Below are 127,038 nucleotides of genomic sequence, written 5' to 3' on the forward strand. Positions count from 1 at the left end.
GAGCCTGGGCTATAGATCTTCAAGAGATGGTCAAGCGTCTGGGTCCACATTTACCACCATATTCCAACATCAACAAAACTTCACTCTCCTTTTGTGAGACAACTTCTTAAAGAGTCCATGATCACGACAAATGGCAAAATGCGTTGTCACATTATGATACGACTATTGTATGGGGATTTATTTGTGCATCTACGGGTTAAAATTGACCGTCGCAAAGAGGCTCCATCCTAAAACGCCACTGGCAAGAAAAGCCTGTTGTAAAAAGCCATATTAATTTCAAATACTCCAAGCCTTCAAAAACACTGACAAATGAGTGTTTTTAAAGTTCAGCCAGAACCGTTCAAAGATTAAATGGCAGAATGTCATCAATTCACAATGTTGCACACAAAAGCCCTCCGGAATATAACAAGAGCTCTGCGATATCGTTTTACACACATCAGCCTCCAAAAAGTGACTGTGAAACTTAGTGGATTGGATTTGAGCTCCTCTCAGTTTACCTCCAATCACATTCACTGCCGAGACTCTGATCTCTGGTGAGGTCATTTCATCCCAGACCAGCAGCAGCAAGGCGACAAGGGAGCCAAGTCTGGGCCTCTTTGGTCAGGCCGCTGCCCCCGTGATCAAGGTTTCACTCCCCCCCACATATCTGAACTGACCCTGCAGGACTCAGAGCCCTGGACTTCTCTTCATATTTTCTCACCCTCACCAGTTGTGGAGCCCTCCGTCCCCCCACGGCCTCCACCAGCGTTACGCAACAGCGTGGAGGTCAGCGGCTCACACTGATCACTTCCAGTCACCCAGAAAAGTTTGCGACCAAAGAGCCCGGACCAACTAGCTCTCTGCTCGCAGGGTGTGCAAACTTGTGGCACAATATCTGATCCGAAACTTTCCTCCACTCGGGGCTAAATTTATGCCTCGCAGGCGGGAAGTCCACCTTCTCTCCCCCCCCACACTCTCCCGGCGTAATTTGTCTGCCCACTGGTTTCACTTATTAAGTTTCAAAAGGTTTCTGGGCAACGTGGTTTGAGAAAAGACCCGAAAAAAAAACTAGCATGGCATTTTTTTGGCATGAGGCTCTGCCCGCCGAGCCCAGAGCGAGGGGGTTACCATGGCACCAGCGGGCACCTCATAAAGCAGACCATTGTTGGTTCTCGTGTGTGTGTGTGTGTGTGTGTGCGTGTGTGTGTGTGTGTGTGTGTGGCACGGCGAGTTGCATGGCAACAACCTCTGGGCACCAGCAGAAGTCCTGCGCGGGGCAGTGCCAGCCTGCAGAGCAAACACAGGCTCCTCTTTCTCCCTCAACTCTCCGGTACCTGCAGGATTCTTCCCGCGTCTCACCTTCCTGTACAAACAACATTCCTGTAAATCTGTCAGCGCGCTGCGAGAAGATCCAATAATTGTAACCTGGATCATGATTTACGACTCTAAAGCAGAGCCGCCGTCCGGGTCACATGGAGGCTTGACAGTAATAATAACAGTGGCAGCGAGTGCGGCTCGGCCGGCGGCTAACTTTGGCCGAGTTGGAAAACACGACTCCGGGGAAGTCACCTTAATCCCAGATTATGATAAAGAGCCACTTAATCTGTTCATGTTGCTTTAAGAATTATACCGTCGGTGAGATCCAGTTTTGTTGTGAGAAAAACATTTCACCTCATTTGGAAAATATCAATTCAAGTGCAGATATTTTTCAAGCCGTATCTGCAACAGAAATACTAGTATGTGGTAGTATTAATTGTAATGTTTAACTGCATGAAAGAATCACACCAAAAACAGCATGAGCTGCAGCAGAGATGAGGTTGCAGCGAGTGGCTACTCATATATCGAGTACACGAGTAGTTGGTTTGAGACTAACTACACTAACTGGCAGAAGTATTTGCAGTAGTATGAGCAGTGGCAGGGCTAGCATTTGCAGTACATAGTACTACGTAACAGTGGACATGGAAGCAGCAGTATATCAGTAGTAGTGTAAAGTAGTTGTTCGTGAATAGCATAAAATACAACGTAGAAAAATATTTCTTAGAATCAAAATGTTTCAAAAATTCATCTTCAAATCGCGAGTAATGGCAGACAACTAATCTAATGGCTCAAGTTTCATTCACGATTATAAACATTACAAAACAGAAAAGTATTTCAGATCAGATCCGATGACCTTAGTACCACAGCAGCAACATTAAAGATGAACAGTAAACACTAAAAACAAGCAACAGCAGCACATAAAACATAAAGCTGCCCCACAATTGCATGACTTAACAATATATGAGCCCATAAAAAAATAGACAAATACATGAATGAATTTCATGGCACAACAATAATATAATAACAACAACAACAACAATAATAATAATATAATTAGAAATGCATGTCAACATAAATATCTACTCAGCCATGTGACTTATTGAGAGGCACCAGCAACACTTCTTCTCTCTGAAACAACACCATTTTCTTGTCCTCTGGCGTCAGGTGACCTCCCAATAGTTACAGGTTTGTTAGCAGTTGTCTCCGCTCCAACTGGCCGCGAACACTGAAGTTACTATGTGTGAAAATCTGGACACAATTTGCGGCTCCCCGGAGAGGAAAGGCAAATAAAGCGGGAGGGGAGAAGGGAAGCAGCCATTTTCAGCTTGTTATACTTTCACTGCGAGTTGAAAAGTGCGAGCGACAACAGACTCTGACAGGTGAACGCAGACGCGCGGCGACGTGAGGGTTCGGCGTGTGAGTGAGAGGAGACAGAGTGAACTCTGCTGCCCTCTGCTGGCGGCGGGAGGCGCGAAGAGGTGCACTGCCATAGTCACAGCACCAGCTGACCTGAGGCTGACCCGCACGGTCAGACGCAACCGGTCATAATGTTTTGGCGGAATAGTAAAGGCAATCTAATGAGAGCACAGTCAAGTCTTTACGTAGGCGACACGTGAAAAATACAAGTAAATACAAGTTGCAGTGTTAGTACTGACAGGTGTAATAAAGTAACATAAGTATATTTAGCAGTAACAGTTGGAAGTATACACATTAGCGGTGGCATTCGCAGATGAGTAGCAGCAATACCAGGAGCAGTACCACGTGTATGGTAACACCTGCATGGTAAGCAGGCTGAAGAGTGACAGAAGTACTACAAAGTAGCGGAAGAAATACAGCCGTATTTCCAGAGGAATCATAAATATATATATATAAATAGAAACATTACAAGTAGTAGCTGAAAGTAACGCCAGCACAAACAAGGACTAACAGTAGTTCAGACAGTGATGGAGTCGTAGCAGGAGTATCAGATTTATTGGTCGATGTTATCATTAAGAGAAGCAGTATTAGTAGTCATAGTCGCAGGGATATTATTTGTTGTGGTAGCAATAGTACTGTAAGCTGCAAGAATTAGAAGCAGCAGTATTTGTGCTGGTGACAGAGAGTAGTAAAAGTGTGAGCTGTAGTGCAGGGTTTCACTGCACTAGTCCGTTCGCTTTACTTCTGTCCATTCTACATTTCAATCGTGGGAATTTGGACATTTAGGAATGGATTCAGGATCCTTCACGTCCGATTTGAACTCCTCCTCGCACCGACTGCTGAGCAGCGTTCCTCTGGAGGCCTCACGTGTACGGGCCCCAGAGAGGCCCAGACATTACAGGGCAACGAACGGTTAAAACCTGAGGGCCTTTTTTGGCGAAAAGAAAGAAGAGTTGGCTTCTTCTTGTTTTCAAGACATGTGGAAAACAGCTCCACCAACAGAGCCGCGAGTGAGACAGGTGCCAGCTCGGCCATCTGCTTGCAGTTTTACCTCCTGGTCTGTCTGCCCTCAGCCAATCTCCTCCTCTCTTCATCTCACAAAGCCACCAATCAGGTCTGCCACAGGCCCAGAAGCACCTCGCTGCAGAGCAGAACACTGGGGTGACGGCTCCGCACACAATCCAAGAGATAATAGCCCACATATAAAAACATCAAGAGATATAGAACAATATGGAAACGACATTTATTTAATACACGATAAAGTTTATATATTTAAAATCACAAAAGGGTTTCGCCATAAAACAGAATGACAATGATGAAAATTGAATTTCACTGCTTTCCCCATTTTAGTTTCACATTTTATTTGTAAATTAATATTCTAAAAAAAACGTGAATTTAAGTGGAGAACAGTGAGTACAAGGAGCCAAAATAAGTAAATAAAAAAATGTAAATTCTTCGGGGCTCAATGAATTAGTATTAGTGGTTGCAGGAATATAAACGCTTGCATCACTAGTTGTTGCAGTGACAGTCATGGCAGAATAAATAGTACTGCATGTAGTAGTAGCTGCAGTACACAGCTCAGGACTAATTTACTACTAAAGTAAATGGAAAGATAGACATCAAGGTGATCAAATTCTACATTAATTTGAATGTATTTTAGTCCAATCCATAAACACCACCCAGTTACTTTCAGTCATCAGAACCACAATATGATCTTGTTTTCTGCGTGGGATTTAAAAGCTTTCATAGAGTACTGAGGCCAAAACCTGATGAAGATGTCTTGTCAAAACACGCTTTAGATAGTACAAAGGCAATGAGCATCCAGTTATGAATAGAGGCAGTATAAAATTGTTCTAGAGTAGCGTAACTTGAAGTATAATTAGAAGTAGTTGCAAAAGCTGCAGAGGAAGTACTAACATTAGCAAGTGTAAGCTGTAGTACTGGCAGTATAAACAGAAGGTGTAATGACAAAAATAGAAGCAGAAGTGGACGTAGTGAGTAGGAAGAGTGAAAGTATAGGCAGATGAGGAGTTGTGAGTCTGAGTGTTAGTATTCTGAGCAGGGTAGACAAACACTGAGGCAGATAGTAACAGCCCGCAGCAGCTCTGGTATCAAACTCTCACGTGTCCTGTGAAACAGCGGAAGGAAAGCCAGCAGAGAAACCAGCGTGTTGCTCTCTGGAAGGCGTTCAAGCCAGTAAAGTATCCCCTTCGCAGGCCAGCAAGACGACTTATGAAAATGTATAAAAATGAAAACATATTGTTGGCCGTCCCGCAGCAGAGAGCGCCGCCAGGCCTCATTTAGATTTGGGCCGCTGGGTTGAGACAGCCCGGGTTCTAACCTGCTGGCTCCAGGCCGCGGCTAATGAGCCCATTAGGACAGAGGTGAGTCCGGACTCAGCACAAAGAAAAGTAAACAAACCAGGTGACAAAGTGCCAGTGAGCAACCGCGGCTTCGAGCGCCTTTGTTGTGGCCGTGTTGAAAAGCTTCGCGGAGACTCTTTTCAAGGCGGCTGCCAGACTTCTTGGCTTTGGCTGAGTGTTGAGCTCACAGTGTTTTTCTCCTTTTCATCAGCGCCTGCTTGATACCTTTCACTCCGCCACGACGCCGCTTAACCTCCCAGACCTAAATAGACGAACGGCTTGCCGAGAAATGATCTGCGGCTTTGGATTGTTGAAGTGACACTGAGTGCATTTTGAGGAATACGTCAGACTCATACAGAGTCTGAGAATAGAATTGCAGTTTTCCCTCAGCTAGCTACAGTATCTCCTGACACAGCGGTCAGCAGGGGGGTTGAGTGTTGAGGCGCGAATTTGCTAACATTCCTACCTACATTTAATGGGAAATATTACCTTCTTTGCTAGACAGGATAAAATGCTAAGCAATTATTTGAATTATAATAGTGGTGGCTAGTCAGTAGAGGGCGCCACGGTGCTGCCCCGCCGCTCACTAGAGTATGTTGAAGACATTGAAAAATGCGAAAATAATATTCCGAACAATATCAGAGGCACAAGATACAGTTGTTCCATTCATCAGTGTGTCGTATCAGCAACGTACTTCACCCTCAGGGCACAGGAACAGAAAACGTTCGCCATATAAACAACAACACACAGGCGTTTCCTCAATTGCTTTTGTCTCCTTCACAGCCGCAAGGCCACAAGGCCTCCACTGAGCTTCATGTTCAGCTACTTCCTGATGAAATCCTGATGCTCACACAACCTCCCACCCCGGCTTTAGCAGGCAGCCATCGACTAGCTATCGGTGTTAGAATTATAGGGTGGAGTCAGGCGCCGGCACAAGGTGAAGTTGCGACCGCTGCTTTACTTTCCATGGCTCCAGATACGATTAGGTATCGTGTTTTTCAGCGCAGAACATCCACGGTTGGCGTTTAATAGGAGAGTAATCCGTGAGATTAGATCAGTGCTCGGTGGACAAAGAGCATATTGTTGTGAGGCGTTGCAGTAATCCAGCTCAAGCGCAGCAGAAAGAGCAGCTCTCCAGAGTCTCGCCATCTGAGGACGAGCCGTCGACACCAAAACTCGATTTCAAATTAAAAAGGTTTTCTCCTTCACAACAAACTCACATTATGGCTGCTGTTTAGCTTTTAACTTACTCTGAATATGATTTAAAACATGATCATTACTAAAGATACAAAAAAAGTACTCAGTACTTTTCAGAGTCTTTTCTATTCCCTGCCATTAACACATATTTAATAATTTGGAGTTGAAATTAAATGAAAATAAAAATCTGTCAGACTTTTAGGAGGCAGTGACGCTGTTTTCCGCAATTTAATTTCCACCATTGATAATGGGTAGTGGGTAGTATAAGCAACACTGCCCCCCGTGGTTTCCAGTGGTACTGCACTGTTTGGCCCATGTCAGTAAGCTTAATGGAAACAAGCAAAAATATGGAGGAAAAGTATCCGGACCCACATGTAACGTTGAGCATCAGTGGGGCTTAATGATGACTGCCTGAATCCATATTTCACAGACGCTGAAAAATGAGCTATTTAGTCGAGTCACACAGCATTTATGCACCACAAAAACATTCAGTAACTCAACAAGCAACGTGGAAAATAAGATATGACCCTTGCAAAATGGTACATGGCTAATGGGGCTGGCTGCTCGTTGATAGCTTGTAGCTAGCACACACTTGATAACGTTTTGCAACTACACCCCCCACAAAAATTATGGTACTTTTTTTCCACTGAAAAGACACTTTGAAATGTTCCACACCCATTTCAGTCACAACCTCAAGAGCAAACGGAGCACAGCATCTGCGGAAGAACGCAGCCTCATCAAGAGCCGGACAATTTGTCAGTGGGTAGATGAGGTGTCGTGTTTGCCAGACACGCTCGGCAGCCGGGTGGCATCACATGACAAAGACTCCTAATATTTAGCACGGCTCAGTAGCTCGGCCGAGCGTCGCAGGATCACTCCAGGTTTCCTTCATGGAGAAGCCAGGCATCCTGCTCTAACACTGGCAGACAAGGGCACCTTGGGTGTGCAGATGTTCCGGCAGATGACAGATGGTGGCGGCGCAGCTAAGGGAGCGTCGGAGCCATGTCTGCGCCAGACTGGTGCGGCGCCCCCTCCTCGCCATGCTCACCACAGAGCCCCAAAATGTACAAATGACATCAGAGAATTAGTGTTGCCATGCCTGTTTCTCGGTGACAGCACAGGTGGTGACTCAGCATCGCCCCAGGTGGAAGAGCCCATGAAACAGCCAGCCTTGGCTCCGCCCCTGAAATATCTCCAGCCATAAACTCATCAGCATCGTAAGAGCGGATGACTTTGTTCTTAAACGCAGCAACTGAAGCGTCGCTAATTCACAAACTCCGCCAGTTGATGGTCCATGAACGTTGCTGCAACCGCGAGACGACCATTCATCACATCAACCGGAGAGATTAATGGAAGCCAGTTGCTTTTCAGTGTGATGCAGACGGGTGTTAATAGATCGTCTTTCCTTGACTCCACTTTTGTTTTCCACCACGGAAGCGGGGCACTTCTAAACACCCCCAAACCACTTCGGATCTGACTAACATATTTCTGCCTGTGCGGCATCCCAAGAGGCTGAGAGAGGCGGCGGCACAGATGACCAGACGGAGCGGCATCATGGCGGCCGAAGTTTGGCGCCATTACTTCTGCTTTTATTTCAACAGTATCCTTTGACCACAGTCTTTCTGGAGAGTAACAAGCGACCAGGCTTTGGTCTCCTGGAACCATTTGATGACATCACAACCAAGGCATTACATCAACATGTTTCCCGCCGATGATGATACTGACAACCCTACATAAGAGTATTAGACATCTATGTCTAAACTTCAAAGTCAGTGAACCATATTGGATTCAAGTGGCTTGTTGGCCGTAAGCTAGACATCCGCTGTGGACAAGATAACAAAGCTCCGTGGCGACTCCAGCTCATCCTCTCCAGCCATCCACCTCCTCCACGCTCTCCACAGCACCAGCTTCAGTTCCTGCTACGCCGCTCTCACCGCCATGAATGGCGCAGTATTTTTCCAGTGTTTTCACAATTCCCTGCAGATTCTAATTTTAACCAGCCTGGGTCGTGTTTATTGCCATTTCTGCTGCTCCAGGGGTGAAATCCACAACCTGCCACTTCAGTTTCGTCAACCCCCTGGCTGCAGCTCTCCATTAAACCTCCATCAATCCTCACAGAAGAATGAAGACGGGTGACCGTAAGAAGACACCAGTTGATATCATCGATGGAAGAAAGAGGCCAAAACCTGGCGACTGAAGCGGCTGGTGTAAACATCTGATCCATCACGGCTCTATCAGCGCTCACTTGTCTGGTACATCAGCACCAAAGTGCTTCTTTCACCGAGTTTGGCAGCGGGTTTTATAGAAACCAATGACATTTCACAACAACGCCAACTGGAGAGCGCACACAGTAACGTCTGTGTAAAGTGAGCCGTCACGCTGGTGACATCACCGCCGCTGGAGTGTTTTCACCCCAAAACACCACCAGCGAAACCTCGGCCTCAGGTCGGTGTGGTTGGATATTAGCACCAGGAAGCCAAACAGCTGATAATGACCACCATTCATCTTCACCGGACCCCAGCTCTGCTTCAACGGTGGAGCAGGGTCTGCCGTTGATGGAGCTCCTTTGAAATGAGCGGCCACTGTGGACGCAGCGCCTCCATCAGCCGGCGCGCTCGCATCCATCATCTCATTAGGACCCCAAGACTCCCAAAGAGCAGGGAGTCACTGGGCGCTCCATCACTGAGGAGATGCTATCGCTGTTGTTTACGCAGCCTTCTAATTGGAAACACACATATTTAAAATATCTGTGGCTGTGCCGGGGGCAGAGTGGCGCAGTTGTTTACCGACGTGGGACTCGGCGGCCATTACTGCCTGAACCGTCGCCAACTCTGGATCCATGCGCGTTATCTTCCTCAGGTGTTTACATTTGAAGAACTGAGGAGCAGGATGGTTTGGTTAAAATGGAAGACAACACAGTGGGAGTCCAGGGAGCCCCACTTTTCTGCTCTCTCCTCACTCCATTATCCTCCCATCAGTGGCCAGGTGGAGGGTTTCTGTCTGACAGCACAGCCATGTTGCTGAGCTCTCCACGACACAGATGTGTCCTCCACCTGTCATCCACGACTGTTGTGTCACTTAGAACATGGAATTTTAGACTCAAATTGGTTCAAAGTTTTATGAATTTTCCATCTCCATGTTCAGAAGCTTCACCTCCGGGTTGGTGCAGAGGCCTTTCGTCTCAGAGGCAGCCATTAATAACACCAATTTGTCCTTTTCTTTTTCCTTCTTCTAAGGTTTTGTGGCCCTCAGGGTGATGCCCGCCACGAGGTGCATGACAGTAGTGACAGTCAGAGAGTCTGAGAGCGCCTACTGAGCTCTGAAAGTGAGGACACTGTTTCATGAAGCCTCATCGGCCCACCACTGCCTGGGAGTGGCCCCCACACAGCTTTACCTTGGGAGCACCTTTATTACAGAGCAAAACCACCAAGTCACTCACATGCTGCTAATGTCAAAACGCCGCCATTGTCACCCTGATTCAGTCAATAGGAGCAGATGACACCCGGACAGAAGGATGAAGAAACTGTACAAGCAGAGGCCTTTCAGTCCTGCAATGCATGATGGGATGCCTCAAGACCACGCCAGTTATCTGTGGGGTGACTGGTGTTCTTTTTTCAAAGGAGCCTGTTCCACAGAAGAGAATTAATATCCGATGTATAACAACCACTGAAGCAAAATGACCAATGACAAAACCACGAGACCCCTCACTCTGCCTCACCGAGACGTTGCCCCCGGCAGCCCCCCAGTTGGAGAGCCCCGTTTTAAACCATAGCACAAATATAAAGTCAGAGCCACTTCAGGTCTTTTCTGCTGTTTGTCAACACAGATGAGTGGAGACACTGCAAGTCATCGTACAGATGACGGTACGAAGCTCACGTTTTCAAATCAATCCACACTGGACCTTGGGTCGAAACATTCGGTGTGGACCACCCACACTGTCTTCCTGCCTGTCAAACTCGAGGCCCGGAGGCCAAACCCGGACCGCCATCACATCAAGAGGTCAAGCTTTGCCTTTTGGGAGGCTATTTCCTATCAAACATCGAGGATCAGAATCTTCCCAAATCTGATGAGCCGTTGCTCCAGATGTGGGACGGTGGCGACTGTGACTCTCAGAACATCACACAACATCACACTCCCCACGCAGAGATCACAGCGTCACATGTAAGACGTCTCTTCTGTAACTCAAGCCTCGGTCGAAGGCTGTTTTCACTGGCAGGTGCGCCTCCTGCAGCTCCAAGTTCCACACCAGTCCATGTGTTCCAAAAGCAGCAGAGTGTGAGACCCAGACTTTGCATCACACCTCCAGCGTGCACCTCTGTGATGGTTGCACACCGTGAAACGGTGAAGCTATAAACCCACTGCTGCACTTCTGGGTCTCCGTCGTGGCCAACGACAACAACAAGAGACTTCCTGGTGAGGTTTGCTGTTCATCAGCAGCTCAGCGAGGATTACGACCTTGTGGTCCAAGTCAGCGTGGACATGCAGTGTACCATCAGTACCGGGAAACCACAATATTGCTTGGCTCTCTTTTATTTGGACATCAGCTCGTGTTTGAGGGAACCGCTGACACATCAGAATCAGCCAGCCAAATTCTGACTTCAGCCTTGTCATTGTGCAAGAACAACAAAGCAGTGATTCATTTAGACCCAATTTATTATCATTTCTTCTTTGTGTCAACAAATAGTAACGTGGTCTTGGCAGGCGCCGGCACCGGCTTGGCTCCTCGCGCGTGTCTGTGTGAGTCCGTGCATCTGCCTTTCTGAGGACACTCTGATTCAAGGACGCTGGATGGATTTGTGGTGAGAAGACAGGAATAGATTGTAAGTTTAAATAAGGAACAAAACACGAGAAAGCCTCAACACAAAGGGAGCAGTGCACCCTCTGTTGGCGACAGTGATGAAGCAGCAAGTGGACTATGCTCATATTCTGGTTCTGTTTCACGCGTCATGTTCAGTAATGTAAACTGCTGAGCTCAGGTCCTGCCCAAACAAGACTAAGGTCCTTTCAATGTTCATTATTTGTGACACTGAGGCTACAATAAAATGCATCGACAAGGTGTCACATCAGACAAGTCGTCGAATGCGCATAGGAATCAGACTGACTAACGCCTCCGCACCAGATTCAGGCTGGATCCGCCGGACTGCTATCTGGAATCTCACCGTCATATTTGCTCCGGATCTTGGTCAGATCTGGCCTGGATCTGAACTTCAGTATGCTACTACTCGGAGACCTGCTATTTGGATCCAGCCAACCATACGGGTGTGAGCCATTGTTCAAACTGCATGTGGACCAGTGCCCGAACAGGTCCCAGATTATACCTGTCCCAGACACATTTTGCTGTCAGGGACACAGCCTGTGTGCAGGCAACACCTGAATGAAAGTGCAGGCTGAACCCAGGGTTCCGTGTCTTGCTCAGGGACACACGTGTGAAACAGCCTTCCAGTTACAGCGCAACACTGAGCTATGCCTCCATACTGTCTTGATTATTAAAAGGGGGTGGAGTCTTTCCCAGCTACCTGGGGTGCAAGGCAGGAACGAAACACTCCCGCCTCCCCACCCCCACTCTGAAATAGATCTGTCATTTCTCGACCTTCTCCTCATCGTCTCTCTGCTCACGAGCTTGTTTGCCAGTGACTGACAGTGATGGGCTCCCTGAAGTGCTTGAATTGGCACCAGCCAGCTCCTGAGCCAGATTAGGGCTCTATCGTCCCCCGCCTCCCCCCCACCACCACCTTCACCCGCGTGGCTCCCCAGCCGTGGGAACCCTAAATCTTTAATGACGGCTGAGAGCTGCGCCCGCTCCTGCCACATAAAAGCGATGACATCTGTCTCTGGAAGAGCCGCTCTCCAGTAAAACCTATTTGCTGGTGAGAACATGATGATTTGACGCTAGAGGAGGACGCAACAGGAACCCAACAATGCTCCTTTCTTTCACATGACGTAGCTTCAGCTGGACTGCTCGCTCTGGAGTCTAACCGCACCAACAATAACACACCTGCTACACTTCAAACACACACACACACACTTCTTTTAAAAAAGAAAAGGGGTATAGAGCTAAGAGTATCTTTACAAGGAGCCAGACATTCCACTCCAGGTAGCTCACTCATGAGAAGACACAAGGCGAGACCAGTTTCATGTAACCACACGTGATCGCACTTGTGTGTTGATATCCACAAGTGTTTACTTTACGACGCAGTTTAATGCTAAAGGAAATGTCCCCATAAAAGGATGTATGAGGTGAAGGAGCAGTGTCAGAGTCCAGAGAAGTTTGGAGACCAAGTCAGGGGGACAGACCGTTTGGACATGTGGAGAGGAGACCAAGCCTGAGATGAAGAAGAGGAAGTCACTCAATGAGAATGATGTAAAGAGAGGACGATCAAGACAAAGAGCTAGAAGAAGAAGAAGGGAGCAAAGTCATGTGTGTGTCCGGCAGTTTATGAGTGAATATTATTTCATTCATATTTAGCTACCGACTCACTTTCATACAAAGAGGAGAAAAAGAATAAAAGGAAAACCTTATGCCTCTGTGGGCCTATCCTGAATAACACTAAAATCCAGATTACCTACACAATATACATGTTGAATTCGCATTTTATGTGATTAACAGCATTATTTACTATTAACTAGAGATTTGATACACACTTGGGAGTATTTATCTCATATCTGTCCCAAGTTTCAGTCTGTGTGGGAAGAATAACGGCACTCTAACCTCATTTAAGTCAGAATTATAACGTATAAACAATACAAATGGAATGCGAGAAAACATAACATGCACAGATTTTTCATTGTTGTTGTGTATCCTTGTGTAAATTATACTGTATTTTGTTTTTTCCTGCACATTGTTCATATGGTTTCTAAGCTCTTTAGTATAGCTTTTTTGCACTTAATACTATTATTTCTTTTTAATTTATTGTGATATGTTGAGTACAGAGCATGATACGAACACAATTTCCCTTGGGATTAATAAAGTTTTCTGATTCTGACTTTCCATCAGCTTTTTCGCTGTTGTGCTGTTGACAATGGCGCCCTCCTTCGGTCAATCTTCTTTGTTAGGTGTCTTGTATTTTTGTTGTGTGTGTTTCTCGCATTTAAACAATGCTTTCGTCACTAACAAGACAACACACGAAATGCGCATGAATATAAACGCTTGTCGCAGTTTATGAGAAGCAGTTGCGAGTCGGTCAAAGACACAGGCGCTCTGGAAGCCAGCCCACTCTCCCGGGTCCTTGCAGCAGAAAGATGGCGGCGCCCGTGCTGTGCAGGACGACAGCGTCACTGTGCAGGACTTTAATTCGCAACTCTTCCAGAAAACAAGCGATTCCCGCGAGCCTTGCCAACGGACTTCTTGTACAGAGCGCATCCTACAACCCGAAACCTTTGAAAGTCAATATCCGCCACCCGTATATCCCGGACAAGGACAGCGAAGACACCCCGGAGTGGCAGAAGACCAGGCGCTATGACAGGAAGCTGTTCGCTCGGTACGGCTCGGCGTCCGGAGTCGAGCCTGCCTCGCTGTGGCCCAGCCACGAAGAACTGGACCAGCTCATCGAAGAGGAGAACCAGTGGCATCCTCCGCTGGAGGTGATGCTGAAGAACATCGCCGCCAAGGAGCGGGAGGAAGCTCAAGCTCGCCTGGCGAAGTGAGTGACGCCAACAGGCTGGTAGTGGAACTGGGAGCCAAACGCGGCATCATTTTTCATGGTCCGAAACGCTTAACGGCTCCATAAACACAGTCTTTATCCGTGTATTATGATGACCAGTCAGTTAATACCCCGCATACCCTTCACAAACATGTAGTTTTGAGTGTAAAAAAGTTTTTACCTGCAGGTGTAATTGAAATCGCCACAGGTGGTGAAACGCCTTTTCATGACGAATGGTGGCGCACTACTTCCGCTAGTCCCGGAAGCGACGATCGACACGCTCAGCGCGACGAGCTTGTTGCTTGTCGTCGACTTTGCACGCGAACTAATTCTCTTGTTTTTCACCGTAGTTATGGCTTAAATCCCTTTAAACTAAATTGACCGCAGTGTCGCCTGTATTTAATTATCTGCTTCCAATTCACCTTCCCATGTTGCGTTACAGCAGCATCAGTTGGTTTCGAGAAGTCGAATGGAGACGATGATTGTTATGGGTTCTACTTTAGATTAAAGCATTTGTGACAGGCCTATTACATGTTTGAAGTGAATTCGTTGAGTACTAATACTTGAGTGAGTCGTTTTGTCCACTTCAGGCCACCGTAGATTGATCTACTTGGGCTGTTTGATCGAGCTATTTGAGCTGATCAGGCTAAAAACAAACGAACAGCGACACATAAACATGTCAACGGTTTGCTTTGCGTTTGAAGCGCTGACCGACGCATCTTGGTTGCGTGCGGATGGTGCGTTCAGGAGTGTCAGAATTTTCTGTACTGCTGAAAATTGAACACCAACGGTTGTGTATCATGGACAAACACTCCCACTGTCATCGAGTCTGTTTTTCTTGGGACTTTTTATTTCGGCACAACCCGTAAACAGAAGGGGACACAGTCAGGTGGCTGTCAAGAATAGAAATCAGATTTGTTGAGGCCAGAATGACGACACTGCAATAATTGTGGAATTGAAACCAGAGGCCAATTAAAAACTTTAAAGTGAAGTTTAGAATTGTGGCTAAACATTTTTGTTTTTGATTGCAGGGAGAAGCTTATCGCCGCCAACATGGCCAAGATGCCCAAGATGGTTGCTGACTGGCGGCGGGACAAGCGCGAGAGCAAACTGAAGCAGAAAGAGGAGAAGGCTCGGCGGGCCAAGTTGGTGGCCGAGGCCAAGGAGCGCTTTGGCACGGCCGTGGACCCGCGCAGCCCCAAGTTTCTGGAAATGGTGGCTGAGATTGAGAAGGAGGAGAAGAAGAAGAAGAAACTGATGAAGCGCAGACTGAAAGAAGAGCAGGCAGCAGCAGAGGCCGCGGTCTCGCCGCCTGCTGCCTCCTCGTAGTCTTGGACAGACTTGCACACGTAATTAACCATCAGATCTTGGCCTGAGTCTGTGTTTAATAAGGCAAGTTCCGGCTTCGCTCAGCGCCATCTGGACTCAACATCTAGTTTGTTGGACCTGAACACCTCGGCTCATATCCGTTTCTACACGATTCCTTGGTGAATAAATGTACAGAAGGCCTCAAGTCTTCTCAACAGACATAAATACCTTGGTTTATTTACGAAAACATCAGCCACTGACCCAAAATACATCTGAACATTGGCAAATAAACACAAATATTTCGTTGGATGAATTGTAAACAGTTTTGTGCTTCAAGCTGAGATCGAAGTTTAGCCTCCGACTTGGTCCTTTAAAACCGCTCCACTGTAAAATGGTTCTACACGAGTTGATCATCATGTAAAATGTCCCCTAAAACAGAATTCAATTTTCTATCGTGACACTTCCTACTTGGCTTCCTGTTAAATGTTCCTCTCTAAAAACATTGCCAGCAGTTCATCTGGATCACATCCCAGGTCACCAGCAGAGGACACGCACCCAAGCAAGTGGAAATCCCCGGCGTTGACTTGCTGAAAAGGAACCAGATAGCAAGTCTACGTGTGCGCAGCGTCCAGCGGCTCCTCGTCGCCGGGGTCGGCCTTCAGCTTGGCCAGCGCCGCGTGAATCCTGAAGCGCGTCCGGGATTCCATGGAGTACTCTTTGTAGTGTCTTGAGGAGGAAACGGAGAAGGTTGGTGACAGCTCCACGGAGCGCCAGGTGAGGGCAGCAGAACTCACTTGGCCTTGTGCAGGATTTTGATGGCCTCGTCTCGCCGGCCTTGGTCGTGGTACAGCAGGCTCAGCTCCACCATGGCGTTTGGCACCAGGTAGTGCTCGTACCTGATCTTCTTCTCACTGAGCAAACACACAGGTGTCGGTTTTAACCAACCGGTTTGTTGACACTGACACTTTCACTGTGATCCCCGGATAATTAAGCGACAGTTTGGCGGCGCCATTTACCTTGCCTACTTAGAAAAGGCCGAGCAAACACAGGTTCGTATACACGTTCAGGTTAAGCCGTTTGGCAACACCAACGGTGGGATTCTCGCTGGCAGATTTGAGTGTTGGCTGGGTAAATACGAGGCTGCAACTCACCCAGCACACACGCTGTTGAAGCTCTGCTCCGCAGCCTCCAGGAGACCCTGGTTCTTCAAGCACATGCCCCTCAGCAGGTGGATCAGACACTGGTCGTCTGCCGATGACTCGTGCTCTGGAATGAAAGTGATGAGGAGCAACTTACTATGCCTTTCCTTCCTCATATCCAAAGCTGTCCTGGAGGCAACATGCACAGCAGAGAACCTGTGGTTCTGCTCTGAGTCTCCCTGGGATGACTGAGCTATTGTTGCCATTTTCACATCTACACCGTCACCAAAACTTGAAGTGGATCCTCAAAATGCTGTGAAGCTTCGGTGTTAGTTGAGGCAGGTTCAGTGTTCCTCTCACTGGGATAAGTGATCTCCACTGCAGCTAAACCTCCTGTTTGTCCCAGTTGTGAATGACAGAAGTCTTTTCTCAACCGGACCTCGGTGTTGCACTTGTCCTTCTTGAGCCCAGCTTCTATGTCAGAGATTTAAACATTGCTGTTGACATTCTCCCTCCACAATCACGACCTTGAGATGAGACCTTCCTCAAGCCTCAACTGCATGTGACCCGTTCTTTGTCATCACAATCAAAGTGTCACTGACACCAACACCTACTGGCTTTTCATTCCAAAGAAACCTCAGTGGAATTTGGTCCCCATTTACAACCACGAAATAAGTTGCGATTCTGACGAGGTGCTGCCACAAGATCGACCCACGTGTCCAAATGTGGGAGGTTGTAATACCAGGAGTCTCCAGCAGGGTGCGCTGCGCCTCCTCTATCGTCTCCAACATCCCAGCTGTCAGCTCGGGTCTCTTTCTGATGACGCTGAAGCCGTTCCACATGTACATCATCTCCTGAAGACATAGTGTTAGTCCGAGCTCTCACGAGCACAAGAGGCGTGTGCGGCTTTACCAACACGGGCACTGGCAGTTTGATCGGACGCTCGGCTCTGTAGCGTCGAGCTTTGCGAATGGCAAACTTCTCCGTTGGTGGAGACTTGCCTGCTATCCTCTGCTTGAAGGTGGGCACTTGTCTGCAGAAGACAGCAGCAGCTGCAGTCACTCTGGCGCCCTCCAGGACGGGGATCTCTCATAACCCGAGTGTCACCTGAACAGCTCCACCTCGTCCTCTCCGAACGGCCGGCTCTCGCCCTCGGGCAGCATGCTCAGGCAGGCCGCCTTCATGTAGACATACATGGCCTGAGAGGAGACACAAGTTCAGCGGTTACTTCAGTCATCAGAAACTGGGACTGTTGAGACAATTCAGCCACATGAGAAAACAATATACATGGAAAAAAAAAAAAAAGAATTTAAAACTTAATAATAAAAATGTATGTGTATGTGTTTTCTTGAAGCAACAGTAGCTAAATAAATAAATGAAAAACGAATTCTCCCTGCATTATTTATTTTCCATTTAAGCCATGGAAATAAAATAAAATCGTGCAAATGTGATGGTGTCAATGGTCACACTCCGCAAGTTAACAAATCAGCTTCCTGTTAAACTTCACCCGTTTCTGAGATGTGACGACACAACTTTCCATCGATCAACAACGATGTAATACACATGACTGACCAGCAAGTGGCGCTGCGTCTCTTTACATAAACCACAGTGTGCTGGTAGAACATGACGTTCGTCACAGACTCTGATCTCTCAGGTCTATTTTTTGTAGCAGAAAGTGCTAACAGTGTGAGTGACTCAGTGTGACTCAGTGTGTCACTTTTCTGGCCGCCCCTTGGTTACCATGGCAACGCGTCGCCTGAATACTGGTGAAACATGTCACCTTGGACCATCGGCTCTCCTGGCTCAGCAGGTCGGCGTAGAAGTAGGCCATCTTCCAGGCTCGCTTGTAGGTGAAGCACCACATCAGCTCCCAGTAGCACATGTGGTGGAACTGCTTCCACGCCTGCTGTGCTTTACAGCCGTCCTCGAACAGCTCCACCGCCTGGTGACACACCGTCGTTGCATCAAACACTGGAGCGACACTCAGGAGAAAACACAGACCTCGTCGATGTTCCCTTTGATCTCCTCCGTCCTACCAGCGAAGAAGAAAAAGATGGCGCCCTGCAGGGAAGTCGACATTTTACTGCCGGTTTTGTGAATAATAAAAACACTGCAGCCATGAAGGTGTTTAGTGAACACGGCATCTCGGTACACACGCGGCAGTTTGCTCTCTGGGATGGGCTGGCGTGTGCGTAGAAGGTGGAGTGGACGAGGAATTTACAAGAGCGCAGCAGTTTCGAGGTCGAGATTTCTCTGAGCGCATCAAAGGACAAACGTCTTCTCCAACCCAGACCACAGGAAGCATCATGTCCTTGAGCTTCATAAGCCGCTTCCATTGTGGCGTCCAAAAGACTTGGTCTGCTGCAGATGTCCACTAAACTATGCTGAGCTTATCTGCTACATTGGCTTCATTTTGTTTTGTTAAGGGCAGTGATTCGTTTGAAGAACCTTGAAAAAGAAAACTAACACTCTCAGGTGACCTGAGTCAGGTTTACTCAGCTCACATTAAGAATGTCGACACGCGATCATCAACAAAAACAAAAAGTAATCTTGAGGCTGATGAAGCTTCATGAAACTGTGCCCACTTTCAGAGCTCAGTAGGGGGCGCTCTCAGTCTGAAAATGACAGGAGGCGTCACTGAAATGGTTGTTCAAATCCAAAGCTTATATCACAGAGTGTGCCATCTAGTGGGCTCGGATAATGAGGACATTGTTTGACACACATCACTATTGTACTCACAACACAATGAGAAATTCCACAAATAAAACAGCTTCTCAGCAAAACCATTCAACCAATCCACTTACGTTTGGATAACGGAGTCTGAAAGGCGCTAACAATTTCTCGGCCTCGCCCACTTCCCCTTCCCCGGTCCCTGATGGCAGATCCAGAGTCGGTTTAGGATGGTGCAGGCCGCCGCTGCCGTGTGATGTGGAACTCACCGAGGACAAACGTGAGGAAGGTGTAGTAGCAAAGCAGCAGCAGAGCACTGAGCATGGAGCGCAGGTTCAACGCTGTGGCTCCGTTGTTCAGGAGAGAAAGGCCATAGTCCTAAACACCGGGGAGAAGGCTCAGGAAGGAGAGCTGACGTGACCTCACAAACCTCTCTCTACCTTGTCGCCCGAGAAGCCCGCAAACTCTAGGAGCCGGAGAATCCGAGGAGGGAACATCGATAACGTCTGTCAAGGGAGATCATTACTCAACGTTTTTTAAAACCAGCCTTAAAATAAAACTCACCAGATTAAAAGCACCCATTCCAAAAGAGACTCCGCCCACCAGGTGACTGTGACACGGCCCGGTCACGCAGGTATTGGACTGTATCAACGAGTGTAACTCTCTAGAGTGCCATGGAAAATGAAGGGAATTTGGGAGCCGTGTGTGAAAAACAAACTTGTTAAAACATGAACAGACAATTGACACTTGAAAAGCTGGCATGACTCCATCTGGATAAATGAATTCTCTCTCTCCAGTGGACGAGCACGGCGGCGTTACTCACTTGTAAATGAGGTAACTTTTACGTACTTTGATCCCTCCTTTGATAAAACTCACCATGTTCTCGTCCTAAAAAGACAGTTGCATGTTATTAGTCTCGGACTGGTGCGTGGTTGTGGCTGATGGAGGAGCACGGCTGCACCTGGAGGAAAGTGAGCGCTGCCCTCTGGAGTTGACACTCAGCGTAACACACTTCAGCGTGAAGCTGCTCTGCAAACATGAAGCGATGCAGACAAACATGTGAGGAGGAGCTTGAAGGGAAGAGGAGCTGATGACACAGGAGAAACTTGGACCACTGTCCTGGGTGTCCCCCAGGGGTCGAGGCTTGGCCCGCTAGAGTTCCTGCTTTAGTTTTCCTGGACTACAGTGTAAACTAGGGCTGCAACAACTAGTCAACTAGTTGACTATGAACATGTTGCTGCAGCAAGCTGAGGGGACGTCATCGTTGAGACCAAAATGTCAAAAGTACAATTTCACAAAGGTCACATCAAAGGACACATACCCGTCTTTCGCACCTCATTTCCCGGAATTTAAATAGTAATATTAAGTTTCAAAACGTGATTCAACAATATAGATGTGTTTATTTACTCGCACTTCTAAAAATCGTATTTATTCTATTTATGAGACAACAATCCGACACATTGCCGGGTTCATCAACCCGTGGACGTCTTGTCCACGGGTTGATGACTAAGGTTGATGACTAAGGTAGTTGTAGACGATCAAAATAATTTAGTTGCAGTGCTAGTTTAAACTTAAATTTCTAGACCTTCCTTCACTCAAGGTTCTGACAGAGGCTGAGACGTTCCAGAGTACAGTTGGATGTGTCAAGACAACCTGGATGGGAAGGGGAGTCGGCGACAAGAGCCTGAAACAGTACGGCTTCACGTGTGAGGAAGAGGATGCTACAAGGCTACAAGCCTCCAGCTTGACATCACCCAGCTAAAGCTTTGAGTCAACACTGTTATCTGTTCCAGGGCAGGGGGGGGGGCAGGGATTCTCATGAGAACTGGGCCACACCTCCCAATTCACCTGGCTGCTTACTGTATCTGGCTAGTGCTAACAGCTGCTAACACAACTCTGATTTCCTTCCCATCTGTCATTGTTAGCTCAGAACCTCAAGCTCGAACTAGTTCAGTGACGGCACTGACTTGCCGGATGGCAGGATCACCACCAGGCAGAGGGGACAATGAAATCACAAGTCACTTAGACGCCTGGAATAAAATTTTCCCTGAAGCAAGAGGTGAGCTGGTTCTGAAAAAGTGCTGGACAAACGTACATCAGAGTCACTCGTGGGTTCAAAAATGGCAGCTCACGCGGACAACTCAACAGTCTGAGGAGCAAAGTTTGTCAGACACGCTGAGTCATCTGGTCCTTTTATAGTGATATATTTAAATAGAGGAACCACCTTCATGAGGGAAATACTTCTGTTCAGTAGGTATGAATGATCTTTTTAAATATCTAGACCTGTTTTTCTCATCAAAAAAACAAACAAATGATGTGAAACAGTCTGACCATCATCAATACGACTTGACCGCTACTCCACCAGTTCAAAGACTGACCAGATATAACTGAGCTTTGGGTCACAATTCTATTTATCGCACATTTAAAACACCACTGAAGTTACACTTGTGATACGAAAAATTCAAGTTACATACAACCTAAAATACTCCAGTCACTTCCTGCTTGAAGATGCACTGGCTTCCTCATTTATCTCTGTCACACCAGAAATCTTATTTTGAAATGATCCAGGGAGACGGAACATGTGAGCAACCATTTACCGTAGGATACGCTTCCATAATTCTATTTTTAAAGTTAAATATAAATAGAAAGTGGACTGATAAATAACATCCAACTATATAATACACACAGCAGTATTTTACTGGTGGTAGAAACACTGACTGGTTTAGAACAGGAATCAAAGGTGGTTGAATGCTACCTTCAGTGAGTGGTTCTGCAGCGATCTTGGAAACCAAACCAGAAGATTTGTTTCGAACCCTGCAACGTTAAGACAGGCATGGATTAGCAACTGCTGTATTTCCATCACAACAGCAGTTTTTGAGATTTATTTTTCCATTTATTCCTCAGAACAATTTACGTGGGACAGAGGGGCTCGATGGAGATGGTTTGGACATGTACAGAGGAGAGAGAGAAAGCCAGTACATTGGTAGATGAAGATGTTGAGATGTTGGAACTGCCAGGCAGAAGGTGGAGAGGAAGGCCACAGAGGTGGTGAAGGAGGACATGAGGTTTGTAGGTTTGAAAGAAGAGGACACAGAGGACAGGGGGAGATGGAGGAGGATGATCTGCTGTGGCCACCACTGAAGGGAGAAGCCAGAAGTGCATGTTATTCAATATTTATCATTATAATTATTATTATTCATATGAATAAAAGCCAGCTTTATTTAAATGTGAAAAGAAGATTTTCAGGATGGTCCCTCAATGATCTGGTCATAAACAATGTCTGTCTATGTTTCCGTGGCTTCTCAGCCGACACAGCAATAGCGTTCCTCCGCTCTCAATATGGCAGGCTCGTCCAGTTCCCATCCAAGAAACACCGCCTCAGCTCACGACGGAGCCGTTTCTGACATGATGTCAGATTCAGTCAAACACTGATCGTGCCTAAGCCGATAACCAAACAAGCCGAGCCATTTTGGGAGCTCCTCTGTTGACTCACCCGACATTAAATGATCAGATTATGAACATTAGCTGCAAGGAGACGGAACATGAGGTGTGTTTGTGAGCATGAGGACCCAAAACATCTGTTTCAGCAGCTGACCTCTGACACACGTCCTGCGCCATCTTCATGGTATTCCCTGCATGGCTGATGTCGTCGTGCTGGAAGGTCATCATGGCCTGCATCTCCAGAACCGTGGCGTAGATGAGAGCGTGGTACATGCTCACGTTCACCCTGCACGGAGGAGAGTTTGAGGCGCAATCTTACACTGCCACAACCTTGCTGTGACGCAGCATGTTCCTATTGAGGAAGTGTAAATATCTCGTGCTGCGTCTCCCAGTAGGTCAACTGCTGTTGATTTTGCAGCACTGTTGAATCAGTCAGACTTTGGGCGTCAGCTTCGGCAAACACTTCATATCCTGGAGGACTGGAGTTCTCATATCGGCTTCCAGACTGACAGGAAGCTCAACATGCAGCGCTTCCCTACGTTTATCAACACCACCCTGGGCGAGCAACTGTTGAAATGGGCTTAAATAAGAAGCCGCGCTACCTCGGCTGCAGCTTCTCCAGACTCTCGTTGAAGTGGTTGTTCAGGAAGAGATCCAAGGCCTCCATACATTCATCCAGACTCTCTTTCAGGGTCATCTCTGAGGAGCTAGCAGACAGAGCACACACTACATTTACACCAGAAATACTCTACACTTCATCAGGACTTCAACCGTATAGTGGAGTTCCTCAGAATTAAATGGTCAACCTTCGCCAACATCCATATCCTGTTTTATCATTTAACAGAGAGTGTTTATTAAGACATTAAGATGATAAATGTATACATTTAACAGAATGGTTGAATAACATATAACAAGGGCTATTCTTCTCTTACCAAATGCAACTCACAAACACAATTCACTTTCCGCTTAAAGCCGTTGACAAACCAAATGTTTGAAGGAAACACTTACGCTTGAATGTTTACTGCAATGGCCGCCATGTTTTTAATTCACACAACCAACATTTTACTCTGAATGAGCACGTCATACATTCGGAGAATTTAAAGCTATAAAGTACGTTTGTTGCTCTTTTTGCCCCCAACTTGTGCTGGAATTTATGTTTTAAAGAGCAAGTGACGTCACTAGACACCTGCTCAACCAAGTCCCCGTTAACAAAAAAAAAAAATCCTTGAATTTCTCTCCGATGAAGGGTAAAAATACAAAGATAAACAATGACAGGTCTGGGATTATATGCATGAACTGACGACAGAAGAGGTTCAATCTCGTTTGCTTGAGTTTTAAGCGACTTACTCCGCTGTACAAGGTTCCTCCTTCCCATTGGACATGTTCTCTTCAGCAGCACAAACGTTGCTACCACCTCCGGAAACAAACGGTGAGCAGAGAGGCTGAAAAGCGGGTTTAAATTGAGCAACGGCGAAGTTTTAAAGTGCTCAAACTCTCTCAAGCTCTGGCATCTGCGTGTCAAGTGGGTCGACGGTCGGCGCGTGCGCAGAGGAGATACACCTGACCACACCCCCTTCTCCTCCAGCGATGCCACGCACACACAGTGCGCGCGCTCCGCGTCAGGAAACCGGTGGTTTAGTTGTTCAATCATTGACCTATATTTTTCCAAAAATATTTGACAAGCAATATGTGCTTAAAATGCATTGAATTAACTTTTATGAATTCATATTTTCGACAGGAAAGACTCTATTTTAAAAATAATAATAAAATGCTTAACTTCTCTGTGTTTCCTCACTTGTCCGACTTGTCCGTTTCACATATTTTTCTTTTATGTTTAAGGTCTGTCGCTTCTTACTTTTCATCCAAAACATTTTAAAAACCAACCGCTTGCCAAGCAAAAATAACTGAGCAGCTACAGTAGCGCTGTGTGGCCAGTAGGGGGACACACTTGTCCCAATTTTGAACAAGTCTGATTTGATGTCGGAGGAAATTGAAGGATGAAATGACGTCAATTAAATACACAGGGCTTTATGGAATATTTCAAAACACATAACACTCAAGATAAATGGTCGTAAAGTAATCCTTTATTTCATATTAAATCACATGAATATTGATGTTTTAGGCGCAAAAATGTGACCGTAACAACCATAAAAAGTCAAACCGTGATGAAGAAAATAAAAATATAAAAGGATAAACACATTAACGGAGAGGAAAACAATTTGGCGGCGATTTGCATGTGGCAGTGAAGCTGCAGTTATGAGTCATTTTCCAATATTAAAACAGGCAGCTGATGGCTGGAATGAAAGGCTCTGGTGAGAAGAATGAAACATCTCCAGGGTTCCGGCTCGTCGCTCTCCTCCGTCGACCTCACCTGGACTTGACTTGGCAGTAGAGGACCATGGAGACGATCATGGCGCAGACCTGTCGGGAGTTGAACGGTTGCACGGTGAGTCTCAGTCAGGCTCATTAGCCACTTCAGTTCAAGGTCGCTAGAGAGAAAGGATGTTGACGCTGTGCTCTAATTCTTCTCATTACTATTAATAATAACAATAATAATAAAGGAATAAAAAAGAAGAAGAAGAAAAATACATACAAATATTTTATAATAATAGTGATTTTTTTTGTGTGTGTTTTTTTGTTGCACCATTGGTGATTATTGTGAAAAGTCAGCAATGAGACAAGTATCTGAGGAGAACATCACGTATCATCCATTCGGGTTGTGTACTGAACCGATGTGGCGTCACACAGCGCCCTTGGAGTAGTTGCTAAAATGTCAGTGACTCTGTTGGAGCTCAACCATCCTGGGGAGACAGACAAAGAGCCCCCACAGAGAAGTGAGGTGGGGGTCCCGGTGCAGACCCAGGGCACTCTGGAGGAGGCTTCTCTAGAGAGGGAGGTCTAGGCCACAGCTGCTCTCCATGGAGAGCTGGTCACATGATGGGTCTTGTGTAATAAAAAGGAGTTCCTGGAAAGGAGGCAGCTGGGATATGTCCCGCAGCGGCCCCTCCCTATCGTGGTCCAGCCGCAGACCTTATCTCTCCACTGGACTTTCATTGAAGCTGCAAACCTAAGAGAGAGGAGAGTCGCACGTGTGACTCACCTCTAAAGCTGCGATCGCCAGTGCCACAGCAACAATGGCTCCAGTGTTGCTTTCGATCATCCCGGTGAACTTTGAGAAGCAACCCGGCACCTGGGGAAGAGAGGAACCAACAGGGATGAGGCAGGTGGAGCGGGCGGGGGGGCACACTCTTGTGTCTCACCGGGGAAGTCTCAGCCATGCTCTGGTTGCACGGGTTGTCGGCCGAGTGGCTGCAGCACAGCGGGGGGTACTTGTTGTCGTTGCCAGAGTAATAGGGAGAGCCCAGGAAGTCGGAGGCGTTGTAGAAGCCACAGCAGCTCATCTGCACGCAGAGGGGTGTTACTACCTTCAGCAGGGGCGGAGCCTCTGCTACAACTCACGGCGCTCATGGTGGTGTTCCACAGAATGGTGATGTCGGGGTTCTTCCCGTAGTCCTTCCTGATGTTCTTGACTGCCGCCGCCCCGATCTGGGCCAGAAGATCTCCGGCCTGAGGCACAGCAGAACATTCAGACACCAACCTCCATCGCAGCATCAACCCTCGACTCACCAGGGGTCTGAACACCAGGATGATGATGGCGCCGACCACCTCAGCGATGAAGACCACCAGAACGATGATGAAGAACTGGAGGGAGGACAGTTGGTGAGAAGCTTCTATAGTGGGGGGCAGGTCCCGCTGCAGTGTCGAGCACACAGCTCCTTGATCCGTCTCCAGACCCCCCTCAGAGACGCGGTCACCAGCAGGGTCCACTCCACGTCCTGCTCCATCGTGTCGCGCTCCTCCTGCCAGACCAGCGCGTCTTCTGCGCCGCTCACATCGACGGTGTCCACTGACAAGAAGCTGCCATCCTCCGTCAGGAGAGGGGGATCGGCGACGTCTCCCCAAAACAAACTGACCAGGCGCCTTTGATTCGTCTTCAAGAAGGAGCCCAGCGTGTGACCTAAAGTGACCTCTTCCATGTCAGATCATGAAACTCTCCTGAGAGTCAAGGACGGCGGAGGAGCTTTTATAGTCGCCTGAAGACCAGACTTTGTTCCGTCATGCTGCTGATGTCATCGGTTCTAAAGCGGTTTTGTCACTTTCTCTCTGTGTGTGTCCGACTATGTATTGGCCTTGTCTGGTTTTCATTTCCTCTTCTCTATCAGTTGTTATTATTTGTTCCTTTAACTGCCATCTTGTTCAAAAGCTGCCAGGTTTGTTGACACTTTTCATGTCATCGTTCCTCGGGCTCCGCATGCATTCACAGAACTGAAGTTACATCCAGGTAACTCAAGTATTTCTCCCATCCACAGTGGCGGGAAAAAACTTCACATTTGAAATGAAAGTTGTGGGAAAATATTTTTGGTTTTGCAACAGGTGTGGCTGCATCCTCCACACACGAGCTAACATAGATGATGTTGGCTTATTGTGCACATGAGAAACTAACTCAATTCCTGACAGTTTCAATGTGTCATTTGTCAGCGTTACTGAACAAAAAATCTAATCCATACTTAGCAAATTGTTCTCATCTCTTACTGTTGTTGAATCACTTTGTTTTCTAACAGTTTATCGTGTGATGGTTTATGGAGCTGCCATTAGAATGGCAGGAAGTTTGGCTTAATATTTGTTTTGTTATTTCTAGAGATGCCCAGAAATTATAGTGAAACAATACATTTTTACATATTATCGTTTGAAATGTGCAGATCTTTTTTGTTCCACCTGCTCGTGTTGCGGGGGGACTGAGTGGGAGTGAACACCTTTGTGTGAGCGAAGCAGGAGCCATGTGGACGCGTTTGGTTTCCTCTCATGATACAACAAATGAAAACAGGTGATATTTGGGTGGGACGAAGCGGCAGCGTACCAGCAGCAGCATGCAGCGACTCTCCTTCACCGCGCCGCAGCAGCCCAGGAAGCCGATGAGCAGCAGCAGGGCGCCAATGGCGATGAGCAGGTATCCAACATGCAGCACCTGACTCAGCTCCGGAGGGAGGTTCTTCACCTTCCCCAGCAGGTCGAAGATGGAGCTGCTGTCCACCTTCACCCAGATGCCCACGCCCAGGATGGCGGCGCCCGCCAGCTGCGGAGAGACTCTGGTGACTCCACCGCCACATCGGTCCTGCGCGGCTCGCGACGTGAACTCACAAAGATGATGCCGTTGAAGACGAACATCATGAACTTCAGGAATCCAAAGCAGCCCATGGTTACCGCTGATTTTCCAACCTGAAAGCTAGAATCAGAAATGATGTGAATGTGAAATGAACAGAAAGAAAGTCTGGGTTCTTCTGTCTCTATCGGCGTTTTCTTATAAATATCAGTAAGGGAGTAGAAGTTTCAAGGCTGGGAAGAGGACTAGTTATCTTGCAGTCTTGCTTGGGAGTGTGAGGAGGACCACTACTGGACTCTCTGAGAAGCTCCACCTTCTGGGAGAAGCTCAGAGTAGATCCACTCCTCTGCAGAAGAGGCAGCATCTTATCTGAGGACGGGAGGAGGCCAAGGGACTGAGCTGACTTAGGTGACCACAGTCCTCCTCCACATCCACCCTGAAGACCGAGAGGAAAGTCCAGGCCTCTGGACTGCAGGCACTGCCCCCACGACCCAGCCTCAGACAAGCACTGTGTCCGGGAGGCGAAAGAAAAGCCCCAAATACTCGACATTTGACAACAACAGCCGAGGGGCCGCTCAGATCTGCATGACACGCGTGAGCCCGGCGCATCTCAGGTTACACTCATGTTGGTTTTAGAGTCAAATGAGGAAGTCGCAAGGCTCGCTACACACCAATGACGCACCAATTCAATATGTAAATGGAGGAAAGAGCAGTGAGATAAGAAGGTTTCCTCTTTATCACGTTTGTTTCTTCTGATCGGCCGGATGATAAAACAACTTTCAGTGGGCGAGAGCAGACTTCCTGCTCGACACACACTCGCGTCTCAGCACTTCGATGGACAAGTGGGGGAAGCGGAACACAACTGAGTTTAATACTAAAGAACGAGTGGAACAACATGATGGGTCACAGTGGAAAGTGACATCGCATGAGGAGAGAGATTAAAGACGATTCATACAAGAGCTTTTTATACGGAGGAAATAAACAACTGGTGGAAATCGACATCTGAGAAACATGACTAGCAAAGGGTGACCAAGTTTGGGTGGGGTTTGAATGCAAATACACGACCCATCGAAACAACGTATAGCATATGAGTTATTGCAAAATATGAGACCAATACCAGAAAAAGTACAAATGAAGCTTTATAAACAAAATAGTCATTAAAATGATAATTTCTTACATTGAAATTATTAAGAAAAATATGCGGATACAAACAGTGGATAATAACTGTCTTTCAAAATAAAAATAAAAAAATCATAAAAGTTTTTAACAAGAATAAAAACGTTTAGATAAGCAGTGTTCCATATTGTGTTGTATTCCGTAGTAAAATGGCGGAAAAGTAATTCTCATTGATTGATAATAAACGATGATGAATACGTGAGATGATTTCAGAAACTTCCCCCTGATGTGCGGCGACATGGGGAAGTGAATTTTGGCGACATCACAACGGCAGATCGGACGCGAGACCGGGCCGTACGTGTCGTGTGAGAGTCTGACTTTGGCCACTGAATGAAGACTTGTTTGCTTCAGGAGGAGAACAGTCGTCTTTTGTGGCGCTCAAACAGACAAGCGTGACGGAGCACAAACCTACTGTCCAGCACCAAAGTCAGTTCTGAAACAAACAGGCAAGCTGGAGGTCATGAAGCCAGCCGGACCTGAGGGAGCCACCGGCTGTGAGCCCCGCAGGTCGGGGGTCAGAGGTCGGAGGACGGTGGTCCAAGCAGAGGCGCCTCAGTCAGGTGAGAAGCGGGCGCCACAGGGGCGGAGCCAGAGAAACAAGCAACCTACCTTCCTCTCCAAGAATCCTGGTCTCTACTGACCACCACCTGCTGAGTCCAAGTCTGATGTGTGGTACTGAAAGAGCTGTGACAAGACTGTGGAGGCAGAGTGAGAGACAGAGAGAGCAAGAGAGTGAGAGAGAGACAGACAGAGAGAGGGTGTGAGCACCGGCGCAGCACGCATCATTACCATGGTGCTCTCTTCCCTGAGGGAGGGAGGGGAATCACCTGTGCGCCTCATGACCTTATTATCACTACAGCAGCAGGAAAAACTGGTAGGAACATGAGACTGCTCCATTCATGTGGTCCAGCAGTGGAGCTGAGGGGCCTGCACCAGGCTTCTACGTGGTCCTATTGATCCACCAGTGCATGGTGTCCAGCCCTTTCACTCACATCCTCCATGTCTGTGTCAGGATGAATCAGAAGTGTTCATCAGTTCACCGTGCTTTAGATCAAGTCCTTCACCAACCCTCTGCTCAGATGTGGCACCTGTCACCTGAGCCCCTTCTGACGCCAAGCTCTGGTCTTCATCACCTTCATGGTAGTAAACAGGTGTCGTCTTCAAGATCCAAGAACGTTCTTCTCAGATGCTGCTCCTTGAGCGTGAGCAACAGATGCTCCATCTTGATCTCCTCATTCTGGCTTCCTCATCAGATGGACCTGGATCGGGACTGACCGAAGTGCCAACCGTAGTGATGGGCTGCCGAAGCTTCATGAAACACTGTCCACATTTTCAGAGCTCAGTAGGTGGCGCTCTCAGTTCAAAAATAACTTGAGGTGTCAGTGAAATGGTTGCGCTAATCCAGAAGAGTGCCACCTGGTGGACACTGTATCATGAAGCCTCAGCAGCTCGACACGTCACCCGGCATTTGGGTCACATGAAGAGACAGCTGTTCATCTCTCCGTCACTCCTCACTGACCTTCTCTTCTTCACGCTTACTCACACAAACTTGAATGTGGCAGTTATGTCATCGATTCTGAGAAAAGAACCGTTCACAAAGGACACAAAAGGAAGAGGAGTTTTTAGTGAATGCATCAGTCGACATCAGAGAGAGAAAGTGCTTTTCAATAGACAGGATTTGAGGGAGGGAGAGGGCGGGGCCCGGAGCTTCACAGGCCCTCCCACTGGTTCCCTGGGTCAGCGGACACGTCCAAGACCAGAGAACTGCACCGTGCTCACGTCACGCACAAATGCTTCCATTTATGAAACACCTGAATGAAAAAATAAATATGGCAAAGGTGAGGCTTGGACCCGCTCCGAGGGGGCGGGGCCTAACCAAATGAGCCAATGAAGTAGCCACAGGAGGGCGCCAGCATCGGTCGAGGTCAAGATGATGACAGCAGGCTTCATGTCCCTGAAGGCATCACGAGTTCTGCTTCTCCGGGTGGCTCTTGAGCTTGTGGAACTTGACACTGTCCAGCCGCTCGAAGCGCTTGTCGCAGAGCTCGCAGGTGAACGTGTAGTGGGCCTCGCTCGTGTGCTTCTTCATGTGCCAGTTGAGCGAGGCGCGCTGGCGACACTGGTAGCCGCAGATCTCACACCTGAAGAGAGGGACACAGACCGCACCCGTCACACGATAAATGAAAAATAAAACCTCAGAGCAGCCCATGCTCCTGAATACACTGACTTTATGCGGGATAAATAAGAATGAACTTCATAGTTTCACATCAGAGCAAAACAATTACACTTTGACCAGGGGTAAATCACCATGGCGGCTATATTCAAGTTTTTATATCACCTTATTTAAACTGAAGCTCTTTTCATGTCTTGAAAATATTTGTCAAGGAATTTCAATTTTATAAGAATTTCAAGTCCATTCAGAGTCGTGGAAACCCTGGTCATTGTGTAGAGAAAAACCTCCCTGAACCAAAGCAAACAGATGCTTTTGTTCAGCTAAGGGTGCCTTTAAAATATAGATATAAATATACATGTTTGTAATGTATAGATATTTGTAAACAATGATCAAATTGAAAAAGATATTTTTTATGACCAAAAAAATTGCTTTAGTGATTCAATATTCTTTAATTCAAAATTTATAATTTTTACTTTTAAAAAAAGTCATATACCTGTATGTAATACATGAATATATACAAGTTATCGTTAATAACACTACAATTGCAATACTTCATCAGAGATAGAAACATCCTCACTACTGACGCATACTTTGGTGCGTTTTGCTGTAGAAACACACTTGTGTAGGCGGTGTCACATTGACATTTGACTTATTACTTGAAATGATTTCCAGAAAGTGGAGTGAGGAACTGAACTCTGAACCCTGCATCAGACACTGGAGGGTCTGCCGTGAGTGTGGAGGGCGACTTCTTACTGCAGCGGGGTCTCGCCGGTGTGAGTGCGTCGGTGAACCTCCAGGTGGTTTTTGCGCTTGAAGGACTTGCCACACGTCTCGCAGGTGAAGTCCCGGACCCCTGCACGGGCAGACACGTGGTCACACCTAGACCTGCCCCAGACCTCCGAGGAGCGGGACCCACCTGAGTGGATGATCATGTGGCGCTGCAGGTGGTTGGACAGGTAGAACTTCTTCCCACAGCCGGGGTGAGGACACACCTTGGTCCGTCCCTTCCTGTGGACCAGGTTGACGTGATTCTGGAAGAAGCGGAGGGAGACTTTAGTCCCGGTCACAGGCGGCAGCTGGGGAGACCTGAGCGCTACCTGGAAGCTGCTGATGGCCACATACACCTGACTGCAGCCTTCGTATGGACAGTGGAACATCTTCAACATGCCGTCGGCCTCGATCACCTGACCGCGTCTGTTCCTCCGTGACCTGACCACACGCAGACAGGTCTCACTGGCTCCCCCTGCAGGCGTCATGAGTGTGAGCCTCAGAGTCGGGCCACTAACCTGCCTCGGCTGCTCTCGCAGCTCAGCTGCAGGTTGGTGACCAGAGGCTGCAGCAGCTGCTCCTCCTCCTCAGCTGCAAGCTTCTCTTCCGGCTGGTAGCCTTCCATCGCCGTGCTGACCTCGGCAGCCATGTTGAGCTGAATCCCCTCTGAAGCCAGAGCCTCAAACGTGGGGCTCGTAATGATGATCAACTGGCAGACAGAGCCATGGTCAACCTCCTGAATGAAGGTCACAGAGTTGGGGTGCTGAAGCTCGGCTGACCTGAGAGGCGTCCAACGCTGTCCTTTCATCCACCGCGTCACCGCCGGCCACCACACTTTGGAGACTCGGAGGGTCAAACATTTCCTCAGGCTCTTGCATGGACGCTGGCACCAGCAGCTCAGAGCCCAGATGAACGGAAGCGCTCAAGCTCTCGGACACTGCCGACCCGTTCCAGGACGACTCCTGAGTCAGAGGCAGGTCTTTGGTGGAGACTTCCAGACTGCACTCCAGGGTCGCAGCTGCGTCCTCCTGCGTTTCTTCCAGAGGAACCAACAAAGCTGAGGGAATATCAGTGAAGCGTGTGTTACCACCTGGAGGCTACCACCGTGGTATAGAGCAGTGATTCCTAACCACAGGGCCGGGGCCCATGATGGGGCCGCGAGCGCCCCGTAGAGGTCCGGCCGCAAGACGTTCAGTTTTAATACACTTGAGCCTTTTATGGCGACACTTACATTTACACTTAGTGTTTATTTATGTAAAAATAAAATATTTAGCATATTTAGATGTTTTATTCTATTTATTTGAATTATATTCATGACGTACAGCATTTCTAATTTTCTCCACAGTTTGCATCAAGGGTATTTTTTTTCTTCTTTTTTTTTCTTTAGTAAATTTGATGAACACGACCTGCACCGGTTTCTGCTGCTGGTTGGACTTTTCCATGAGTAATATCTTTGCGCTGATCACATGGTTTCATGTCATTTCACAAGGTTTTGGTTTGTTTATGTGTCTGGTTATCGAACTAAATGAAATGAGTAGCTCTGGAATCAGAAATCACTCATCACAGTACGAAAATGTCAATTAACATCTGTCTGTTTTGTGTTAATATGACAACATTGTTAAAGAAATACCAATTTTGATTTATTTTTGATATATCCATCAGATCACGTCCCATAGCAGAGAAGAAAAAGTTACAGCAATATGATGAATATATAGATAAAAAAACACTATTATTATTATTATTGTTGTTATTATTATTCTTATTATTCTTATTGTTATTATTATTCTTATTATTATTACTGTTCAAAAACTCTTATAATGTTAATACCTCCTGCGCTCTGATTGTGCACATTGCACCCAGAATATATTTTGTTTCAGGAATGATATGGATAAACACTTACATTTACACTTAGTGTTTATTTATGTAAAAATAAAATATTTAGCATATTTAGATGTTTCATTCTATTTATTTGAATTATATTCATGACGTACAGCATTTCTAATTTTCTCCACAGTTTGCATCAAGGGTATTTTTTTTCTTCTTTTTTTTTCTTTAGTAAATTTGATGAACATGACTTGCACCTGTTTCTGCTGCTGGTTGGACTTTTCCATGAGTAATATCTTTGCGCTGATCACATGGTTTCATGTCATGTCACAAGGTTTTGGTTTGTTTATGTGTCTGGTTATCGAACTAAATGAAATGAGTAGCTCTGGAATCAGAAATCACTCATCACAGTACGGAATCAGATCTATTCCGTAAATGGGCCCCGGACCCTCTTGTTGTGGAAAAGGTGGGCCTCGAGCCAACAAGGTGAAGAACCCCTGGTATAGACCACACCTCCTGGATGCTTGTGAGCGGCCGCCTGCTTCCGTTTCCTCCGGCTCGCATCACCTCTGGCTGGTTTCTCTCGCTTGTCCTCCTCCTGCTCAGAGTCGGCGGCCTCTGCCGGCGAAGAGATCAGATATTGCACGAAGGAGTGGTCGGAGTCACACCTCCAGACGGCGGCGGTGGAGCAGTGGGAGTGAGGCCGCAGCGCTCGCAGGTGGGGCTCGTCGGGACAGGAGCCGGAGTGGTCCTGGTACCATCGGACCAGGCTGCGCAAGCTGGTCACACTCTCCTTCACACCTGACAGTGGGAGAGAATCCAAGCTCGCTTTAGATTTTCAGTTTTCAGGCAGAATGTAACAACCATTTAGACTGGAATCTTTCATTTACAACACATGACGCCAACAATGAATCGGTGCTTCACTCGTACCTTTTTCCGGTCTCCATACATTCTGTGCATCATCCGTCACCCTGCAGCAAAGCAACAGCTCAAGTTCAAACTAGGAAAACCACCTTCTGCAGACCGTAACGGTGGAAGGAAGGACACCAACCCACAGTGCCCTCGCTGGTGATTCTCTCCGAAGGTGGAGTAGAGCAGCATGAGGTGGTCCGCCAGACCCGCATCACTCAGACTCGTCTTCCTGCGGACCTCGCTCCACAGCTTGTGCGACTCTCCCAGGTAAACTCTCCGAACGTCGTATTTCTTCCGGGACTCCAGTCGCCTCTGCGCGCGGTCCGACTCCGTCAGCTTCGGTCGCCCCCGACAGCGTCTCGCCGAGCCTCTCCTCGGCCCCGCAACTGACTCATCTCCCAGTGGAAGCTGGGACTCCGTCGGGCTGCGCGCCATCTTGGCTTCACCAGCTGATGTTTCGACTCGGACACCGGAAGTGTTCGCCATTAAAAACAAAACAAAAAAATCGAACCTTTCTTTCCTCAAATTCCACTTATATTTTGATTATTAAACCATAATAAACATGGGTGCTTTCTGTATATTTTAGGGACATACGTTCGCACATTTCTACAAAGAAGGAAAGCGGAACTAGTGTTGTTTCCACGGACAGCATTCGCAGTGACACCAGCGTGTGATATGTAAAAAAAGACGCGCGGAACTTTCAAGAAAAAAAGTTGGAAAATGGTGGACATTCTCAAACGAGTTTTTCTGGCGTTTTCTTCTGGCGAAGGTGTAGAAAAGGTCGGTGGTTCTTTGCCTCCTGCTTGCAACGCGCTGCTGGTCGGGGAGCAGCGCATCTGTCGGTCGTTGCTGCTGCTGGCGGCCGTGACCGCCGCAGCTCAGGCGGGGATGGCAGTGCAGTTCTTCGCCCAAGCTGAGATCCCTCGTCTTCCGGTGTGTCTGCAAAGGTGCGTTCCTAACGTGAGTCCGGAGAGCCTGAAGGTGAGGACCGTGCGCCTGCCGCTATTCTGTCAACATGCAGGATTAAAATGAAACGAATGAATGAAAGTTATTTAAATATTAGTATCTGATATGAAAATAAAATTCCTTCATGTGGAATGTTTGTTTACATATTCAATAATCTACTATGGCTATAATTGCGACATTGTTTCTATGAATAATATGCAAAAAAAATCTCACCAGAGAATGTTTTAACACAGTACTGTGAACTGACACGATCATGTTTCTGCGGGTTTCTATTATTTTCTCCCTCAAGAAAATCAAGTTTTCCTATCCGGGAACACTGGCGGAGCTTCTCCAGCAGGTGGCGCGCCTCCATGAATCCGGCAGCCTGGAGCCGTCGCCGCCCTCCCTGATCATCGTGGACCGGCTGGAGGGTTTCCTGGCTGGTCCCGGTCCTGGCCTCACCAGAGAACTCTCCTCGGCTGCACATTTAGCCGCTCTCCTGTGCGACACTGCAGCTTTCCTCACGTCCATCCTGGAGCGGCGGGTGTCCAGCTCTGCGTCGTGTCGCGTCCTGGCCTCCTTCCAGTCAGAAGACGTCGCCTGGAGCTCCAGTCTCCTCCAGTCTCCTCCAGTCCTGGACGTTCTCGACCGCTACTTCTCAGGAAGGTGCACGCTGGACAGAGACAGCAGCTACGAAGCGGCTGCCAGTGGGCTGCAGGAGATCTGGAACATTTACTTCTCTGGTCCAGGAGTCAGCGAGGCCTCCAGCTCTGCGGTGGACGCCCAGTGGCAGCTGCTGGTCGGCGCCGACGATTCAATGGAGTTCAAGTTGACGAAAAGATGAGAGAGAATTCTGACCTTTACGTTGGATATTCGAAATAGACCGAGTGCGTTCTAATGTTCAATCAACTGAAAATAAAGTTCACAATATTTTTATGGCAATTATTTACAAAAATATTTGAAGATACATTTCTACACATTTTCACATGCTTCCTGATGAAAGTTATGATTTAAAAAAAAAAAAACATAAAAAAACAAGTTTAAATGAAAAAGGTCATGAATAATAAATACATTAAAAACAAAGAAGATTTTAGATCATAGGTTTGATTCCTCATTTATTGCTGAATGTTGCCACTCAACCTGCTCTTGAATGTTGAGATGAAAAATGATGAGCCATGGAGAGAGTCTCATTCAGTGTCGACCTTTTAAGTGATATTGTCGAATCAGCTGGATGCTAATGCTACAAAGACTATAAACAAACTATGTGATGTAACAAGACATGCAAGTACAAAAATACGTGTTGTGAAAATAGAAATATGACGCTACACTTCAAATATCTTCAAGCAACTCTCCAGTGGAAGAATTGTGAGAGAAACGTTCTTCTGCCTACAGTTGGTTTTTGGGGACGAATCTGAGACGGTGACCAGAGCAACATATTCATGCTGGAGCATGGACCTCAGCTCTCTTGCGGCTGCCTGGAGAGCACGTGCTTCCTGTGAGCCGGGATGTCGTTGGCGTACAGAAGCACCTTGGCCACGTCCTCAGGTCGGCTCATTGGGCTGTAGTCCATCGACACGCCCGAGTCGGCCACCGCCATGTAGGTGTAGCCGGAGCCTTTGTGGACCCAGCTGTGGCCCGGGTACTCGCCGCTGGACTGGGAGGACAGGCGCCCGGACCCCAGGTCGGAGGGCGATTCCGAGCGCGTGGCCTTCCTGGAAGGAAACAGCACCTCCAGAGGAACGGCCTCCTCCAGGTTCTCCTCCGGGTTCTCCTGGCCGCTCAGCGAAATGTAGGCGTCCTGAGACTCCAGCAGTGAAGCGTGGGAGCAGGGCGGCGGGTGTCGGGGGGTCCCACTGAGGTGAGCGGCGGCCGTGGAGCCCCATCTCTCAGCAGAGTCTCCCCGCTCCTCCTTCATGGTGCCGCTCGGAGATCTGGAGGTCTTGGGAGGAAGAGGCGGGGGAAGCGACGGGCTCAGCTCCGACAGGACTTCCAAGGCGCTGAGGCGCTCCTCTGAGAGGACCAAGGGTGGACCCAACCACAGAGGGCCGACTGTGTGCCCCATCCAAGCCTGAGGAGCAAAACATGACTGAAGGAGGAGGACCTGGAACCTGGCACACCAGCCCCACCCAAACACATGGAGTCAAGTTCCTGATTCACATATGAGCTATGACCTGTGCTCCACCAGGGGGCGCTACAGGTCGCACCATATGCGCAGTGATGAGCCCAGTATTTCGTCTATGAAGGATTCAAAGTCTGCAGTCAAATACACCGAGACAAGTGATACCCAACAGCAGGTCTGTGGGCCATCTGAGGCCTTCTATCCGGTCAAATCAAGTTTGCTTGAGGTTTGAAGAGTGAAAGTGGCTGAGATCCCACTCCTCCACACGCCTCTGCCCGGGGCCCAACTGCAGCACATGACAGGCGACTCCCCAAAAAACTTTAGGGTGACCCCTTTTCAAGGAGGAGACATCACCCTGGAGGAAGGTTCCCTCTCCACTGCATCAAACCTGGAGTAGCGATGCTTGGGTGAGGCTTCATGAAACAGCGTCCTCATTTCCAGAGGCCACTCTCTCCTCTAAAATCTTTGGATTTGAGCAGCCATTTCAATGACACCTTCCACAGAGCGACCCCCTACTGAGCTCTGAATGATCCCTGACCGTGGTCAGTGTAGAGCCAGTGGGCGGAGCCCAGTGTGAGTTGGCCCGACACCAGCCAGATCATCTACCTGGAAGTCTCCTCCATAACTGGTGAAAAGGTCCTGGAACTTGTTGTCAGGACTCGGAACGTCCGGCCAGATCTTCCTCATCAGGTGCCTGAGATGATAGAAAACACAGGTAATGTCACAACAGTGAGAGGCGGGGCCTTTGGAGGGGGGCGTGGCTGCAACCCACCTGCGGTAAGACCTGAACACCATGAGCGCCAGCACCATGAAGACCAACAAGACGATGGCAGTCAAGGAGACGACGAGAGGGTTGAGCTCTGGTCGGATGGAAGAGGGAGCCAGTTAGCTCTGCATGAGCCGACCTCCGTGACCTTGACCCGGCCTACCTGCTGGGAGCGTCTCCATCAGCACCGGCTCACTCCACTCGCTCCAGAAGCCGTTAAAGCTGATGCCGTCCAGCTTGACGCGGACTCGGACCTGGTACTTAGTGCCCGGCTGCAGACCTCTCAGGACCAGCTCCGAGTGAGTGTTGACCTCCTCCACCTGAAAGGGGAGCGACTGAGGAGGTGCCGAGCGTTGACTGAGGAAGGCGGCGCCGTACCTGAGCCGCCGGGGCGTCGGCCTCGCTGAAGGCCACCTGGTACATCATGCTGTCGTCCATGTACTTGAGAGGCGGGGGCAGCCATCTGACCATCAGCTGACCCTGCTGGCCAGTGCGGGTCACCGTCACGTTCACCGGCGGGTCCAGCAGAACTGGCGGACAGGAGCGGGTCCGTCAACACTCCGGCGTCCCGCGTGAAGGAGCCCGACGGCCGACTTACTGAGGGTTTCGATCAAAAGGCTGCGGTTGTGGATCAGCACTCTGTGCCGCTGAATCTTGATGTCCATCCTGGTGAACAAGTGGGTCTGTGTCAGTCGGCAGACGTACAGTCTTCTCCCTCCGGCGGTGGGGACCAGCACCAGCGGGCAGCGGCTGCCGTTCTCGTTTCTGCCAGAGAGACTTGTTATCGACCCGTGCAGACGCTTGTGTTGGACGACATCTCAGGTCATGCTGGGGAACATGAGGATCCAGTCTCACCCCACCAGACGTGGGCAGAGTGTGGCCTGGGGGCCGCATGTGGCCCTTTCTCTGCATTCATGTGGACCTCATGTGGTAAAACGCCTCACCAATTTATCAATAACTATTAATAATTATATATTTAATGAGTCTGCTCAGTTGAAATCTTCATTTTGATTTTAATAGTTTATTGTAATATTAATGGCAATATTTGAAAGATGGAGGGGTTGTAAATTCAGTGCCAATAGTTACCAAGTTATATACCAACATTTCTGATTTATGCGGAGCATCTTTAAAGAAAATGTCACCATATTTAAGGCTCAGGACTTTCTATGCAGTCAGGGGCCAACAAGCCACTACGCAAGAAAACACAGTGGTACCTCGGTTTTCAAACGTCCCGGAATTTGAACAAATTGGAGTTCAAACAAAAATTTCGAGATTTTTTCGAACAAAAATCCAGAACTCGAACGCCCCTGAAAAAAGCCGGAAAAACCATAACGTCACTCACTCGGCAACCCCTCCCACATGCAGCGGCCACACACATAGAGGAACAGCCACCTGCAGCAGACACTCTACATTCACTCCTACATTAGTTCTTTTTCCATTCATTGTAATGGGAAAAATCGATTCAGATTTAGAACAAATCGCTTCTGGAACGGATTGTGGTGGAGAACCGAGGCACCACTGTATCTTAACTTCTGTTACTCTCATAGCAGAACATGACTACACACCACCATGACATTATATGATGAAAACATAACATTTTCTTAAATATAAATAATATAAAAAATGGGAAGATGGTTCTGAAAACATTTTCTACCGTGGGTTTGGCTCTGACGTCATGAGGGCCGCGTAAATACAGGCCGCCTCTGGCCCAACTATACATAATATACATAAAGAAAATGAAAGCTGTGGCAGTTCCACTTCCTAATGTGATTCATATTCCTGCGGTTTTTTCGGGGTCCCAGTCCCGTGTGCGCGCCTTACTGGTAGGCGTAGGTGAAGGAGTACTGCTCCACGGGTCCGGCTCGCTCCTCATCCTCCTCCCAGAAACAGGTGAGGTCCTTCTGTCCTTCAGCGAAGCACTTTGGGTTTTCAGGCTCCTCTCTCATGACAATGGCCACTGAGGAGAGTGAAAAACGAAAGTTTGTGGGTTTAGATGCCGAACCGAACCGTGGAGGGTTCGATGAAGCGGCCCTCACCTTTCCTGCCATTCAACTCCTGCGCGGCCCGGACCCCCATCCTCGCGCAGAGGACAACAATGAGCGGCAACAGTCGACATGTCATCCTTCAGTCTTGGAGGTGAGAAGTCATTTAACGCGCTGCTGCAGGAGAGAAGTGCGGCGCGGCGCGGGCTTGTTTGTTGGTTGAGATGCCAGCGGATAAACGCCGCGCCGTTGCGCGCCTGTTGCGCCGCGATAAGAGAAACCAACGTGTGTGTTTGTGGAGCATGGGCTGTTTACCTTCTGCAAAAAATGGAGAAGAGGCGGGGCGCGAGAGGGCACGCGGCTAAAACGTTAGAGTCACTTGTTTCATTGATGTTTATGACGCGTTTCAGAGGAAACGACAACAACGTGCGCGCAGAGAACGAGACTCGGCGGCGTGGAGAAGACGAGGAGCGGTCCAGATGGAGTCACATCAAAATGCTGACTGACCTGAAGTTTCCCTGTTTTATACATGTACTATTACAACACGTCAAGTGTCCAAAATTCTAGAGTAAACACTCTCACAACTCAGAGGCAGTGTAGTGAAGAACACCCTGAACAAGAATCTCATCCGGCGCAGGACTTCACTCACCTGTAACGTTTTTTATATGATTTTTTTATGCTTGTTTTATGGAGACATCATCATCATATATATACCCAGTAAGCCTCAGACGTCTATTAGACGTCCAGCCTACATTTAGACCGAGTTTCACCCGTCTATAATCGTCGCTAATGGCTACGTTGGACAGCTGGAGTATTGCTCCAAAACTCCAGCACAAAACATGAAACCCAGAGACACGACAACCTTTTGAGTTCAAACAAGAAGCGCCTTTACAGTAAATATCGAGGCTATTTTGAACATTCTGAGCAAGGTAAGCAGCGCAGTCATGCTAACACCGCTGTTTCTTAACCACTGCAACAAAGACAGAGGAGAGGATGGTTGTGGGCATCAGTTTAATATATGGAAGGAGGCGTGAGATTTAGCCAAAGCATGCACCGTCAACATGTCTACGACAGGCGGGACGTCCCAGACCCACATCCTGCTTTAGCTCCATCACGCTCCAGACAACAGCGTCGGTCCGGAGCGACAGTCCTCTGCTTAACGTACACCGTGTGGGAATAAAACGGAAAACTGAATGGTTGCTATAGAAACCAATGCTTGGCTGGAATGTAACAGGAGGAAACCGTGTTTGTCCGACGACAGTGGAAGGAAGGGTCACTCAGAAGACACAAACAGAGAGGAGCTAGTTGTACAGATACGAGGGGGAAGTGGTCAAGACGGAGGAACAGTGGACTATCAGCTCTCCACAGAGCCCGGGGCCACAGGCTGAGAGGAGCCTGATAGGAACTCAGCAGGTAGATGTGGAGGTGTTGCAGGGTTCTCTACGTCTGAGGCGCTGTGTGTGTGCGTGTGCGTGTGTCGTACTGGCGGCTCAACATGCGCAGCCCCCGTGGCTCTCTGACGTGGAGTCTCTCAGGCTCTGGTTCCTGTGGTTGGCTATTAGGTTCATGTCCCCCTCCATGCTCTCGTTCATCTTCTCGCAGATGACGTCCACCAGCCGCTCGAACACTTGCTTGACGTTGATGTTGTCCTTGGCGCTGGCCTCGAAGAACTGGAAACCTGAAGGAGACATTCATATTGAAATCAACTGGATTTTGTTTTTTTATTTGACTTGTAAATTGTTTTTTTTTTCTGCACATTTATCACTACAAATTGACAATATATACAAGTATCTAATACTGCAATTCTGTCCTCATATCGCCTAATGTTTTTGGTAGTTTTATTGCTTCTTTATTCATGTTTTAATAGTTTTACAGTTTTGTCCCGATTTCATTTATATATATAAAAATTTACTGCTTCTTTTGAGACATTTGAGCACTTTTTGTTGTCATGTTTCACTGCTATATTTGCAACCTTGTTTTTTACATTTTAGGTCAATGATTCTTTTAATAGCTTGATTTTTTTTAACTCTTTTCAAGTGATATTTGTCTTCGTTTATTTTTTAATAAAACAGAATTATAATGCAAAATAAACACACAGAAAATGACATCCATACACAAAAAAATTAAGAAATAAAAACAAATAAAGATGAAATATAAAAATCCAAAAAAGGATTGAAGAAGAGTTTGAAAGGGACGAGAATCAAATGTCCAACCTTTCGCAAATGTCTCCACTGTTTTTGGCTTTAAAATTCAAAGAATCTGAAGTTGCAATTGTGTTTTTAAAGTCAGCGGTAGATGGAACAGAAGATGACGTGTGCTCCACTGAAGACAAGTGAGCACGTACCTAAATCCTCGGCCAGCAGCTGACCGTCCTCCGCGGGGATGAGTCGGTCGTCCTCCAGGTCGCACTTGTTCCCCACCAGGATCACCTGAGCGTTGTCCCACGAGTAGGTCTTGATCTGCGTCGCCCTGGCGGCCACAAGCCTTTGTTGGCATCTTCAAAACTTCTCGGCTCGGCGGAACTCACCAGTCCTGAACGGCCTTGAAGGAGTCCTGGTTGGTGATGTCATACATCAGCAGGAAGCCCATGGCTCCTCTGTAGTAGGCGGTGGTGATGGTGCGGTAGCGCTCCTGACCGGCCGTGTCCTGACGCCAACCCGGAGGAACACAAACCATCTCATTCATTCCGGCCAATATTTAAGTCTCAAGGTCACGAGAGATCGGTGGAAAACCATCGGATATAAACAGTAGTGAAGCGCCAATATATATACATATATTTTACATGAAAACAAACTGTAAAAACAGGTCTGCACTGTGGAAAAACAAAGGTTAAAAAACATATATAGAAGTTTCATAACTCAAATTTATATTTCGCTGATCATCTCTGCATACTGAAAGCGGTTTGCAGATCATAAAATTGTAAGGAATATGAGGCACACAAAATAAAAACAGATTTCAAAATGATGACTTTTAAAAATGGCAACAAAATTCTGCCCGAGGAAAAAAAAACAAACACATAAAAGCAGTACAGAAAAACAAAGCGCAACTGCTGCAAACCAACAGAGGGCGACATTGTCATACGCTATTCTACAACTTGGAGTTTTTACGGATAATGTTCATCGTACAACAATAAGTGTTCAGAGACAGAAATGAAACAACCAATCAAGACGCTGTGTTTCATAGTAAGAACACGGAAAACATAACGAATGCAGGCATGAAAACGACACATCCATCCAGCTCTACTCCGAGTCTCTCCCTCACGACTGGACAGGTTTCTAAAGCCTCTGAGATGGTTGTTAGGCTCTGGCGAGACAGCAGCGAAGCCAGTGTTTGTATTCAAGGCTCAGATTCACGAGCTGCTCTCATCCACCAGGACCATCTCATTTTCAGCGGGACGCCACCTCCAGGGGTCCCCGGAGGTCCGGTGACACGTGACGCTCAGAAGCGGATCAGGAGAGAGTCTAATGAGCAAACGCCGCACGTTCCCGGGTCACACGTCGCCCACCTTCATTTGCATCGAAGGCTGTGTTTGTCTGATGCCTTCCTCACTGTGGAGGAGAGGCGGGGGGTGGTTGCCCAGGTAACCAGAGGCCACAGAAGGTTATGAATGTTCCATTACAGGCAGAAGTTGCTCTGGGCGCTGGGCCCAAAATGATCCGGAGCGACTGCAGTCAGACGCGTGTCTCCAGCTGCAGGAGCCCAGAGAGGCGACACGTCCAGTCCCAGAGCATCGTCTGCAGACGTGGCACCACCTGGGCGAGCAGCTCTCACCACCCAAGCCCAGCTGCCTCTGTCTTCACTGGCACTTTTCTTCACAATCAATATCAAAGAAAAAGGATGAAGCACGAGACACTGAAATAACTATCAATTCTACAAGAAAAAAAAGGCTGGAAATTTTGTGTGTTTTTCGAATTTGTCTTCAAATATGGAAAGGAGGACTCCCTCCGCAGCAGCAAGTCCACATCACGTGTCAAAGAGCACCAGCGCCGTGCGTCTCCCTGGTGTCATGGATTTCACACACAGGATATTTTCCCTGGTGGAGGCAGAGGCTCATGGCAGCCACTCCGGCAGCGTGTGCGTAAGGTGTGTGTTTGCTCTCACATCTTATCATGACACACATGAATGACGGGAAGTTGCAGCTTCAGGAGGTCTGGTCGTGACTGTGGTTGATACCAGAACTGGTCCTGGGACCGGCCTGCCGGGCCGCTCCGCTCCGCCCTCTGAACACACGCCGCTGTTATGTCTTGGGCCACTTCCTGAGCCTGTGCACGGAGGGAATGCTGAGCCGGTGAGTCACATGCCCTCTGGCTGGTGCCAGGTCAAGCCGGACCCACCCTGGGTCACACTCGGCTCCCGTTTCCTCCCACAGCCCACAAGCATGCAGGTTCATTAACCATGGCGGGAGGACTGGGGCGCCCCAGGTAACTGGGACAGTGGCAGTCCACCAGAGTCTGTGGCTGGTGGTGGAGTCAGGACTGCAGACCCAGACTCGGGCAAAATTTTAAATTTCAATTCAAACCCTTGGATGTGGCTAAACAGGATGTGGAATTAAATCCCTTGTAAGTCAGAGAAACTCCTGACAGCCAAGAACGCAGAAGTAAAAGTTAATAGCGCCTCCATTTTGCTTCCCAGGAAGTTGACTATTAATTTCCTGTTCCAACTTCCTGTCTGTGTTTAACTTCCTGGGGCTGAGGGGGTGTTTGTCTTGGACCGTGTTTGAGCAGCGCGAGTCATGTTTCCCGATGAAGGAAGTGCCGACTCATGGTCTGGCTGTGTTGTCCTGGAGTGAAGGTGCTATCTTAGCGGCGAGGCCGTGAGCTGGAACTAAGGCGCCTGCCTGGTCAGGCGAGTGCGGCAGTGTGTGTTTTGGCGTGCTGCTGACTCACTTGGGTCAACGGTGGCAGTCCGAGCCGCGGCTCAGCCCTGTTGGCTCAGTGAATCATGTGTTTGAGGAGCTTTAGCAAAGTGTGTGAACAGGATTTGTTGCCCGGAGAAACGCAATCCGCCTGCCGGGCATCGCGGCTGACCAGATCCCGGTTCAGCGAAGGCGGCAGCTCGGACGACAGCGGCCCACTCACCCAGATCTGCAGCTTGATCCTCTTGTCGTTGCGGAACACCGTCTTGACCTTGAAGTCGATGCCCACGGTGCTGACAAAAGCGGAGTTGAAGGAGTCGTCGGCGTAGCGGAAGAGGAAGGAGGTCTTGCCCACGCTGCTGTTGCCGATGATGAGCAGCTTGAACATGTAGTCGAAGTTCTGGTCGGCCGCGTCCTTCTGGGACGGCTGCGTCTGGAGGCGCGAGTCGTTGGACGCCATCTGGAGGAGGAGGAGACCGGTGGTCAGAACCTGAGCGTTACGTGTTTTCGTGCCTCACAGTGTGTCCTTATCTTGTGTGTGTGTGTGTGTGTGTTGCTGGTCCCTCTCCGAGATAAGACTGTGACAGCACTTCTCAGATTACAGGAAGCGTCTCCATCTCTGCATCTGCTCATGACGTCCGTCAACACAAACACAGCTGATCACACGCGTGGAAGCTCCGCCCCCCTGGCTCTGATGTGACATGTCGCCGTGGAGACCGGAGCAGGAGCCAGCTGCCGGCGAGGGCCATTAGTGGTGGACCGGTTTGTCAGGCTTCAGACTGTCCAGACCTCCAGCCGCGGCCGGCCATCGATCGCTGCCCCCCCGCCGCCGTCGTCGTCAGGACGACCACGTGTGACAGGGCGATTGGAGAAGTGGTGAGACACATGGCTGTGTGTTCACCAGCGGGTCGGGCCTGCTCACGCTGCTCTCTGCAAGTGCAGGAGTTTGATGTGACCGAGCCCAGATCAGACCCCGAGCTCTCTCTGTTGGTCAGTGTTGACATCCATTTGATAGTTTGTGGTAGTTTCCTCGCACTGCTATACTTGTGGGGACCTTTTCTTGCCAGTCCCCACAGGCTCCATTCAAGGATTAGAAATGAGGGTTCCAGTTTGGGCCAGAGTCCTGGGTGAGGTTAGCGGGTGGCTGGGGAAAGGGTTCCGGCCGTGAGAGGTCAGCAGCTGAGCACTAGAGTCAGAGAGCGCATCACCACAACGAACCCCGTGTGTGAGGTCAGGAGGCCCCTCCTTCACCTCCCAGCTTTCCTCAAACCCCTCACCCCTGGAGTCACATGACTGTGTGTCACGTGCTGGTATGGAAACTGCCTCATTAGCCGACGCTGACTTTCTGAACTCAGATTAAAGCGGCAGTAAAGCGGGTCACACGGTGGGACCAGGAGGGAACGACTCGTCCGAGCCTGACACTTTGGCTTCACCCACAGGATTAGAACTGTGGGGATAAAAATACTTCAATTTATGTCTATTTTCTTATGTAATCTATTATTTTCTTTCAATGTTGAGACAATCTCAGAAAAAAAAAAATTGTTCATAAGTAAACATTTATATTATATAGTATTTCTCTTTAAATGTAAAAAAAAATACATGAAGAGAAACTGATATGATGGTTTGGTTTAAATATTAAAATAGTAAGATCATAATAATGGTGAGGTAAAGTACGGCTTAATATTTGAAGACTTATGTTGTTGTGAAAATGTTTGGTCGGAAATGTAATTAACAAAAATGTAAACATAACTTAAACTTAAAAAGAACAATAAAAATGTAGAATAATAAATGAGATGCTACAAAATAAAGGACTCTCAGAAGGAGACCCTGGAAAGCCTTGATGGGACTGAACATCAGAATTTGAACTCCCATTGCAAGCAATGCCGGGAACCTGGAATGACTTGGTGGACCGGATCTGGGCCCCCAGGCCTCGTGTTTAACGCCTCAGTGGGGTGAACCAAAAACACACTGCATTTTCTTCCCTGTTCCAAACACTCAGTCCATATTCAGCGGCCGCCACCTCAGTTGAAGAACGACTTGGAGGAAGGTCTCCATGTCAAAACAACAGGCAAAGAAATAAATACATGAGAGCATTTTTCTCCTCTAGTTTCAGAACAAGTCACTGAAATGGATGAAGAAGGGTGTGAGGGGAAACATTGGTATTATGGTTCTATATCGAGAAGACGTTGAAAAAACTGCACTAATGGAGGAGGATTTTGAAACTGCACGGTGACGTAAATTGCTCGGCTGCAAAGCGTTAGCTTCCCAAAACGAAAGTGAGCGTCAGACTGAAGGGGGAAAAAACAAAAGTAAACTCACCCTGCTGCGGTGTAGACAACTTCTGGAGCCGGTTGGTGGATTCTGGGGGGGCAACGTGCGGAACTAGCCAGAATACTGGGACCAGAAGCGGCTTCTCCGCCTCCGCGTTCGCAGGTCCCGGATCTGTCAGGTCGCTGGAGTCCGCGGAGAGTCCGTGCGCGCGGGCGCGCGTGCGTGCGTGTGTGTGTGGAAGCGCCGCTCCTGCAGCTTCCGTCTGTCACTTCCACGCTGGACTGAGGCGGGAGTCGCGCGCGCCCGGGGGACGTGCGCGCTCGCGCGCTATAACGCACACGCCCTGTTAAATCAACACCTGCGGTTTAGTGGCGACAGAGTAAACCGAGAATTTACGAGCCATGGAAACCAGTTTATTGAGAACACAGAGCACTAATCGATACAAACCTTTCCGAGGCGTCAAGTTTATTCAATAACGAGGACTTTCTGATGGTAATAGGTGGATATGAGAAGTAAAAAAATTCAGAATGCTAGCAGACACGTTAGCTTGTGTTAGCATTTATAAAAAGTAGATACATATGTTCAGGTGAAACACGTCGATTTTTAACAAATAAAAAACAGATAAACAAAAATGCTGGTTCAGATGAATATATTAGCATTTTAAGGGGCTTTTAGGACAGAATCCAAACAACCGTCTTCCATATTGCAGCTCTCTTTACTGCAGCGGCTCCGCTCCGAGTCCCAAGCAGATGACTGCGCTCCTGAGGGCCACACTGCTTGGATTAGAGGTGGGAGCCCATAAAAACAAAAACAGCTCAGCAGAAGGTTTAATGTGTGGGAGATTAAAGAATATATTTTTTATAAGATTAAAAAAATTCTTCACTGGCTCCCCGGGAGCACACGGAGGTGCAGGTTTCAGCTCTTATTCCTCCTCCGCTGGCAGCAGATGATTGCAAACAGCAGAGATGATTAAATAAAGCTTCTCTCTGCTGCGAGTCCTCATCATTAATTCATCACTGCAGGCGCATCTGCAGCCGCACAACACCCCACGACAGACCAGCAAGTTTCCCCTGTGTTTGTTTCTTTTGTTCTGCAACTTCCTCGTGTTTCTTCACAAAGAGCTGGAGGGTTTTCGACAGCAGAATTCTGTGCATCTTTGTCTTCGTGTGACGTCGCTCTTTTCTTGTGTTATCTAGTCGTGAATCACTCCCAGCCGCAGCATGTATAACTAACCAAGCCGATTTACTCGTCTTTGGTCAAACACCGCTTGTTGATTTGACAGAACAAAGGCGTTTGGCTCTTTTGAAGGCACAGAATGGAGACGCGATGACCTCAAAATCATTCACCAACAATCTACATTCCCAAAAATGTAATCAATAAATACATACAAATTGAATTTCAATTTGAAGCTCAGCAAAGAAAATATATATTAAAACAATATTAAATAGCAAGAGAGCAGCATAATGAAAATATTTTAGTATTTGTCTACAATTTCATGAGGAAATACTGAATAAAATGACCCAAAATATTTGAAACAAAAATTTGTATCAGGGGAAAAATGTCGCACTTGTCATATATGTTACAGAGAGCAAAGCATATTATTTCACTCTCATCAAAAAAGGTTCTATTGAGCAAGTTAATATTGTGGACTTAACATATCAATGACATATTGAATCGCACAGTCAAATATGTGTTATATGAATGTTATTTAAAACAATGAAAGGAAAGGAAATCAGCCTGTTAAATTAAATATACAAAACAGTCAATATATATTTTTCAAATCTCAATAGTGCTTGAAATACATTTTAATGAGGAATTTGCCATCAATCTAAAACTAACTCAAATATTTTTATATTTCATATATTTATCATATTTATTCAGATAATCGTATTCAGTTTCAATGTTTTAATATTGTTATTGTCGTTTATTTATTTATTTAATTTAACTTATTTATTATTATTATTATTATTCACAAACAAAAAAAACATCGCCTGTTGAAAATAGAGTTCTTTTTTAATAGTACTTTTCATGACCGAACTCAAGGAAGAAGCGACCTAACTTCACCGAGTTGTCATCGCCCTCTCGTGGCCGGAGAGGCGACACCTCTAAAATGGTAGGAAATGTCAGACATATATTTTTCACTTTAAAGTACCCGCATAAAACAGCTAAACAACTATTTGAAGCACACACACACACCTTTGTTAAAATGATCAAGTTAATCTGCTTCACTCCTTTGACAGAACGTTGGAAGATGACAAGCAGGAATGTTGTTCTTTGTCAGCGGGTGTTGACACGAATGCTTTACATACGTTTGAGTGAACAGTCCCCACTTTCAGACCACAGCAGGAACTGCCCAACCAGGAGGAGGCACATCTGGTGTCAACGTTCACACTGACCTGTTTGTTCTTTTCTCTCTAAATGGTGGACAGGTTGAGAGCTGTGTATATCAAGTTGACCGTGGTACAAATGACCCCGAGCAGGTTGCAGAGGCTGGACAGGCCGTGGTAGCGGCCGAAGCGGCGCCGATGGGCCCGGTACTTGGGGTCCTGCTCCCTGAGCTTGGCGTACGCCTCCTTCTGACTCTTCAGGCCAATCTGGTTGCCCAAACCATGCTCAGTCTCCACCTCCCTCATCTGCAGCATCACCTCGGTGACTGCCGGCCCGAACCACTGGGCGTTCAGAGCCGTCATGACCAGCGCCACCAAGTACAGAGCCATCTGAAGAGAGAAGCACAGTCGTCGTTGTCAGAACCTCGCGTGTGGCTCTTCAGCAGCGCTCAGAGACGGGACCGGGACCTGCAGGCTCTCGTGCGTGTCCAGCAGCTCCCTCGGGTGGTAGACAGCGTAAACAGCCAGACTGACCACGTTGCAGCCCAGCAGACAGTAGAAGTAGACGGGGAAGAGTTTGCTCTGCACCAGGCCGAAGGTGTGGAGCGTCACCTGCCACACCAGGGCGAAACCTGAAACACGGCACCACGTCAGGCGGCGGCGGCGGCAGCAGCATCGGCATGGCAAGTGCTCGTCCACTGACCTGCGATGAAGGAGACCCACACCTGCATGCCCCAGGAGAAGGACAGCACCAGCAGGTGGAGGACTTTGATCAGGTCGCCGGGCTCCGACTCGGCCACCATCTGTTGACATCACAGCTTCAGAATCACTCAGACACTCACTGCGCCACATTCGACTGTCAATGTTTCGATCAAAGTTCGGCTATAAGAGGTCAGTGAACGCACCAGTGGGTGTGTTTTATTAGATTCTATCAGTTAGTTTCACTGTCCGCGAACTGAACTGAAGAGCAACTACAGCATCAGAATTGTGACAGTCAAAATAAAGTCAGGTTTCCTCTTCATGTTTCTTTCGATTTTCTGCGTTCAACTCAGTGCAAGAAAGCCGTCTGTCAGCAGTGGGTGACGTTAGAAGACAGTGGTGTGAAGAGCACGAGCGATACGGATCTTCAGTCGCTCCCAGTCTGTCGCACCACAGATAACGTCAGATAACGCGCCCTAAAATGCGCTTAACTGACCACTTTTAAGAGAAAACTGGTCGCAAAACCGAAGGCTGTCACGAACAGGTGACGGTGAGTAGCTGTGGAGAGGCTAACCAGCTTTAGCTGCGTCGCTAGAAGAGACTTCCACACCGTTTTACACACTTGTTCATTGTGTATCGCGAACTCACCCTTTCTTTCCTTCTGTTTGAGGAGTGACAGAGAAGCGAGCAAAACACCAGACCAGAGTTCAAGCAGCGCTCCACTTCCTGTTATGAAAGTAAGCCCCGCCCCTGTTACCCCGCCGACCAATGACGTTCTACGATTGCACTCATTTAAATAATTCAAGGTACCGTTCGGTTATTCATGAATAGATTTCTATGATGAAAACGTTTTAATGTTTTCGAAAATACGTTTTAATTATATATTGGCGCTAACTGAGAAATCGTTTATTGGTTGATTTATTTGTTTTTTTTCCGTTCCGCAGCATCCATTGATGAGCGCAGCATCCGACTTCAAATCCAGCCTCCAGTCATCTCATTGGCGCTCCTCTGCTGTCAATCTTACTGCCATCCAATCAGATGGCCTCTCGCTCGACGAAACGCCCCCTCGGCGGTCGGCTGCACCTCCACGCTCAGCGCATCCTCAACACCCCGCAGGTAACGCTCCAATCTCACTGCAGACGAAGCAGCGCGACGATCAACGCGATGTTCTGTTATTTCAAGCGAATGCTCCGTGATGATTCTCGCGAAGTGCATCGCGTTTGTCCGCGCACCGGCTGCTAGCAGGCTGCTAGCGGTTAGCCCTGCTCTGTGGACGCGCGCGCCGACACTAGTCATCCCTCTCGCAGCACATCGCGTTATCGAGATCCACACCATCGAGGGAGCGTAACCGCTTCATGCACCCGGATGCGAGGTCGCCCGATATCCAAACGACTCCTCAGTCCTTACACATCAGTACACGCACGTCCGTTTCCCCTTTGTTTTGGTCTCTGATGGTTGTGTCGTTGAGCAGCACAGATGGGCCGCAGAAAGTCCAAGAGAAAACCTCCTCCCAAGAAGAAGATGACGGGAAACCTGGACACGCAGTTCACCTGCCCCTTCTGCAACCACGAGAAGTCCTGCGACGTCAAGATGTGCGTGCGCGTTGTTCCCCGGGGGGTCCCACTTGTACTGAGGCAAACTTGTGATCTTCCAGGGAGCGGACTCGGAACACGGGGATCATATCCTGCAGCGTTTGTCTGGAGGAGTTCCAGACGCCCATCACGTGTATCCTTCCGCTGCGTGTCACCTTTCCACTCTGTGAAGCGGAGGAGTCCGTTTCCTTCACCCGCCGTCTCCAGATCTGTCCGAGCCGGTGGACGTCTACAGCGACTGGATCGACGCTTGTGAAGCGGCCAACCAGTGACGCAGCCGAACCGACACGTCTCCGGCTGGTCCAGAGCACCGGATCATGGTTAAAATGAGACAAGGATTTTTGGATCCATCCACATTCCACTTGTTTTTACCTCACTGTGTGTTTTAACCTTGTCGCGTCTGCACTGAAAACTCGAGTTTACCTCCCTCTTTAGACGTAAAACGTATTTTTAACGATTCATTTCAAGAACTGCTCGCTTTCACATCACTTTTAGTGTTTTAATGAAATGAGAAAAAACGCTGGTTTTTAAGTATTTTATTGCACAAATGTCATATTCAGTAAAATTCAAAATAAAAAGGTCAAACATTTGTTGAAATTGTTCATCGCCAAAATTCCTTTGTCACACTGAGGCTGGACTCAAAACGACTAGATCGTAGCAAAACATCTTAAAGGTCATTTTATGATTCGCAACACTTTTATTATATGTAAAAACAATGTAAACAGAAAGGCTGTCAATCACTGACTTTGACTTTTCTTGGTACTGATGCATTCACTGGCACTTGCTGAAGGAATTTTGGTGCACTGGAGCATTAGACGCTGAACGCAAATTTAAAATGATAAAAGTTGAATCAATGTTTCACAGCTGTGTTCAAAGCATTTCATGAAGCGGTCAAAACATCGAAAACCCCCCAGTGGTGCGTTCACTGACCTCGTAAACCTTCAAACGTCCACCTTCCGTTCAATCCCCGCTGCACATCAGCCCCCTTCAAAATAATTCACAGTGCGATGATAAAAATGGAACTTTTCCTTTCACCATTCTCCTAAAACGTCGGTGACCAATTGCACTTGAACGCAGCATCTCTGACAAACCTAGCTGTTGTCTATACACTAATCTGAAACCATAACTTTCCAAACTTATTTACACTTCTGGCTTTAATTAGAACCCCGGTCCCCAAAATTTCAACAGCACGTTTCAGACGGGCTGCATATTGTTATGGCTGGAATATCTCTAAAAACACTATGAAAAGTGGCACTTCAATCTGGAACCTTCTGCATCACATGAGCAGTTTTGGCTCAGAAGGCTCTTGTGCGGCAGTTGAACACCAATAACTCTTTGGTAAAAATGGACGTTCACACACACCAGTCAGATTTGGACTCATGTATCATAGAAGGAATATTTCGGGGGTCAAGAATTAGATGGTGTCGCCAGGTGAATTCAATTGATATAACGTCCTTATTTTAAAGTAATGAACCCATGAGTGTACATCACTTTGAGGTCACTCAATTGATTTTATAAGGTAGAACGGCAAATTTCTTCCCACAAAAACAAAGCAAAGCAGAGTTTTGAAACGTGCCACACTTTCTCGTCATTTATGATGCAGTGTTCGTATCGGCCTGAAGATGGCAACCAAGCATCTGCAGCTGTAAATTCTGATGGTTACAGCATATTACGGAAGTTTATTCTCGCTTCGGGGACTTCGAGGGAATCCCGAAAAGATTCTGAAAGTGGGTCATGAGCACCAGAACATTCCGAACCTGCGTCTGACTTGTTTAAAAAAAAAAAAAAAAAGTGAAAGTTAAAAAACTATACAGAGAAGAGCTCGGCTTCGGGGCGTTTTTGTGCTCCAATATATTAATCTAGCTGGCCACATCTTCGAACCGCAGATGTGTTTGGAGTTAAAAACAACGTTAAATAAGAGTCTGGCAGTTCACCGTCTGGAGTGGGAGGGAGGTGGAGCCGGTCAGTCGGAGTACTGGTTGTAGCCGTCGAAGTCCACCTCGCCGCCGTTGTCGTAGAAGGCCTCGGTGGGGTTGGTGCAGTACTTGTTGTCGAAGACCTGCCGCGGGAGCCCGTAGGTGGTCATGCCCTGCTGGGACGCCACTTTGTTGGTGCCCATCTGCAGCGAGATGGTGGACGTGTCGCAGTTCTCCAGCTCCAGCTTCTTGTCGAAGATGTGTCTCCTGGTGCCAGGGGCCGTCATCCCGGCCTGCAGGGGGCAGACCAGAGCCACATTTACAGCCTCCTGCACTGAAGACACTCGGGAATTACTTCATTAAATTCGGGTATATTTTATAATAATGGCTACATTCAACAACAAAAAACTGATTTATGATACAGACGCCCCTCCGCTCCCCCGACCCCGCACCTGGCTGGCCCCCTTGTTGGTGCCCATCTGCAGCGAGATGGTGGACCGGTCCTCCGGGTTGTCCATGCCGATCTTGGAGTCGTACAGATGACGGCGTGTTCCGTAGGAGGTCATGCCCTTCTGACTGGCCAGCTTGTTGGTGCCCATCTGAGGAGTCATCACACGGCAAGAAGACCAGGTTACTGAAAACAACAGGTGTGACCTATAGGGGGAGCCTGAGAGCAGCGGCCAGTGACTCATTTCAAGTGAAGAAGCAGAACCTTTCCATGACCTGATCCGGGGGTGACGTGTTCCCACCTGCAGGCCGATGATGTTGCGTCCCTCCCGCAGCTTTTCCGGAGCGAAGCGCCGCTGCTGCTTCTCAGCGTACTTCACTCCCAGGTCGTATTTGGATTGGAAACCTTTGGACTTGGCCTGAGCCATGGAGGGAGGATGGGAGGGGGAGTCAGAGAGAGGGAGTTGCTCTGGCAACAGTGATGCAATGTTCAGGGTGAATGTGAGCAGGAGCAGAAGAGACATGTTCTCTGAGGTCAAGTCTCAGGTTGAAGTTAGGTCTGCATGTGTTCTGGATGGGTGGGTGGGTGGGTTCTGTGTCAGAGGTCGTGTCGGCAGCGTGCTCACCATGCCTGCCAGAGCGATGAGCGTGCTCTGGACCTGAGTGTGGTTGACGTTCTCAAACAGGTCGTTGGCCTCGAAGATGTCGTGAGGCTTCAGTCCGAACTCGGTGATCGCCCGGACGAAGTTCCCGATGTTCTCCAGCTGCGGGGACAAAACCACAGTCTCAGACCAGAGGTGAAGAAGCGAAGGCCAGACCTCAGGATCCCAACGTTACCTGGTGCCAGTTCTGACTGGAGTGGTTGATCTTTCTCACAGAGCCCGGCTGGAGGACGTTGATGAGCCTACAATGACACGCACAGACCTGAGCCGTCAAGCCTCTGCTGCGCTCGCTGCTCAACCTTTCCACTCACTCGCACAGCAGGACGCCGTCCTTCAGGCTCTCCATGAAGTTCTCGCCCATCCTCTTGCCCGTCAGGTCCTCCATCCACAACCTCAGCTCCTCCTCCTTACGAGGGTCGTACTTCCCCGCCAGCTGGAGACGGGGCCAGAGATCACAGGTCGGTGGCAAACCCTCAGCAGACACCACATAATGCCCAAGCAAAAGCCCTGAATGTAAAGGCCCGTTTCTGCACATTTCCACAGAGCTTATGGAAGGGCCAAACGGAGCAGTACCAGCTGAAACCATGGGGGGCAGTGTTGCTGTTACTGCCTGATAGGTATCTCTGCTGAGACAGGAAGAAGACATAACAGTGGTGGAAACTGTTCGTCCTCCAGTGGCGATATATCTCACGTCCTCACCGACCTCCGCCTCCTACAACGCTGCCTCCGTCCACAGTTCGTTGTTGTCATAGCCTTTTTAACTGTGGGCTGCCCCCTCTGGTGGAGACACTGATGAACAGCAAGAAGCATGGAGGCATGCGATCGCTTCTATTCAGGTGTACATAAATGGACCTTAAAAAGACCGAAGCTCATGGTTCACCCCTGAGCTCATGGTCACTTTATAAACAGAGCATTTCTCTCACAACAAAACTCATTTCAGCCAAGCAGCAAGGAAAGCCATCTGCACTGCCGAAACTCCACCACAGCAGCTCCACCGCTCCTCATCCATTTCCTTATTGGCTCAAACAGCCGCCCTCATGCTCTCAGGTCTTATACAACCCCCCCGCCCCCAGATAACTCTGACATGGGAAGCCAACACCAACAAGTCTTAAGAGGCAGCAGGAGCAGCTTCCAGTCCATCACACCAAACTTGGGAGAAACTGCTTCCACGGACCTCCCCACCCCTCCTTCACCCCCCACCCTCGCTCGCTCGCTCTCCTACTGTTCCGATTTGTTTGGCTCACATTTCTCTCTGGTCCTCGCTCACCCCGGCCTCTCTCCACTTTGCCCTTTGAAAGTGACTCCACCACTCAAAGTGAACAAAGAAGACTTCTTCCCCTCTTCCATCCTCAGACCCCTGGGACATGGACGTCCCTCTGGAGTCCTCAAGCTCCACCAGCCCATAATATTCATCAGCAACAGGCAGAGATTTGACTGACAGGCCTCTGAACGACGCACAAATCTGCAGCATGAAATGATCACACGCCGAAAAAGACAAACTCATGCAACATGAATGAGAAAACAACCTCCAAGTTGACCACTAGTGGCCACTGTTTTCCCACTAAACACAGACACAGATTAAATAAATACATACCTGTCTATAAAGGTGGTGGTTCAGATTGAAAATAAACGATAACATGATTCTCAAATGCAGGTCAGAAGCATGCGGTCATGTGGCCTGAGGTTCAGCACGGTGATACTGGACTTGGAACTGGAGATGACTACACACACACGCACACTATCAGTTGTCAGAACGATGGGAGCCCCAACTTCCCGTTTCCCAGCCAACTCCCAGAAACATGGGGAACCATCGCTGCTGAACCCAAGTGCAGCTCCAGAGACGGTAGTGTCAGCGCCCACTAGCTCACACCCTACAGCCTGACGTGAGTATTCAGAAGAGGAATGAGCAGCACCACACCTGGCCTGAGAGGCAGAGAGGGGAAAACTCAGGATGCTAACCATAGCTTAGCATGTGCTAGCTTTAGCTTCATGGTCCAACATGCAAACGCTAGAGTCAAAGAAGAAGGTGAAACTGGCCATAAACCTTGTATAGAACAAGGCAGGGATGATCAATCCACCGCAGAAAGAAGAAGAAATATGAAAGAGCTTCTCATGTTGGTGAGCTAAACAGCTCAAACCAGGCCAGATGCTAACAAATGCGTTATGTTTGGGTCCTGCTTGGGTCTCTTTCTGAACGAAGGCTCGACCGGCACCTGTGGGAAACACTTGACTCAGTGTGGAAACATACACACACAGCTGGAAGGTCTTTCGTGAGCCTGGTGAGTTCCTCTGGACCGGCTGCAGCCGCAGGTTCGCAGCTGGCGGCAGCCGCTCCGTCGCCGTTGCGTGCCAGCGGTGTTTGCCGAGCAGAATCTTAAGCAGTTTACTCCGGAAAAATAATACCCAGTCAATGACCCTGGGAGCCGTGCGGATCAGGGGTCCATCTTGTTTTGATCAGGGTGTAGTGTAAGCAAGCCTCCCGCGCTTCCTGCACGGCCATTACACGTTTAGATTTGATTCACTCCACGGCACCACACGCAGGCCGTCGACGGAGCGACTCACCGCTTTATAAATAGAGTGATTTTAATTGAAACTTGAGCGGCGGGTCACGCAGCGTCCACGTCTGCTGCGGCATCAGCAGCCAGGAATGTTTGGAATCAGTAGTTTAGTCTCGTAGCCACGTCACCAGCCAGGCGTTCGGTCTGAAAAGGGAAGACTTGGCTCCCTCAAGGTCGCATGTACAGGCTCAGGCAGCTGTTTTCAATAGACGGCTGCTATTAATATTAGCACGGATTGTGAGAGCTAACACACCAACCGCCAGGAATTCAGGGTGCTGGCAAAGGGTAGGAATGTTTGGGCGTCTGAGGGCAAAAGGAAGTGGTGCCTGCTCCTGCGACATAACAAGGATGGCGTCCACCGTGAAGATGTTTATGTCCGATTCAAACAGCTGCCCTCCAGTGACTCGACACACTTCGGTATTGAGCCCTATTGGTGCTCAAGCACCAGCTCTCTTTCCCTACAAGAGAGAGGTGCCCCCTCTGGTGGCCTTTTTCTAAATTCTTGGGGGAAAAAAAGTTCCGTCTCCCATCAGTTCCACCCAAATATATTTTGCATCTGTGGGGGAATTTATTTCAGTTCATGTGGGAATCATTTCCTGAGCTGCCACCACAGGCTCCTCCCACTCCTCCTGCTGCGCTCAGTGGCATTTAATATTTCAAACTGGCTCACGGAGAAATACACTGCATTACGTCCACTGGACGTGAACCAGCAACCTCACCTTCACAGGGAAACGCTGAAACATGACAAAATATCAATACTAGGACATGTCACGATATTTCACCAGGACTTATAATAAATCCAGAGAAACTTCAAAGTCTGGACTGCAGTTCTCTGTGGACCCTGCAGCAACAGCAATTTATTGAACTAAGAGTCACCACAGGCTCAGAAGCCACAAACTGGAAAAGCATGGGAAAACACAACAAGCGATTTAAGCCAAAATATTTCTGCCAAAGATGTATATCGGCCTGGACATGCTGGGCATGGCCTTAAAAGGAAAGCTCCTCCTGCACGATGTGTTCACATCACATGAAACTGGGGAAGTCAGGTGAGATCAATGACCCACTGAAGGGTTTCTCCTGACCTCATGTGGCCCACAGGCCGCTGCTTGGACTGGACTCCAGAATGGGTGGAGACGGAAGGCGGAGCGTGGAATTAGAAAACAACCTCTGAGTTGACCACTAGAGGCCACTGTTTGTCCCAAGAAAGAAGTTCAGAGCTTGAAACACATTTGTGTTTCACGCTAAACACCGACACAAATCCAATAAATACCTTCATGTTTACTTCTTATTAGAAGCACCAGGTCAGATAAAGGGGCTTTGAAGAGGCCAAGGACGTGAAGAGTCAGAGAGGACAGGAGGAGGAGACTTGAGTTCCCTGCTACCATCCATCAGGCGAGAGCGTCCACCTGCCTTCTCTCACTCCTGACTGGGATGTAAACTGTTTGGACTGGAGACACTTTCTCCAGACCAGAGTTGGACCGTGGCGACTCCTTAAAAGGCCATTGAGGGGATCGTGGTGCGCTCAACGCAGCGCTGCTGCAGATCTGACCACAGCCACCAGAAATCAGACACACACATCAGCGTGGACGTGAGAGCGCAGCCACGTTAGGAAGGAGGAGACCTCCCTGTCGCTGGAGAAGACACAAGCCTGCGCCTGACCCCGGCGTACAACAATCCCGCCACACAGCAGAGCAGAAACTAGAAGGGTCCTGACTCACCGTCACGTGTAGTTCTCTGGTCCAACTGTACTTAAACATCTTCCACAACAGCTTCTAAAACCCGCCAGGAGGTGAAGCTCCTTCACAAACATCAACAAAGACCACAGTCTGGTCTGCATTTGTGGTGAAGACCAGGTGAAAACTCGCTGAAGAGCCGACGGAAGAGAAGGGTTTTGGCAAAAACCACGAAAACCACTGAGCCTTCTTGAAGCGGAGGTGGATGTCAGAGGTCAAAGGTCAAGCTGAACCTCGAATCAGATAAGCATGAGACACCAGATTACCATCTCCAACACAGTCCACTGGATGAAGCTGCTCTCATGTCAGACCTCCTCAACAGAACCTCGAGGATGAAGCTCAACAAATGTACAGCAGATAAATGGCAATGACCAAGTTCTGGAGAAGACTGGTTTAGAAAAGCCGAGTCATGTTACCCCAAGAATGAGTCAGCAGTCTTCTCGCTGATCATTACACACGTGGCTAATACATTTAGTTTTCAATTATAAATAACAAATATTAATGCTAAGTGACAGTAAACGTCGAGAAAAATATATTCAAAATTGTTTTTTAAAATCATAAAAATATGAACGCAAAAGGAGCCTTTCACAAATGTATAGTTTTGGTTTAGTTTTAGTTCATTCATTTACACATCTTTTTCCATTTTCGCTTATAAATGGGTTTTTTTTACTAAAAAAAACATTTACTTTGAGAAAAATAATGGACAGTTACAGGCACATATTCCAAAAAAAGAGGATAAGTGTGAGTATAGTTGTGTAAATGATGATAAACCAGTAGCATTTGGAGAGCACCTGGCTCCCCTGACTGGGATGTTGCAGGCCCAACATCCCGCCCAGCTGACGCCTATTCACACCAGGAACAGTCAACTGAGAATGAAGAGATGTGTAATTCCTGGACCATGAAACGTGTGGAGAGAGTTTGGGATCTGCTGATATCACTCACAAGGACGTTCTTCTGCAGCTCATAAAGACCTGTCAAACCTGTTGACTCCCTTCTTCAAGAGCAAACGCTCAGCCTGCATCGTAGTCTGTAGAGTGTAGTGCGTACCATGTGTTTTCATGTGGCATCTGTTCCTTGAAGCACAGGATTCTGAGGTCAAGCCAAACATGTCATCCAGTGGAATTCATTTGTTTCCACAGGTCTCACTTTGGACAAAGATGGGGGCCACACCCACGCTGCAATTGGGCACCTAGGGGCCGCCGAGCTGCTGCATCCTGAGGGCCGCAAATGGCCCATGGGCTGCAAGTTTAAAACCCCTGTCTGGACCATCAGATCTGGATCAAACACATCACCAGGTTCTACTGTCAATCATGATGTCACCTTCACATTAAGAAGCTCGCCACAGCGTCTCCCATCAGTGGAGAATCCTTCAGGAAAACGCAGGATCCACACGGTGATCCGGACCAGACCCAAACACCAGCCCATTCCTTCAGAAGCGGTGAGACAAATAATGGCAAATATCGGGAGTGTACGCACCGATATCTGCGAGCAGCTGGTGACTAGAACACGTTCCTCAACAGAAACATATTGTAAATCCTGCGGTGACAAAGCCTAACATCACCTCGCTTGCTTCACTCTCAAACCACAGAACAACTTTCACCCAACACTGTGGGTAATCTTGCTAATCCCTCCTCCGGCCCACACGGTCCCGGAGCTCCAGCTCCAGCCCAGACACCCGCGGAGATGACGCGCACCTTACTCTTGACCTCGGCGGACAGCCCGAACGCAGGGCCGCTCCGGAAGTGCGTGGACATCTCTGTTGACAGACGCGAGCTGGAGTGGAAGGATGGAGGCGGCGGCGTCCCGGTTCCGGCGGAGCTGTGTGCAGTGGACCTGCGCTTCATGTGCTGCGAGACTTTTGCCTCTTTTTTAAACGCTTCCCGTTTGCGCGAGCTGCGATTGGCCGAGTCCGTCAGCCAATCACAGCTCACCAGGGGAGATGATGTCACCGCTGGGGAATTAGCGCCAATCACTGTCACTTTTTCCACTTTGACGCCACGAAGATGATTTTTTTTATGATTATTACGAGCGTGAATCTGAGCTCCAGTTACATTCGTCCTGTTCGTTTCACTTTTCACAGTCTACAAAACACTAACAAGATCTATCAGGTTGTTAAACCAGCCAAACACGAGTTTTGAAAATGGAACAGAGAACAAAACTGTCACAAATAAAGACACTCATGAGTTGTGGAAGCCAATACGTTTAGTTTCAAAGTCAGTTGTTACTATATTTATAGACATCAATGTACTGGGAACGTATTCTTCTGGATCATGTGTCAAACTCCAGGCCTGGGGGCCCATTCCTGGCCATCTGAGTCTCTTTCTGTGGCCCGCAAGAACTGGAGTTGCGCATCATCGGTTGGTAAAATTCCAAACTCTTGACTCATGCATCAGTGACTCTAAAAACTTAAACAGACAAGAAAACTGTTGCATGTTTGTTTGCGTGAAACGTATTTTGACTCTAAATATAAGATGAAATTGACTGTATTTCTATGCCCCATTTTACTCCATGTTAGGCTCATTGTTTACGATACCTATTCTACTTATCCCATGTATTAAAGAGCCCCTGACGCTTATAAAATTGACCTAACTGGATAAAAATGACGAAATGAAAAGAGCTGTGACTGTAGAATGATGTATATCTTACAGTAGTACTCCAATATCCACTGTTGCTACTAACTGATGTTGATGGTTTATTAAAATGAAATGTTTTTCCCTCTTGAATTCCTATTCTTTACAAATACTGCAATTCAATGACAGAAAATAAAAGTACCTGAATGAGAGTTAACGTTGTGGTGCAAGTTATAACAAAGGGTTGCAGCATGTTTATGGCCTGAGACGAAGGCTGACGTCAGTGTGAGAACAGGGAGACAGCCGTCCAGTCTCACCCCCTGGGCCTGTCTCCCTCCAGGAATGTGGCGGGTGATTCGGGGGGACAGAGCAGCAGAGCCACCAGGGGCCGTGATTCACGCCCTCGGGTGACGACGGGAACATTGCTGAGGTGGAAGGTTCTGGAAAAGGCCGGGACGGACCAGCGAGAGCGGGGCGGCACGCTACGCTGGGGACAGACAAAGAGAGAGAGCGCTGACACACACTCGCACTCAGCGGAGACTTTCACTCAGCAGCCGTGACATTTCGTGGCACTGAAGAGTCCAAACACTCCGGAGCGAGATAATGGAGGTTTGAAGGAGGATTCCGGATCCAGGAGCTGGATGTGGTGTGACTCATGTGACTCGGTTTTAAAGGCTGCCGGCAGTGGTCAGTGGTCATGATGGAGCCTGGACTGAACACAGACGTGTCAGACCATCAAAACATTGATAAAGTCCCATAATGCACTGCAACAGTTGGCAGTATCGGTGAACATCATTGGGTCGGGTCGCCAGGGCAGCAGCTGAAGAGCACGCCAGCGAGTCCTGGGTCTGCCCCGGGACCTCCTTCCACTGGAGGAGGGCAGCAGAGGCTCTACTCTGAGGCCCTCCTGGTGGGCAGAGCTTCACACCCAAATTCATGTTTCAGATTTTTATGTTTCTGTTCCTGCATGACTTTTTATGAGTCCATTTCTTTATTAATTGTACAGTTTTCACTGTCAGCAACAGTTTGCTGCTTGTGGAATGAAGGAAATGGTGATCAAAGCAGAAGCACACACACACACACACACACACACTCCAAACAGACCAAAGGCTCTGATGGAATTCGGACGCTTTATTTGGTCATGGCGGGAGTCGTGAGCTCCGGGCGAGAATCTCTCTCCGGACACAGCTTCTGGGAGCTTCAGTGAGAAACTGGCTTTTATATGGGAGTTTAATGGCCGACGCCATGCTTGATGGCCAGAGAATCGGTTTCCTGAATGAGCGTTTCTCTCATTTAAGAAAGAAAGACATGAAGATTGTAAAAAGAGAAGTCGAAAGTTCAAGTATTCAGGATGATTGGAACGTATTTTGAGGCGAATATAAGTGAAAGGATGAATCAAATATTGAAATTATTCGTTCATAAATGTATTATTTATCATTTAAATGTTTAAGTTAACAGCCAAATATGTTTACTTTCTTTTTACTGACTTTTGTTGACCTCGGAAAGTTGACTTGTTTCAAACAAACATCGTACTGGGACTGGAGCAGAAGAACACGAGCTCCTTTACGGAACCTTTATTTGACATCGAACTCTGAAACTCAACACAACGAGGAGGACTTGAACGCACCATCTGATCTGAGATCAAGTCAGAGTGAAGCCACCAGAGATGTTCCAAAGGGCAGTTTGGTTGTAAACCCCCCCGCATCCCCCTGCTCCGCCGGGCTATTTATGGTAGGAGCCCGCCGCGGCGAAGAGGAGGCTCATGACATCATAAGTCGTCGGTGGGTGTGCAGCAGCGCCGGGACAGGACGCTTCAAACAAACCTGGATTTAGTGAGGCGGAGATGCAACACAGGTCCAGGACAACACCAATCTGCTGCTCCACCTCTGACCTGACTGCCGCACAAATATTTAAAAGCCACCAGCATCATCAGATACGTTACCCATGAGCCAAAAATAGTGTGGTTTCTGCTTACACCAGCGAATCTCAGGACCTCCTGAGAACATCTCACAGAGAAGCCAGCAGCTCTGGGACATACAGAACCATGGAGCAGACTGGGCCGGACAGGGGGTGAGAAGGTTCAGCTGGGTGTCCACTGATGGGTATGGTTCTTCAGTCATTTAGAGGCCGATTGTTTGGAGCCGGAGAAGGTGGGTCCACAACCTGCAGCGCTACTGCAACACCAACTGTCACAGCAGTAGGGTTTAACCTGAACCAAGGCCAAGAAGAGCTGTAGAAGAAGGAGCATAGGAGGAAGAGGATGATGAATATGAAGAACAGGGAGATGAGGAAGAAGGTGAAGAAGAACAAGAGGAACAATGTGAAGAAAGTCAAGAACAAGTACATCAAGATGAAGAAGTACAAGAGGAATAAATAACAAGAAGATTAGATGAACAAAAAGAACATGATGAAGGGAAGAAAAAAGGAGGAGATGAAGAAGAACAAGAGGAACAGGAAAAAAAAGACAATCAATGGGAAGAAGGTCAGATGAGGAAAACAACAGGAACAATATGAAGAGGAACAAGAGGAATAAGTTCATGAAAAACAAAAAGAAAAGATGAAGATGAACAACAGGAAAAAGATGAGGAACAAGAGGAATAAGTTCATGAAAAACAAAAAGAAAAGATGAAGATGAACAACAGGAAAAAGATGAGGAACAAGAGGAATCAGAAGAACGACATGAAGACCTGGAGGAGCAAGATGAATGAAGACCTAAAGGAACAAGAACAATGACAGGAATAAGAAGAAGAGGGACAACAAAGGGAACTGAGGTACCAGAACAACACTGATGGTCCTATGAGGGTCTTGGATGCTTCAGAGAGCGGTGCCTTGTTCCCTCCGTGGAAACAAGAATATGAGGGACTGATGGTCTGTGTGACCCTGGTCTGGTTCGAGTGATGTGTCACGGGGTGAACATCTGTTGTTGGGGACCCTGAACACCAGACCAAGAGGACACAGAAACCAGGGGAACTCACAAGCCTCCACTAGTGGCAGAGTCAAATGAAAGCCCCGCCAGGGGGCGAACAACCGTGCACAGTGGCCACACAGCAGATCCAGGTCCGGCCCAGCTCACAGCTCTGTCACGTCCAGTCCAGGTGAGAGTTTCCCCCCAGAGCAGCCCAGCGAGGGAGTGAGGGAGCGAGGGAGCTCCAGCAGCAGCAGAGACACCCAGCGTCTGATACCTGACCATGTTTGGTAAAGCCGGCTCTGACCGAGCCCCATGACCGATGGCTGCGCTCCCTCCTCACTCGCAGCGTCACTCCCAGACTCAGCACGGCCTTCACCGGCAGCTCGGCCCCAACCGGACCTGCATGCCTCCCCTGCTTCTGGATTCAGCCTGGACCGCTTGAGTGAAGCATGAGTCAGCACTTTCGAGAACAGTAGCAGTAGCATTCCGTGCTGGTTCAGTTGATCAGTGGCCAAACTGTGTTGATGACTTGCATCTTACAGCAGTTATGACCATCTCACTTGTTAAGATCTGAAACCATCATTTTTTATCACAAGCGGCGACTCTTTCACTCATTATCAAGGTAAAATAGTCACGATTCTGAAGAGATTCTCAGTTGCCAAATAGTGAGCCCAGAACAGGTCCTGGCTGTGACTCGAGAGAGGAATCTCAACATCAACGTCAAGAGACACAGAGGAAAGATGAAGAACAAAATGGAAATGAAGACCAGGAAGAGAAGGAGGATCAAGACCAGGAGGAAGAACCAGACTAGAGGAAGAGGATGGTACATGAAGGTGGAGATGAAGAATGAGAAGATCAGGAAGAGACAGAGGAAGGATGAAGAATGAGAAGAAAAAAAAACTGGAAAATCAAGAAGAAGAGGAGAACATGAACAGGAAGAAGTAGAAGACTAGAGGAAGAGGATGATACATGAAGGTGGAGATGAAAAATGAGAAGATCAAGAAGAGACAGGGGGAAGATGAAGAATGAGAAGAAAAAATACAGGAAGAAGAGGAGAAGAACATGAACAAGAAGAAGAACCAGACTCGAGGAAGGGGACGATACATGAAGGTGGAGATGAAGAATGAGAAGATCAAGAAGAGACAGAGGAAGGATGAAGAATGAGAAAAAACAGGAAGATCAAGAAGGAGAGGAGAAGAACATGAACAGGGAGAAGTAGAAGACTAGAGGATGAGGAAGATTCATGAAGGTGGAGATGAAGAATGAGAAGCTCAAGACAAAAGAGACAGAGAGAAGATTATGAAGAGGGTGAAAATGAAGACCAGGAAGAAGAAAAGTTTTCACCATCCAATATTATTGTTATTATGGTTGACTTGTTTTCCTCTTAACGGTTTCCTTCCTAGATGAGATTATTTACAGACATTTCACTTTTATCTCCTCTCCAGTTGCCTTCCTTCTTCTGTTTTTGTCTTTGCACAAGACATTGTTGAGCATCCTCAAGTCAAATTTCTGAAGTGTCTGGTGGTCTCCTGCTCTTCTTCACCCGCCAGCCGACCACATTAAAACCCGACACACACAACAGAGAACGTTTCCTTTTGTCTTCAACTTTATTGAAGAGCTCGCCTTTCAAGTAAATCTCAGCTCCCGTCTCTACAATTACATCGTCATTGTAGACGCCCGCCTCTGCTGCCCGTCCCAGTCCCAGCGTCGAGACCAGGACTCGCCGAGTGGCGTCGATACTTCACATTAAAATCTCCAGTCAGGAAACCGAGGGAACCAAAGGAACTGCATTAAAAAGTTGCGGCCAATAAAAGTGATTCCAGTGACAACAACATTCGTCATCAGCGCTGAGACCAAACCAGAGGGAGCAAAACGGACCACAGGAGGGCGCTGCGCTCGCTCTGTTCCACGGCTGCTTCTGGACGAAGGCGGCGCGGCGCCACAGCGGCAGATTCTTCCCAAAATAAAGAAGTGAGAAAAGCCTACGGCGCAGAACTGAGGGCTCCTCAGGTCGGATAGAAAAACCCTGACAAGTAGAAAAGTCCAGCAGAAACACCAGACCTGGAGCTTGTGCACGAGTCCGAAGCACCTCACCACCCTCATCTTCTTCATCATCATCATCATCATCATCATCCGCACTCGTCCACACTTCTTGATTGTAGGATTATTCACAGCTTAAGTTCAGATTCACTTATTTATCTTAAAAAATAGATTGGGGGCTGTTTTAATGCCACAGAGGCCGCGTTCACACGACGCACTTGTCATGGCTCAATTCCCATTTTTAAACCTCAAACATCAGGGCTCAACTGTGTGATATATTCATTGTTTTTTGTTTCAAATGCAGGAACCTCACTTTTTGGAACAATCCTCGCAGTGCGTTCACGGACCTACCGTTAATCCTGGAGTCAGATTTCCTGGTGATGTTTGGATAATCTCGACATCTGAGCTCAGTGATCTCGACAAAGGCTGCATCACCAGGGCTGTGGTTCCTCCCTTGCATCGACTCAAACACCGTCACATTCACAGTTAACAAACTCAACACGCATAATCCCATTAAAATCCAGATTAAGTCTGATTTAATCGGATTACACCGAATTCCATAAAGTTTGTGCCACTGTCGGAAGGACAGGCTCACCCACTGGTGCGTTCACTGACCTCGGAATCGATCGTGATCCGACCTTATAGGGATTAACAGACACGTCGTAACTGTGCCTGAATTGTGCCGAGTCAACAAAAACATGGAAACACGTGGTTGTCGCTGTGAGAAACTGGTAAATACTGCCATCACTCGGCAGTTCAGGAAGCATGAGTAAGCAGTGCAGTTAGTCAAGTTTGCATCATCTGGGAAATTGGGACTGAGCATGAGTCAGCATTTTACATTAAAATACAGGTGACTTGCCATTTCTGTCAGTTTTAAACAGTTACAACATGCAGGCTAGTATTTGTAGCAAGTACTTTATAAAGAATGAGTCCGCTTTTCCCATATTTCTTGTACAGTAAAAGGGCGGTGCCATCGAGTACCATTTCATCAACAGGTTCTAAACAATTGACCAGAGCATGAGTCAGCATCTTCACTAACAAGTCTAATAGCAGTCATCTCAACTCAAAACTATTTGGATTGGGGGGTCACTATTTGGCAAACTCCTTTACTCTCTTTACTGTCAAGAGTATTTGCTTCAAGCATCAAGCTCATTCTCCTTCAAGTTATCGCTCACAAACGCGGTACAAAAAAGATATTGATAAAGAGATCCACCTCCTTCATTCAGTTTCTCACTTGCCAAATAGTGAGCCCAGCTTGAAAGTGGTGTTTAAAAGTGGGAACTGAGCGATGAGTGAGTCACGCCAGCGCAGCGGACAACATTCATGCCGAGGAAACCCCTGCAATTCGAAATGGAAACTACACAACAGCGCCCCCTAAGGATCAGCTTTGGGTTATATAATACTTGGCCGGATTATTGGTTGTGCAGGCAGATTATAAAAATATACAGGTGGAGTATACGTTCAGAGTACAGTAGAGTTCATCGATAACAATCTGGATAGTTGGTCAGAAAGGTCATGCGAGTCCGTCACATCCACGGTTGTGTGAACAAGGCACAAGATGCTGTGGCCTCTCCTCGGTGGCGGTTATTGCTCCGCGTGGGAGTGTGCTTCAGACGGCGGGGCGGAGGCGGAGGGCAACCAAAAACAAACATGCAAATCATTTCCGGCGACGGCGCAACATGCGGGGGGTCAGGAGGGATGGGGGGGGCACGTCGCATGCGGTCTCGAGAAGCGAGAGGACTCCTGGAAGACAAACCCGTCGGAGCTGTGAGCTAAATGTAGCATGCTATAGTGAGCATTTACACTTTGTACAGAGGGGAGCAGAAACATGCCACTCGTGCTCCGCTGACTATCGAGGTGGTTTTCCTGAAAGAGGCTGGTAAAGGGATGAGTGACGCTGCCACTTAGAACAGGAGGGATTTTCGCAGAATTCCAGCAAGAACCTTCCAGTCTGACGCCTGGATACCTGGGACCAGAAATTCCATTCGACAGATGCTTCGAAGAAAAACTTCCCGGTTGGTTTAAGTATCATTTTCAGCTTATTACTGAGACGTTCACAACCAAAGTCCAATTAAAGTGCACGAATTCAGTCGGTCAGTTAGAGATGAGAACATTGCTTGAGCTTTACTCCGCTAGACTCACACCACCAGGCGGGTTCTTCTCACACAACAGGCCCGGCTTTGATCAGCCGGCCTCACTCCCGGGTCAGGGACTCATCCTGCTTTGCTGGAATTCTACAAAGAGAACACGAGAATGTAAACATGAATCCAGTTCTCTCTGGTGGCACCCAGGCCGCGTCCACATCACGCAGCGTTTCAAGATGGACGCGCGCTTCAGATCGACCTGCACCTCCATCTTTGCGGCATCAAACGGAAAGAGAAGCGCGAGGAGGGTCTTGGTTCAGTCAAAAGAGTCACATTAAAGTGGTAAACCCTGTTGTTCACTCAGTGAGAGGACACATCATGCAGAAAGGAGGCTTCATCCTTTCATTGACTCTACTATTTGGTGTACTCCACTCGCTTCCTTTACATATGGGAACTGTGAGCTCCACAACAGATGAACTGTGGGTCACCACTGACATCGAGAGAGAAGGTGGTTGTGAAGTGAAACTCTCTCAATTCAATATAATAGTTTCCATTAAACCTGCTTCACTGGTGCTGAATAGAGGAAGAACGAGTCGTGGAAATCTGAGTCGTGTGGACGCAGCCTCACATCAGATGAACGGAAACTCAAAACTGACGGGACGAACCACTTGAGCTTGTTTAGTCGAGTGCAATTCCGCCTTCCCCACTAGAGGGAGACAGAGAGGGTGATGCAGAATAAGGAGGTAGAGGAAACGAAAACTCCAGACGACAGTGGTCCTGTAGTGATGAAGGTGAGTGAGTCGGACGTGAAGTCAAGTCTCCTTCTGGAGCGTGTAAATCAAACCGGTGACGCTGAAATGATGAGGAAAAACCTGTCCTGCGAGAGGCCGAGAGCATCTAAGGGCGGGCGGGATCACCCGCCTGTGGGTCCGTCTCACTTCCAATCGTAATCCCAGTGACAGTTAAGGTGCATGGCTGGTGGTTTTTTTTTTTTCTTTTCGGAGGCCACAGCAGGTGAAACTGTAGAAGAGGCATTATGGTGTTTTCCGTCGTCCCGCGTGTCCAAGAGAGGAGCCCTATAGATCCACGGATGACCTCGGCGTGGACGGAGCGTGACAGAAGCTCCCAGTGGAGCGGGCCGCGAGCTAGGTGACCTTCTGAAAACCGTCCTCCAGGATTATTGCTCTCCTGTCGATCACAGGCACTTCAGAGGATCCGGCTTTGGCTGAGAGGAAGAGGATGGTGATGAGGAAGGAGCAACGAAGGGAGTGGAAGGTGTGCTTGTGGGCTCCGTCTGTCCGTGAGAACCTTCGAGGCTGCTGGTGCTTAAAGGAGCAGTTCCAGTGTCCGGGTCAGAACCTGAGGTCCAACAGCCAGACCAGGCTGAGGTTTCAAGGGCCAGGAGAAGCGGACCCCCGCGCCGCTCTAGTCCGTGTGGTTGTTGACATTCTTGTTCCTGTCAGGCGACTCCTTCCGCTTGCGGGCCCCGGCTCCGGTGATGACCTTATAGCAGCCTCGCGTGATCTTGTACATCCAGATGGTGTTCAGGATGTCCAGCGCGATACAGGAGGTGATCCAGGCCACCTGGGCGCCCAAGCCCAGCCGCTCAAAGTCCTCGGTGCCGAAGGTGGCGAACACGCTGGCCCAGTACGACGGCATGACGGCGATACGCACCAGGAAGAAGACCACGGACATGCCCACGCCGTTCAGCACCACCAGCCGGTGAGAGCGCGGGTACTTCAGCGCCTCGAAGAACCACCTGGGAGCAGAGATGGGGGACTCAGGACCATGATGAAGTCAGACCAATGGATGTCAACCGACTCACCTCTGGTTCACAAACGGTGTGGACAGTTCGGAAATGAGCCGGAAGTTGGCAAAGTATGGAAGAACACCGCGGGTCTGCAGAGGAAACAGCGAGGTCAGTGCACGTCAAGAGTCTGCCAGAGGAGGGTCAGGCTCACCAGCACGTATCCATATGCATAGAGCGCCGCCAAGTGGTGACAGACGAAAAAGGTGTCCCCCATTGTGCTCCAGTTACACGCCAGTAGTACCAGATCTGCCGGACACAAACGGACATCTGACGCTGATGTATATACATAAACAACCAGCTGAAATGAAACTTCATTTTAATATATACACATTTAATATATAAATAATTCAATACAATTCTCTTGCTCTTTGAAATTTGAAATTAGTGTTGCATCATCCAGTATCACACAACCCCTTCAGGGATGATCAAAGGCAAGTTGTATTGCTGCTAATAGTGAGGACAGGGAAACACCACTGCAGACCAGACACACACACACGCCAGCCATCTCTATACGAGAGAGATGTGATCATTCAGTCTGACTTGACTGAATGATCCATTGTTGCCGATTTAAAAAACAAATGAATGTAAGAAAACATCAGCCGGAGAGCAGTTGCTCTCTACCGCCCCCTGGTGACGTGTCGACAAGGACAGAGCGGGTCAATCCCACAGGACTCACCGTACAGCAGGTAGCCACATGTTATGGCCACGTTCAGCTTGACCAGACTGGGGTCGCCCCTGCGGAAGAGAGCAGAAGACGGTGTGAGGGCGCTTCACACGCTGGAGGCAAACAACACCTGATGTAGCTCTGCTCTCCGCCATTATGACGGAGGGTCACCTGAGGTGAGCGTGGGTGACAGGTAATTGCTCTGGTAATAAACACAGCCCACGTTGTGGAGTCAATTCAAGAGTGTTTGACCAAATAATAAACGATAAGCGAAGGTCGTGGCCTTGGCAGGAAAGATGAGGATGTCGTGCAGGAACTGATATCTGACACTGATAAGAGCCCCCAGTATCACGTAGCAGCTGGCTGCCGGTGTAACTGACCCTGCGGTACAAACGGCGGCACGCCCGCACGAGCAGAAGGTCAGTGCAGCCGGCAGATGACCTCAGCACTTTCCTCCATTATTAACAGCACACCAGAGAGTGGTTTGAGGAGTCTGTCATCTGCTCATGTCAGAGAGCGAGAGTGACCAGTGATGGTTCTGAGAGCGAAATATCATCATCATCTAATCAGTAGTTCACATTGTATTATCACCTTTATAAATATGTAACAAACACAACAATGTGTAAAACAAAGGACGATGAAGGAACGTTTTTTTCCCGTAAAAACACAAGAGCAATGAAGCTAACATGAGCCCAGGTGAGAGAATGTTAAAAAAAAAAAAAAAACAAGGTTGACTTTCACTTCCCACAGTTGGTTTCCTGCACGCCTCAGATTAGTTGGATTCGCCTTGTGATTGGTGGAGGAGTTAGCATTCAATGCATGGTCCAAGTGCTGAGATTGGATGTTTTCCATGGGTGGTTAAGTTTGGTTAAAGATGCCTTTTAAAGCCTTCGGAAAGTGCCTTTTACTGGTGACCGTTCTTCCAGTCTCTTAGTGAAGCTGTGGGCCAGCTGTCTCAGTGAAAAACTTACAAGCCCTGAGTGTCTTTGATCTCCAGGAGACTCCTCACAAATTCAAGCCCACACATTCATTGTGCTGCCGAAGTGCTTGATCTTAGTTCTGCAAGGGTTGCACATGGTTTGCAGCGTGGTCCAAACTCCAGCCCAGGGGCAGCCAAACGGCTCCAGAAGGGACCACAGTGGGCGCGGGATTTTGTTCCAACCAAACAAGCACACACAGTTTAAGCAATCGGGTCAGTGCCTGGCTGAAAATCGACCGACGACGGTCTTCACACACCTGAATGCTGAAGCTGTGTGTGTGTTGATTGGTCCAAAATCCTGAACCTAAGCTGTTCTTCAGAATGGGATTGAAGGGCTTTTTACTGCGCCAAGAGAAGCTTGACAATCTGAGACCGGGCTTTGTGAAAATATCCGACAGACATGGCTCAGCAGAGAATCGCAAACAGAAAAACAACAACGTGGTTGACCACTGATCCAAAAAGAAGAGGTCCTGATATGCTGTAACAGAACTGGACCACAAGCTAACAATGCTAACACTGTGCAAACACCTCAGACAGAACCGTCAGCAAGGTCACATGATAGGCTCGACAGTGGGCCTCTTCTCCTCCTGACGTGTTCAAACCTAATCTGCATGAGCCTCACAAGACGCCGGCGTGTTCACACCCCGATAGCCGATCGCTGCTATCACTTCACCTCCGTGCTAAATGCAAATATGAGCTCGATAACACGCGGGGCCTGATAGCGGCTGAGTCCAAAGGCTCCACTGTAATCTCTTCAAGTGTGAGCTGGCTCCAGTTAATTAAATGTTCGCTGATCCCACGCGCCTCCGTCGACGGAGAGTCAACCCAGGATTTGGCCCCAAATTGAATATCAAGTCGATTATGGAGTCACGGCATGGAGACAAGACGATCGGCTTTGGTGCAGAGAGAGAGAAAGTTATAAAACTGGTGTTCATTTTGCAGCACTTTTGTGCTCCCAACTGGGTTGTTCAGGAGAAGTGACAGTCTGTACACAACCATGAGGATTAAACATCCAAGTGAATAGAGCGGTACTGGAGCTGAGAGCAGGTTATTATGCAGATTATATAAATATGTCATTTTCAATGATGCTGCTGCAACTGACTAATAGATTTATTTCATCCCATGAAAAACATTTTTGTCAGGAACCGAAGAGAAAGAAATAAAGACGTATAATACCCGAAAAGAAAAAAACTACACAGAAAAATAAAAACCAATACTTCTCATGAATGTTTGCAGGGTAAATCTATAAAACTGGGAAGCAGCAACCGCACAAAGCACAGACATTCTTCCCACTAAGAACAGCCTCTCACAGTTCAAATGGAGACTGACATCACACTCTTAAAGAGAGAGCCAACAGGCACTAGAGTAGTACTCTTCAAACCTGAATGTGGAGTGGAGTCACATGACCCTCAGTGTTTATTACAGTAAATAATTCTGCCGCTCTTAGGACGTCCGAGAGCAGATGAGCCAATCAAGACGCGGAGTGGAGGCGGGGTCTCGGACACAGCAGTGTGACCGGCGGATAGATTATGGTAAGATGCTGAGTGAGCGCGCGGCGGCGACAACAATGCGGGTTTCTGGCGCTAACAATGCTGTTGTGTGGCGGCTCTCAATGATGGCCTTGAGACTTGCCTCACACAGCAAATGAGCTTTGGCAAAGACGTGGATCAACCAGGTTTGATAAATTCACACAATAATTCCACCAACGGCGCAAGTGGAAGGAGAGCTAAGATCTGCAGCAGGAGGCAGATGAGAAGCGAGAAGCCCCCTCCTTTGGTCCCCATCGCACTCCCCCCTCCCCCTCCTTCTCCTCTCCTCTCCTCCCGGGTCCCTTTTCACTTTTCTCCTGATTTTCGCCCCATCAGCGATGCTGGCCGGAGCCCGACAAAGAGACAATAAGAGCGAAGGGAGGTGTGCAGCATTGATTCGGCAGCCGGAGAGCCTGCTGGTGGAGAGCATTTGAGGAGGGGTGGGGTGGGGTTCGGGAGGGGGGGGCGCAAGACCAGGCTGCTGTTGTTTGCTATGAAAGGAGCCTTGTTGATAGGTTGCTAGTTTGTCTGCTGAAGAGCCGGAGAGGAACCAGACAAGGAATGTTTAAGGCGAATAATTGAGTTTCTTTCCTCCCCAGCATTGAATTATGCAAATAGAGCAGCGGAGATGTTCATGAAAGACTGAAATCATCTGAATATGGAACTCTCTGGAGACTCCACTGGCACACTTGATCCATCCCTCTTTCATTCTGATAAAGGAGCAGCAGTCGTCATACATCTGACACAGTAAAACACGCCAGCCTCTTCCCCACTCCCCCGCGTGCTCCTTTTGTACCCTTTCATCCCTCTCCCTTCAGCCTCCGAGTATTTCAGCCTCCTGGCAGTCGAAGACTCATGTGGAAGGAAGTAGAGTCTGAGGCTGGGATTGATGACAGACAACATGTCAGCACTTCTCCCTGCTGTTGGGGAGAGTGTTTGCACTGCTTGTGTCACATATGTGGCATGAACCGTGACAGTGCATCACCAATACACCGACGTTACTCAGCTGGATCAAACAAACACCCCAGACAGCTGCTGTAGCCCAAAGACACCACCATTGAAGGGCCTCAATAGTGGGCCCCTGCACTGCACTTACAGCCTTTCGAAGGCCCATTTATGCTCTCGTGTTACAAATGGATTCGGAAATGGGCGAGCCTTCTGTCTAAGCTAAACAGAGCAGTACCACCTGAAACTTTCAGTGTTGCGGTTACTGCCTGATACGTAGCTCTATTGCGACACGAAGAAGACAACGATGGTGGAAATTCTCCGTCCTCCAGTGGCGATATACTGAACGGTCTCACCGACCACCGCCTCCTACAACGCTGCCTTCCTTTCCTCATTTGAGCGAGAGTTACATGATCAATGTGTCTTCCAGAGTCGCCATGTTGGTTTCAGAGTCAAACCTGGGCTGCCCTGCCAGTGGATATATTGGCGAACAACAATACCAAGGTAAAGAACACAGGGAAGCATCGTCGCACAGCAGGGGGTGAAAGAAAATTGGACTCAGAGGATGCATCTTACCAGACTGGGTTGGCGTTGACTGCATCGTCGAACCACAGGATATACAAACAGAACAGTCCCACGATGAGCGCATGGACCGTCGACACCAGCCTGTGAAACAACAAAAAAAAGCCAAGTTAACACAGCAGTTCAGAAATACTTATGAGTCATAGAACAAAGAATGTGTGTAGTAGCACACGGGCTTATCTCGGCCTAGCAGGGTGCCAAAGCGCCAGTCTGACTCTGAGTGACAGCGCACGCCATCACTCCACACACCCGTGTGTCACTCATCCATATTTAACCACACTTATCCCGACACCAGGATCCTTCAAACTGGATATGGAAGCTCGTCCCAGTCGGGATTGACACAGCAGATCAAGCTTCCCAAACTGCTCGACTGTCATCACGTCAGTCAACATTCCATTAGTCTGCCTCGTCTCGCAGGCCTGTCTTGGAAGAATTATTCAGCAGGAGCTTTCGCCTTTCATGTGGGAAAAGATCCAATTCAAATAATCTGTGCGCAAAATACTGCAGACACTCGAGTTGCTTACTCATCATTCCCGCCCGTCACTCTGGATATGATGTTTGTCAGCACTTCAGTGATGTTGGTGTAGGTTGTCAGTCATCCAGGTCATCCGTCTTTGAAAGGCCTAAACAAAAAGGACACGGCTTCTGAACGCCGTGACGACGGCTTCATCACCTGCCGGAGCCCCAACCCGAGTTCTTCCACATTACGACTCAAACATGACGGAGAAATCCTGGCAGACGTTTGAGCAAGTGTGTGCCTGACAGAAACTTGCATGGAGCTTCGCAAAGCTCATTATTCCGGTGAACCTGAAGCCGACACAATAACTCGCTCCCAGAGCGGCTTCAGATAAGATAGCACTTCATCAGTCCCCCTGTGAGGGAATTTGGCGTTCAGCCTTTCAGATAAGAGGAATTCATACAAATAGTTCAACAGAACAGATTCTACCTGACGGTAGCAAAAAGGATGTCTCAAGAGGATGCAGATATGGTTGTAGTAGGAAGAGCAGGGACTCCAGGGTCTAATGAGGTGCACAGCTACTGATACAAAATAGCATCTCAAGTGACCAGTCCCTTGCAGAGGTGCCCACCATCTGCGACAGGGAATCAGAGCGAGGAAGGGTTCGATTGAAAACAACCTCACCACACGATACGAATCACAATACAGTGGTCACGATACGATACGCATTGTGATACATGTGTATCCTGATACCTGTCCCATTATTGATTATTTTTAAGAAAACACTCATGTATATCCCAAAAATAGTTTTATTTTGGAGATTCACCAAACACAGAACACACACTGCACGGACAGGAGCAGCTTTCAGAGACACTGCAGGAAACTTCATGAATGAATGAATGTGCCATATCGATTGGCTCCTACGTATCGATACGTGTATTGCAGTTAGACCCACAACGCTATATTCCATGTTTTGAGTAAAAAGTGTTGTGCCTATTGTGAGAAGCTCTGAAGACATGGTCTTCACAGTCAGCGCTGTCATCTCTGTAGCACATGTTCCAGATGTTGCTCAACTCCATGTGGACAAAACAAGAGTCGACAGGATGATGTACTTCCACAGTTCTTTCTCACTACAATACTGTGAGTAGACCACTTAAGTTCAGCCATTCGTTGGCGCCCCAAACCTTACGAAACGCTCGACAATTACACTAGGCCAGGAGTGTCTAAACCAGTCCACTAAAGCCTGGGTGGGGCACAGGTTTTTGTTCCAACCGATCAAACACACACAGTTCAACCAATCAGCTGTCAGCAGAAACCAACACCGGATTGCTGAAGGTATGTGGCACAGCATGGATGAGTGCACCTGCCCTCTACTCCAGGAACTGTCCTGTTGGATCCTCAGTGTCAGCCAGCACCGGTAAGAATGTCTGACATATACAGCCAAAGCAGGTCTGAAAACTAGTGTCTAGCAGCCTGCACCTGAATGAAACGATTTTTTAATAAACCCTGGTACATCATCCCCTCCTGGGTTTTGGAGTGGCTATCTAGGCCACTGAAGAGACCCTCCAGAGCTGCAGGGGCTCTTATCGCAGCTCAGCCAGAATCACAGATCCTCCATTGTGACCGTGCAGCCGTTGGGAGTCAACGGTCCGTGCTGAAAGCGCGTAGCTCCCGGGCTGAGTCGCTGCTCGAGACCAGACTGACTGACAACTGTATGAAAAGATAAGAACCGTACTGTCGCTTCAAGTAGGAAATGAGTCCAACCAAGTGTCGGCGCAGCCATCTGTGTTGTTGGAGCAACAACTGAAGTGAAAGGGGGAGGCAGTGTTGTGGCCTGCCTTTTCTTCGGGAATGCTTCCTCCCTCCTTGCACTTCACTTGTGGTTACATAAACAGCACAAAGAGTTGACGGTTACGCAACAACAGGACAATCTGAAGGGAACCATTCGTGAATGCCCTTTGACTTGTTTGAGTGCAGACCAGTTCACATGGACACTCTTATCTGTGGAAAAGTGTTTGGCTCCAAAAACTGTGAATAACGCAAGACCAGGAAACCCAACAAACAAAACTACTATCATGTTGCACAACACAATGTTTCATTGATCAAAAAAAAAAAAATCACAAAAAAAGTAGAAGTAATAATTGGTACGACTTGTGCACCAACACAACTCTTGTTTTGCAAAAGTGATACATTATAATCACTATTGAAAAGCTCCTAAGACATCAAAGTTCACATGCCGAATTTTGGGGCTAAATTAGCAAGGAACGAACGCTGCTATGGCTAAGGTAGCTAAAACGCTAGCAAAATAACCGCATACGCGCAGTAGTTTTTGTAAAAACATTTTGTCAATCCTTCCACAGCTCAAGTGCCATTCGAGGTTACAAATACGCTTGTAGCTAGATGCTAAACTAACACATAAGTGTTGACAAAATAGAATCATTGACAACTTTAAAACCTTCATCGCTAATGTAAACAGCATGTTGACCTTGGAATGCAGGAGCAGTGCTGACATACGCCAGCTGCCATGTCATCAGCAGGAAGAAAATCTCATGTATTTGTAGTTACATTATTCAGGGTATGTATCAGTACACACAGGTATCAACAGACCACAGATGGTCCGTCCACAACAGAGTAGTAAAAGACCGCTGTCCTCTGAACTACAGACCCAGAGTTTCCGTTTGAAACCTGAAGCTGCACTGTGTTTCACTGAACGCTTACATCACAGCAGCGTTTAAGTCGAGAGAAGCGTGCAGTCCTCAGGGAACATCAGCGCTCACCTCGACCCTCCAGCCTCGCCAAAATAAACCGTGTTTACTGGTTCAGCTCTGCCACAGCTTGGTGACTGTGCGGCTCTCTGGGTGTCAGGTTGGCATACTCGAGGAATCATCTAAATATACAAATCTGTGCCGCCCGACGCACAGAAGCGGACATTGTCATGGACACTGAAGCTTCAGCTACTCGACACCACCAAGTCCACAAGATCCTAGCCAAGACAAGGCACACGCTCATCATCACAAGAGGGAGAGAAGCTGAAGTACTGTAACTCTCTCAGCAGACACACAGATCAAGCCTTCAGAAAGAACAACCACTGCCATTTGGTTTGAACCTATATGGGCTGTGAGCTCTTGTTTGGCCAGTTAAAGTTCACTCGCCGCTGTCGTTGTTTCTCCCACGTGTCGCTACTGGAGATCATCCTGGTCGTACCTGCACGGCCTGCTGGACAAGATGACACTTGACTTGGCAGGTTTACACTGCACTAATGTCATGTGACGTGTGTCGAGAAGCGAACAGGTCACATGCAGGTAATTCAGCCGGGAACCAGCACGGAGGGAAGTGCAGAGTCAGCATTTTTTACTTCCACATGATGTGCCATCAAACTATACTTTAGGTTCCATGTACTCTTGTTGATCGTCTCTAAACAAGAATAAAAATAAGTGACGAATTACTGGAGATTGTGACTGGACTGTTTTCGTTAATGCTCGGAGAATTGCAAAACTTAACAGCGCCCGGGTGAAAGCGGCTTATCGTCTGGTTCTAAAGGTTGTTGTTGTTTTAGTGCACTGACAAACACAATCAAAAGAAATAGGGCTTTTTAAACATGTTCCAATCTTAGCTGAGCACATTTTGCTTTAGGTGAGAACCCAGATTTAGCTTTGACTAGTTCCAGTTTGACTTCAGTTTCAGTTCTTTTTTTTTTTTTTTTAAATAAAGCCTGGGACAAAAAACAAGTGATTTCCGAGGCAACATGTGGTGAGTGAAATAATGAAGGTGTCAGAGTAGGTGCTGGAAATAGACCTGGTCATCCTGGTCGAATAAAACACATTTGTTCAGTTTTAATCAGAAATCTTCCTGAGTTTCAGCAGTGTAAAGTACGTGCTTGTCCAGTAAATCTTGTGAGTCACATGTGAGAGGGTATTGAGACACTGTTGCTCTTCAAAAATGAATTCTCAAAGACTGGCTTCTCTGTAGTGGCATACAAAGGTCCCAGGGATGCAGAGTCAGGTGGGAATTGTGTGATTTTACAAGATTAATTACAAAAAAAAGAAATACAAAATCAGGGTTTCATATTCGGAGAAGCAAATGTGATGCCAGTTGTTCGACTACATTCTGTTTTGCAGAGCAACCCTCCAAAAAACACAGGGTCCTCTCAAGTTCGGGTGCTTTGAGAAGGGCACAAGTTATGAAATTATGATGATTGTGGGATCAATTGTGGCTTGTTCCCAGAGAAGGAACATGAGTGTGATTCCACAGAGGCAGGGTTGGGAGCTCTGTCACTGAAACAGACTTGGGGCGAAGCAACTCATTCAGTTGACTTAAAACTAGCATACACTGTCAAACCGTCTCACTCTTGTCGGCTTCTCAGTGTCATTTTAGGTTGTTGAATTTGAATAAATTCTTGGACACCAACCTGGAGTTCCACTCCGTCAGCTTTGTGGGCGGCAGTGCTCCATACCCGAGGGCGAGGGCCGAGGAGATCCGAGGACTGACCACGGAGAAGAGGAGCTGGAAACCCACGAAGCTCCCAGCCACCACCGTCAACTCTCTCGTCTCCATCACTCACCTAAACACAACAGTGGAGCAAACACACAGCAGGTGACACACATGGACGGGTCCAATCGACAGCAGTCAGTCACAACCAGGGCGGCAGCGGTGGGAGGGGGAGCGAAAGGGTGACGGCCGAGATGCGAAGTGGCAAAAGAGAGACAGGGCGTCGGATGGAAGCGACGTCTCTCAACTCGATTGATCCTTGAAAACAGGGACTAAAGAACAACTTTCACACGGCAGCAAAACAGGGATTAGAAGTAAAATGCCCCAGTCACCGCACACACTTGGACAGGATTATTGAGTTGTTGGGACACAGCAAGGGCTAAAGAAAACAAGCAGTCCATGAGGAAACCAAAGAGGATTGTGAAGATGAAGCAACTCCTGAGCCGAGCAGAGTTCAAAACTCTGATTAGCGGGTGTCAATCCTCGGCTGGGGGTCACAGGGACAAACAAAATGGCCACACCACGACGGCATTTCAGAAAAGCTTCAAACGCGTCTCACTTGCGCAGAGTAGAAGGCTGTTTCTCAGAGTGCATTGCTCCTCCTCAGGGCGAGTGAGTGAAGTGTCTGCGGTTGCCAACCTCTGACTGACGTTCCGGTCTTCTCCCAAGTTACTGTAGCAGGTCATATCCTAAAACTTCCCTGGTAATAGTCTTCAGGCTCGTCTTGCTGCCAGCTTTAGGCGTTTTATCAGTTCACTTGCTTCCCAGTGCGTCCTCTGCTCTTCCTTTTATTAAGTCCATCCATTGTTCAGATAGCGAGTGATGAGTCCCTCCATACATTAAGAAGTCCCACAGGAAGTTAAGAGAGCTCTTAATGGGCCTCATCAGATGGGGAATATGACTAGAAGGACGTAGTCGATTGCTGCTAATCCAAAGGGAAATAAAATGTGTAAGAAGAAGAATCCAACTCTGGAATCATGTTGTCATCTCATGAAAAAAAAAACACTACTCCAGATGTAGAAATCATGTACTTCAACAAGCTAGCGCGATAAACCCGCCTGTTTGTTCACAGCGCTCAGCGACCGAGGCAAGCGCTTGAAACCACACGAAACTCCTACCAAAGAGTCAAAAACAAATATTAACTCTTCAATAAAGCGACAAAATTCCTGCTTCCTCGCAGCTCACAACCTCCCTTGCACGCCCTCTCTGCTAAACACATCTACGCTCGCAGCCAAACTCCCACGTCCTTTCTCTTTTGCAAATACAACTGCATTAATGATGAATAATTAGGATCCACACGCAAAATATCACTAAACCAACTTCCTGCGCTGAATCAACCCAAACATAGCAATATAAGAGAAGCGGCACCGTCGATGCTGACGCACCACCTCCTCATTTATACAATAGAATAATTCATTAAAAAGCCACTCTACTTGAATAATTGAAGACTTTTATCTGGCAGACAGGTGACACGCCCATCTGCATGCGCAGTCATGCAATAATAATAATAATAACAACAGTGTAATATGCTGCACGATTATGAAAGGGAAGCGACTACATTTCTGGAATCACTACAAGACAATTATAATATCTGATCTTGATTACCTCGTATTCAGAAGTGACTTGGCAAAGACATGAGGGAAAAAAGTGTTTGTTTCTTTATAAGTGAGCGTGATGGCGCTTAGCGGCTTCTTGTTAAATCCACATGAAAGATCAACATGAAGGTGGGAGTCACAGACTTAATATGATGACTATGAAACATTTGCCAGAGCAGTAGCTCAGACGCCACGTCGAGCTACTCACACAGGGATCCACTTGGGATGGTTAAAAACACCAGGGTGTCTTTCAGAGAGCCTTCACATCCACACTGAGAGCAATGCCCAGGATTTCTCCTCACCTTGGTATTTGAAGATTGAAACTGACTCAACTCTTAAGAGACTCTTTACATAACTATAGCTTAGTGACCATCTTTAAATCAGTGGCTTTCCAAAAGGGACTGATGCATAGAAAGGTAAGAATCTTGTGGAGACGATGGGGTACACCCTGCTGGTTACGGTGAACCTGAAAATGTATCACAGAGACCCCTGTCTTCTACAAAACCCTCATGATTGTGCCACACTCCAGTTTCCTCGCACAGCTCCAGAAAAACCTGCTTAACTGTTGACCTTGCTGTGCACTTGTGAGTGGGTCTGGCTTCAGAAGAAGCTCGAAAACTTGCAGAACCCCTAAAAGACCTGTACCCCACCTCTCATTCTAGGTTGGTGGGCCAGGCTGCAGCACCCATAAGCCAATTCAAGGAGGTATAAAATGGACCATAGCACCCAGATCCGGTGAGTGTTTTGGTGTGATTACATTGATCTACTATGGTGACACTCCTTTCATTTCTCAAAGTCATGAGGCGGGATGAACGGGTTGAGATGAAAGCATAACAAAGGCGACATGTTCAATGGAAGAATCATTTTGATAAAGGAAGGACATGAACATTTATAACTTCAGGCCTCAAGTTTAAAATGCCATTTAGAAGTTCCTGCTTCGAACTGCTCATCTGGAACATCTATTGCAACACAGCTGAAGCAGTTCTCGCCTGGACTCTGACCTGATACAGGAAAACAAACTGCCCCGCAGATGTTATGCAACACCCTTTGAGGGGGACTCAAATTATGGAGACGGGTGCCTCTTTTCTAACACAAGTAGTTTAAGTGCCTGCAGGCTGCACGTGACACTTTAGTACCCTACGTAAAGTTCTATTTTTACATGAAAATGCCTACTGTCGTGCTAGCATTCTTCGCCGTAAAATGGCAGACAACAAAAGCTCCCAGACAAAAGTGCCACGAGCAAGACAGCAGTGGAGATAATAGCGGGGGGGTGAAGACGGGGGGGAAGAAACCAGATGAGCAATTTGGAGCTTTTGCTTCTCAGAGAAGAATACACTGTAAACCAACATCAAAGATGACTGTGTGATTTCCAAAACATAAAAACTGAACTGTCATCTTTCGGGAAAATGTTTCCAGCATGTATTTGCTGTACTTCAATAAAAAAAAAAAAAATTGAAATTAGGTTAACAGTTTAAGCCCGAATAATAAAAAGCTCACAACTTCTAACAACCATAAAAAGAGGAGCCAACAGCAGTGTCAAGTTTTTGTAGCACTTTTGATGCACAAAATAACAGTAACACAAGCCACTCTCAAGCGGTGTGTCGGGACCCAAAGGTGGGTCTCAAAGCTGCTTTCAGTGGGTGGTGAGCACTTTCCTGTTTAAAAATGGAATAAAATATAATGAGTGTACATGAGTACTTCACATTAAGAGGCAAGTATGATGGTTATTCTTGAATAGTTTTTATTTAACCTAATGAAATATAGGTATTTGTTATCGGGGAATCATAGCTTGTCAGTGAAGGGTAACAGGGGTTATGAACCACAACTGCTTTTACACAAACAATATACTAAGTTCAAGGACCAATAGACTGAGACAGCGCAACTCAAAGACCGAGTGCCACAGGAGGTCCTTTCTTCAACAAAATGCATTTGTTGCAAGATTTTTTGTATCACTTTTTTTGCACATTATATTATTTCTTTTTAATTTATTGTGATATGTTGTGTACAGAGCATGCTATGAACACAATTTCCCTTGGGATTAATAAAGTTTTTTCTGATTCTGATTCAAGCTTGTGCCACCAAAATGGGAACTGCATCTATTCTGGAAGATTATTACTGTACTTCCGCATCAGTACAGACATAATACTTTTGAGCATAAGATTTTTCACAACAAGAGACAGCTGTATTTTTCCAAAGCATGTATATGTCGCCTTGTCGTTGCATCCCTCGATACTTAATACTGAGTAAACAAGGATTTCTGTTTCCAGAAATGAATGTCCTGCTGTCTTCTGAGTTGAACACGAAATTTGGGCCACCGTTATTGTCTCAGGAGCCACGCACATTCTTGGGATGGTCACATGCGGCATGTGCCTGAATTATTCATGGGCATTCTTCACCTGGCAGGCTGGTTTACACAGCCTCATGGGAGGAAGGAGAGGAGGAATCAGAGGCAGCGTCCAGCCTTCTCACTGCGGTGGACAGTAGTCCACGTTTCACCTTGCTCTCCTGAACCATCTTGCTGCTGTCAGCAAAGCGTGACCCCCTGACATATCGACCAGTCATAAATAATAGCGCTTCAATTTCCCTCCTCCCGGTGCATTGGAAACATGACCCGGCCCGCATTGCTACACCAGTGCGAGTGACTGCCTGGTGCGGTCGGGCTCGGTTCCGTCCACGCCGATCCGCTGGGCTCATCACATGAATGCTGATGAACACGGCTGCTTATTAGCATATACTGCCTCCGACAAAAGAGGAGTGGAGCGATCAAACGTGGCGTCTGCTCGCAAGCGTGATACGATTCGGGCGTTTTAACAAAAGAATGAGCCGCAAACATGAGGAGGGAAAGTTGTTATCGAAGGGCTGCTGCTGCTGCGGCGGCGGCTGTTGCTGCTGCCTCGCACCGGGCAGCATTACCGCAGCATTAACGGTAATATATGTATGAATATCGCCAACAAAACGCCAGCGCCTGGGCTCAAACGCCGCGGGAGAAGCAGCGAGGTGTGTTTTACCTGGTATCCGTCGCATAGGTGTGTGTGTGTGCAGGCGGGCGAGCTCCCGTTCGGACGCCGTCTTCTCCACTTTCTTACAAGTTGCCGTTAAGCTAGCAAGTCGGCTAAAGTGTTCCAGCCCGCTGGCTCGAGCCCGGGGAAGAGAGAGACGAGCGGAGCAGGGGCAACCATAGCAGCCGCGGGCGGGAGGAGGAGGGCGCACCAAAATAGAGTTTCTCAGCGCCGTGTCACCGCCGACACGTTACCGACTGCGACGAGAGCCACGGAAAAGTTTTAGCCGTTTTATTTTGACAGTTTTGCACCGTCTGCTGACGTCGACGCGTCACCACCCCTTGCGGACACGCCCCCTTTCTCTCAAAGACCACGCCCACAGGAACAAAGGCTGCATGGGTGTCATTGATGATCAATAATTCAAGACGTTTTGTTCCGTTCTCTTCAGATGGGTTTAGCCCTGCACCTCCAGCTCCAGTATGTTCCCATGCCAGAGTGGAGTTCCAATGTTGTTTTTAAGGCTTGGCCAAGGTCAGGTCGTGGGGGCAGCAGCTGGAGTGCAGAGGCCCAGCGCTCCCTTCCCAGAGGCCCTTCCTGTTTCCTGGGTCTGCCCCGGGGCGTCCTCCCTTCAAGGCAACGCGCTTGGTTTTTTTTCAGCCTGTCAGTGACTCTCAGATTCAGACTCAGTTTAAATGTGAAGCTCCAGTCACTGTAGCTCAGTATAACCTCCCTCGTTTGTATTAATAGGTATCTATGAAAACAGCAGATGTTATTTTTATTTCGGGATTTCACCTTTTGACCCACCTGATCCGATGTTTCCAGTGTGCTCATGGTTATGCCCTCAGAAGTCCTCACAGTTACAGAGACAGAAAAGACACCGAGAACAAACATGGCGGGAGGCTTCACAAGACACAGGAAGTGATGCGTTCATTCATAAGGGCTCATTGTGTGGCACTCAGTGGACGGTGCAGATCCGGTCACAGACTAAATCTGACGGGCCGATGCAGGTCACTTAAGGTGGTGACCCAGTTTACACAGACCCTGTGGTGAACAGGCTAAATGAGCCAAGCCAATGAAATGAACTCACCAGGGTGAAGTCATCCAGCAGCAGGGGCTTTGGAGATAAGCAAGGTAAATATTCAAGGGTAAACGCTTGCTAAGTTACTTCCAGCAAAGAGTCAACAATGTGATGAAGTCAAATGATTCTGAGGATACAGTCTGATTCATTCAAACCCTGGAAAGTCAACTAACTAATAACTACAACCAGTTGGCCTTATTCCAAAAACTGTAATTCATAATACATTTAAAAATATGTATACAATCCAATTTAAATGCTGCATTTTTTGCTAACCTTTTCAAAATTAAAATAAAATGATTCCATTATGTTCATACATTTATTAATTTTTTTACCTGAAAAACCAATGTGTTATTTAGTGTATTAAATATAAAGCATAGTCCAACAAACTCAGTCTACAAAGTCAGTCTACCACAGTATAAGTTGAGAAATTCTTGTTCAAAGATCATCCAAAATTTATATTTCCTAAAGCTCCAAGAACCTCAGACATGAAAGAGAACTCCCTAAAAGCAACAATTGTTCTGTGAACATTTGCTTTTTGCATTAAACTTTCATGTTCCATTTTTCCTTCAGTAGTGTATATCATGGACAGAAGAATGTTTGGGTTGTGTTGTGTGCAGCTGCTTAGTTCTCTGACAATGAGTAGCGGACCTGGACGTCTGCTTCCAAAGCCAGATCAAAGCAGCTTCGGCTCCACAGCCCAGGTAACTGCTGCTGCTCATGGCTCTCAGCTGCCAGTCAAGCAGGTGATATCACAAGACTGAACCACCTTCACTGCCTATTTTATACGTCAAAAAGAAGCTGCTACGCGCTGAGCATCTCACAGACGACAGAGAATCCATGATCCTGATCCTCACCCCTCCTTCACACTGACCTGACCAAGCCAAAGCCTTTTGATCGGGGTCATAGTGTTGCCCTCTAGTGGAGGGCTTCTGAATCTTTTTGATCTCGGGGCCCACCTTCCCCAGAACAAATGGCCCCGGGGCCCATTCAAGTAATAGATCTGATTCATGACTCTTGATTTCATTTGTTATCAATAACCATATTTTATCTACTTACATGTAAACAAACCCAAACCAGATATAAATCCATGTCTAAATATCATAAAATAAAAACAATATATAAATATGACATCAGTAAAGTGTAAATGAAACTATCACTATAAAATGTCAAAAGTTGCTTTCATGAACTGTTTTTACTGTTGGATGTGTCATCACTTTTTTCTTTTCAAGACCTCCATAGTTTTAGTCAATTCAGTGACTCACTACTGCCACCATATGTGGCTCATGTATTAAACTGAGCATCACGCGGCCCGAAGGTGGAAAACAAAAAAACTTCTAGCAGCCCTCTAGGGGGCGCTCTCGGCCCAACCAGGGGCCCGGCCCTATAGTTAAGAGTCACTGCTCTAGTGGTTCAGTGTGAGACCCCTGATAGACATCAAAGAAAAAAAAACAACAAAACCAAACAAAAATCCAGAATTTACCAGTCATGACAGCTTTCTCTTCAGTCGGCATATCGGCCCAGTTCAAGAATGAGACGAGACCCAGTCAAAAAAGTGGTCGTGAAACCGATCTCGAGACTGAAACCCATCTTGAGTGCTACAGAACTAGCAGTAACTTCATCACACTTCAGATGGAGCTTGGCCTGTTGAAACACTGCGTTGCTACTGTGGCTATTGAAGTGTCACTGACCTGCCTCTGGAAAGATGCGTAGATCTGCAGCATGACAGGATCATGTAGTGATCCCTGTGGTGGAGCGAGGCCCCTGTTTCTCTTGGTGCCTCCATCTCTTTATGAACAACAGGAGAGCTCATACTGACACTCTGGCGTGGGAACACCTCTGAAGCGATCCAGAGCTCTGGAGGAGGATCTGAAATGAAATTATTATTAGCCCGAGTGATCAGACCTAACACTGAAAATATGAAGAGCCATATTTCAGACAAATCCATAAAATGAAAAGAAAAATTCAAATGAGTTTAATATTCCCTGAGAGGGGGAACAAAGACAGGTTGACGGAGCGAGTCGGGGTGTGAAACAGACGGGGAGACGGCGGAGGGGGAGCAGGGGGGGGGGTGATTAAAGTGTTGGGACAGGGAGGATGAGTCTAATCCCTCAGCTAACAATGAAGATCCTCATAGATTTATTAAACATCAGCTGCTAATGAGAGGAGATCAGGTGTCAATCACTGGAGCAATAAGGAGAACAAAGCGCCGGCGGAATAATGTGAGGAGCGCACGAGCGTTCAGCTGCGCCTGGGTTTTCTGGTGCACTAGGTTGTGAAGTGGGATGACAAGGTCTGTTTCACACAGATCTGGTGGTGAGATTTCTGCACCGGTGACACTGGCAGAGAGAAAATAACAGTTGGCAGGTACCTGCTGGAGTTTGCTCACATTTCAACATGAGGAGCGGCTGTGTGAAGCGGGACGCTTGCGCTTCCTCCTTCAGACTGATCAAGACACACTCATTTTAGGGCCGTGGCTGAATATGGAATATGAAAGTGAAGTCTGGGTGAAGGTGGGTTCCTGATACCGTCCCTGCTTTGTGTGTCACGGGCTGGTGTAGTATTTCATTAGTAAAGGAGAAGATGCATAACAATGATGTTGTAGTTGCATTAGCAAAGCTGCTGTGTTCCGACTCGCGCGGAAAACCCACTTATAGCGCTACAAAGGGACGGAACTCTGTGGCAAGATGAGGATTGTAGTAATCCAGGCCGCGACTCTGGTTTAAACGGGTGCAGGACAAACTCACAGAAGAAAGAGCCAAGGACCAGAAGCAGGAACCTGATAGTCTGCAGTCCTGACTTCACCACCAACACATGTTGGAGCCTGACGACACCGCACCATGCAGAACCTGAGCGCCACCTAGTGAGGAGACACCAAGGCTGATGAGAACGTTCACATACGATACAATTAAAAAGCGGTTGCAATCCTTCAAGGGAAAAATCTCTTTCCAAATTATCATCATAAAAACCACAAATATTGATTTCTTCTTTTACTCCCACTCTTTGTGAGGCACAGAACTACTTTGATCAGACAGATGCTCGCTCTTTGTCCTCATTTCACCGTCAGAATTACCGTGCTCTAAAGCAATGAGCGCAGGCGGAGGAAAGAAAACAGCCAGCAGGGGGCACTCTACTACTGCCCATCTTTTGTCTTTCCCTCCATCCCTCTCGCGTGGAGCCAAGATTCCTGGTGTGTTCCCCCTGAAAACACTTTCCTTCATCGCGATTGGAGGAGGCGCTGAATGAAAAAGCAATTAATAAACAAGCCAGAATCCTTCCTCCAGATTTTTTCAAATTCTCATAAGACTTTCTCCACCCCTTTGTTATCAGACAATTTTAATTAATTTAGTCAGGCTCACTAAACTAATTCTTAATTTACATTTTCCAGCATGTAAATTTCATGTCCCGGGCGGCTCGCTGTAATTAACCTGTAATGATTATGATAATGAGAACAGCAATGACACTGTTGTATTAGCAGAGTAATGAAATACAGCGGGCTGCTTCACCACGCTCTTCTCATTGGTGGTGGTGGTGGTGGTGGGGGGGGCTGGCTCCTGGAGACGCCACAGCCACAGGCCTGCTGGGCTGCTGGCTCCGTGCCCTTTGGGTTCAGTCCCCACTTGGACGCAGCACCAGGTCGGTGTGAAGTGGATTTTATATTTCGTGCTGGAGGTCATGAGCGGGAAGGATCAAGGTGCTTTGGCCCGCAGCCCAGGGCGGAGCGGTAATTGGTTTATACAGTAGCCCTGAAGCCTCCGCCTGGATTCTGAGGCCGGCGATGTGATTTTTGAATACGAAGAAGCGAGCGCGGAAGCGGACTGGAGCAAAGATGTAGGGATAAAGGAAACACTTTTGCACTCCACTTTCCTTGCGCTGTTGAATCCAGATTGATGCGGCTCACTGTGGTGTCTGTCTGTGCCTCCAAGCAGGTCGCGTCGTCTCTCGCCTCCAGCCAGATGTAGCTGCGATGACCGAGTGATTCTTTGTCCCCAGAGGTGCATCGGTCGCCTAGCGAGGGAAGCGAAGCTAGGACAGGCGACAGCACCCTGGAACCAAGGGTGTCAGCTTGTGTTGAGGACGATTATTATTTGCCTTAGATTAGGCTGCTATAAAAGTAAGTTTCACTTCTGTCAATGAATCCAGCTTTAGTGAGGCTTACTTTTTGTCCGCTTCAGGCCACCGTAGATCAAGCTACTAGTGCAGAGGTGGGCCACTTGAGCAACTGTAACGGTTGTGAGGGGCCACCATCAAAAGAACTAGAGAGAGGACTACAATACATGACAGAAAATATCACAAATATATCCTTATGAAACAAGGACAAAATGAACCAAATCAGATGAAATGTAAGTTAGGATATTAAGAAGTGTAAATAAGCCATGAAACCAATTGAAATATTTCATTTTATATGTACTTAATTTGAAGATACATCAACTATGGAATAGACGTTCAAGATAAAAAGGCAGTTTATTTGAAAACGTATTTTCAGTATTACTTCAATGTATTTTGAGGAACAAGAATAACACAAAAATGGCCAATGAAAAGAAGAACATTTTAGTCTTAACACAAGAACATGCTATATTTACTGCTGAAGTGGTGGTGGGGACTATAAGAGAAAAAACAAAAAAAGGCAGAAACTTTAGGACTTATCAGTTATAGTTTTAGTCTGATGTCAAACTGGCCACCAAAATACAGGCATCAGGTTGTATATGAGCACAGGGCCGCTCTTTGCCCAGGTCTGTACTCACACGACTTACGTGAGCTGTTGAAACTAAAAAAAAAAAATCAAGGAATATGCTTTTTCTTTTAGCTCCGGTTTGCCTTGGCTGCGTTACTTTCTCTCTCGGGTGAGCTGACGGTGATGCGTTCCAGAGAGTTGGAATTTTTACGACTGAAAATAGCCGAGGTCACGATGACTTACTGTGAGGCGGTGACAAAGTGCCCCCCTAAACTGCTGGCTATATGTGTAACGCCGGAGCGCCGGGAACAAGCTGGGCTGCGTGACTCCACAGGTGTGTCTGACTTGATGGACCAACCACCTGTCCAGGGTGTGTCCTCACCTCTCACCTCACACTGGTACGGAAAGGCTGTTTGGGGATGGGAAGGAAAGACTTGCTGTTTAGGGCAGTGAGAGGAAGTGTGGGCTGAGGACAGTGATGGAGGGCAGAGGAGGGGAGGAAGGGGCGGGCCAAGGAGCGCAATGATGGTCAAAGGTTCGACCAGGTTGTGAGGGCTTCAGAGGAGGAGGAGTCAGGGATCCGAAGGTAGCGTGTGGTGTGGCAGGTGAGGGCAGAGTTGTGTAGCAGTGCAGTTGTTAGATGCTGGCGACAGCAATAAGGTGAAGGAGTTTGTACCCACGGGATGTTCAGGGCTCTGGGAACATGCTGTCAAAAGAAAAGACCACAACTCTGAATAGTTTATCTCCGACATCTTGTTTTTATCTTTTCCAAAGAGAGACTGACCTTGCATTGAAAGGACTTGTTGCAAATGCACTCAAGCATGGAGGAGAAGGCGAGATGAAAGATTGAAGACTTGACCTTGCATCTCAAGTACAGCAACTATCAGGTTTGAAATATTTATGAAAACAGAATCAAACCAGCGCAGTTTTCCAGTGCGTCACCACATAATGCCACAGCAGGAATCTCAGTCCGGTCACATGCCAGAGATTTCCCTCCGACGCGCTTCTGAGTTTCGAGGGGCGGAACTACGAAGTGAAGTCCTCAAAGCTTGGAGCTGCTTCTCAGCGAATAGCGGAATAAAAACCTGGCGTAAGGGGCTGATGTTAGCAGAGCAGCGTCAGTGAACAAGCCTGAAACAGTTCCACGATTTTATTTTCAACAACAAACTTCGTCAACTGGCTCTGAATGACCTCGGGTGGCAGCCAACGATAAACTCTGGTTGTTTCAGGCTTCTTCAGTCAGGACCCAGATGGCTACTTATTGCACCTATTTGTATCGAAATAGCCTCAAGATATTTGCATTAAAAATGAGAAGGCGTGGGGGGTGTTTTTCAACATCCTGCCTGTACGACATGGAAGTGCAACGGATGATTTTTAACCCAATAGTCCTGAAGGAAACATCATAACTAGCGGCTGCAGAGTGAAGAGATTTACTTCAAATGATTAAAAACTAGGGTCAGTTCAATACACGTCAAAACACCCTCCTTTGCTTCTTTGTATTTTTCTGTCGCTTCTTGACTGGTTCCGTTCCGTTCCACATTACAGTTAAAGTCGGGAACGATCAGCTCTCACCACACACGTGAAGATTGTCAGTCACAAATATGAAACATTTTACATTCATGACTGTCGACCTTGACAGTTTTCGGAGCGGATTATCAGGATGAATTCCCTCGTAGCTCACCCCAGATTTTCTTCTACGATAATCGTTGAAGCGGTACGATAAATGGGCGATTACAAAATCTGGACAAAAACAGCCCGATTAGCGTTATGTTTGCGGCGCCCTTTAGACGCATGTATGCACACATCTTGATACGTTGAAAACAAGAGATGTTATCGCTAAACTTCAAATTAGCTTCACGCACACAGACATGCTAAGGCTGTCAAGTATCTATGAGGCAAATGCCTCCAAACAATATACAATATCCACTTTGTTTTGTTAACATGCTAGCTACAGGAGAACGCTACAGCAATCTAAGCATGAAATTTGAGGATTCATTTCACACTTTAATTCAAAGAGGAAACCTGCGTTGTAATCATTAGCATTGCTAGCCACACCAGAAAGCTATAGCAACAAGTCAATATGAGAATATTACATCTAACACAGTTTTTCAGTTAAAGTTAAGGTCTTTTTAGTTAATGTTATTTTACGAGTCCCCTGTTTTGTTTTAAACATTTCATTGTCTACATATTTTTCAGAATCTTTGTACTTGTTAGCATTGCTAGCCCCGGGCAGAACACGGTAGCGGTTCAAAATTCAAAATTTTATATCAAATATCCAAATATGTATTTTAGGGGAAACCTGCTTTGTAATCGCTAGCATTGCTAGCTAGTACAGAAAGAGGAAACCCGCCACTAGCACTTATTGCTAGCTGACGCTAGCCAGCATTTGGAATTTTAACCAAAGAATTAGTGGTTCATTTCTATATCCTGATAAAATTCATGAAATGGTCGATTTATTCGCACAAACGTGTTTCCAATTAGGTGAGCAGCTTTTCATACTTCATCCGTTGATGCTGTTCTGAACTCTTACTCTCATTAAAAGGGAAGTCATTACTCAGCGCCTGCTGTCCACACCAGCCCAAAAGAGCGATGTCTTGTTCAAATGGAACCACTCCGAGCGCTGCATGGGCGCGTGGATGGATTCTTCAACTCCGAATTGAAATGAATCACCAGTGTTACTGATCAACAACCGGACACGTCTGCCAGTTTATCGATGGACGCTGTTTCATGAGGTCATTTGGATTGTCACAGTTGATCCCAAACAACGTGACAACACCTCCGAATATAGAGTGGCGGTCAGCGGGGGACCGGCCTGGAATGCAGCAGCAGCAGGAAAGAGAGCGCAGCGGCGCCTGACTGCTGCGTCTTCATGATCTTTTGAGGGTTGATGTGCACATACAGGGGTAATTTCAAGGGTTTTAATGTGTCCGTCATCCTGAAACGGAGCCACTTTAGGTAACATGTACGTAACATGTGCAGCATCATATTCCCTCCCTCCTTTTTGAGATGAAGTCATGTGACGAATGCTCACGTTTGCCCTCAAATCTTGCCGCCAAGGGTCACGACGTGGATGTGAAGAATCCTGAATCCGTCCAAATTCCCATGATGGAAATGTAGAATAGACAGATGTAAACAGTGGAACTGACTAGTTCAGGTGGCCGTAAACAAACATGGCCGACCTCCAGATCCATCTCTCTCCGTGATTTTTCTCACCCTCTAAATCCCGACCCTGTGGACCACGTCAGCAGCTGCTGTTTGAATGAGCCGCTCACACACACCTTTACCTCTCAGACTCCGCCCCCATCCAAACCTCCGTCAGGCTCCGCCCTTGTGAGGAGCTCTGGAACAAAACAGCCCGGAAACGACTTACGGAACATCAGCTATATATAAACTCATTTTCAAAGGTCCTTATTTCCCGTCATGTTGCTCCAGAACTTTATATTATGACAAGTTTCACCGCATTTTGGCCACTACAATCAATGAAAGAGTTGACAAACAGAACCCCGGGAGCCGAGGACGGACTCTGGTGGGCCACCAGGAAGTGTGACCCTGACGGCGCGTCAGAGCGGACTGGAGGCTGCTGACAGAGACTGGTCGTCGATGGTGAACTTTTACCCGACTTGATCGTCTCCACTTCACAAAGCCAGTCCGGGAGCTAAACTCCTCTGACCACCCAGCACCCGCAGGAGCAGCAGAACAAAGCTCATTTGGATGAAACATTCTGACCCGGCCAGATTAAGTCTAAATCTTGACTCTTGTTGCTCCAAGTCTGTGGGCTTAGCTGCCGAACAGCTTCATGGCGGAATGAGAAACAGTCTGACCTTGCATTTTTATGTTGCGTTCCCGAGGACCATGACTCATTCTTAACTCCAGCCTGGTCCACATCAGCGCTTTGGCGTGTGTGTGCGTTTAGCTCTGCGACCAATCAACAAATATGCTTTTGTTTTCTGCTGAAGCGAGTGAATTAGCCACTCGCTCTTGAATCCCAGCGGCTGTCATTTTGGACTTATCTAATCAATCAGCAAATCCGCTTATAACCAGCTGTAAAACACCTCCAGAATCCAGCCGCCACTCGGAGCCTCCGACATAAGCCCCCGCCCCCGTGGCCTCCGTCTTCATTACAGCGCTCGCCGGTGTCTGGGGTGCGGAGAAAAGCCCTGGAAAGGCTCCAGTGTGTGCCGAGCTCAGCTGCCAGGCCTCTCACCCGCGCCCAACCCTGGCAGCCCATCACCCCCACCTTCATCCGTCTCCGCTGGCTCGCCGTCAACTCCCGCGTCTCTTACAAAATCCTCCTCCTCACATACAAATCCTTCTGTGGCCCCCAGCATCCAGCAGACCTCCGCCTCTGCGCTCCTCATTAGCAGGTTTGCTCTCCATCTCCTGCAGCAGTCTGGCATCACCCACATGGAAGAGCGCCTCATTATTGTTAGTATTGCTATTAATATTAGTACTGCTACTCGTAGAGCAGGTAATACAAATATTCAAAAATGCTACAAAATCTTAGATGAAAACTAAAAAGCTCAATAAAAAATACTAACAATAATAAAAATAATATACAGCTAGTTTAATTTGACATATATATATATATAATATTTAAGGCATCAGTACTGAGACTTATAGTGATAGCTAGACTAACATTACTATTAAGAGAAGTGTTCGGAACACAGCAAAAACAAAAGTGAGTGTTAGTGAGTATTACAACAAAGTAGGCGACAGTGTTAATAGGTGTAGTAATCATATTAGTGATGCAAGTACCATAAGTTAACCAATATTTTTTAATAGTATTTCTAGTCATTATAAAGACAGTAGTTGTGTTTATAGTAGTATTGAGAATAGTAGTATCTGTACTGTAGTAGAAGTAGGATCCAATAAAGCTGCAGTGAAGGTGGTAAAGCGAGGCGTAACAGTTTACAGTAGAAGCTAGAGGAGCACTAGTAGTCAGGTGTCTATATTGGAAGTAGACATGACAGCAGTATTGAAGGTTTGATAGTTTTAGTCAAAGAAGGAATGGATCAATAGTAGTCTCAGTTGCAAAGGTGGTTTTAGCTAACAAAAGGGAAGTAGATGAAAAAGTAGTGGAAGTAATTGTAAAAGCAGCAATAGCATTTGCATATGTAGTAGACATACTCCATGTAGTATTAGTCGTAGCCAAGGTGTTAGCATTTCTCGTTGAAGTACGATGCTAGAAGCGGAACTGTCAGTAGCAGTATTGACAGTAGCAAAGTAGTACTGCAGTAGTTGTAGCAAAAGTTGTCGTGGTAGGTGTCAACAGTAGAAACGAAGAAGGTGACGGTAAGTATTTGAGGGAAAGGTAGTGGAAGAATTGTGATGGCTATAGTTGTCACAGTAGGAGTACACATGTGGGGTCAGTACCTGCCATGGTGAAAGTAGTCTCCTACACTGGAGAAAGTCGCAGTGGAAGCAAGGATGGTGAATCCGTGTGTCACATGTTGCATTCCACACGTTCTCGGAACTGGGAAATTCCCAGCTCTGGCCCTGCGATGACCTATCCGACATTTCCCAGTCGAATGGTGGGAGAATTCTCGCCACCCAGAGTTCAAAATCCAAGATGGCGTCCCTGAATGTAAACAGAACGCTTAGAATACATGAAATACACCAAACACATTCCGCAAATTCGTATTTTCCCTTCCTCCTGCGGGTTTTCTGATGTGAACAAAATATTTATCAAGAGGTTGCTTATACTCGCACGCAAATGAGAGTAGCTTTCGTGGACGTCGCCATCTACTGTTACGACAAGTGGGACGCACTGAACCAGGCTCGGACGTCCAGGTGACACCGTTTATTCCGTGTTTATCTTGCCGTAAAACAAAGCGAGGACCACACCACGGTTCCAAATGTCAAAACTGACTCAGGTGGCGCCGCGACCATCACGTCAGACGCCTGCCGATAAACATCGGCTCTAGTTGGGGGTGAACGTCGGGGCGAGTGCACCGCGGCCGCCTGCATCTGTGTTTTATGTTTAAGGCTTTATTTTTTACTAGAAGAGACAAAGTCATGAGACAGAGCTCCAGACGCGGAGGAAATGTCAACAGCGCTGCCCTCAGGTCAGGGCCATTTGGTGCCTTGATTGGATCTTTTCTCCGAGAACCTATAAAACACAATCAGGCCCTGCGAGAAGGCCACATGGCATAATGAAATTATCGGCCGAGCGCACGTACAACAGCATTACACAAAGGAGAAGAGATGAAGGTTTACTGAGAATTACATTTCACAAGGCCGAATGTAGTGAATAATGAGAAAATACTCAGCCATCTGCTCGGCAGGAAAACACAATTTGAATGTTCGCGGAGAGGAGAAATGTAAAACGCCCCTGGCAGAAGCCTTAATATTTTAATGAAGTGGCTGCAGGAGCATACAATAATAATATTTTCAGATTTCAGTGTGAAATGTAGGGATGAAATATATGTCATCCGTTGCTCCTCGGAGAGTTTGCGGGCAGATGTTGGGTATTCAGCGCGGAAACACGTCCCTCCGACGATGAATATAAATCACATTTAGGTGTGGTATTCATATATTAATGCTGCCCTCCACTGCAAGAGACTGTTGCGCGTGGAACACAATAACGTTAGCGTAATCCCACGAAAACACAAAATAAATCATTACGCTTCCGTCTTTAGTCAATTACAGTAATTATGAGCCTCCCCTGGGGCCCACTGAGCAGCGTTTGAACTCACCAAGGCTCAAAATATTTCATTATCTCAGGAGGAGACTAATTAGCATGCGACTGCGGGTCGTGAATCAAAAACAGCCATTGTTCAAACAAACGAATAAACACGCTGTTTAAATTCCTCTTTAGTTAAACTGTGGAGTTCAGGCAGCGCGGGGGGCGGGGGAGGGGGGGGGGGAGCACACTGTGTTTTCAGCTCAATAAATACAGTTAAAGATGCCAATATCAAGTCATACTTCATTAGAAAAAAGTAGGTTTTCATTCTGTGTATGCTACAATAGATGTTTCCAAGGTTCTCAAACGCCGGCGCCATCTGGTGGCGTCACTGGAGGCGCCAAACAGCAGCAATGTCAGCCAGTATTGAAGGGTTTGTCAGTGGTTTTTCAAGAAGACGACCAGCCTCATGTGAACCAAGGGCTTGTTTTGATTCCAACCACAGCGACAACTCTGACTATTGTGAGAGGATGAAGTGTCTGAACGGCTCAGAGACGGACGGCAACACTGAAGGCTCATGTCAATGGGAGGTCAAACTCTTCAGAAGGGTCAAACCATGTCACCAGAGGGACTGACTGGGTGTTGACACCTCCTCACCCATGTTTCTGAGAGCTTCTCTGCTGTTTTGATACCTTGCTGTCGTGGCTTGTTTACACATTTGCAGTCACTTTCCAAACCTGTTTGAGGCAAAGCTTCAGCCAAAGGCAGATGGTTGCCACTCGCCCCTCGTTCTTTCAACTGGCTTCACCTGGTTCTGATGAGGCTCTTCATCTTCAGGTGAGAAGAACGGGCTTCCATCTGTCACCAGCTGTCACCATTCTTCTCTGACCCTGAAGCTCAAGAGCTTTTTCACCTGCATTCTAATGCGGCACAGACAGGCTCCACCTCCAGTGACCTCACAAACGCTTCTCTCCAGATCTCGCTTTGATCCACTCAGAACTAGAGTTACAGTTATTCACCACCTCTGTAGAGAACACATGATCATTCCAAGTCATACGACCAATAGCAAAGCCCGTTAGAGGGCCTCGCACATACTCATAGAACTGAGGTTACATTCAGGTAACATTTCCAGACTTAGATAGCTTGTGGTGCAGTAAGCATGTGCCTTGCTTTAGCTCCTTATTGGGGTTTTTTGACTATTGGCTTCACAGCAACAACTGACAGTGTGAAGTTCAGGCGAACTACTTAAACAGCAGCGAGCTCCTCAGAGGGAGCAGCAACTCAAAGGCCTCATCACAGCTGACACTGGGTCTGCAGGTGTGACTGAGCGGTTCCGGGGCGGCTCTGCGGCCCGACATCCCTGGATCACCTCCCATCAAGTGCACAAGATGGCAGGCAGATCCGGAGCGCTTCTCCTTCCACAGCCGTCTCAGAAGCGGAGTCTTCGCCGGCTCAACGCTGCCATCCCGCTCCATTGAACATTATGCAATGTTGGCGAATGTAAAGCAGCCGGGGTGGAAGAGCAGTTGGTGCCAGGTCCGGTCCGTGCGTGGGCGTGTGTGTGGAGGCGTCAGGGACGGGAGGGGGAGCTGGGGGGTGCCATAAGTTTGCGTGTTGCCATGTGCTATCTATTCCATTTCACGCCCACACGGCCAAACTTCCAGCGAGAGAAACTCATAAATAAACAGATCATGTGCGGCTCCACGCTGGTGCGCGCCGCCCGCTCTTGTCAGGAGGATTTAACCCCGCTTGTGCTGCCGTCCTCGAGATGTTTGACTAGCAGTCAGGCGCGCCACCCCACACCCCCCTCAACAGCTGCGGCCTTCTGCGCGACGACTCCCGCTGCCACATCTGCTCGGCTCCTGGCGCGTCTGGACACCATCCTGCAGACACCTCGCTGTCACTCCCGGTTACCTGCAGCCCACCGACGGACGTGTGTGTGTGTGTGTGTCGGCAGGAGAGGAGTCCTGCTCACCAGAGCGTGCTGGTATGAGCGTCGGATGCAAGTGAGAACCGTGTGTGTCACCTCGGGTACGACCAGGCCCCCGGGGCTCAGGCCTCCGTCTTCACACCTCTCGCTTTAGAACAGACCCAGAAAGACACACCAGACGCGGCGAGCTGCTCGGGTCAAACGGTCGACTCAAAGGAAAGTCAGCCACTCGGTGATTTCACCTGACAGTGAGGGTTTTCTTGCGCTCAACTTTATTGATGGAATCGGAGCAAGTATCAGCAGTAACTCGGGGAAGTGACGGCCTCCCGCCAATAGATGGCAGTGTTCTGAGGAAGTGAGCTTCATCCTGGACGGTAGGAAGTGCTTTGACTTCATGACCTTTGTGTGGCGAAGACTCCTGACCACAGGCATCACCACACCTCCCTCTCCAGGTGGCCGGGGCCACTGTGGCTCCAGATCAAGGCGCGTCTCTCCACAACACTCCAGCGCTGAAGAATCTTCAGTCTAATGAACTGAGATTACAGCAATTAGCAGACCATTAATCACAGCCTTATTAGTTTAGAGAGAGAGACAGAGGGAGAGAGAGAGAGAGAGAGAGGCAGGGCAGGAGAGTCGGGGCTCACACGCCTCCCTCACTTACTGTAGCTCCAGGAGCAGAACAACAGTGTTACACTGCTCTGTGTGTGCATGTGTGTGCGTGTGTGTGTGCGCGTGTGTGTGTGCGTGTGTGTGAGCGTGTGTGTGTGCGCGTGTGTGTGTGTGTGCATACATCAGCGCAGGTGTTGAATAACCATGAGGCAAATACTCACTTTTTTCCAGACGCATAAAGATTCTACAAGTGATATATGACGTGTAGATTCCAACATGTCAAGTCCTCAGGCTGTGTGTGTGTGTGTGTGTGTGTGTGTGTGTGTTGGAGGGAGGCGGCGGAGTTCGACTGGCTGCTGGAGGCTACAGTGCAGAATCATTGTGTTCAAAGGAACCGTTTGGAATATTCACACACGGAAACAGACCGAGATTTGCTTTGTTGAATCAATAAATGAGAAAAGCAAGAACAACACTGAAAATGAAAACAGAATGACATTATTTTTTAATCAATGATATAGTTTCAAGATGAAAAAAATACAGTTACACAACAGAAAATTATAATGAATTTGGAGCAATTCTATCGTTTTCATGACAGAAAATACATATATTGACACATAAAGCACCTGTTAATGACATTTCCAAAAGACTTTTAAGGTTCCTTTATTAAAAATAGTCAGACAAAATATTGTATTGTTTGGAATTTATGTACATATGAATTTAATATGATTTATGATATATTTAAACTTAAAAATACTTGAAAAATACTGAACCACTGTTGGTTGTTACAGCCAAAAACAGATGAATACAAATTTAACAAATAATCAAAATAATGGCAGTTTAAAACAGTAGATTTTGTTAAACTTTAATCACCATCAAAATTATTAGCTTATTAGATTATTATTATGATCAACACATTGATGCATTTTTCTAAATAAAGACACTCAGAAACTTTATCACATGAAACAAAGCCGCTCACTTTTCCCTTATGACCGACATCATACAGTGAATGTCCTGGCTGTTAACTGATGATTCACAACATTGTCTTGTGAACCATCACACTGACTCAAATTTAGGGTGGACACCCCCTGATGCAGTCCCCTGGGGGCGCCGGCGAGCTGATGCTAACACACAGCTGTTGCTCCCCATCAGTGTTCGCAGCTCTACGTGTGAGCTTTGCTAACTTTCCTGCCGGTCACGATCAGTCTGGATCTTTCTAGTGGCACATATTCCAGCCTGTCGTGCTGCTGTGTGTGTGTGTGAGCCGGGCCAGAGAGGTGCTGTGTACTGAGGAAGTGAGAGTGAAGCAGGATGAATTTCTGAACACGCTGCCTCAGATACCATCTCCGGTCTACCTTCCTCCCCTCCCTCCCCCACCTCACCTCACCTCACCAGCCCCCTACCCTCCACCAACCCCCCTCCACCCCCCTCCGACTCGCCTCCCCATCGTCAGCAAGCGGGGTCAAATGTTATTCCCTCCTCGTTGTCACGGTTGCCAATCACCTCACATTCTGTAGCAACTGTTTCCACGGCAACGGAGAGATCCGGTTGCCAGGCACCGAGAGCAATGCATGCGATTGTTACTTATTTATTTAATTCTATCTTTATCTATTTGTTCATTCTAAATGCGTCTGCGCTCGCACACCCTCCGAGCCACACGTGCGCACACACGCACACACACACACACACCCTTGGAACACGCGTCTGCATGTACCACAGGTGTGAAGCCTGAGTTGAGGATGACAAACAGGGATTATTGCGGCACCAGGACCGTGAGCCCACTCTCCTCCCGGCCTCCTGTTCCCGCCGCTCGGCTCCGCCGCGATAAAGACGGGCCCTAATGAGAGGGCACTTATTGCTCTGTGATTTCCTCCCCCCCTCCCCCATTCCCCCTCCCCGCCTCATCTCCGATACCTGCGCTATCTTTCGTCTATCTGTCCGTCAGATCCGTCCTGCTCCTTTTGTTGCTCCAGATAAACACGGCCCGGCTAATGCTAATGGAGTGACCCATCAAGGCGGGAAATTACTGCTGTCACCAGATCCAAGATTCGCTCTTTTGTCTGCGTCCGTGGTCATTACTGAGGAAGGCTCTGACGAGGATGAGGAGGGAGGCTTGACGTGCGCTCACTTCCAGCGGTAATGCCCGACAGGTTCTGCTTGCGCTCGCCTTGGTTGTAGCTTTTTGTCAATGGCTCAAAACAAAAAATAGCCACGCAAAGAAGCTAGTTATCTCCAAAGGTAAGCTGGAGCAACTTTAGCGCTAAGGCAACAAAACAAAGCTAAATGAGTCGCGGCGGCATTAGCTGTGATGGCCGTCGTCGTAGCATTAGCAGGAACTCACTGTTTTGCTGCTTGTTAGCATCATTCACAGACAAACATGGCCGACGCTACCGTGACACAGCTCAGATCCAAATATATTATTGTGTGTCCACTGCGCGCGCTCGTGTTAGCAGCCCTTAAAAGCAGACGGGGGTCAGTGGGAGGAGGACGGCGGCGCTGCCCACCCCGAGCCCTCTCTTACGGCTGTAGTGCGGCCGACTCTTTGTCAGCCATGTTTCATTCGAGGGGAGAACAAACACAAAAGCCTATTCGTGTCAGCTGCAGGGAGATGGAGTCGTATAGATGAGTAAAGCCCGCAGTGGGCGACGTGTAGGCAGGTCACATGACATCTTCATCATCATAAACAGGAAAGAATCTGGGATATGTTTACTAGTGTTCTACTAAAGAAACAAAATGTGTAAGAAAAACTTTTTAGCATGTTGCTTTAGCATCCGTTCAAATATTCAGTGGTAGGTTTTACAGTAGTTGGTCTGAAATACGGAAACACGGCGGGCGCAGGCTTCCCCTCCCGAACAAGGCTTGTCCGGGTCTGCCCTGGGGCCCCCTCCCAGTCCTCCGTCACCGGAGCCCGACCCACGGTTCGACACCGCCGTCCCGCACCTGCGCCACCACAAGGAAACGCTCCGATCCAACGCACCGGGAGCGCGGCGTTCCCGATTCCCGCGGCGCCCTCAGGACAAATCCTAATAACTTCCTCCCACAAGACTTTTCCTTTGATGAATGACCGAATACGCTAACGACGTTCCCGTCATCTGTAGACGTGGTTTATGTTTCGGGTCCACACTCGCCGCGTGCCAGCGGGTCAGGCCTTAATATAATATTGCATTATTGATGCCACAGAGAAGTTGCTCACGTCACAAAAGCAAGCCAATATCACAGTCAGGAGGAAATGCTTATCAGGGTTTCACATCTAGTTTATTTCTGGCGTTTTCATGGACAGAACGGGAGTATTTCAGTCATCGCCATAAACAAGGTCCTACAGCAACAAGCAGAAGAGCGTCAGCATTCATCACCAGAAAGCTTTTTCCTATTGCATTTATGACGGGTAGAAAAGATATTCAGAATCAGTGCTAACAACAAGGACCCGAGTCAGAGCTCCGTCCTCTCATCGGGGTGGCTGGGACATACCACCTGTCAAGGTTTGAAGGTGGGATACGAAGATGATACCGAGAGAAATCGATTGTGCTGTTCTGGTCTACATTTGTAGTTAATAATGTGTATTAAAATAGAATAGAATAAATCCATGAATCCAGCAAGTGACGCCCCCTGCTTGCAACTAAAGTAGGGACCGACATCTAGTCATTTGAGGGCTTAGTCTTTTGGCTCAGCTCTTTCTTCACCACGACGGGATCCTTCTCAAACTCCTGAACTAGACACTGAAACATCCGACCCAATTGAAAACCAGGGTCTCAGACTCAGAGGAGATGATCCTTTTCCTGGCTGGTTCAGAACTACACGCGGCGGAGCCAACAGCGCCACCTGAGAAAAGCCACCAGGCTGTCTCAGTTCAGGGAGGAAACCCGAGCCACATGATGAATAAGCACTTGAAAACGGATGGTGTTTATGTGGTGTTAGCAAATGGCGTTAGCGAGCGGTGCTATCATCCAGCGTTGACGAGCAATGTTAGCATGTGCCGTTAGCGAGCGCTGTTAGCCTGCGGTGCTAGCATGCGCTGTTAGTATGCAGCGTTAGCATGCAGGGTTAGCATGCGACGCGTGCCTCTTGACAGCGTTGATGAATTCCTATTAAACATTGATGCATTGCTTCAACTTATGAATTGCTTTTCAGCGACTCAGCAATTATTTATCAAGCAATTTCCAAAAGTCTGATTCTTGATCAAAAATTCTATTAAAATATTTTGGCGCCGGGTCGGCCATCATTGTTTCCCGAGTGCGTCTGGTGCCGGCGCGAGTGCAGGAGAGTCAGCTGTGGCGCGCTCGTGTACCGTACTGAAGCCGGAACCTTCGGAAAACCAAACTGGTGAAGCAGGTAATCAGTGCAGGCAGGGGAATCAATCGGAGCTTTAATTGCAGTGCACACACACGCACACACGCACGCACACACACACACGGGCGGGAGTGGCAGCGGCGGCAGCGGGTCTCCAGGGAGCGCCGTGGAGAATCATCTTGGCTGGGTTTAACACGCAGACACACTTTCTGTCAGAGGGTCTTTGGGTGGATGAGCCCCACTATCACTGGCTCCCACTGTGAAATAGGGGGATTTGAATAATCTTATTACGGACCATTATAATAACACTAATATCACTGGATGCCCTGAAATCCTGTGAAGTGGGGAAATTGACCACCCGGCATGAGAGCGCGGCAGAAACGTGGCGTCAGTGGAGCGATAACAAACACGTCCTGCGCCGGCGAAGATCAGTCACGTGTGAGCGGGTCAACAACATGACAAACGTGTTATCAGATCCAGACACTGCTGCGACTCTGCTTTCCACTCCCGAGCTTCGACGCGCAATACAATGTATGTCGCGGTCTTTTCTAGTCAAACCTGGTCAACAGTGTGAGCGACTCTCCAGCAGCAACAATGTGGTGTGAGTTTTCATCATTAGGATCGACTTCCTGTGGACTCCCAATGACTCAGAGTTTAGCCATTCAAGTCAGCCTCTGCAGCAGCTCCCCACTCTTGATCTCCGTTTAACCCCACTTCCTGTTTACCAGTCAGACTCACAAAGACTCACAGGTGCGTGAACTATTCCGTGATTTAAATCATTGGAGCCACTTCCTGTTTGGCAACAAGGTCAGAGGCACTGACCTCCTTCCTCTCTGGAAGTGCCCACCTCTCACTCGGACCCACTTCCTGTCTCAGAGTCCCTCAGGTGCCAAGGGTTCTACGGTGGCCAGAATTCGCTCTGATGCACGGGATCAGTGGGCATCATGAATCTAAGCCCCTTCCTGCCCACTGAGACTCTCTCAGCTGTGTAGGCTTTCAGGATTTAGCAGTTCAGAGTCACTTCCTGTCACCAGCTGTGACTCCTCTGATCTTCGTCACAGAGACTTGAAGAGTGAACTGTGACTCATGGGTTAATGCTGATCTCTTGCTTTGGAATAAACTTCAGAAGTGAGTGTTGGAACTCGGTAGGAAGAGCATCTTAGTTTGCTGTGACTCACTGACACGGTGCTGTGCTGTGTCGCTCACCTGGGAAACACCTGATGGATCTGTGGATCCTCCTGTTCCTCCTCATCCTCCTGTTTCTGCTGGAGGAGTCCTGCCACAAAACAAGCTTCCATTTTACTCGTGAATATTCCAAATATTAGGATGAGTCAAACTCACTGGACCTTCAGGAGAGTCCAGGTCCAGCTTGACCAAAGGAAGAGCGACTGAACCGGTGTCAGCTAGCGTTCATGACGGTGGCAACTCACCCGAGGACAGCACCTGTATCTGGGCCACATGCCCTGTGAACTATAGGACCAGTACGGATCCGTTTCCTGGTTCTAAAGTCGCAAAATCAAGTAAACACACAGCCTGGACCTGGTACAGATCCGAGCCACATCCGACCCAGATAAGGGTGAAATATGACAGGCAGGTTCCAGATAGCAACTGACGCCACACTAGCCGTCTGGCCGGACCCAGTGTTTGCAACACGTGGCCCCCGAGGGCCACATAAGTCCATTTGACTGCAACTGCTGAGCTAAGTATGTTTCTGTAATTGTTGAACTACATTTAATGCCATCTGACTCACGCTACTTTGCCAAAATAACTTGTATCTTAATGGTAATCTGTTGCTGAAGAGATCAAATTTAATGGCAATTCAACAGCGTCATTCTAATGCTAACAGACGCTAATCTGTCTGAGCAATTCTAGACGCGTCTTTTTTCTGACTGTAAAGTTTCTTTGCCATCCAACCACGTACGTTAGACTCATGCTAACAAGCTAAATGCTAACAAAGCTCTTCCAGCTGAGTCATGCTAGCGACTCATGAGCTCCACCACTTCCCTGGTCCCGCTGACGCCGACGCTCCAGCGGCTCATCTTTTCTTAAGCCCGCATTTGTTGTCTAAATATCACAGCCATCGTGCATGAACATAACAGCATTCAAGTGGAATTTGTTTTCGGAGATTTATACCAATTTAAACGATGTGATTTAATCCCGCTTGGTCTGGAGACCCTCTCCGTCGGCCAGCGGCTGGAAGTAGACGCAGATTTATCTCTGACTTTTCCAAATGCTGCTGCCCCGTCTGCCCGCCAGCCTGTCTGGATATTGGATTTGCTCTTTCACTGTGACCTTATACCAGGCGAGCCACAGGAGCAAGTGTGACTGCTGGACCTTGTGTTCCGTGGAGTCCGGCCCCCCACCCCGCTGCCGCCGCCGCCTCATGTGCACTTATTGGATTCCCCTCTTCACATGCACTCTGATAAGGGCATCTGTCAAGCGGATGAAGCATCAGAGCTAAAAAGGTGTGTGGTGCACGCTTGGGAGGTTCTTACTTCCTGTGGAGGAGTGGGCCCGCTCACCTCGCACGCTCCCGCCGGCGACTCGGACTGGGGACGATGACGGCTTCCGCTCAGCTACGCGTATTCTCAAGCAATAACATCGACATCTGTATTATCAACCCAAGAATACCCGTGGTCGAGACGGGAGCAAGCGCGGGGCCCACCGGCCCCCTCCACCTCCTCTCCTGCGTCGGCGAGGAGGGAGCTGGAGGGGAAGGTGAGGAGGACTCGCCAGCGACCGTCCGGACCCTGCCAGGGAAAAGAAGACAAGGCTGTGGTTAGACTGGCCAGCCAGGACTGGAAAATCTGCTGTGCAATAAATCACACGTAAACAGAGTAAACCGTGGCTTAAGTGAGGGATGAGCTGTGCAAACGCTCCAGATGTCTGTTTTCCCGCAGAAAAACACAATGTGGCGATTTTTTTGTCAGAATGCCACAGGCGACAGATACATCCTCCGACTGGTGACAATGAGTCGCCTTCAGGGGGCGGTAGAGCCGCCTGTTGGCCATCCATCCGCCTGACAAAGAAGAAATTCTGTCCAGACCAGGCAGATCACAAGTCAGGTTTCAACGTCCCTCACTGTCACCTGGGCGTCTCCACCCTGAGGACCCCAGTTACACCCGGACCCTGTGAGCCCGCAACGCAGGAGACATTGCTCTAGTCAAGAAACCGGTGCCACCTCAACCTGACTTCTCTCAGAGGAGCCCTGGTTCTGCGTGGTGACGGGAGAAATTGTCCTTTGGCTCAGCTCTTTCTTGACTAGTGCACTGAACATGACCCCAAGGTGCCTCCACCTCAGGGAAGAGTCTCAGCGCCCTCAGACAGAGAACCACGGCCAATAAAATAATCCCCACTGAAGGCAGTGAAGGCCACCGCACTGACCTTTGACCTTTTCACATCTAGAAGCCGCTCGGAAACATGAGCAGATGATAGAATCAGGTCCGACGTTTCGCCTTGTTCCCAGACCGTCCTGCCTGTCTAGTCACAGGTCCATAATCTCAAACTACCAAAGCCCCTAACTGCTACTGAATCTCTACTTGGGTTCCATGAGCCTCCAGCTCTCTGGTGACACCGACCCGGACAGGCTGGCTGAAGCCGGCGCTTCATTAAACAGGCAAACAACGGACTAATGCATGGTTTAAAATCAAGGAATAAATGCTGAAGATATATTTCTGTTTCCCTGAAGGAACATTTTTCAATAAAAATGATGAATATCCTCTTTATAGATCACCTTCCCTGCTTTTATCTAAATTTGTCAAAGTCTGAATCTAAATGATTCCGATCGCTGCAGTGAATACAAATCTGATATTTAGATAGAGACGCAGTAGATCAATAAATAACTCGACTGGTGCTTAAGTTTGAATAAAAACCAGGGGTGGAAAATGGAACCAACACAAGGCTATATGATGAATTAATCTCACGCATTTATACGCGATGAATCGGTGTGATTCGCATCGATTCATGACTGTTGTTGAAGACAGAGGAATTGACCTTTAGCACAGAAAGTTGCAGCCCTAACAACACCACAACATGAGCAAAGTTCTGAAGCTAAACTTTGTCACCCCGCCTCCGACCCCCCCGCACGGCCAGAAACGCGTCCAGAACTTTCCCAGTTCCGAAGTCCAAGCCTTGCTCATTAGGAAGTGCCACGCTCCTTGGCCGGAGAGGAGGACTGGAAACCCGCCAGCTTCGCATCCATGTAGCAACTTGTTTATCAGTCGCTGCACGTGAGCCGGCGCCGCTGCCCCCGCGATGCCCCCCCACACACACGCAGCACAGGCTACAGAGAGCGTGATGAAAGCCGAGGCGGGAAGAGGAGATGGAAGCGGTCGACGGCACAGAAAGGCTTGTTCGGTTCCTCAGCAAAGAGGAGCAAAGTCTGGTGAAAGAGAAATGTCAAGGAAGAGGAGAAGAGAGTGTCATTTCAAAAGATATTGATGGAGAGCAGGAGGGTCTGCGTGAAGGGGGGGGGTCATCCTACAACGTGATTGGCTGTGTCAGGGAAAGATAAGCAGTCTTCACATCCCTCTGCCCTGCCGTCTTCAAGGCCCAGGAATCAAACGCTGGCGAAGACTGCGGCGCCGCGCTGCAATGAAAGACATGAAAGCCGTGATTCCCGCTATTATTCTAAACACCTCTGCACGTGGAACACCAGGCTTTTGAAGCAGAGGGAGGGGGAGAACACAGGGAGAGAAAATTTCATTTTAAAAGGACGTCGCCTGATCGCACCCTGGCGGAGCTGCCGCCGCCGCCTTGAGGAGTGAAAATCCCTCTCCCCCATTAGACCGCATTAGAGGAGGGGCGCTCGCTCGCCCACTTCCTGTGGGACCTCGCATCTTAGCTCTTAACCTGCCGCAGATCAGCCCAGGCTCCTGAGTGTCATCCAAGAGAAATCCCTCAAACCAAGCCTTTGTCCACTCGCGCTAAGCTCCGCGCCGCGGTCAGCGTCGGAGGATTACACCGCTCTTATCGGGTTTTAGCTCCCTTTCACCAAAAACCTTGTCAACGCTGATTCTCTGCGGGTCACACTCCAGGGAGTGGGAGTTAGCACGAGCAACCTCATGCTATCTGCTGCTAGCAGGCAGCGTTAGCGGCCTGTATTTATGACTTGCTTTATTCCTACGTCTGTTTTCACATTTGTTTTTCTAATGCTGCCGCCGGTTTTATGCCCACCAGCTTTATTCAAGTCTAATGTTCTTTTTCCAATCATCAACACTTTTTTCTGGCGTCAATATTTTCGGTTATAAACACTCTTTTTTTTAACTAAAGGTGAGGCCAGTTTTGTTTCCTGATTGACTCCAGTCTTCCTCCCTCTGTGTGTGTTGTCTTTTTCTTCCACTTGAAGTACCGTCATGCTGCAGCATGGTTTCTCTCAGCCGCTGGTGATGCAACTTCCTCTGGACCACAGATCCTCTGCAGTAGTTCGGTCCAGCTCCAACAGCTGCACCAGTATCACAAGCCCAGACACAAACCAGACGAACCCGGGATGTCAACGGGAAACACTGCTGACTCGTCTGCTCACATGATCTAGTGAAGCAGCAACCTGAGGCTCCGAGGCCTCATGAGATCCTTGAGTGTTTCACAAACCTTTCATGATACAATATGTTGGAAAACATATTGTACTGACATCAATAACAGGTTTATGGTTTTATTTCAGTTACATTTTCTTTTCGACTTGAAATTATATTGCATTACTTTTCAAAGATATTTGAAATAAATATTTTTATATATTATCAAATAATGATATTTAAATATTTATATTGAAAACATTGAAACAGCGTAATATTAAAAACCCAGATCATCTGTCTCTCATCTTGACCTGCAGACTGGGCTCACTCCTCATAACTTACAATGTGTTGGCGACGAGTCAAACGTGTTTCTTATTATGAACTTAAAGATAGACATGACCAGAGCGCCTCCCGTCTCTGGAGTAGCTGACAATAATTCAGTGAATGAAAGGATTTTCGGATGAGAGAGAAGCTCAGTCACCTGGGAGAGAATCAAAGAGCTGCAGCACTGCATCACCGGGAGAGACCACTTGGCAGCCTCTGCTGTGTCGAGCTGGACTGGGAGGAGGCCCAGGGGCGGACCCAGGAGATGGTGCGGAGATGACTCACAGTCAAACCCAATAGCTGAGTCAAACTATCAGACAAAACAACAAACGTCACACGGAACCTCGGCGCTTCTGAGCTGGAAAACAGTCTCAGATCCCTGAAGGAAATCCATTGACTGGTGCCTTCACTGAAACCAGCAGCCTGACTTCCGACTTCTTCTTTTTGGAGCAGGCGGCCTTCATGAATCATGACGTCCAAACTGTGGATGACCTTCCACTGCTCCTGGTTAGCTTCACTGCAGAAGCAGAGTCAAGAGCGGAAGAAGGTTCCTGAGCTGAAGTTTAAAACATGCTAATGCAGAGCGGGTTCCTCCTCATGACGGAACAGTGATCCAGCTGCAGCCATCACGGCTGGTGATGAAGGCCGTTAAACGCGCAGCACCCACTGGCAGAGCATCCATCCATCCAGCTGGCGCTCCGCGCCTCCTCTTCAACACTGTGGAGTTTTCCTTCCTCGACATGAGCACCCACTGGCAGGACCATCAATCAGCCTCCGCGGGCCGCGTGCGGCGGATGGATGGTGCCAGATCTGAGCGAGCGTCAACGACGACGACGGCAACGGGTAAGTGTGGTGATGGGACCCCGCGAGGACGGCCGGCCGGCAGACACTGTGTCTTGGAGGCAGCAGCTTCGCCTCCACCACGCGGCGCATCAATTATTCAACATATTTATCTATGCAATTTGACGGCCTCTCCCCCTGAGAAGCTGGGAACAAATTGCAGAAGCAGCTAATACCACTTCTGGCCACGCCGGCGAGGCCCCCCCCCCCCCCTCCCGAGACAGTAGAGGCTGTAAACAAGCACTTGACAGGGAGCACTTCTCTGCTTTGGTGTGTGGCGGCTCCACGCGGGAACACGTCTTTCATGAGAGAGACAATGGCAGCTAATGTGTGCAGGAGAGACCTGTGGAGTCCTCACAAATCCTCCCCTCCCTCCATCATTCACGCCCCCCTCCCCTCCGCTCCCTCCTTTCTTTCTTTCTCTCCTCCAAACCGGCATTTAGAATGACACACGCCGAGGCGCCGGGCAGCCAATTATCAAACAGATGTCAATGTATGCGCTACAATACTGAGGGGAGCCCAATTACCGCACAGATGTTTTGTTTCCCTGCTTCCATTTGCTTTTTCTCCACTCCTCTACCCATCATCCTCTCTGCTCCAGGCCCTCCGAGGACCCCGAAAACACCCTTCACTGGCCGTGTGTGCACACTCTCGCGTACGGCGCCAAATGGAGAGCATGTGGTTGTCAATCAACAGGGTGGAACGGCTCGGCGGGATCAGAACCACGGACAGCTCCCGCTGGAGCGGCGCGCCATGGAAGTCAGTGATTCACACACAAAGCGCTGGAGCGTCGGCACCGTCGGAGGCCGCACGTGGACGTCCAAACAGCAGACTTCCTCGCTCCAATCGCTCGTTTCTAATTAATGAACTGGTGCTTCTGGTCGCTGACGGATTCCTCAAGCAGCCTCCTCCTCCTCCTCCTCCTCCTCACAGGGGGGTCCAGAGCCCCAAAGCCCGAGCTCGCGTGAAACCGAGGAGATGGAACTTTATGTCTCTCTCTGCTGCTTGATCAATAGGAATTTAATGGACAAGGATTGAGTTCAGAGAGTTCATGCTCGCCAACGCGCCTGAGGGCTGAGCCCACTGCGCGCGCGCACACACACACGCACACACACACACACCTGTCAAATGTGACCAACTGATTTTTACGGCTATGAATCTAATCGATGCTGAGATGCGGGCGGAATTCGCTGTCGACCCCGCGTCAAATACACGTGAAACAACACGATATTTAAGTGAGAAAACGCCAAAGTGATCTGCTTTAATCTATATATATGAATTTTAAAATAGCATAGGACTAAATTCCAATTTAGAATGAAGCGTGACAACACGGTGAAAATACACAACTCGTGCATAATCCGCGTTATAAAAGCAATAAAAATAGAAAAATGAATCTTGTATATTTTTTTTCCATAAATCTTTTTGTAATTCTTCACGCACTAGTAGACTGGACGCTTTAACTTAGGCGACTGACAAAAATAACGCGAGAATTTACATCCCAACATGGAGAGTGGTTTGCGCAGCGGAACGAGCAACAAGCGTCAGGACTTTCTCTCCGGAGTTTGGAGACCAAATAAGAATATGGAGAGGGGTCCGTGGTGGTGCGTTCGCGTCGCTCGGACAAACCACGCGCCCACTGACAGCTCTCCGCACACGCGGCGGGAGCGACGGCTTCTGACAGCAGCAGCAGCAGAAGAAGAAGAAGAAGAAGAAGAAGGGACGAGTGACACACTCACCTCATTGTTGGAAGTCAGTCAAATTCATGCGCTCAGACCGACGCTGGATTCGGTCAAATGTGGAAATCACAGCGCGGAGGGGAGACGCCCCCTCTCCAACTCTCTCCTCCTCCTCCCTCCCCAAAAAACCTCTCCCTGGTCGGAACATAAATGAAGGTTAAAAAAAGGGAGGAAGAGAGGAGAAAAAAAAGATCCGAGACAGCGTTTATCCTCTCCGTGGATCCTGGATTCTGCCCGCTGCTGCGCTCATCCTCTCTCTCCGCTCGCATCCCTCCCTCTCTCTCTCTCTCTCTCTCGCTCCTTCCTCAAATCTCTCTCCTCCCATTGTTGGAATCAGCGTGGTCAAAGGGGCGCGGCGGATCCGGAGGATCGGATTTGGGAGCTCACTGACACATCAGCCGCCTTCATCTGGCTCATTCATAATTCACCGCAGCCGCGTCAACGCGCCGTGGAGGCGCGAGACGTTCCCGCTCCACACCGTCAACTCCGACTGGAGCCGTTTTTCTCTTTGCTAATGGCAAGAATGTTGGGTTGGAGTTCAGTGCAGTGTTTTTGCTCCTTTGAATGTTCATATTTTCACCAAGGATTTCAGACGGTCACTGGAGTTTCACGGTTCATTGACTCTATCCAGCGATTCTTCCCCTCACAGGTTGCAGACTTGACCCGTCCGACCTGCTCTACATCAAGTCTCAAGCAGATGACAGAGTAGCTCAATCCACTGTGCCCCGCCCCCTTAAAAGAGTGCAGAACTCGGTGGAAGAGGAGGATGAATGAGGACCAGCTGAAGCAGATCAAGAGTCGACTGCAGCAACTGAAGGCCCATTAATGCTGCCTTTAACATCTACCGTCCCTTTCAACCCCGCTGCCATCACTGATCACATGCTTCCACGCTTCTTTTACATTGCTGTTCACCAATATATCCACCAGGGGGAGCAGCCCAGAGTCAACATTCATGACAGCGACAAACATGGCGACCGTGGAAGAAGCATTGATCATGTAGCTCTTTCACAAAAGAGGAAACCGAGGAGGTGGTGGTCGGTGAGACCGGTAAATATATGGCCACTGGAGGACGAAGAGTTTCCACCACTGTTATGTCTTCTGCGTATCGGGAAGTAACAGCAACACCGCCCCCCCATGGTTTCAGCTGGTACTGCTCCATTTGGGCCGTTACTGTAAGCTTTGTGGAAAGAAATACGGAGGAAATGAAGGCAGAGCTTGGGCAGAACTTTCCGTCCGTATCCGGATCCACATGGAACGTTGAGCGTTAATGGTCCTCCAGTGCTCGACAGCGGACTTGCCTGAACAGCCTCATGAGCGAGTTGCTTTGGCTGAGCTTCAGACTCCCAGCAGGGCCGAATTCACCTGACTGATCAGGCTCCACTTCACTTTCCACCACCACTTTCCTTCTGTTTCACTCTGAGAATCCAATCAAGCAATCGTGTCCAGAAGCGGTTATTCAAACGTAACCTCCAGCTCAGCAGGAGGCGCTCATCAGCCCGTGGCCCCTGAGCAGCACTGAACTTTTCCAAGCTGCAGATGTTACTGCGCTGAAATTCAGGGTCAAATGACGTTTTTGTTATTGATCCTCATCTCTCCTTCTTCATCACTGCTGGTCTCCATGATGGTGGACGGTCTGTGAGGCCGCGGCCTGGCGTGAGCCACTTCTCTCCGACTGGCTCTGCATCCACCCTAATCCAATCCCTGGGGATTTCCAAGTGCAGAGGACCGGCGGCTTCAGCAGGATCTGGGCTTCCCAAATCTGCCCAAACCTCTGCGTATCCGTCGGGGATGACACGGCTCAGCTCCCCGGGGCAGCCGAGGAAGAGGCCAGCGGCGGCGGCGTGATCGCTGAGTATCGCTGACGCGGTGGCACACGCTGGGACTGCGCCACCATTCATCATTGCTTTTATGATTTGTCAAACAGGAGCTTCGCGGCCGACGCTGAAGAACTGAGCAGAGCGAGCGCGCTCGCAGGAGCGTTGCGTAACCGTGCAGCATGCTCCTTGTCAATCAATACAGGAGATGGATCGGCTTCTACGCGAGGAGGACGACGGCCAGCCGGATGTTTTCTCAGAGGCCGACGCAGCTGCGCTCCATCCAGGACCCTGGAGACCATGGAAGGCCACTCCAGGGTGAGAGCAGGGTCTGAGGAGCGACGCCCACTTCACACTTCTCGAGACCTGACCTGGGAGGAGGAGCTTCTCTGAGGGTCCCATCCTCCTTATATCAGAGGTTTAGTGAGGACCTTTCACCAGCAGCAGCACCTGGAGCGGCGGCGTGATGGAGGAGGACCTCGGCGTGGATCAAGAGGAACCAGAGAAGCGGACCTTTGACCTTCCATTTGTTTCACCGCCTTTAATTGTTTCCTTTTCGGTGGCCGAACTTCAGACTCCTCCTCCTCCCTCCCTCCCACCTCCACCTCTCCTCGTCTCTCCCCTCTTTTGCAGTCAGTTCAGAGCTCCGGCCACGAGCACATTTCTCATTCCCTCTCCCTTCACCCTCGCTCCCTCAAGATTGCTGCTTTATTAAACAGACTCTCCCTATCTTTCATTCCTCTCTCTCTCTCTCTCTCTCCTTCACACACTCCAGCTCTCACACACTCTGGCGCAGGGATAAAACAAACAAAGACAAATTATGTCATTTCTCTCATTTGAATGTTGCTGCTCCTCCCGTCGTTCCCTCCGCCGCCGCTCCCTCCATCTCGGGCTGCTATATTTGGCGGCAGGTTAAGCGCCGCTGTCAAAGGTCTGATTTGTATTCTCTGCATGCAGGTCAGACTGGGGCCTCGCAGCCACACAAACAAAAGGCCCCGGTGTGAATATGCACTGAGCGGAGGAATCAAAGAGCCCCGCTGCCAGCAGCGCCACCTGCCACTGAGAGGGGCTGAGGCAGGGCCAGCCGGGACACCCCCCAGGGCTGCCCACCACTCAGCCCAAATGATGTCGCGCATTCATATCAACATCTCAGCATACAGGAAGGTGAAATCATGAAAGTATGGCAGTCACGTTTGGAGTCTTGGGTCAAAGCCAGAATCAAAATTCAGCAGTATTTTTTGTTAAATCTTGCAGCCAAAAAGTCTGGATAAAGGTCAACAAAGGAAGCCGGTCATAATGATTTGAAAAATGAAACAGATTCAAAGGTAAAATGATGGTAGACGATGGCCATCACCCTTTCCCCAGCCTCTCCCCCTACACCTCACCGTCCAAAACACATGGCTCACCTCAACCACGACTCTGAACCAAACTGGAACCCAGTGATAATGTCCTCATAAGGAGGAATTGGTCCCCACAAGTACAGCTGAACCAAGTGTGCACACACACACAGCGACGGCATGTCAAAAGTAAAACAATTTAAAGGCCATTATTCAGACAAAATGGGGGAAAAAGTAATAATGCATACTTGTGAGTATGTTAGTATATATATAGTTCTTCAGTAGTGCGAACAAAAATTGATGAGATTGTTTTAGAATAAAAATATAAATAAATATATTAAAGTTTATCATTTTTAAGGCACATCACAGTGAAAACAAATTCCTAATTCAGAAAAAAAGAATTGAAAACTCTGAAGTATCTGGAAGCTCCGACCGCTCGCTAGTCTGCAAAGTGACTGACTCGGTGATGGAGGACAGAGAAGGTGACTCGCAGGTCCAGAGATGACTCATGCGCTTCTCGTCTGAGGCACCAGTGACATCATCCAGACCAGGATCAGAAAGGACTCTTCTCCACCAGGGTTGGAGCGCACTGAGGTACCTGGAACGGCAGTGGGAACCTGTCGTCACATGACTCCTGCTCCTCACCGGTGGACAACACCCCCGGGCGGCTGGATCGATGAAGGTCGAGGGGCCACCGTCCTTCCAAGGCGCCGCGGGCCACACTGACAGCTCAGATTAGCCTGAGCCTCACGTGCGTTCAGTGGACACACCAGGATCCCTGTGGAGGCCACTGGGGGTGGGAGGAGGTGTCACAACCCCCCCTGCTTCCTCTTCACTTCCTGCGCCTGGTGTCAGCTGGTCCTGGCTGAGGCGGCCCCCACTAGGCGAGGAGATACAAACTGACCCGAGGCTCCGAACACGAGTCACTGAAGAGACTCACCAGCGTCAGGTCTCACATCTGTTAGCTCCTGCTGCCGAGAGGTCAAGCTCCTCCCACTGACCACGTACTCTCCAGAGTACACAGATGATGCTTTCAAACAATATATACATATATTTTAATACAAACAATCATACATTGTTAAAAAAATAGTCTGTGAAAAAGAGAATACTGAACTTGAAATATTGTAAAAATCTTGAGGTAAGCTGAACAAGTCGGTATGTATATTTCATTATTTAATATACTATGAATGATTGAAATATTTAGAAGAAATACAACAAAAACCAAATGATGACCAGGAAAAATATGATAAATAATACAACCAAATTAAATTTCTTATTTTCTTATTCGTAATTGATTTAATTTCGAACAAAACACCTGAAATTAAAAATGCATTGAAAATTATTGAATAAAGTTACTCTTATCGGAAGACTGAGAATAAAATAAATTTTGAATTCATTTTCAATTCAAGATAAAATTCATGCCATTTTTATTTCTCCATAACTATGGTAGAACTATTTTTGATTATATATATATATATATATATATATATATATATATATATATAGATTTAGTTAAGTGTCATTCAGGAGTTACGACAGAAACTGTCCCACCACGAGCTATAACGCCATGCTAGCTCTTAGCAACGACACATTAGCCAACAGCGAGCTACATCTCAGAGGTTGAAAGGCATGAAAACAACCGATGTTACATTCTGTCAATATTTAATTTGGGCACGTGATATGAAACATCACTTTTCCAGGAAAGGTGTCGCTGAGATGGACGTCGTGACAGGTGTATGTGACTGGAGGCGGATCCAGAGCGCAGCGCCGAGAGCCCAGGTCAATAACTCTCCTATAATATGATAATCCAGCAGCGAAGCGTCCACACAAATCTATCAGCGGCAGAAATACGGCCAGACTTTAGTCTCAAGCCTTGTCTAACACTTCGGCGCGGTCATGCGAGGACACGGACGGACGACGGATCGGCTCAGCGAGTCCGGACTCTTCATCATCTGAAGCTGATCTCCGTCAGCGAGGCGTAGAAACTCCAGCTCGTGGTCGCCATAGTGACCGCCACCCCCGCAAACGCTGGAAAATAGACTGAACCCAGAATTAGACACCAATTAGAAGCGTGACTGCAACCAAACAAACTCAGATCTTCAAACACCACAGAGTCAAAACTGTCTCCTCCAAACTGATGGAATGAGAGTCAAGAACGAGCGTGTTTCTAAGGAGGCGTCAACCCACGGCTCGGCAGAAGCCACGACCCAAGCATCTTCACCACTGTGGCCCCACAATGACAGGTGGACCTCTAGGGTCTGTAGATGCTAGAGAACCCAGAGGAACCCGGGTGAAAGGGCTCACCGGTGAAATTCCACCCAAACTGACTCATGCTTCACTGCATGCTACTCCTAGCTAGCATGTAGAGTATTACGACTCTAGATGGTTGAGAGGTTGCAGATTGCTGGGCTTGGAGGTCTAACCGACAACCCAAGAGGCAAGTAGCACATCACTCTGGGTCAAAAACGGACCTTAGCTTCGCAGAGGTCAGGAGAGAGGCAAGACAAGGAGAGTGTCGAGACTGTGAGTGTCGAGACAGCGATAAGACACGTGCCTGAAGGGGGCAGCAGAGGAAACAGTTGCAGAAGAAGTCATCGGGGGCTTGTTCGCGAACTAGCTACCTTGTGAAACGGCGACAGCGTGGAGGCGCCTGGCCGTGAGCGGAGCGCGGCCTGGAAAAAGAGCTGAAACTTATTTAACTTTTTGACTGGAATAAAAGAAAACAAATGATGAAACATTTAAAAGTATGAAGATCAGCGCATATATTTGCATGCTAATCTCCGGAGCCGCCGCTGCATCCATTGATAAGGGCGTGTAAATGTTTTTCCCCGATTCACGGCGCTAAGTGCAGCGGAAAATGTCAGGATACGAGTTCCCTAATTACCGATTAGCAAAAGTGGTTTGTGCACCTGCAGAGAGGAATTAAATATGTGGAGCTGTTGTTTTCCAGGGAAGCAACATTTTAATGCGTCTTGCTTTCAATTTCCACACTCTGACGCGCACACACACACACCGCAGGTTTAGAAGCGGAACTGACTCTTTCTGGATTTCAAACCTGTCTTTTACGAACATGTTCTGGAGGTTTGAATCCAGACTTGCTGCCACAAACTAGTTAAGAATAAGTCAAGATATTGGAGACACAAGTGGATGATGCCTCACCAATACAAAGTAAACAGAGTTTAAGGCGTTACAAAGCTGTTAGCTAGTCTTAGCGGCACTAGCATTTTTGACATGTGATTAACGTGTGTGTGTTTGGAATGACCCTCCGTTCTTCCCGTAGAAGATCAGGAAGCAGAGCAGAACGATGTTTTGAACAGCAGTTTTAGTTTTCAAGTCATGTGAGGCGGTTCTTAGGACTAGGCTCAAGTCACCATCGATGTGGACCCAGTGACCATCAGGTAGTGCCGAGTGTTGACATGGTGACAAAGCCGCCATCGCTACCGAAGTTCCCACTCTACTGCTCTCACTGTGTGAACGATGGTGAGTCCGAGCATCCAGTCGCTCCGTTGAGAACAAGCTAGTCACCGACATTCTTCCGATTTATTCATTCAACCAGGTTTATTCATACGACCAGGGCTCTTTTCCATTCATCCTGGCTTCTGATTCCACTTTTGCACTTGACACATTCAGTAAAAATAAAGAGCGAGATCGTGTTTTGTTATTAACACGTGTAAAGCAAGGCCTGTTTGAAAGTCAGACCGTAGGTCACATGACTGTCAAGCTGGTGTTGATCTTCATTTAAGGTACATTTAGAACAGATAGAAAAGGTGCGATTAATTTGTGATGCATCGCGAGTCAAGTGCGATTAATCGCGATTAAAAACGTAAGCGATTGACAGCCGCCTGAGTCGGTCTCGGGTGAGATGTTTCCGAGGAGTCGTGAGGCGAGCGTGACGGCGGGACAGGCAAGAGGAAGAGGCCCCGGGCCGCGTCTGAACCCCCTGTGTTTCGGGGGGCCAAGCCTCCACAGTGTGGTGGAGCTGCTGACTCCATGTTGTGGTGGTGTGAAGCCTGATGAACGGCGCACTTGCCGCGGCAGCTAGCACGTGAGCGTGTGTATCTATTATTGATAGGGCTTCATTTACATATAAAGCTGATATGTTAATGCGACATTATGCTACAATCATAAAAAGCTTTTTCACTTGGCTGAACTGAGGACAGTGGGATGTTTCGCTGCTCATCCGTCAACTGAATTACCACTCAGGGCGCCGGCGGCGCCGCGCCGACAGACAAATGTAGCCTTATGCAGATGGGTGTGTGTTTTAGACCAGAGAGACGCGCTGGGCCCCTCCCTCGCTCTCTCTCTCTTCCTGTCAACCCGTCGGCAGTAAAGGTTCAGCCATGAACCTGACTCATTTCCCTGGTTACATCCTTAACAGCCTGGTTTCACCTTCATGGATATAGACTCCCAGATCCTGGCTGTTCCACCCTGTCACGCTGGGACGTGTCGGACAGGACAACAGGTGCTGAAGACGCCATAACAAAACCTGTCGGACCCTCATCCATGCATCCATTCACCCATCCATCGATCTTACCAGTCATCCATCCATCCATCCATCCAACATCCATCTATCTAACCCTTCATTCTGCCATCCATCCAACATTCATCCATCATCATCCATCCTTCTGACTAACCATTCAACCATCCATCTGACCATCTAACATCCATCCATCCTTCCCATCCTTCGGTTTCTTCCTATTCCACTGAAACTGAGAATGAAATTCGGCCAGTCTCTCCCTCCGCCAACTCCACCGTCTTCAGCTTCACTGCAGATGTGTGACATCGCAGACAAAACCACCGTCTGACTCAAGGTGGCGCCGTGACACCCGGTTCACAATGAATAAAGCGCGTGTCATGTTGCGTTTAAGGCGGAATCACGGTCTCTCCGGTCGGCGGCTGACTCCCGGGTAAAGGCGACCTGTGAATCCATTGCTTTGCTCACTAGTATCCAGCGGTGATTGACAGGAGAGGCGGGGGGCGGGGGGAGGATTCAAAGCCAGGTCAGAGCAACACCTTTTCATACAGACTCTAATTGAGCTCCGGGGAGCAGATACCACTCGATGAAATCCAGAACAACAGCCATGTGCAACAGACTGATAAATATGTAACGTGCTGCATGTTATGATTGAATAACTCCACCTTGTGAGAGGGTTTTCATGGTTGCACCTGGGTTCACAGTCAGCAGACCTGACTGTTTACGCTGCCCACTGTGGAGCCAGGCTGATGAAACAGCCAGAAATGTGATGCTGGGACTCCATCTGACGTCCATCCATGACCCGAGGAGGGCGAACATCAGCCCGCTGTTTCAAGCTGGACGGCAGCTCGGGCTCAGGAAGGACGCTGGTGAACAGGGAGCAGGAACAGGCGTCAAACAACACAGACAGGTGGGAGGACGTCGACCACCTGAAGTCACACGTGCATTTCTGACAGGGAACTCAGCTCCGCCCCTGAAAGAGTGACTGACAGGTCAAGACAACTCCACAAATCTTGGTTTAAAACAGCGATTCTGCAAGCTTCTTTCTGTGGCTCACTTCCTGGGTGAAAATGATCCGTTTTCGTTGCACGACACTGTAATTCAGAGGCCAACTACTAAAGTTCCTAAAGTGCCACATTAGAAAATGTCACTATTGTCAGAGCGCATAAATGAAATGAATTGCCTTTTATCTTGAACATCTTGCCCACAGTGATATATATTTAAATGCATATGAAATGAAATATTTCAACAGGTTTCATGGCATTTGAATATAAATCAACATAACTATGGACAAGATGTTCAAGATTTAAAAGGCAATTGATTTCAAGATACATTTCCAATATTCCTTCATTGTATTTTGAGGAACAATCTCATAAACATAGTAATAGTTTTAGTCTGAAGTAAAAAGGGCCATGAAAATGCAGGCATCGGTCCGCATATGGCCCCCGGGCCGCACCTTGCCCAGGTCTGCTGCACCGCCTGTGGGAACAGACCTGACCTCCCAACAGTGGTCCACCGATGGAGCCTCTGTCCGAGTGTGAGCCATAGGTACCCACAAGGTCTTTTATTGTTGCTCGAGTGGCGGCAGTCCCAGTTATCTAGGGTTGCATGCAGGGGACTCACAGACCAGTTTGATTTCCAAATCTAGATGTTGGTCCCCTCCGAACCTCCTGCTCAGTATTTCGGTGTAGAATGTCAAGTCAGCTTCATCTGAAGCGGCAACACGCTGGGGAGAGGAAGGAGATCATTCCTCCATGACGCCACACGGGCAGCGTCTTGTTTCCCGGAGAAGAAGAGTAAATGTGACAGCTGAAGTTTAACAGTCTCAAAGAGCAGAGTGTTGTCTGGGCCTCACTTAAACCAGTCACCTCCTCCTCCCTCCGGCAGCCCACCCGGGGGAAACGTCCCCTCTGTCTGTTTACGTGAGTGTGGAGGAGGTGGCGGGCCTGTCATGGACCAGATCTGCTGCGGTGGCGGCGGCGTCCCCTGGCTCCGGCTTGTGAGCGAGCGATTCGCAGGTCAGAGCTTCGCCCACAGCCCACTGATGATGTCCACCCCTGATGATGTCATGGCATCGATCGGCGAGGCGTCTGCTGTGGGATTTGGTGTCAGCGTCTGGAGGGAAGGAGGAGAAGGGGAGTGGAGGAGAGGCAGGAGGGAGCCAAATGAAGGAACACCTATTGAATATAAGATGGATGGAGAGACACGAGGAGAAATGAAAGTGAGGAAAGTTGAGAAAGAGAGGGATCGAAGAAGAACAGGATGGAGGGAAGAATGGAGAGATGAAAGGAGCCAAAAGAAAGCAAATGAAAACCAAAAATAGAGGGATGAATGAATGAGAAGAGGAAGATGGACGACAGTACAGACAAGAGATGGATGGACAGATACTGGACGAGTGAAGGGCAGGCACAGAGACAGGCTGTAGAAGATGGAGGGATGAAGTGACGGAGGAGGATTGGAAACATGTGTAAGGGATGGAGGGAGATTAAAAGGAGAGGAAGAAAGAGGTTTAAAAAGAGAGGTGCAGAAGAGTCGATGGAGAGGTGGATCGAAGGCCAATACAGAGGGTTGGAAGAACAGGTGGAGGGATGGATGATAGAAGCTTCCCTCGCCCGCTCACTTCCTGGAGCCGGAGCAATTGGATTTGGAGTCAGTCTGTGCATCTGGCTTGTCTCACGTCCCTCCCTCCTCCACGCGTCTTCGCTTCCTCCTCTACTTCCCTCCTCGGCTTCTAATTGGACGATGACGCCGCCAGTGTGGTCCGCGACCAAACATGACGGTGCGGGGTGTGTGTGTGTGTTCGGACTCGTCCCTTTTCATTTCTCAACTTCTCCTTTGCTCCACTTTGGCCCGCGGCCCAGAAAGCCCTCAGCAAACTCATTTAGCAAGAGTTTTGGAAAAACTGCTGACCTGGTTTTCTGCGGGTTCCGGTGCGGACAGTTTTGGGGAGGATGACTTCATCACGCCACGTCACGTGATCCTCGCCAGGTCGTGAGGTGGCAGCAGGGGACCGGTCCTCCAACCCCTCCTTCCTCCCACGGTGTAATATAGTGAGGTCACCAAGGTGGACTTTTGCGTCCTATACTGACGCAGAAGGCAGCCTTCAGCGTTGCATGGTGACGCACAGATGTTCCAGTGGTGTAGAAAATGTTTTCCTTGGATGAGAGGAGACGTTCAGTAGCGCTCTACACGGTGGTTTGAGGGGCTTTAAATAGTTTCACGTAGAAGGAGAGGAGCGCCATCTCATGGCTGACCTCACCCCAACCTGCATCTTTCTTTTACATGATGTGCTGCCCACAGCATATCCTGATGCCATGGGGAGGTGGAGCTTGAGCTGAAAACCTAAAGCGTCACCATGCAACGCTGAAGGCTGCCTTCGGCGTCAGTATAGGACGCAAAAGTCTACTTTCTCAACGTCAATATATGACGCCATGGGAGTGAGGATGGGTTGACCGTCATGTCCTGGACTGAATAACAATCCTCCAGTCTGTGAATGCCAGAAACTGAGTCGGAAGGAGAACAGGAAAGCAGCAGCGGAAAGTGAAAGTGAACTGTCTGCAAAAAGTCAAGAGTTTAAGAAAACAGAAAAAAATGTCCCTGTTGCAAACGGATGAAGATCGCGGGTCACTGACCCGACAAGATTGGACCTTCCTGGACACATCCTCTCAAGCGTGACAGAAGCTACCAGGGAGCTCTGAAGGTGTCGACCCACCCAAACTGGCTGGACTCACCAGCAGGTGTTGCTCAAGGTCATCAGTAACATGATCCTCACATCTTACAGGATAAATCATTGGGCAAAATGTTAAAAACACACAGTTAAAATAGCACGTGTCCATGCGTTCAGGAGGAATATGAGGAAATAAACGCAGGAACGCATTTCCATGTGTTTTCCTGTTTTCAGTGATCTCCACCTACAGAGTCACAGTACATCATACTACTGGAGTAATTTACCTGAAGAAGGGTTGAAGGTAAATATCACTTGTCAAGTTAAATGGAATCATTGTGTTTAGGCTCAGATAATTGAGGGAAGGAAAAAAGAGAGGGGGAAAAAACGACAAGAAGGAAACCCAGAAATCTCTCCCTCAAAAACAAAGGCATGTGGAACACGGACACGTGGGTCGCAGCGACTCTGCCAGTCGATAGCGTTTCAAAGCGGCGAACGTTTGAAACAAATATCGACCCCCAGCTCCAGATGATCAGTCAGGACCAGGGCCAGGTCCAGGACCAGGGCCAGGTCCAGGTCCAGGACCAGGTCCAGGTCCAGGTCGGCGGCTGCTGCTGCACGTCACGGCCGCTTCACTCCTCCCCTCTTTTATGGTCCGTGACTCCATCTTTATTCCATTCCTTCCTGACCCTGGCGGAGCGATGGCTGCCCCCGAGCCTCTGCTGGCCTGGGACGGGAGGAGATGCCTGATATCATTAGCAGCGCCACCGGGGCGGGGAGGGGTCAGGGCGGGGGAGGGTGGGGGTCGAGTGGGTGGGTGCTGTGAAGGCAGGGGGAGGGGCAGGTGCATCACTAATGGCTTTTTAAAAAGGTTACAGCATGTCGCTCCCTCTTCATAATGGGGCCCTGGCTGTGCTGGAAATGCAATTTCCGGGGAAGATAATGCAAAGAGTGAAGGGGCTGTGTGTGTGTGTGTGTGTGTGTGTGTGTGTGTGTGTGTGTGCGCACCTATGTTCAAGTGCAGGAGGGGGAGAGAGAGGGAAGGCGAGGGGAGTGAAGGGGGCTGCGGCGCGGAGAACGCAGGCGTGAAAGAGGCGACATGGGGGATGGTGAGGAGCTGCTCCGGCTGAAGCAGGTGGAGGCGCCGGCGCATCAATAGTTAATGAAGACATTATCAGCCTGGATCTAAACAAACATTATCCTGCCACCCTTCCACGTCCTGCACGCTTGGTTAAAGCCAAGTCCGCTCATTAACCCGCCGCCGCCGCCGTGCGCGACTCTCGACTCGGGTTGATGGAATCTTCCGGCTCCTTCCGCGGCCCTCGCTGGGATTTCAGTGTAGACACCATGTTCTGCGCCTGACTGCTCCTCGCCGTTTATTTCACACCCTCTGCACCCAACACCAGATCAATAATTCACGCGCACGTGTCACTTCATCGTGTCGGCCCAGGTTCTGCCCGAGCAATTATAGTCAAAGTACATGAATATTGAGCAAAGAAGCGCCGCCTGAACAGGTAGTTGCCGCTGAAATGAACGTAGGACAACAAGCAGCCACGACTGGCTTTTCGTTTTCGAGGTTTCGAGTAGGAAATCGTATTTAACTCTGGCTTTGTCAACAATATACAGTGTCAAGTGTGGTCACAGTAAAAACACAACAACTCATCCACACAAAGTTATTTGTCGCACCGTGATGTGATCACTTTCATCTTGAGCGACATATTCATCAGCATATTGTCGACACCGACACGCAACACCACACATCTCCGACGCTGTGTGTGTGTGTGTGATGTCAGGCTACAGTTGTTTTTAACGTCATCATGAGCGCGCTGGAGTCTGCATGTGTCCTGTACTATATGATGTGTATTCGACAGGAGGTGACGATAAAATACAGATATATCTAGTCTGTGCCTCGCGGTGGTCGGATGCTCGCATGTGGCCGGTGCCCTGCCTGTCGCGGGATGATGACATCACACGCAGCAGCTAGGATCAGACTATTTAAGAGCCAGAGAAGCTTGGAGTGAAGGAGGTGGTGGTACTTTCTAGCACATGCCAAACATTTACCTGAAGAGGATGTTTGTCAGCAGGTCGCTCTTCCACTTCCTGGTTTGACCAACAGCGCCTCCTCATTGGCTGTTATGTTCAGGTTCTGATTCTATGAGGCTGGAAACATTTCTCACTGGTAGAAGTATCTTCAGAGGAGCATAACTGTCTGCTGAGGAGGATGGGAAGATGAGAACCATCACCCCGACATGTCAGCCAATCACAACGCACTGTTGGTCAAACCAGGAAGTGAAACTGACATGTACTTCAAAACACCTGAAGACGCCCGTCGTCTCTTGTGGATATAAACGTGGAGAAAGTGCCATCAAATCTTTCAGTGCTCGGTTTTAAAAACCCAGTGGCAGCTGCTGTGATGTCATCATCCCGCGACTGATTTGGCTCGGCCTGCAGACTTGAGGTGACTCGTGTTCTAAAGCCAACCGCCTTTTAATGTGTGTTTACGCACGGTGGTCACATGACCTCCTGAGTGAATGAAACAAATCCCCGACAGAGACTTTGGTCTTCTCCTCTTTCATTCGAGGAAATGAAGGGAGGATTAGCTTCTCACTGTCAGAGACACTTGTGCTTCCAGTGCGGCTCCTGCCTGAGAATCGGTCCACGTGTGGATCTGCTCGTGACTCCTTCATTCATCAGCTTCCTACAGGCCTATTTTTGAGTCACGACTGGTGAGCTGGCACGGCTCGGGCAGAGCAGAGTAAACAGCCTCCACACTGGCGCCGCACGGTGACTCATCCAGCCGGCCTCTCCTCCAGTTAACCGCGTGGTCACCTGCGCCGCCTGCGCCTTACCACGCGGCGGTCAGGTGGGAAGGGCCGGAGTCGGAGGCGGAGTCGGGACGTCCCTGTTAGATTCTTCCTGTGGCGCCTTCCTCCTGCTCTTCCAACTGCTCTCATTCTCTGCAGCGATGAACAAACATGGCAGCCAGCAGATCTGGACTCCACTGACTGGGTCTGGAACAGATCCACAGGAACGTTGGCGCCGGAATGGAACGTCACACTCTACTGGAGTCCCTCAGGGGTCCGTCCTCGGACACGTGTCTCGGTTCAACAACATGCTCACAGTTAAGTCTGGAGCAAG

At 48.3% G+C, this 127,038-nt stretch overlaps 11 protein-coding genes and 1 long non-coding RNA gene across 16 annotated transcripts; 3 read left to right on the forward strand and 9 right to left on the reverse strand.

The window, feature by feature from the left end:
* The first annotated feature begins 13,499 nt into the window (after window positions 1-13,499).
* Window positions 13,500-16,029, forward strand: gadd45gip1 (growth arrest and DNA-damage-inducible, gamma interacting protein 1). Its single transcript, XM_053852633.1, has 2 exons — window positions 13,500-13,912; window positions 14,944-16,029. The coding sequence occupies exons 1-2, from the start codon at window positions 13,512-13,514 to the stop codon at window positions 15,239-15,241; spliced, it is 699 nt and encodes a 232-aa protein (XP_053708608.1). The 5' UTR covers window positions 13,500-13,511; the 3' UTR covers window positions 15,242-16,029.
* On the reverse strand, window positions 14,832-23,997 carry zgc:158403 (tetratricopeptide repeat protein 39A). 2 transcript variants are annotated; one of them, XM_053852632.1, is made up of 18 exons: window positions 23,479-23,597; window positions 23,073-23,177; window positions 22,625-22,756; window positions 21,785-21,843; window positions 19,991-20,058; window positions 19,853-19,917; window positions 19,594-19,693; window positions 19,470-19,535; window positions 19,299-19,407; window positions 19,164-19,231; window positions 18,361-18,420; window positions 18,140-18,301; window positions 17,467-17,558; window positions 17,272-17,392; window positions 17,102-17,213; window positions 16,372-16,486; window positions 16,015-16,131; window positions 14,832-15,946 (listed from the first exon to the last, which is right to left on the reverse strand). In XM_053852632.1, the coding sequence occupies exons 1-18, from the start codon at window positions 23,505-23,507 to the stop codon at window positions 15,832-15,834; spliced, it is 1,695 nt and encodes a 564-aa protein (XP_053708607.1). In that variant the 5' UTR covers window positions 23,508-23,597; the 3' UTR covers window positions 14,832-15,831. The 2 variants fall into 2 exon arrangements, with proteins under 2 accessions (XP_053708607.1, XP_053708606.1); XM_053852631.1 differs by lacking the exon at window positions 23,479-23,597 and adding an exon at window positions 23,818-23,997 and having other exon boundaries at window positions 14,835-15,946.
* A 549-nt stretch (window positions 23,998-24,546) lies between these two features.
* tspan34b (tetraspanin 34b) lies at window positions 24,547-29,548 on the reverse strand. Its single transcript, XM_053852709.1, has 8 exons — window positions 29,417-29,548; window positions 27,670-27,754; window positions 27,389-27,604; window positions 26,098-26,172; window positions 25,930-26,037; window positions 25,731-25,871; window positions 25,571-25,660; window positions 24,547-24,891 (listed from the first exon to the last, which is right to left on the reverse strand). Exons 2-8 carry the CDS (start codon window positions 27,724-27,726, stop codon window positions 24,838-24,840), a joined length of 741 nt encoding a protein of 246 aa, XP_053708684.1. The 5' UTR covers window positions 27,727-27,754; window positions 29,417-29,548; the 3' UTR covers window positions 24,547-24,837.
* Window positions 29,549-30,429: 881 nt separating this feature from the next.
* znf653 (zinc finger protein 653) lies at window positions 30,430-35,205 on the reverse strand. Its single transcript, XM_053852705.1, has 9 exons — window positions 34,624-35,205; window positions 34,503-34,543; window positions 34,086-34,373; window positions 32,528-32,805; window positions 32,267-32,457; window positions 32,078-32,189; window positions 31,897-32,011; window positions 31,734-31,833; window positions 30,430-30,948 (listed from the first exon to the last, which is right to left on the reverse strand). Exons 1-9 carry the CDS (start codon window positions 34,968-34,970, stop codon window positions 30,771-30,773), a joined length of 1,650 nt encoding a protein of 549 aa, XP_053708680.1. The 5' UTR covers window positions 34,971-35,205; the 3' UTR covers window positions 30,430-30,770.
* On the forward strand, window positions 35,101-36,350 carry swsap1 (SWIM-type zinc finger 7 associated protein 1). The gene is made up of 2 exons (XM_053852706.1): window positions 35,101-35,465; window positions 35,740-36,350. Exons 1-2 carry the CDS (start codon window positions 35,205-35,207, stop codon window positions 36,271-36,273), a joined length of 795 nt encoding a protein of 264 aa, XP_053708681.1. The 5' UTR covers window positions 35,101-35,204; the 3' UTR covers window positions 36,274-36,350.
* A 143-nt stretch (window positions 36,351-36,493) lies between these two features.
* Window positions 36,494-41,031, reverse strand: epor (erythropoietin receptor). 2 transcript variants are annotated; one of them, XM_053852004.1, is made up of 8 exons: window positions 40,351-41,031; window positions 40,136-40,271; window positions 38,913-39,079; window positions 38,693-38,844; window positions 38,478-38,634; window positions 38,321-38,408; window positions 38,155-38,242; window positions 36,494-37,497 (listed from the first exon to the last, which is right to left on the reverse strand). In XM_053852004.1, exons 1-8 carry the CDS (start codon window positions 40,433-40,435, stop codon window positions 36,886-36,888), a joined length of 1,485 nt encoding a protein of 494 aa, XP_053707979.1. In that variant the 5' UTR covers window positions 40,436-41,031; the 3' UTR covers window positions 36,494-36,885. The 2 variants fall into 2 exon arrangements, with proteins under 2 accessions (XP_053707979.1, XP_053707978.1); XM_053852003.1 differs by having other exon boundaries at window positions 38,913-39,091.
* A 267-nt stretch (window positions 41,032-41,298) lies between these two features.
* rab3db (RAB3D, member RAS oncogene family, b) lies at window positions 41,299-47,704 on the reverse strand. The gene is made up of 5 exons (XM_053851342.1): window positions 47,471-47,704; window positions 45,375-45,611; window positions 42,824-42,942; window positions 42,641-42,765; window positions 41,299-41,974 (listed from the first exon to the last, which is right to left on the reverse strand). Exons 2-5 carry the CDS (start codon window positions 45,609-45,611, stop codon window positions 41,787-41,789), a joined length of 669 nt encoding a protein of 222 aa, XP_053707317.1. The 5' UTR covers window positions 47,471-47,704; the 3' UTR covers window positions 41,299-41,786.
* A 119-nt stretch (window positions 47,705-47,823) lies between these two features.
* tmem205 (transmembrane protein 205) lies at window positions 47,824-51,192 on the reverse strand. The gene is made up of 4 exons (XM_053851963.1): window positions 51,097-51,192; window positions 50,453-50,552; window positions 50,218-50,381; window positions 47,824-50,139 (listed from the first exon to the last, which is right to left on the reverse strand). The coding sequence occupies exons 2-4, from the start codon at window positions 50,550-50,552 to the stop codon at window positions 49,837-49,839; spliced, it is 567 nt and encodes a 188-aa protein (XP_053707938.1). The 5' UTR covers window positions 51,097-51,192; the 3' UTR covers window positions 47,824-49,836.
* A 255-nt stretch (window positions 51,193-51,447) lies between these two features.
* elof1 (elongation factor 1) lies at window positions 51,448-52,995 on the forward strand. 2 transcript variants are annotated; one of them, XM_053850888.1, is made up of 3 exons: window positions 51,448-51,564; window positions 51,920-52,040; window positions 52,103-52,995. In XM_053850888.1, the coding sequence occupies exons 2-3, from the start codon at window positions 51,925-51,927 to the stop codon at window positions 52,368-52,370; spliced, it is 384 nt and encodes a 127-aa protein (XP_053706863.1). In that variant the 5' UTR covers window positions 51,448-51,564; window positions 51,920-51,924; the 3' UTR covers window positions 52,371-52,995. The 2 variants fall into 2 exon arrangements, with proteins under 2 accessions (XP_053706863.1, XP_053706865.1); XM_053850890.1 differs by lacking the exon at window positions 51,448-51,564 and having other exon boundaries at window positions 51,577-52,040; window positions 52,103-52,173; window positions 52,248-52,995.
* Window positions 52,547-61,356, reverse strand: cnn1b (calponin 1, basic, smooth muscle, b). The gene is made up of 7 exons (XM_053850885.1): window positions 61,051-61,356; window positions 55,377-55,498; window positions 55,241-55,307; window positions 55,030-55,167; window positions 54,706-54,822; window positions 54,409-54,555; window positions 52,547-54,249 (listed from the first exon to the last, which is right to left on the reverse strand). Exons 1-7 carry the CDS (start codon window positions 61,198-61,200, stop codon window positions 54,004-54,006), a joined length of 987 nt encoding a protein of 328 aa, XP_053706860.1. The 5' UTR covers window positions 61,201-61,356; the 3' UTR covers window positions 52,547-54,003.
* Window positions 61,357-62,730: 1,374 nt separating this feature from the next.
* Window positions 62,731-87,914, reverse strand: tlcd4b (TLC domain containing 4b). 2 transcript variants are annotated; one of them, XM_053850887.1, is made up of 7 exons: window positions 87,773-87,914; window positions 80,333-80,485; window positions 75,462-75,551; window positions 71,445-71,503; window positions 70,920-71,014; window positions 70,784-70,857; window positions 62,731-70,717 (listed from the first exon to the last, which is right to left on the reverse strand). In XM_053850887.1, the coding sequence occupies exons 2-7, from the start codon at window positions 80,476-80,478 to the stop codon at window positions 70,384-70,386; spliced, it is 798 nt and encodes a 265-aa protein (XP_053706862.1). In that variant the 5' UTR covers window positions 80,479-80,485; window positions 87,773-87,914; the 3' UTR covers window positions 62,731-70,383. The 2 variants fall into 2 exon arrangements, with proteins under 2 accessions (XP_053706862.1, XP_053706861.1); XM_053850886.1 differs by lacking the exon at window positions 87,773-87,914 and adding an exon at window positions 85,016-85,323.
* Window positions 87,915-90,622: 2,708 nt separating this feature from the next.
* LOC128751305 (uncharacterized) lies at window positions 90,623-98,289 on the reverse strand. The gene is made up of 4 exons (XR_008413242.1): window positions 98,187-98,289; window positions 96,130-96,334; window positions 91,541-95,146; window positions 90,623-91,462 (listed from the first exon to the last, which is right to left on the reverse strand). It is a non-coding gene; the product is annotated as an uncharacterized LOC128751305 (long non-coding RNA).
* Window positions 98,290-127,038: the final 28,749 nt, after the last annotated feature.

This window comes from Synchiropus splendidus, chromosome 19 (assembly GCF_027744825.2).
Source record: "Synchiropus splendidus isolate RoL2022-P1 chromosome 19, RoL_Sspl_1.0, whole genome shotgun sequence".
In the NCBI taxonomy this organism is placed as follows: Eukaryota; Metazoa; Chordata; class Actinopteri; order Syngnathiformes; family Callionymidae; genus Synchiropus; species Synchiropus splendidus.

What these genes read in the sequence shown, in the direction of transcription:
- gadd45gip1 (XM_053852633.1), top strand. Translation starts at nt 13,512, where the DNA reads ATGGCGGCGCCCGTGCTGTGCAGGACGACAGCGTCACTGTGCAGGACT. An exon ending in GCTCAAGCTCGCCTGGCGAA is followed by an intron (nt 13,913 to 14,943) that starts GTGAGTGACGCC and finishes TTTTGATTGCAG; the next exon opens with GGAGAAGCTTATCGCCGCCA.
- zgc:158403 (XM_053852631.1), bottom strand. Translation starts at nt 23,852, where the DNA reads ATGTCCAATGGGAAGGAGGAACCTTGTACAGCGGA. An exon ending in CTGGAGAAGCTGCAGCCGAG is followed by an intron (nt 22,757 to 23,072) that starts GTAGCGCGGCTT and finishes TCCTCCGTGCAG; the next exon opens with GGTGAACGTGAGCATGTACC. An exon ending in AACTGCCAGTGCCCGTGTTG is followed by an intron (nt 17,214 to 17,271) that starts GTAAAGCCGCAC and finishes CTATGTCTTCAG; the next exon opens with GAGATGATGTACATGTGGAA.
- tspan34b (XM_053852709.1), bottom strand. Translation starts at nt 27,726, where the DNA reads ATGGGCTGCTTTGGATTCCTGAAGTTCATGATGTTCGTCTTCAACGGC. An exon ending in TCTTCAACGGCATCATCTTT is followed by an intron (nt 27,605 to 27,669) that starts GTGAGTTCACGT and finishes GTCTCTCCGCAG; the next exon opens with CTGGCGGGCGCCGCCATCCT. An exon ending in GTCGCTGCATGCTGCTGCTG is followed by an intron (nt 26,173 to 27,388) that starts GTACGCTGCCGC and finishes TCCTCCCTCCAG; the next exon opens with TTCTTCATCATCGTTCTGGT.
- znf653 (XM_053852705.1), bottom strand. Translation starts at nt 34,970, where the DNA reads ATGGCGAACACTTCCGGTGTCCGAGTCGAAACATCAGCTGGTGAAGCC. An exon ending in TGTATGGAGACCGGAAAAAG is followed by an intron (nt 34,374 to 34,502) that starts GTACGAGTGAAG and finishes TCCCACTGTCAG; the next exon opens with GTGTGAAGGAGAGTGTGACC. An exon ending in ACCGGCGAGACCCCGCTGCA is followed by an intron (nt 30,949 to 31,733) that starts GTAAGAAGTCGC and finishes CCCTCTCTTCAG; the next exon opens with GTGTGAGATCTGCGGCTACC.
- swsap1 (XM_053852706.1), top strand. Translation starts at nt 35,205, where the DNA reads ATGGTGGACATTCTCAAACGAGTTTTTCTGGCGTTTTCTTCTGGCGAA. An exon ending in TGAGTCCGGAGAGCCTGAAG is followed by an intron (nt 35,466 to 35,739) that starts GTGAGGACCGTG and finishes TTCTCCCTCAAG; the next exon opens with AAAATCAAGTTTTCCTATCC.
- epor (XM_053852003.1), bottom strand. Translation starts at nt 40,435, where the DNA reads ATGACATGTCGACTGTTGCCGCTCATTGTTGTCCTCTGCGCGAGGATG. An exon ending in GATGGAGACGCTCCCAGCAG is followed by an intron (nt 38,409 to 38,477) that starts GTAGGCCGGGTC and finishes CCATCCGACCAG; the next exon opens with AGCTCAACCCTCTCGTCGTC. An exon ending in GTGTTCAGGTCTTACCGCAG is followed by an intron (nt 38,243 to 38,320) that starts GTGGGTTGCAGC and finishes CTATCATCTCAG; the next exon opens with GCACCTGATGAGGAAGATCT.
- rab3db (XM_053851342.1), bottom strand. Translation starts at nt 45,611, where the DNA reads ATGGCGTCCAACGACTCGCGCCTCCAGACGCAGCCGTCCCAGAAGGAC. An exon ending in GGATCAAGCTGCAGATCTGG is followed by an intron (nt 42,943 to 45,374) that starts GTGAGTGGGCCG and finishes GGTTGGCGTCAG; the next exon opens with GACACGGCCGGTCAGGAGCG. An exon ending in GCTGCTGGCCGAGGATTTAG is followed by an intron (nt 41,975 to 42,640) that starts GTACGTGCTCAC and finishes TGTCTCCTTCAG; the next exon opens with GTTTCCAGTTCTTCGAGGCC.
- tmem205 (XM_053851963.1), bottom strand. Translation starts at nt 50,552, where the DNA reads ATGGTGGCCGAGTCGGAGCCCGGCGACCTGATCAAAGTCCTCCACCTG. An exon ending in GTGGGTCTCCTTCATCGCAG is followed by an intron (nt 50,382 to 50,452) that starts GTCAGTGGACGA and finishes GCCGTGTTTCAG; the next exon opens with GTTTCGCCCTGGTGTGGCAG. An exon ending in ACACGCACGAGAGCCTGCAG is followed by an intron (nt 50,140 to 50,217) that starts GTCCCGGTCCCG and finishes TTCTCTCTTCAG; the next exon opens with ATGGCTCTGTACTTGGTGGC.
- elof1 (XM_053850888.1), top strand. Translation starts at nt 51,925, where the DNA reads ATGGGCCGCAGAAAGTCCAAGAGAAAACCTCCTCCCAAGAAGAAGATG. An exon ending in AAGTCCTGCGACGTCAAGAT is followed by an intron (nt 52,041 to 52,102) that starts GTGCGTGCGCGT and finishes GTGATCTTCCAG; the next exon opens with GGAGCGGACTCGGAACACGG.
- cnn1b (XM_053850885.1), bottom strand. Translation starts at nt 61,200, where the DNA reads ATGAAGCGCAGGTCCACTGCACACAGCTCCGCCGGAACCGGGACGCCG. An exon ending in CCGCCGAGGTCAAGAGTAAG is followed by an intron (nt 55,499 to 61,050) that starts GTGCGCGTCATC and finishes CCCCGTCTCCAG; the next exon opens with CTGGCGGGGAAGTACGACCC. An exon ending in GACGGCGTCCTGCTGTGCGA is followed by an intron (nt 55,308 to 55,376) that starts GTGAGTGGAAAG and finishes GTGTCATTGTAG; the next exon opens with GCTCATCAACGTCCTCCAGC.
- tlcd4b (XM_053850887.1), bottom strand. Translation starts at nt 80,478, where the DNA reads ATGGAGACGAGAGAGTTGACGGTGGTGGCTGGGAGCTTCGTGGGTTTC. An exon ending in CTGACGGAGTGGAACTCCAG is followed by an intron (nt 75,552 to 80,332) that starts GTTGGTGTCCAA and finishes GTTGTTTCACAG; the next exon opens with GCTGGTGTCGACGGTCCATG. An exon ending in ATGCATATGGATACGTGCTG is followed by an intron (nt 70,858 to 70,919) that starts GTGAGCCTGACC and finishes TTTCCTCTGCAG; the next exon opens with ACCCGCGGTGTTCTTCCATA.